Genomic DNA, 144,179 nt, shown 5'->3' with positions numbered 1-144,179 from the left:
TTGGTATTCCTCATCAACTGGGTTCTTAGCCAAGTGATCCGCCAATGCCTGGGCTTTCATCGCCGTGCAAGTGACATAGACTATGTCAAATTCAGTAAGCAAGATTTGCCACTTTGCTAATCTCCCAGTAGGCATCGGTTTCTGGAATATGTACTTAAAAGGATCCAACTTGGTTATGAGGTAAGTAGTATGAGCTTGGAGATAATGTCTCAATTTCTGAGCGACCCATGTCAAGGCACAACACGTTCTTTCCAACAAAGTGTATTTGACCTCATAACCGGTGAACTTCTTGCTTAAGTAATAGATCGCCTGCTCTTTCTTTCTAGTTGTGTCATGTTTTCCGAGGACACAACCGAAAGAATTTTCCAAGACCATCAGATACAAGAACAGGGGTCTCTCTGGCTCTGGCGGGACCAAAACTGGAGGATTTGAAAGATATTCTTTGATTTTATCAAAAGCCTCTTGACATTTAGTCGTCCATTTGATTGCTGCATCCTTCCTCAATAGCTTGAATATGGGCTCACATGTGCTAGTCAGTTGGGCAATGAATCGACTGATATAGTTTAACCTGCCCAATAGACTCATCACGTCTTTCTTCGTTCTTGGAGGAGGTAGATCTCGGATAGACTTTATCTTTGTTGGATCTAACTCGATACCTCTCCTACTTATTATGAAACCCAGAAGCTTGCCTGATGTGACTCCGAAGGCACACTTAACCGGATTCAGCTTTAGGTCATACTTTCTCAGCCTCTCAAAAAATTTCCTCAAGTCTCGAACATGATCGTCCCGAGTCTTGGACTTGACTATCACGTCGTCTACATACACTTCTATCTCTTGATGCATCATATCATGAAAAATGGCAGTCATGGATCTCATGTAAGTTGCCCCGGCGTTCTTCAAACCGAATGGCATAACCCGATAACAGTAAGTACCCCAAGGTGTAGTGAAAGCGGTTTTCTCAGCATCTTCTTCATCCATCAACACCTGATGATATCCAGCGTAACAATCTACAAAAGACTGTATCTCATGTTTGGCACAGTTATCAACAAGGATGTGGATGTTGGGCAGAGGGAAATTGTCTTTGGGACTTGCCCTATTCAAATCTCGATAATCCACACACACCCGAGTTTTCCCATCTTTCTTCGGCATAGGAACTACATTATCCAACCACGTAGTATACTGGACTACCCGAAGTACTCCTGTTTTTAACTGCTTTGTGATTTCTTCTTTGATCTTATCACTGATATCAGTCTTGAACTTCCTTTGCTTCTGTTGAACTGGGGGACAATCAAGGTAAATTGGCAATTTATGCACCACTAGATCAACACCTAGTCCTGGCATGTCATCGTACGACCAAGCAAACACATCTTTAAATTCAAAGAGGAGTTGAATTATTGCATCTCTTGTCTTCTCATCTGTGTGAATGCTTATTTTGGTTTCTCGGATTTCTTCAGGAGTTCCCAAATTAACTGGTTCGGTGTCATTCAAATTCGGCTTAGGTTTATTCTCAAAGTGTTCCAATTCTCGATTTATTTCCCTAAAAGCCTCTTCTTCATCATATTCCGGTTCTTGGTTCATTATTTCGCAATTAGACAGCTCGTTTGGATCTAGGTGTGAAGTACGCAAGCATGTCATATTATTTAAAGCCGCATAACTGAAAGGAAAAGATAAAAGGAAAGTAACGAAAATCAGAAAAAATAAAGAAAGAATAAAATGATGAAATACTGATTTTATTCCTCGGAATTAGGAAGATAAAAGGGTTTACATTTCAGGAAATTAAAATAGGAAACTAAAGAAAATCATCCGAGTTACACCCTAGGACAACTCGTGATGCAGGAAAGGTGGCGGGACAAGTCTACCCGGACTCCTGCCTGATTGGGAATGGTGTAGCCTCCCAATTTTGAAGCTTAGCATTTGGCCCCACGTATAGCACCTCAGCGGCGCTTGTGCCTTCTCCCAGCTGAACCATGTGGGTTTCGTAAAGCATTTCTCTTATCACCCCATATATTTCCTCAATCTTTTCGGTTGTAAAGGCCTCACCATCTTCTTCTTCAGTGTACTTTGGTTTGACAAAAGTTTCGTACAAATGTGGCAATGGTTGAGGCAACTTCCATCCCTCATTTTTTCTCTTCTTTGCCCAATCTTCATCTTTTGGAGTAGGGTGGAAACCTATCCCAAAGAGTTTCTCAGTGTAAGGCAAAGTGATAGGTTCAGTTATTCCTTGCAACGATTTTCCAAGTCCTTTTCCCGGTTTGAATCCCCGTCGGATCATTTCTTTATCAACCATGATCGAAGCGTTGGACAAGAAAGGTTGGGGGCAAGGGCTCCCTTCTTCATACTGCTCCGCCAACACAATTTCAAAAGCCTGATAAACTGTGTGCTCACTCCCTTCTATTGCTTCAAGACATGGGACAGATGAGTCCCGATAAATAGACTGTTCGTCTTCTCCGTGGACCACAATTTCCCGATCTTCATATCCAAACTTCACCATTTGGTGGAGAGTGGAGGGTACAACCCCTGCAGCATGAATCCAAGGTCTTCAGAGGATAAAGTTGTAAGATGTGTCCATATCCAGTACCTGGAAAGTTACCTCGAACTCCACCGGCCCGATAGTCAATATCAGGTCTATTTCTCGGAGGGTGTCCCTCTTGATACCATCAAAAGCTCTTACACAGACATTATTGGGGCAAATCCTTCCGGTCCCAATTTCCATTCTTTGCAGCGTGGAGAGCGGGCAAATGTCAACAGCCGAACCCCCATCCAACATTACTCGCTTGACGTAGTAGTCTTCACACTTGACTGTCAGATGTAAATCCTTGTTGTGAGCTGCTCCCTCTGGAGGCAAATCGTTCTTGCTAAAAGAAACTTGATTAACCGTGAAGAACCTTTCCTTCATTCTTTCAAGTTGTTCAACTGAAGTCTCAGCCGGCACATACGCTTCATCAAGGTTTTGAGCAGGATCTTCTGATGTTCGGCGGACTTCATTAGCAAGGATAGCACAGACACTTGTTCAGGGTATTTGCGCAACTGATCCATCACTTCATAGTCAGGCATATTCATCTTTTTGCCTTAATGGAACTTCAGCATTTTCGATGTACCCGGCTATTTCCTCCAGAGTCGGGGTGAGTTCAAAATTGGAGAAGTGGAAAACATTGTGTGCCGGGTCCTAGTAGGTGACCAAAGCTCTTATGATATCTCCCCGAGGCTGGATTTCCAACAAACCCGTGAGACCTTTCAGATATTTCTTGACCTCATCTTGCCCTTCACCACCTAGATCATCCCACCATAGCCGCAACTTGACAGAGACTTTAGCCATTATCGAAAAGTGTTCATTTTGCATTGTGCTCATCCTGCACATTTATTAAGGTGATTTAAGTAAAAGATTATTTGACTCAAAGATGATTTGACTATGTTTTGGAAAGAAAGATCCGATTTTCAAACACGGCCTTTCAACACTTTGGGGTGAAGATTTTAAGGCTGTGAGGGTCAACCGATCAAAAACTCTAAAGGATGATCGAAAGTGACCGTTTATGCAAAGTCAGCCTTCCGCCATCCCTTTCGGGAACATTTGGCTATTTTTGACAAAACAGCATCACTTGATTTATTTATGACTTTTTTTTCTTTTCAAAATAGTAGCCCGACATTGGGAGCACGATCTCACAGAGCCTCGGGGACGAGGATTCTAAGGCTGTTGGGCAAATTAGTCAAAATTCAGAAAATGACCAAAAGCGGCTGTTTATGCAAAGTCAGCCTTCCGGCGCGTCCCTTTCGGGAACATTCGGCTACATTTGACAAAAGCGGCATCACACGACTCATTTATGATGAAATTAAAATTCTGACATTTTGGCTATTTCTGAAAAAGGGGAGGTTGGACCGGATGAGGGTTACCTACGTATCTCACACCCTGTGAGAATCAAACCGGCGTAGTTCGGGCCGATAAAACTAACTATTTTCGGAAAAAGACTCTTTTTTTTGACAAACACCATTTTTGGAAATACTCTTTGTGTACTTCGAGAAACTATTTAAAAAATGAAACTTTTCTCTCTTTTTTTTTACTTTTTTTTTATTTTATTTTCTTGACCAATAAACAACCATTTTTTTAACAAATTCCTTTTTTTTTTTCATTTTTTCTAAAAATTTGGCGGAGTTTCGACACTATTTTGACATTGGTTATTTTCTAAAACAGATAATCAACTCTCCGTACTCTATTTCTCTCCCCTTTTTTAATTTTCCAAATACTCCAAAGCCGGTCAGCATGTAAGTCCGAAACAAAAAAATGCACAGAAAATAAGTAGGATGCATCAGGGTGGTCTTTTCATTTTGGTAAATCTGTCCTGGACAGACCCAACCCCTGTGTTGGGCCTCCAAAGCCAAATGCACATGATGCAAACAAACGTTACTACTAGGGATCCGGCATGAGGTTTTGTTATACTAGGTTTATAACCTGGGTATATGTTCTAGACTGTGTACCCGAGCGGACAACTCGAGTCGAGGAGGGGGCTACGTACCGGGGACCCGCGAGATCGTCCGGCTTTGTAACTTGTCTGGCCTCTTTCTTATTTCAGGTATTGACACTAACAGAATAGGGAGTCTCGACCAGCAAGCTCCTCCCCGGAGGTAAGAAGAGAAGGGTTTCGGCACAGTTTATATACAGTTCAGATAATATCAAAGCGGTAAAAGGCAACATTTAGCACGTTATGCCCAAACATGTAATAAAGATCAGATAATAAAGCCAAATATAACAATTATTCTAAGCTCGAATTCTTGAACCCTGAACCAGAGATTCTGGGTTCGTGTCCCCAGCAGAGTCACCAGAACTGTCACACCTCCTTTTTGCGCGCCTACCCCGAAGGATAAATGCGTGAGGGAGTTTTTCCAATTTAAGTGACAATATTCGAAATGAGATTATTTATTTAATTCAGAGTCGCCACTTGGGAAAGGTTTGGCTTTTGGTGTCCCAAGTCACCGGTTTATCTTGAATCCCAATTCGAGGAAAATATTCGACTTTCCAAATGAAGTCTGCGAACCAGAAATTCTAAGTAAGGAATTCTATTGACCCGAGGGAAGGTGTTAGGCACCCCCGAATCCCGTGGTTCTAGCGGTCGCTTAAATTGTTATAATGGCCAAATATCTGATTTTAATACATGTTATAACTTGTGTGCTTTTATTAGGTGTAAACCGCTTTTATTTATATTTATTTTTATGGAATTGCAACGTCGTGAAAATGCATTTCGAACCACGTCACAATCAATGCGCCCGTGGTTGTTAATACATTTCGACTCCGTTGAGATTTGGATTTGGGTCACATAAATGTGCACCCGAGTTTAAGAAGGTAATATTATTAAATGACGGTCCTAAGGTGACTAACGTATTATCATCTTTGCGAGAGGCCATGGAATTCGCTAAATTGCACGTCCCGCGGTCTAAAATATTTTTAACTTGATCAAGAGGGCCATGCAATGTAAGATTTTGTTTAGCGCGACCCAACTCATTTTTATCTTTAAAAGGGTAACTTAACAACTACAATTTTCTATTATGTATTGTCTCCAAAAGAAGAGGAGACTCTAATTAACTTAACGTTTCCAATCAGTTAAACATTTAAAAATGCTTGGGCTTTAGAAACCAATCCAAAAGAGACGGTATCTAGTTTGGCGTTAAGTTGGCCAAAACGCAGGCCTTTGCCTAGGCCTGAATGAAATGAATCACGCCCGGATCTGTGCCATGCCTTAAAAAAAAAATGCCCAGGCCCACTTAAAATGTTAGAGCAGGCCCAAACTAATCCACCTTAACCAAATTTCATAGCTACTGGGTCACATTAGTACTGTACTCCATGACCCTTTATAACAATAAAACGATGCAACCACATTCCAAATCAACAAGTACTGTGTATTAAATTCAAATTCCCATATTCAGATTAATGGATTGCTATATTACTTCAGAAGCCACGGTTGAACTAAAGTAATTACTAACTGAGTTGAAATATTGAATTTAGACAATCAACCTTGACGAATTAAACACTATTTCATTTATTGACCTAAGTTTACCATTTCCTATGCATTTTAACATTTAGGTCTAAACTAATGCTATTTTATTATCAATTAATTACGCGAATCACAACCATTACGCGTCTATGATCAAAAACCGGCGACAAACAACTCAAATGTCAAACTTAGATGCCTATTTTCTGTTTTTAGAACTAGATTGCTGATGTTAATCCAAATTTATCACACTCCCTGTCTTAACACTAAACTAATACAAGCATTTAACTAAGGTAAACTAAACTAATGACTAAATAGCCAAAAGTCCACAGTCTATTATAGTCTAAATCTATTACAAACAAGCATCATACAGTGTGAAACAACTGAAATTTGCAATAAAACTAGGTGACAACTTTATTTCGTTCCTTCAACTTGAGTTCTACATCAGCTTGGAACCAGAAAGTGTACCTGGAAGAGTATTGGAAATTCAGAAAATGGAGTATCAGCAGCAACAATGAGCAAGCAACGCAGCAGTTTCAGCAGTAAAAATAAGCAGAATAAATCCCAGTGAAGAAATTCAGCTATAACCAATGGAAGAAGTAGCAAATAAACCTAGAAAACTCAAGAGCAAACAATTGAAAACCCAGCAACACCAAACTGCAATCACAGCCAAAACATAAGGGAGACAGGTACGAGACAACAGTAGTTTAACTGATGTTTCAAGACATTCAAAGGAAGGCCTGATAGATGCAGCTCACAGCTCTTAAGATCTGAAAAAATCTGTCCACCCTCCCCTCAGTTCTCTCTCTATCCCCCGTTTTCTCTGTTTTCTTTGTCTCTTTTATATGCCTATTAGAAGAGAAGAACCCCTACAAAGACAGGCTGCCCTGGCTTAAAATAACTCCTCATGGCTGTCATTTCCCCTTAGGATTCTCTAGGCATGGAGTTTTTTTTTCCTATTTTTAATCTTCTGAAGTTCAAAAATGTAGTGATTATCCTACTGTACAACAGGTTCCACTACCATTCTCATGTGCATTTTCAGTTTTTTATCATTAAACCCATGCTGTTACTGATTTCCAGCTACTAAAGGCACTTAACATATTATCACTCCCATTATTGATCAATTAATTTCATTAGTTTAATTAATATTTTAGTACCCTACTGTCAGCCCACTAACACAACATTTCAAAACTCTTAAACTCCAGAATACCCCTGAAAACTCCTGTGATTTATCGTATTACCCTTAAGCTTAGAAGTCTGAAGTTATAGCCTATATAATCTTACTCCTAAGACTGGTTTCAGGTTAAACCTATAGTTCTACAGCTATATCCAATTTATTCATTCATTGATTCAAACTCAGTCAAACATGGGAGTTAATCCAATGACATGAGTTGGTCATATTGGGAACCAATCCTGACCAACTCAAAACCAAAGGATCAAGCAGGCAGTTGAGAATGCAAACAAAGATCAAACGATACTGAAACCAACATATTGATACAAGTTTTCTTAACATAGAGAAAAGGAATCATGCTAAAAATTCTACTGGAATGAGCAGACTCATGTTTTTTCTAGTTTTCAAGTGAGTTTAGTTGACGGCACTTATTTAATTGACCATATGAGCTACAACAGATAGCTAACAAACAATAACAAAGTATATCAAGCAGGTCACCAGATGGATTTCAGTGACTTTAGATGCAACAGGGGATTTTAACACGAACTTAACTATCCTATGATTCTAAACAGGTTGGACACATAATTCACTGTAAGTACAAGTAATAAACAATCAGAAGAAAAATGACTAAATAAAAGGTCTTATGAAGACGGACAGAATTGAAAGAAAATAACAGAAAAAATCAAACAAATTAACTAAACATGCAAGCAAATACAAGTAGAACACAAACAAGAACAGAAGGAAAAGAAACTTATCTCGGAAGATTAAGAACAAAACGAACCAGGCTCGAACTGGACTCGACCTCTTTTGAGGTCGAACGGACATTAATCGAAGTGTTCTCAATTGAGAACAACTCGATTAAGGTCTATTAGACCCCAACCTTTCATTAATTTGGTCAGAACCCCCATGGTGTTGTGTTCTAGGGTTTACTCAGTCGATCTGGGGCTTGAAGCTCTCTGGTTAGATTCGAACCAAACCAGGCTTGGTTTGGTTATGAGGAAGGTCAGGGGAGTCACTGGTAAGAATTTGGGGTGGATCGGCATAGGCTGAGGTTTGGCTCGAATCTTCAAATGAAGTCGAGACAATGTAGGTTGATTCGAGACAAGGGAGTAACATATTTGGAACGGGGGTGGTCAGACGGCTTAGGGGTGTTAATTTGGTGACCGACGGCGTTGATGCCGCCGGGTTTCAGGCGACGGGGTAAGGTGGCGGCGCTAGGGTTTCATGGGGTCGTCTGGTTCGTTGAGAGAGACGAAGAGAGGGTGGGTAGCTTAGGGGGTGTGGGGGTACGTTTGAAAACATATATAGTGGGTGGAGGTTTGATCTTGGTCGTTGGATCAAGAATGATCAACGGCCAAGATCTTTCACTTGGGTGAAACGACGTCGTGTGATTTAAGTGAGACTGGGTCGGTCTCTGGGGTTAAGTGGGTCGGGTATCAGGGAGAGCCTGGAGCCGTTGGATTGGATGGGATGAACGGCTCTGATTGGTCATGCCTAAACGACGTCGTTTGGATTAATGAGAGAGCTGAACTGGATCAATGTATTTTGGGCCTGATTTTTCTTGGGTTTAAAATGAGCCCAGGTCCGAATTTTTCTCAATTTTTGCACTCTTTTCTTTTCCTTCTTTAATTTCTAATTAAAAAACACAATTTCTAATTAAATTATAAAATCAAAAATAAACTACACAAATATTAATTAACACTTACCACAATCAACACAAATTAAAATATTTGATTAAAATAAAATCACACAATGACGACAAATAAAAGAAAAATAAATATTTTTGCGATTTTCCTTTTAGAACCAAACTATGATTTGATTAATTCCTAAAAGCACAATTAAATCCTAAATATGCATGCAACATGTATTTCTTATATTTTATGATTAACTACAACAAAGTAAACATTTACGGACAAAAATAATTACCAAAAATGTCACGCAAATTCTCAAAATTGTACTCGAAGGTAACTTGTTTTATTTTTGATTTCTTTTGGAGTAATTTCCGTGAAGCAAAAATCACGTGCTCACAACCTTTCGTGCTTTGCACTCTTCCTCACCCAAGCAACAAATCACAAGGCAAATAGGGTAAGGGAATCTATAACATCGAAATAAAATAAAGTAACAACAAAAAATCAGTAAGTAAACACAAAGGACAACGTAACTCAATTATCAGCAAGAATCAGAAAAATCAAGGACAAGTGCACGACATCACCCATCGTGCTTTTACTCTCGTCCTCACCATAAGAATCAACATAAACTGCACAACATCACCCTTCATGCTTAACTCTCATCCTCACCATAAAATCAATATAATAGGCACGGAATGGTAGATCGTGCGACACGACATCACCCTTCGTGCTTTACACTCTTTTCTCACAAATCATACATGACATCACCCTTCGTGCTTTACCCCTTGATTCCACCAGCAATTCGCTCATATCTAGCCACAAGTTACTTAATTATATCAATAAACGCTAAATGAATCAACTCAAATGCATGAAAATAAGTTTTGCAAAGTTTTACCCAAAAAGTCAAAAATTGCCCCCGGGCCTACATGGTCAAAACCCGATACCCATTCCCCCACGAACTCAAATATATAATTTGTTTTGAATTTGGACCTAAAATTGATGTCCAAATCCCCAATTTTTAAAAAACCTAGGTTCTACCCAAAACACTCAATTTCTCCCCATGAAAATCATTGATTTTGAATTGAAATCATGTTAAAAGATGTTAATGATTGAAGAAAACGAGTTAAAATTGACTTACAATCGATTTGGAAGAAGAGTTGTCTTTGAAAAATCGCCCAAGAGTGTTTTGGTCTTGAAAGAGTGTGAAAAATGGGAGCTCTTCGGCTAATATAAAAATTACAGGTTCCAGATATGGGAATTGAGACCAGGGTTAGCAATTGCGAACCCCGACCTCTGCTATGTTCGCATTTGTGAAAAGGGATCGCATTTGCGAGCTGGGAATTGTGATCCACATGTCGCATTTGCGACGACTGGCCACAAGCTGGGGGATCATATTTGCGATCAAAATCCTCGCAATTGCGAGATAGGTTGGCCTGGGCTACTTTCGCAATTGCGACATAGTCCTCACATTTGTGATATCGCATTTGCGAGTCATGCGAAGCCTGCAGGCTTGCACAGAAATAGCTGAATCCTGCAATTCCTTAAGTCCAAAAATTCACCCCGTGGCCTATCCAAAACTCACCCGAGCCCTCGGGGCTCCAAACCAAACATGCACACCAACCTAAAAATATCATATGGACTTGCTCGTGCATTCAAATCACTAAAGTAACATCAACAATTATGAATTTAGTATCAAAATCATGAAATTTTCTTAAGAACTTCAAATTTCTAATTTTTTTAAAAAACGATCCGATTCACGTCGTTTCAAGTCCGTTTCTTACCAAATTTCACAAACTTATATTAAACTACATATAAGACCTGTACCGGGCACCGAAGCAAAATACGGGTCCGATACCATCAAGTTTTAATCACAATTCATTTCCAAAACTCATGAACAATTTCAGAAAATAATTTTCTTTAAAAATTCGTTTCTCGGGCTTGGGACCTCGGAATTCGATTCTGGGCATTAAAGTCCCATATTTTCCTACGGACCCTCTGGGACCGTCCAATTATGGATTCGGGTCCGTTTACCAAAAATGTTGACCGAAGTCAATTTAAACTCATTTTAAATGCAAAATTCATCATTTTTCACATATTTTCATAAAATGGCTTTCCGGCTATGCGCCCGGACGGCGTACGCAAATCGAGGTGATACTGAAAGAGGTTTAAGGCCTCGAAAAACAGAATTCACTTTAAAACAAGTGATGACCTTTTGGGTCATCATAATCCCTATCCTAAACGTAAATCCATTCCCCGTAATTTAGGTTCAAGATCTTGCTCTACTCAATCCTATATTCAATCTAGAATTCCCTCTCCCGAGTTCAATCCTAGATTCATAGATAGTGTTCAATTGGTGATCAAGCAATCAAATAACTAAGCACAAGATTGAATAAATAAACAAATGTGATAAAATAATAAAAACAATTCAAGCTTCAAACTACAACGTTCATGTAGCACCCACAACTCTAGAATTAATAAACTATGAAATTAAAGGAAGAGAAGAGAAGAAAAACTAGTTAGAAACCTCCTCCAAGCGTTGTTTGTGTTCTCCCCTCCAAAGTGGTGTGTTCTCCTTCAAAGTATGTTAGATCTCTTCCAAATTAGGTGTAGAACCCCTTTTGTAAGAGTTGGGACCGTTTAGGGCCCAAAAGACCTTCTCCAAGTCGAAATAGGACAATTCCCGAGATTGGGTGCCCTAGGCAGCGCGTCGCGCTAGCCTGGATACTGAAATTTTTTGTCTTTTGTTTCTAGCGCCACAGGTAGCACGTCGCGCTACCCTGGACGCTAGAATTCGGAACTCGTCCATTTTTCTTCTTCTTTAGCTCCAACTCATGCGCTTTCAATCCATTTCACTCCCAATTAATTCCTATACATATAAACACCAAAAATTAGCTCAACTCATTGCAATTACACATTAGAACAATCAAGAATGGAGACGTAAGGCGGTTCATATACAAAAATACATGCTTTTGGCCGAACATCAACACCCCACACTTAGACTTTTGCTCGTCCTCGAGCAATCTAAACTTTACCATCTAAACTACTCAACTGAAAATACCACATCATAAGGGAGCATATGACCATTAAGCACACTATACCTATGACTATGGTTAATACCAACAATTAAGCATGGGCATATAAATTCACACACTTCCAAATCTTCACATGCCAAAACATAAGTAAACCATTTTAAAGCATTCAAACAACCTTCCATTCAAACAACCCGCCCATAACCACCCCACTTCAAAGGGTGACTCGTTGTCATTAAGTATTCTTAGTCAGCACTTTTAACCCAACAAGAAAAGTTTAATAAATTCACCTATCCTTCAGGAGATCACGTGCTCTCACCAATAAACAAGAGAAGGCATAGTCCACATATTCAATTCAAAAGATCAAATGTAATTCAATGACTCACACACAAGAACAAAAATTCACTCGCTTTCACAAAAAATTTATGTACATCCCAATGCCGTACCATAGGCTTGCCCGTAATTTAGGACTCGACTAATCTAAGCCTGCTAAATCTAGGATCAATTGAGACTTTATGTGTTGTAATATATGCTAAGGGACGAGTAAGATATATTTGGGTAAGAATGACTAATCCTCCTAATCACTTTAATACAACACTACAATCAATTCGAGTGCAAACTTATGATAACCTAATCTTCAGATCAAGGGTAGCCCCATTTCTTTAAGCACTTCAATATTGGCAATTCACTAGCGAGGAAAAATATATTCGGGAGATGTGTTATTTTTTCCACTTCGTTTTTTTCTCTTTGTATTAATTTTTTTTAACATTCCCCCACTGCTTACAATTTCTACTAGTGATTCTTTGTTTGCACAAGTGTGTAGACATGTGATTTTTGACTCTCCCCAGGATTTTTCAAATTTTAGCACGCAAATATTTAATTTAGGCCTAATATAGCTATTTCAACTAATTTTTACTTTTTTATTTTATTTTATTACAAGAAAACAAAAATTACAAAAAAATAGTTTCATTAATATTTTTTAGTCATTTTTAATCTTGAAAAATACCCAAAAATATTTTTGTTTTAACTGTCAGTCTTATTTTAATAGTTATTTTGCTTACGTAAGATTAATTAATAAACGAGATCGTATTTTTAGTCTCGTTCACGGAGAAAGAATAAATTTGGGCTCAAGCAACCCATTTTTAGGCCTAGTTTTTGGATCTAACCCATAGTTCTCAAACCCATAATTCCTAGGCCCAGACCCCTTAACCGAAATATAACCCTAAAATCCTAAACGTATAAAAGGAAGCTAGACCTAACGCCTACAATGAGCTAAAAAAACACGGCTAGAGCTAAGACCCTAACACTGAAAATCAAGCGCCGCAATTCTCAAAAAGAAACCCTCCCCCCATTGCTTCTAGTCTTCCTCTTCAAAGAATCGACGGACAATCCACCATTTTTGAACAAAAATGAAGAAGGGTTAAAAGCCTTCAGCTGCTGGAACGTAAAGAGATTCACCATCACCCTCACCTCGCCGGAACAACCACGAACTAAACTTCCTCTTTCACCTTCAACCTCCATCGCGAACCCGCCCTTTACCACCAAGCAGTGTCTCTACCAGCCATCGAGACTTCTTCGTCTAGAACGCAAACACACGCACACGCTGAAGCAACAGAGAAGCAAGGGCAGTGAACGAAAAAAAGGGCTGAAAAAAGTGAGGAGCCCAAAAGCTCGTTTAACAGTCTTTTCCGGCGAGTCTCGAGTTTTTTCTGACTGTTATGCTGGTTCCTTGTCGAGGTTGAATCCATCTTAGAGCTCGTTTGTAAGATCTGTTCGGCGCTAGATATTGAAGTTTCTGAGTTCGTTGAGGTCCGGTGCATCGAGGTCGTCAACCGTAGCTCTGGCCGGATTTTTTTTGTTCATTGTTTCAAAAACGTATTGCTATATAAAGGTCCATCTCTCTTCTCTTTGTCTTACTGATTTAATTGACTTAGAGTGATCTTTCTTCTATGGTTGACCATGCTCAATTTATGGTATTGTCACCTAAGTCTATCAAATTTTGATGTGAATAACTAAAATTTTGTTTGGTATTCGTGATCGTTTCATTGATCTTACTATTGCTATCTCTATTCTTTGTTTGTTCCCCTTTGAAACTTGGAGCTTTTCCCTTTAGCTTGCCTTGTTGGGAGAAAGAATTTGAACTGATGTTTTGGTGAAATGAAAACTGTCCTTCTGAAAGATGGGAAAAGGGATATTGAATTCATTGTCTTAGATAGTCATGTGGGCATTTTGAACTTATTTTTAGTGAAATAGTATTCACATTCAGAAACACATATGGATAATATCGTTTTTATCTCACTGCTTTATTAGTTGGTCCGCTAGTAGCATGCTTAGGTCGTCAATAATCATGAATCTCGTAGTTTTCTTTAAGCACATAATTGAACATCACAACTATGGTTACGGTTCCCGTGACGTGGTTGTGGTACTTAGTCTTTTAGATATAAGTAGGAGTATTAAAGTTTGCCTTGGCTAAATACAAACATTTTCTTTAAAATAATTTGAGGTGCGCCATACACAAATAAAATCCTATAATCTATGGCCCTCACATAAATACAAAATTAGTATGAAAAATGCCTTGAATTCTCGTAGTTTGCTTTAGGTGCGCTAATTAATAAATTATTATAGCTACGGGTACGGTTCCCGTGACGTAGTTGTGATGCTTAATTTCTAAATCCGGGGGTACATTTATGTGACCCGGCCACAATTTTAATCTTGTTAATATGTTGTAGATCGTGGGTACCGTTCCCGTAACATGATTCACAACGTGTAATCAAATAATTAGCTGAATGACAATTGGATTATTAAAAGCGATTTTAAAAGGGATAAAATGCACATAGGTTTCAAAGATGTTTTAAAATCAAATAAATAGGCCAATAATAATAGTTGAGTGACCGTGCTAAAACCACGGAACCCGGGAATGCCTAACACCTTCTCTCGAGTTAACAAAATTCCTTACCCGGATTTTTGTGTTCGAAGACATTAAAACAGAGTCAATCTTTTCTCGATTCGGGATTTAAACCGGTGACTTGGGACACCATAAATTATCCCAAATGGCGACTATAAATTTTTAATAAAATAATCCCATTTCGATTGTCACTTAAATTGGAAAAAACTCCCTTATACTCCTTCTGGGGTAGGAAAAAGGAGGTGTGACAGTTCTGATGACTCTGCTAGGGATAAGAACCCAGAACTTCTGGTTCAGGGTTCAGAATTCGAGCTTAGAATAATTGTTATATTTGGCTTTATTTATTATTTGATTTTACTTACATGTTTGTGCCTAATGTGCTAAATATTGCTTCTTACCGCTTTGATATTATCTGAATTGTATATAAACTACTACGACACCCTTCTCTTCTCATCTTCGGGGATGTGCATGCTGGCGTGACTCCTTTTCTGTTAGTGTCATACCTTAAATTAGGAATAGGCTCGGACAAGTTACAAAGCCGGATGACCTTTTGGTTCGTGGTACGTAGCCCCCCCTCGGCTCGAGTTGTCCGCTCGGGTACACAAGTCTAGAACAACATACCTAGGTTTTGAACCTAGAATAACTCAGTCTCATGCTGGATTCCTAGTAGAAACGCTTGTTTGTATCATATGCATTTGACTTTGGGGACTCAACACAGGGGTTGGGTCCGTCTAGGACAAGTGTACCCCAAAATAAAAGACCATCTTGATGCATCCTATGTGTTACATGTTGCATTTCTTCAAGGGTAAAAGAGTCATTTGGCGGACCGATGATAGTTGAAGGCAAATGAAAAAAAAGAAAAAAGAAAAGGAGAGGGTGAAGTGTGAAAACAAAACAAGTAGGACCCAATTATGTTTTCTGTCACATTTTTGTTAAGAAAAAAAAACATGAAAAATTCAAAAAAAAAAAAAAAGATTTTGCACTTTTTCATCATTTTCCGAAAATCAAAAATCCGAAAAAAGGAAAATCCAAAAATAGCAAGTTTACTGTTTATCCGATTGGTTTGTGACTAAAACAGAAATCGTATGCCTCGTTCATCACTGTTTCATTTAGAAACTTTCATTTCCTTGTTCTCGTTGTCGATTCTGGTTCTGAAGTTTGTGATTTCTTCATTTTATGTGATTGAATTACTGACTTGAGCTTTGATTCGAAGATTTGAACCCAAAATTTACAATCAGCTAAATTTGAGGAGAAGTGAGTTTCAACAGAACATCGACTCGATCTTTCTGAGTTGATTTGTATCCGTGAAGTCGACTCGAGTTCCTTGTTGCTCGGTGACTGAATCTGTAGAAGGAATTTGAGCTCAGTTCTTGCTTGAGTTTTTGAGTTGTTTAACTTCAATTGTACTGGAAAGTTTGACTAGCTGCTGTTGAATTTTGATCGAGAACTTGTTGTCAAGTTTTTAGTTGAATCTGATAGTGTCTACTGCTGCACTGAATACTTGTGTGAATTTTTCGATGTAATTTCTGCTTTGGTTTCTGCTGAGTTCATTGAGTAGTTTGGTCAAATTTTGGTTGGATTTTGAATTGGATACCTAAGTTTCTAAACTGAAATTCATCTTAGTCTACTGTTGAATGAGAGGCTTGAATTATTGAATGGTTTTGGTTCTAGTTTGGGAGTTAAAGTTGATTTCTCTGATGTATTGAAGCTGAAAATTTGGTATAGCTGTTCCAACTGCTGAGGTTCTGATTCAATGCTGTTGTGATTCCAATACTTTGTTTCCACTATTGAGGTCGACATTCTGAGCTGGAAATTTGTGTCTACTGCTGCTGAATTTAGTGCTCAAGGTGTTGCTGAAGTTCTGAGCAGCAATTGAATAGCAAACCTACACCAACTTGTTCGAGTCTTAGAATTTTGCATTTAATTGAAATCTGTTGATTTAATACAAGTTCCCTAAGCACTGTTTTTATTTTTCTGCAACATTTATTGAACCTGAAATTGGGTTTGGACATTAGAGCTTGTTTGAAGAATTTTGAACTCAAATACGAGTGTTTTGGACTGCTATTGGAAGCTGTTGAAACAACCTTAAAATTCTGCAGTTTTGTGTCCAATTAAGCTGTTGAAAATTCTGCAGTAGCTTAGTGAAGTTTGAGCATCAGTTTGGATTGTGAATTGACCAGCTTTAAGCTGTAGTTGTGAAGGGTTAGTTACTGCCAACTTGCACCAGTTTTCTATCTATTCTTCCTTTGTTTGGATTGCTGAAAGTCTTCAGTTTTGCGACAACATTTGAGCTGCACATTCTTGTGGAATAGAATCTGAGAATTGGCGTGCATTGAGGGTCGATCAGTACTTGCATATCTTAAGTCTCTGCTGTATTTTCCTACCCAGTTCTTCCTCAGCTATACACAAAGTTCAGCGGGCACAAAACCTGCCTGGTTTTAGAAGCTTTACACCAACTTAGTTCCCAGAAACACTGCAGAACATTCAGCTGAACTATTGCTTCTGAAATCCTGAACTCAAAGAGGGACTTAGCTTCAGATAAAAAAAAAATTTGACAGCAAACTTCCTGCAGCAACTTGATTGCAAATCTAGCCAGTTTTGCAAAAATAACCTCTTTTTACAAATATGGCCACAAATTTGAAGAGTATCTAGTTTTGTAGTTTCTTTTATTTTCTTTCTTTCCAATTTGTAGTGAACTAAACTCTCAACTAGATTAACTTGATATTAGTTCATATTGAGTTTTATTTTAAAAAAAAAAGAAAAAAAGAAAAAGAGAACGTTAGTTCATTTAGTCTATTTCCGATCTGTCCGAACTACGCATACCTGATTCTCGTCTTTCGGGACGTGATACATAGTCAAACCACATAGGGTCCGGTCTTCCTAGTAAATCTAGGTTCTTGGCTTTGTGGGGTCATAGCCAAATTTTGCACTTCTAGCCACCTTTTGGCCAAATAAGCTATTTTGCAAAAATAGCCTCAATTATGTCTTGCATGTGTCCAATAGGGAGTGTTATTGTCTCACCTAGTGTTTGTTTGAGTTTTTTTTTTATACAAGTGTGGATCTACTTAGCGGGGTTTGAGCATAACAGACACCCCGTGACCATCCAGTCAGGATCGCTCATTCAGGAGTTGCTTAAGGAGATTTGTTTTAGTTTTTATGTTTTGAGTATGTTCTTCATTTTATGTCATCTTTTACTTTTTAGTTTTGTACAGTAACGTCGAGTCTTTTGTTATTGTACTTTCTACTTTATATTTGAAAAAGTGTGCTGTAACTCAAAAATCAAAAAAAAGAAGAGATTTCGCGTTTTATATTTCTGTTAGAAATTTTCTTTAGAATACTAATTCTTTTAAGATGGTTTTTCTTTAGGAAATTAATATCTAGAACTCAAAATAAAAATTGCTATTATATTTAGTTTTAGTACATTAAGACTAAAAATTAAAAAAAAAAAGAAGAGAATTTTCTTTTAGTACCTCTTTAAAAGTTTTCTTTAAGATTTTAATTCCAAAAATCCAAAAAGATTTTCTTTGGAGGTGCTTCTTTGGGAAATTGATGAAAAATAAAAAAAAAACCTTTTCTTATTTTCATTAGAACTTTAGGATATTGTCATAGAATAAAAAAACATACTTTTTCTTTGGTTTATTTTCAGAGTTTCCTCCTTAGGTAATCAAAAATTCAAATCGAAAAATAGTTTTTTTATCTTGTTCATTTCTTGTTTCGAAATCTTTTCTTCTGGATATCAAGTGAAAATTCAAAATATTTGTCTTTGGTTTATTCTTTAGATTTCCTTCTTAAAAAAAAGAAAAAATCAAAAATATTTTTCTCTTGTAGGATTTTTTCCTTAATAATTTCCCATAGAGTATTTGTTTCAAAAAAAAAAAGAAAGACCTGCTCGTTAAGCTTGAGTTTAGAGTAGGTTATAGAACATTCAGTGTAGAAAAAAAATTGCTTCTTTTGTTTCTCTTTTCTCATTAGAGTAGTCATTAAGGTAAAAAAAAAAGAGAATGTTAGTTTGTTTACTTTATTCTCGTTCTTCCCAAACTACACAAAGATCTAATTCATACGGTGTCATGATACGTAGGCAACCTACATAGGGTTCGATCGGATCATTTTTTATTTATTAAAAGAAAAAAGGAAAAAAAACAACCAAAAAAAAGGGAGATGAAATCATGGGATGTGAGAAATGAGAGGGAAGAAAAGAGCGATAATCAGAAAGAAAAAAAAGGAAGGAAAATGAGCGAGTTAAGAAGTGCGAGCAAATAAAAGAAAAGAGAAGATTCAAATGGACAAATTGGGATGATGCCAAGTGACCTTGTGACCCTCGAAGTCATTCTTGAACCGTTAATTGTTGCTAGGTGCATTGCACGAAATGTGATATTTTTAGCTGTTAAATGCCCTAACGCTAACATGATGACTTCATTTTGTTCCTCTTTGTTCTCCTCATTATAGCAGAAGGGTGGTTGGTTTGTGTTTCTTAAGGTAACTCGTCCATACAACACAAGGTCAAAGGGCAAGGTACCAATGGCTAGCAAAAACTTGGGCACAAGAGTTGTTGACCCGTCAAGGGAGTTTGTGGAGTCAGAGTCTGAATTAAAAGAGGAGGTCTAAAAGGTGAAATAACAGATGGTAGAAATGTATTAGTCTTGGATCAAGGGGCATCATTCACCTTCATTCCCCACTGATTACACTGAAAACCCTGCAACTATCCCACCACTATCACAAATCCAGATTCCCACTGCTGCTGATATCTCCCCACGACCTTTTCACACTCCACCCACCAAAACCACCTCATATCCCGCTCTTTTGGCCACTCATACTTTTACAGCTCCTCCACCAGCTATTTTTCCTCGATCCTCTAACGAGACTGTGTTCAAAGTCCCTGATGCCCAACATTGTGCTCCAGAACCAACTTTCAAAGTCTCGGATCCATATTCTCATATTCCTTATTTTGAGCCTCCCGGTGAAACTAAAAAGCCTGCTAAGACAGTGGAGCAAGACGAGATATCCAGGAAGGTGAAAATCTTAGAGCAGTCTTTAAGAAACATGCAAGGGATAGGGAGCCAGGTGAGCGTGGCTTACAATGACTTGTTCTTGTTTCCTGACGTCCAACTGCCTGATGGGATTAAGATGCAAAAGTTTGATTTATATGACGGATATGTAGATCTCGTGGCCCATTTGAGAGGCTACTGCAGTAAGATGAGAGGCGCCGGTAGGAAAGACAAATTATTGATGGCGTATTTCAGACAAAGTCTGAGTGGGGCAGCTGTGGAGTGGTACACCCGCCAAGATGCTAGCAGGTGGTACACGTGGGATGATATGGCTTAGGCCTTTGCCAGGCACTTTTAGTACAATATATAAATTGTCCCAGATTGCATGTCCCTAACCAAGATGGAAAAGAAGCATAATGAAAGCTTTAGGGAATACGGGCTCAGATGGAGAGAGCAATCTGCCAGAGTCAATCCCCCGATGGAAGTAAAAGAGACGGTCGAGTACTTTCTCCAAGCTCAAGAGCCAACTTACTTTGGGCATTTGATCACAGCTGTGGGTAGACCTTTTAATGATGTGGTAAAAATGGGAGAAATGGTAGAAGATGGGTTGAAGTCGAGCAAGATCATGAGCTATTCTACTTTAAAAGCAACAACACAAGCAATTCAGAACGACACAGGAAGCTTGCTGGGTCAGAAGGAACACGATGATGTTGCCATGGTTGTTTCAGAGTCACGACATGGACCAAAGGGCCCGCCTCACCAACATACCCAGCCTCAACTCCAACCCCAAACCTATTCTCGAGCTCCACATAATCCACCTTAGTATTATCCCCCGAACAATGTCCGGTCATCTGTCCAACCACCAGGTCGCTCCCTATGGCAAGCACCAACACCGCATAATATATTCTTGCCTTTACAATATTTTTGAGCACCCAAAAACCCTAGGAAATAGGGGCAGGGAAGAGAACAAAGGCAAAGAAATAGTTTCACGCCAATTGGGGAGTCCTACACAAGCTTGTTTGAAAAGTTAAAGCATTCTGGCCTGATTGAGCCGCTCCTCGACTATACTCCAGACCCATACGCAAAAGGCTTTGATTCTACTGTATGATGCATGTACCACTCTAATGTCCAAGGGCATAGCATTGAAGATTGTCGTTCTTTGAAAATGAAAATAGAAAGAATGATTCAAGAAGGGGTAATTGTGATCAATGACAGTGGCAGGGAACATGCAAATCCTCTTGGGAACTTGCTGACTGAAGTTAATGATATTGAAATTGTTAATGGTTTTGGAAATGTTGATGTGGAACCCAGTGGCTAAGATGTCGTGCTTGGTAATTGGAAAGACGCTCCATCTCTTGGCTAGCTGGAGAGGAGTCTTGGTGGTTTATTTTGTTGTCATTTCTGTTGTCCGGGTTATTTTCAGGGTTGTAATCCGGATATTGTCTTGTGATTCAAACCCTTCTATCCTTTTATTTTACCTAGTTTGTTTTCTCGTAGTAACTCGTTTAGTGTTGTCTAGGTTTGTTCCAGGGTTGTAACCCCAGTTTATTTTACTTGTTTTGTTGTTCAAACTCTTTCACCATCTGTCTAATGTAATTTTCTATTTTCTGTTATTTCTAGTTATTTTTTGTTTAGTTCTCTTTTCTTTTATAGTTCCTTTATGGCTGGCTCTAGTGACATGACATGCACACATAATTCCAAGCATGGTCTTAAAGTTAGTTTAATCATGAGGCAATGAAACAATTTTGAAGATGATAGGGAAATTTGAGGGAAATAAGTAAAGGAATTTTGAGATCACTTCAAGCTCAAATTGTGTGAAACTGGGGCAGATAAAACATAAAAACCTTATTGAAATGCATCATGCCGCATCGGGTTGAAGCTAAAGGCAAGTTTGCCCCAAATTGGCAGGGGTCGTTCGTGGTAACACGAGTGTTGTCCAATGGTGCTTTGTATTTAACAAATGTAGAAGGCAAATGGGTGGATATGGCTATCGATTCTGATGTAGTTAAAAGATATTACACATGATTTCTTTGGTTTGTTTAATTGTGTTGTTTGTGTTTGGCCTGCTTTGAAGATTTGAATGCTGAAGGCATTTTATTCTGCTATCTAAATACTTTATCCTTTGTCACCCCTTTGAGCCTTATTTATTTTCTTTCATATCCCTCTTTTGGAATCAGAAGTAGAGTTTAGAAATATGATACAGAAAAAGGGAGAGAAAAGAGAAAAAAGAAGAAGAGAAAAATAGAAAAAAAAATGGAAAAAGAGTAAAGAAAAGAAAAGAAAAGGAAAAAGAGAAAAAGAAAAAAAGAGAGAGAGAAAAGTACAAAAACGAAGCGATTCCTATGTCATAAACTACATTCGACCTGATTCCTTTTAAGGATATGTAGGCAGCCTCACGGTTCGGTCCCATCAAAATAAAAATTCAAAAGTCCCCAAGCAAAGAAACTGGGGCAGAAAGTTGTGATTGTTGTAAGAAATCTGATTCTAAGAGTTGTAATTTTGAACCCATTCAAGTTGTTTTGAGCCTTTTGATATCCTTTCTTTCTAACCCTATCTAAAAGCCTACATTACGATCCTAAGAAAGACCTTTTGACCAATACTTGAGAGTGCCAAGTCAAGCGAGATAGAGGTATGATTCGCACCAGGGGCAGCACTCCATGCTATACAAGGAAAACAAAAATGAGAGAGTCTTATCGGTGAAAACCTTCACAGGCACCATAAGGCGATGGTAAGTTGAGAGAAAGAACAAAATGAGAGAGGCTTGATGGTGAAAACCCTTAGGGCACTATAAGTCGAGTGAGGATCGTGAAGCATATTGGAAAATCGGAGCATTGAAGCCCAGTTTCACGGCGAAGAGGTACAATAAGAGTTGAACATCGTACTTGCTTGGTAGATTAGGCCATTTAATCCAAAGGTGCATGTCATGGTTATTAGAGTTGGTATCCACATCTTATAAGTGTTTAGTTTTCTTGTTAGGAATCATCTCTTTCCATTGTCCTTACTCTATTCCTTTTGTTTTGTTTACTTCCCCTTCTTGAGTCTATTTGGTTAGAACAAGTGAGAAATGATTTCAAATTTTGCTACTAACTTTCCAATTGTACAAAACGGAATTTAGCTAGCACATCAAAGTGGCATAAATCAGGAAAGAACAACATGCGCACTGAGTTGTTAACAATTAACATGCTTTGGGATTCATGTGAAATACAAAGGTTTTGGTATATATCAATTCATGAACAATGCAACAGATAGAGGATGTTGGGTGAACGGATCAAAGGTATTCTCTGTGATGAGGTTGACAGAGAAAGTGGTGAACCAACGACAAGCAAGGTCTTCCAAGCGGAAATCAAAGTTATCATGGCAAGTGAAGGAGCAATAGACCTCAAGGCCAAGGCCAGTGGTTTATGTTAAGAAAGAACAATATACACACTAAGTGGGTGGCAATTGACGTGCTTTGGGATTCATGTGAAACACAAAGGTTTGGTAAATGTCAGTTCATGAGCAATGCAACAGATAAAGGGTATTGGGTCTGAACGTAGAAGAGGTATTTTCTGTGATAAGGGTGGCAGAGAAATTGGTTAGTCAATAAGCAAGCAATGTCTTTCAAGGTGAAATCAAAGTTATCATAGCAAGTGAAGGAGCAATCGCTGCAAAGTCAAGGCCACAAATCAATCACCATGCTTAAACTCACAAGTTTTCTTTGTCTGAAACAGGGACGGAAGCTATGTTCATATCAATGCTTGAAAAGTTGAAATTTTCAGGTGTAATGCCCCAATTCTGCTTACGTAAAGGCTATTGAGAAGATCACACATCACCACTAGGAAAAACATTTCCTAGTCTAGGTTTTCAAGTTATATTTTGTTGTAGGAGATGCACTTCCTAAATTGAGATTTTACCCTTAGGAGACGCACTTCCTAGTTTGGATCATATGAGTTTTAGTCGAAGTTTTCACCCCTAGGAGATGCACTTCCTAGTCTTGGACATTTAATTTCACCTCTAGGAGACACACGTCCTAGTTGGAGTCATTGAAATTTTACCTGTCAGGAGACGCACTTCCTAGTAGGGATCTTTCATATTATACTTGTTAGAAGACGCACTTCCTAGCTTTGGTCATTTAAATTCATTCATAGGAGACGCACTTCCTAGTTTGAGCCATTGAAGTTTTACCCCTAGGAGACACACTTCCTAGTCTAGGTTTTTCAGGTTATATTTTTGTTTTAGGAGACACACTTCCTACATTGAGCTTTCCCCTAGGAGACACAATTTCTGGTTCTAAGCATTAAAGTTATACCCTTAGGAGACACACTTTCTAGTCTGGGTTTTTCAGGATACACTTTCAGGAGACGCACTTCCTAAGTTGATATTCTTCCCCTAGGAGACGCACTTCCTAGTTTGGTTCATTTAAGTTCATTCATATGAGATGCACTTCCTAATTTGGGTCATTGATGTTTCACCCCTAGGAGACACACTTCCTAGTCTCGGTCTGTCAAGTTATATTTTGTTTGAGGAGTCACACTTCCTAAATTGAGATTTCACCCCTAGGAGACGCACTTCTTAGTTTGGGCCTGGCAAGTTATATATTTGTTTTAGGAGACACATTTTCTATATTGAGAATTCACCTTTAGGAGACGCACTTCTTAGTCTGGGTCTGTCAAGTTATATTTTGTGTTAGGAGACGCACTTTCTAAATTGAAATTTCACCCCTAGGAGACGCACTTCCTAGCTTGATCCATTGAAGTTTCACCCATAGGAGATGCACTTCCTAGTTTGGGTCTTTTCGGATACACCTATAGGAGACACACTTCCTAAATTGAGAGTTCATTCGTAGGAGACGCACTTCCTAGTTTGAGTCAGTTAAGTTCTACCTGTTGGGACGCACTTCCTAAATTGAGATTTCACCCCTAGGAGATGCACTTCTTGGTTTTGGTTCATACAAGTTTTACCCGTAGGTGACGCACTTCCTAGTTTGGTTCATTCAGGTTTTATTTTTAGCAGATGCATTTGCTAGTCAAAGTTTTTGGTTTTACTCATAGGAGACGCACATCATGGTCTAGTCATTAGTTTACTCTCATAATTGCATCAATAGGATAAGTGGTTTACAATATTGCTAACAACTTACAAATCTTCCTAGTGCAAACTGGGTCAGAAAATTTCGTTTGTTTTGGTTTGTTTTGATGAAATCAGGCACCCACCTGAAGAATAAAGGGAGGCAGTTCAAGTTTCGAGGAAAAACAACGCAAGTATTGGTAATCAGGAGCCCACCTGGAGAACGAAGGGAAGCAACAATGATCAAAGGAAGATAGCAATCAGGAGCCCACCTAGAGAACGAAGGGAAGCATCAATGTTCAAAGGAAGACAACAATCAGAAGCCCACCTAAAGAACGAAGGGAAGCAGCAATGTTCAAAGGTAGACAGAAATCAGTAGCCCACCTGGAGAACGAAGAAAAGCAGCGAGGTTCAAAGGAGTTCAGCAATCAGGAGCCCACTTGAAGAACAAAAGGAAGCAGTTCAAGTTTCGAGGAAAAGCAGCACAAGTGTTGGTAATCAGGAGCCCACTTGGAGAATGAAGGGAAGCAACAATGTTCAAAGAAAGATAGCAATCAGGAGCCCACCTGGAGAACGAAGGGAAGCAGCAAGGTTCAAAGGAGTTCAGCAATCAGGAGCCCACCTGAAGAACAAAGGGAAGAAGTTCAAGTTTCGAGAAAAAGCAGCGCAAGTGTTGGTAATCAGGAGCCCACTTGGAGAACGAAGGGAAGCATGAATGTTCAAAGGAAGACTGCAATCAGGATCCCACCTGGAGAACGGAGGGAAGCAGCAAGGTTCAAAGGAAGTTCGGCAATCAGGAGCCCACCTGGAGAACAAGGCAAGTGTCGGAGGAAAGGAAGATAATTCAAATGCTTGAAATCAGGAGCCCACCCGAAGAACAAAGGGAAGGAAACAGTGGTCAAAGGAAGACGGTTCAAGTTCAGCAATCAGGCGCCTACCTGGAGAATAAGAGAATTCACTTCAGAATACAATTCAAGTTAGCAACAAAAGAAGCTCGCGGCAAGAATGCGAGTCAACAGTCCGAGGTGATCAACAGAAGTTAGTCACAATAAAGAAAAAAAGAGAAAGGCAAGAAGTTAATCCAAATGCAGAAGTTGATGAAAGATGTGGGCTGCTCAAGACATGGTTGAAGTCACAATCATGGTATGTCCGATTTTGGTCTGAAAGGCTGAAGAAGAATGAACTAGTACCTGCAACTAGCAAGCGTCAAGGTTCAAATCCAAAGTCTGCATGAAGAACCATTCAAGACTCAAGATCAAACTTCAGAAGACTTATAGATAGGAATCTTGTAACTCGTAGTTGGCAGGCTTAGCTAGTCTTATCCATTTTTTGATTTTTTGATGTAATAACAAGACTACGGACCGGAACCTCAACAGAACGGCACCTCGACTGGCTCTTCACCTCGGCATACTCCATCATCTCACTCACCTCTAAACTATACGTGGCCTGATTCCTTTATAGCCAAAGATATGTAGGCAGCTCAGATACTAGGGCTCGGTGACATTCCTCTTTTCTCTTAGTTTTGATCTCCTTAAATAAGGGTCGGGTCAAAAAATCTGTCTTGTCGTTCTTTGTCCGAAAACTCTTCGCGTTTCCAATCAAAGAGGGACAACTGTAGACATGTGATTTTTGATCCTCCCCAATATTTTTCATATTTTAGCGCGTAAATATTTAATTTAGGCCTAATATAGCTATTTCAACTAATTTTTACTCTTTTACTTTATTTTATTACAAGAAAACAAAAATTACAAAAAAATAATTTTATTAATGTTTTGTAGTCATTTTTAATCTTGAAAAATACCCAAAAATAGTTTTGTTTAACTGTCAGTCTTATTTTAATAGTTATTTTGCTTACTTAGGATTAGTTAATAAACGAGATCGTATTTTTAGTCTCATTCACGGGGAAAGAATAAATTTGGGCTCAAGCAACCCATTTTTAGGCCTAGTTTTTGGATCTAACCCATAATTCCCAAGCCTATAATTCCTAGGTCCGTACCCCTTAACCTAAATATAACCCTAAAATCCTAAACCTATAAAAGGAAGCTAGACCTAACGCCTACAATGAGCTAAAAAAACACGGCTAGAGCTAAGACCCTAACACTGAAAATCAAGCGCCGCAATTCTCAAAAAAGAAACCCCCCCATCGCTTCTAGTCTTCCTCTTCAAAGGATCGACGGACAATCCACCATTTTTGAACAAAAATGAAGAAGGCTTAAAAGCCTTCAGCTGCTGGAACGTAAAGAGATTCACCATCACCCTCACCTCGCCGGAACAACCACGAACTAGACTTCCTCTTTCACCTTCAACCTCCGTCGCGAACCCGCCCTTTACCACCAAGCAGTGTCTCTACCAGCCATCGAGACTTCTTCCTCTCGAACGCAAACATACGAACACACTGAAGCAACAGAGAAGCAAGGGCAGTGAATGAAAAAAGGGCAGAAAACAGTGAGGAGCCCAAAAGCTCGTTTAACAGTCTTTTCCGGCGAGTCTCGAGTTTTTTTTTGACTGTTCTGCTGGTTCCTTATCGAGGTTGAATCCATCTTAGAGCTTGTTTGTAAGATCTGTTCGACGCTAGATATTGAAGTTTCTGAGTTCGTTGAGGTCCGGTGCGTCGAGGTCGTCACGTAGCTCTGGACGGATTTCTTTTGTTCATTGTTTCAAAAACGTATTGCTATATAAAGGTCCATCTCTCTTCTCTTTGTCTTACTGATTTAATTGAATTAAAGTGATCTTTCTTCTATGGTTGAACATGCTCAATTTATGGTATTGTCACCTAAATCTATCAAATTTTGATGTGAATAACTGAAATTTTGTTTGGTATTCGTGATCGTTTCATTGATCTTACTATTGCTGTCTCTATTCTTTGATTCTTCCCCTTTGAAACTTGGAGATTTTCCCTTTAGCTTGCCTTGTTGGGAGAAAGAATTTGAACTGATGTTTTGGTGAAATGAAAACTGTCCTTCTGAAAGATGGGAAAAAAGATATTGAATTCATTGTCTTAGATAGTCACATGGGCATTTTGAATGTATTTTTAGTGAAATAGTATTCACATTCAGAAACACATATGGATAATATCGTTTTTATGTCACTACTTTATTAGTTGGTCCGCTAGTAGCATGCTTAGGTCGTCAATAGTCGTGAATCTCGTAGTTTCCTTTAAGCACATAATTGAACATTACAACTATGGTTACGGTTCCCGTGACGTGGTTGTGGTACTTAGTCTTTTAGATATAAGTAGGAGTATTAAAGTTTGCCTTGGCTAAATACAAACATTTTCTTTAAAATAATTTGAGGTGCGCCATACACAAATAAAATCCTATAATCTATGGCCCTCACATAAATACAAAATTAGTATGAAAAATGCCTTGAATTCTCGTAGTTTGCTTTAGGCGCGCTAATTAATAAATTTTATTACAGCTACGGGTTCGGTTCTCGTGACGTAGTTGTGATGCCTAATTTTTAAATCCGGGGGTACATTTATGTGACTCGGCCACAATTTTAATCTTGTTAATAAATAAACATGTTGTAGATCGTGGGTACGGTTCCCGTGACATGATTCGCAATGTGTAATCAAATAATTAGCTGTATGACAATTGGATTATTAAAAGCGGGTTTAAAAGGGATAAAATGCACATAGGATTCAAAGATATTTTAAAATCAAATAAATAGGCCAATAATAACAGTTGAGCAACCGTGCTAAAACCACGGAACCCGGGAATACTTATTACCTTCTCTCGGATTAACAAAATTCCTTACCCGGATTTTTGTGTTCGCGGACTGTAAAATAGAGTCAATCTTTCCTCGATTCGGGATTTAAACCGGTGACTTGGGACACCATAAATTATTCCAAGTGGTGACTCTAAATTTTTAATAAAATAATCCCGTTTCGATTGTCATTTAAATTGGAAAGAACTCTCTTATACTCTTTCCGGGGGGTAGGAAAAAGGAGGTGTGGCAAAGTGCACCTTTTATCCTTTCTCTGGTTTCACTCAAATGCTGCCCTCATTTTCTCCTTACCTTTCTAACACTCAATCTTGTGACTCAAGCGTTTTTAGGGGTAAAAGGTTCAACAAAGTTAATTAAGAACAAAAAGAAATTAAGCTTGTAATGTGGGTGCCAAAGAAAATATTTATAGACTCAAATGGCTAACTATGAAAATATTTAAACATGGTAGGCAATTCAAGGCTCAATGAGCTAACCAAATAAATGCCTAAATCATCTCCTAGACTCAACAAGACTTACTTATTTTCTTCGTCACACACACACGAGCCAAGTTCTAGACTAACTTAGGATAGCACAAAATTAAACTTCAAACCTCTCACACACATTACACATGACCCATCCAGACGGTTTCATTCCAACTCTCAAGTCAAAGTAGGTAATATATACCAAGAATTACTAAGCAATAAGCACTAGATAAACAAACAAGTCAAGAAGTTGAGTAAAAGGCGTCATAGAACAAGCTATTCAAATTTTCAAGGCATCATACAATTTCAAATATGTGGGGAAGGTGATTCACATGTTTCAGCCTAAATATGCTAGCATCAAACATGTCAAAAGGCATCTAAGAGAAATTATTTTTTCCTTCCTACTCCTACTCTAATCCTTAAACCATAAAATAGCCGGTTCAAGTTACATGATAGGTTACAAGTACCTTGGGCATAAGTACTTTACTTTATGTTTTGATGATCTAACAAACTTACTATCCAGAACCAGATAAGGAACATGTTACACATTTACAAGAACTTGAGATCACAAAGTTCCAAGTTGGGATCCAGCGTGGGATATAACTCAACTTTTTAGAGTGGAAGGAACAGCTGAGGTAACAGGTCCCTACCAGTTCCCGAGGAGACTGTATGAAGTCAACTCTCCAATAGGAAAGTTGCTGCCTGCACACGCTACTATACATGAACAATGCAACAATCAACTTTCTGTGAAAGGCTTTTTACCTACCTTGCTTATATCATTGTAAGTGATGTCACACACGTATAAATACAATCAAGGAAGGTGAAACAACTTACTTCATGAGAGAACCAGATAAAGGACCTGAAGCATGCCTGGTACAATCATTCAAGTTAATCGACTCAAGATAATCTGGGCAGTGTGCCTTTAGATTTACAAGAACCAGATTAGGGACCTGATCTCTTGGTGTTCCCATGACAAAAGTATAAGTCAATTATACAGCTGAAAAACAACTACAGAAAGTGACTGCCTGCAACTGTACACACAATAGTGCAGCAGACAGTGCATCCGTCACTTCCCATTGGGAAGAGGCATGTACTAACCAAGAATTGACATCACCATTGTGAATTGACATCACCATGGTGATGTCTTTTGTAGTATAAACCTGGTGCAAGGCACAAGACATTTTCTTCAACACTTGCAAAATCAAAAGAAGATATTCTCTCAAGTGCTTGCCACAACCTCTCTCAAGAACAAAGCTGCTACAACCTCAAGGACCGAATCCAATATTGAAGATATCTTAAGTCCTTAGGTTTGTTGAATCTTTGTTATTTGTTCTTCATTTTTTATTCCTATCTTGCTTTCTTAGATGCTGTAATTTAGGAAACCCAAAATCACAAACCCGCCAAGTTGTGTTGTGACTAGAGTTAGTCATAAGTTAAAGTCTTTGTAACTAAAAAGTGACAAAGTGGCTTGTGGTAAGAGTATCACAAGTTAGTTAAGTTAGAGTCTCTGTAACTAGAGAGTGACAAAGTGGCTTGTGATGAGAGAATCACACGTTAGTTAAAGTCTTTGTAACTAGAAAGTGACAAAGTGACTTGTGGTAAGAGTACCACAAGTTAGTTGAGTTAAATTATTTGTAATGGAATCATTACAAAGTGGCTTGTAATAGATGTTTACAAGTTAGTGAAGTTGAAAGCCTACAGGTGTAGGTCGTGATTTTTGTCCCCTTGAGTTGGGATTTTTCCAACTAAGAATCCTCTGTGTTCTTTATTTACTACCGAGCTACTATGGGAACAATTAGAGAACCTGATTCCCTATACTGGTTGGTTTTACAATATTTTTCTTACAGTGGGAACTTATAGAGAATTTGGTTCTCTATATAGTCTGGTGGACACTTAGTTTCTATCAATTGATAAGGTTAACACCTAGAAAGGATCTACATGACTACTTCACCAAATTTCGAGGAAGGACAATCAACGTACAAACCACCAAGATTCAACGGACACTACTATGGTTGGTGGAAAACAAGAATGCATGACTTCATTATGGCTGAGGACTCAGAGCTGTGGGATATAATCTGTGATGGACCTTTTGTTCCCATGAAAACTGTTGGTGAGGGAATGGTTACAGTCCCAAAAACAAGAAAAGAGTACAATGATGCTGATAGAAAGGCTATTGAGAAGCATTTTAGGGCAAAGAAGATTCTTGTTTGTGGCATCAAACCAGATGAGTACAACCGCATCTCAGCTTGGCAGTCTGCTAAGGAGATTCAGGAAGCTCTTCAAACTACCCATGAGGGAACTACTCAGGTTAAACAGTCCAAAATTGATATGCTTACTATTGAGTATGAGCTTTTTGAGATGAAGTAGGATGAGTCTATTCAAGATATGCACACATGTTGCACCTCCATTATCAATGAGCTTCACTCCCTTGGTGAAGTCATCCCAAGAAATAAGCTGGTCTGGAAAATACTCAGTGTTTTACCAGGTTCTTAGGAAAGTAAAATGAATGCTATCATTGAAGCCAAGGATTTGCAGAAGCTGACCATTGATGAACTCATTAGAAATCTTAAAAATAATGAGATGAAGAGAAAGAAGGATCTTTAAAGAAGAGAGCCCAAGAAGGAGAAGAACCGGGTTCTCAAGGCTGCCAACAAAGACTCAAGAAGTGATGAATCCGACATGGAGTATCTCACTCGAAGATTCCAAAATATGATTTGAAAAATTGGTGGGATTCCAAAGAAAAGAAGTTCCAGTAGGAATTTCGAAGAAAATGATTGCCGCCATAAGTGTGGAAAGTTTGGACACTTCATTAAAGACTGTCCTATTCATAAGCAGGATCATTACAAAACCAACACTGAAAAGGCCACTAAAAGGAACCAGGTCCTTGACAGAAAGTTCAAAAGAAGAGATGCTGCTGACAACATGGTGAAGCAAGCCCTGGTTGATTGGGGAAATTCCTATAGTGAATCTGAAGGTGAAAATATGATGGTTGCTAACAATGGATCTTCAGAATATGAGTCAATCTTTGCACTCATGGCCAAATCTGATGATGATGAGGACAAAGAGGAAGATGAGGTAAGTTTTCTTGATGTTCAAAGAAATTTGAAAACTTACTCTATGAAAAAATTGATGTCTTTAGCAAATGTGTTGATTGATGCCTATCATAGCCTCATTAATGAGAAAAATTCTTTAATAGAAGAAATTTATGGCATTGAACAAGAGAGAGATTATATGGTAGTTTCCATTGTAGACTTAGAGGAAACCATTGAGAGTCTAAAGAAACAAAAAGAGGTTCTAATTGAGGGTAATGCTAACATTGAGCATGAGAGAGATGACCTATTAGTGGTGGCTGTAAACTTAAAGGAAATAATTAGGGAACTTACAATGAAAAGTAGGCCTGAGAATTCTCAAAAGGGAAAGGAAGTTGCAAGTGAGGCACACATTAAGCTTGAAAGTGAGTTAAATTCAGTGAAGTCTAGTATGTGTGCTGAGCTTGAGAAAAACAACAACTTCAGGAAGAACTAGGAAGACTGAAGAGTGATATTGAAAAATCACTTAAGTGGACCTGGTCCTCTTATGCTATCAATGCCTTGTACACAAACAATTGGGGAAACATTCAGGGAATCAGGTTCCAAAGAGAAAAGACTCCCTACAACGCTTATAGTAAGTACGTTACTGTACCTGACAATTGGCTTTGCACTCACTGTGGAAACACTGGGCACTTTAAAGAAAATTGTAAGGCCAGAATTCAGTCTCAACAGAAAAATAAAGTTTTTGCTGAAAAAGTAACTGCTGCTACGGAACCTGGTCCTTCACATAAAAAACATATAATGCCTGCCTGGACCAAAAGAGCCCTCATTCACCCCTTTTCTCATTATAAGGGACCAAACTCATTTGAATTCCTAAGTCTAACTCCTGATTTTCTTGTGCAGGGAATAGTGAAAGAGATCAACCTATAATGGTACATGGATAGCAACTGCTCAAAACATATGACTGGAAGTACAAATGATTTTCTTTCACTTAAGGACCTGCAAGGAGAGAGTGTACCCATTGAAAATAGCTAAAAGGGATACACTCTAGGAGTAGGAAGGATTGGGAAGTCACTCACTCACTCAATTAAGAACGTGTACTATGTCAATTGCCTGAAGTAGTCTCTTGAGTGTTTAATTCTCAGATATGTGACAAGGGAAATAAAGTGAAATTCTTGTCCAAGATATGCACAGTCACAAATCTTGTGATTGGTGAGGTGGTGCTTGTGGCCAAAAGATACAAGAATGTTTACATTGCTGATTTTAAGTCCCTACATGGTGGTGATCTAACGTGCCTAAGTGTCCTTGACGATGATGCTGAGTTATGGTGAAGATGACTGGGCATGTGAGTTTCTACTTGTTGAACAAGTTGGTTATGGAGGACCTGGTTCATGGGCTGAAGCAGTCAACACTTCTTGCTACTTGATTAACAAGTGCATGATCAGTTTCCTTCTCGAGAAGTTTCTCTATGAACTGCTCAATGGGAGAAAAGCCAAGTTGACTTACTCGAGAGCCTTTTGGATGCAAAATGTTTTGTTCTCAATAATGGTGGAAAAAGGGTCACATTACAAAGAAGATGAAGATGGAGAATTCACAAATGCTCCTGTTGAAGCTATAGATATTGCAAATGAAAAGACTGATTTGATGAGTGAATTCAAGTAGAAGGATGAATGAGATGCAGTAGAATCTCCAAAAGGCACAGAGGAACCTGGTCCCTTTATCACCTCGACTTAAGCTAAACATAGGGTTGTTGATGCAACATAGGGTTGTTGATGCACATATGGAAGAACCTGGTCCTTCAAATTCTGAAGTTCAAGTATCCAACTAGAAGCAAAAGAGTTCACATCCCTTCAAAATGTAATCACATCCTTAGATTCTGGTATTCAACCTAGTTCTAAGGTAAGGAACATGTTTTCCCTCTCAGCGTTCTTGTCTTAAATCTAGCCTTAGAACATCAAAGAAGCATTGAAAAATGCTAACTGGATAGCTGCTATGCAAGAAGAAATCCATCAGTTGAGAGGAACCAAGTATGCCCTTGGTCCCTAGGCCTTCATACAGAATAGTGATTGGAACCTGGCCCAAAACACTCTCACTTGAAGGGTGCCAAGGGAAGTTTGAGGTATCCTAAGGGAACGAAGGACCTGGTTCCCATCTAGTATTCAGGAGATTCTTTTGATTTGGTTGGATATATTGATGCTGATTATGCTGAATATCTAGTAGACAGAAAAAGCACTTTTGGAACGGCACATTTTCTGGGGTCATACTTGATCTCATGGGGTACAAAGAAACAAATTGTGTAGCTCTTTCTACTGCTGAAGCTGAATACGTGGTTGCTGCTTCTTGTTGTGCTCAACTACTACAGATCAAGCAATATCTTGAAGACTTTGGTGTATTTATAGCTTGAACCCGGTACAACACAAGAAGACAAAAGGCATTGATGTGGGACATCACTTTTTGAGGGATAATGTATAAAAGGTTCTGATTTGTATGAAGTACTGGAAGACGGAGGACCAGGTAGCAGACATCTTCACCAAGGCACTGACAGTGAACACTTTGAAAGAAATCGGGGTTGATCAAGCTTAACAGAGGGACCTGGTCCCTCGATGATTGGCTATGTTAACAAGGAAAAGTACACTGGTAAAAAGTGTTTTTCAGCGATATCTAACTCAAATCTATACTGTTACAGGTATACACATATAGCAATTTTAGGACAAAAACAAGTAAGAGTAACATTGCACTTCTAGGAGTCTTTGCTCAAAATTTTTAAAAACCGTCAAGGAACCTGGTTCCTATGACTCAGGTTAGTAGTCTCTCCAATACTTATTGTCACACCTCCTTTTGACCCCTCTCCGGAAAAGTATAAGGGAGTTTTGACCAATTTAAGTGACAATCAAAACGGGATTTATTTAAAATTCAGAGTCGCCACTTGAGATAGTTTATGGTGTCCCAAGTCACCGATTTAAATCTCGAATCGAGGAAAAGATTGACTCTGTATTACAGTCCGCGAATCAGAAATCCGGGTAAGGAATTCTGTTAACCCAGGAGAAGGTGTTAGGCATTCCCGAGTTCCGTGGTTTTAGCACAGTCTTTATATTTAGCTTAATTATCTGATTTTAAACAATTATGAACCTATGTGAAAATTTTAACTTTTAACCGCTTTTATTCAATTTTTAAAGAGGATTGAACGTCGTTTAAAACATGTCTTTGGATCGCGCCACATGAAATGCACCCGTAATCCTAAACATATTTTATTCAATGTTTTAAGATTTGATTAGGGTCACATGAAATGCACACCCGATTTTAGGAGGGTAAATTTTAAAATAGTGCGCCCGAAGCAACTACGCACTTTCAACTTCGCAAGGGCCATGTAAATTTCACCAGGTGGCATGCCTCAATTTCTAAGGATAAAACAAGATTAATTATACGAGGGCCATGCCATGGTCATTTTTGTTCGGTACAACATACCGAATTGAAATTGGGTCACATGAAATGCACACCCGAATTTGGAAATTATGTATCATGACTATGTTACAGGAACTGTATCTATAGCCACGATGATTTATTAATAATCATGCCTAAAGCAAACTACGATGTTCAAAGTTGTTTAATTATCTGCTAAGTTTGAGATTATTGTAGTGCTCGAAGGTTACGAGGGTAGAATTTATGAAAAAGTAAGATTGATTATTAGGGACTGCCTGATGTATCAATTATACCGAGTATAGTTTTATGATGCTACAAGCAGATAAGTCCTAATTATTCATTCTATTTTTATCTAGACTTAATTCTTGATGAAGAAAGTTAATGGAATAAAATGAAAGGTCATGCTAAAATCCAACGTGATCTCTACCAAATAATATAGTGGCTCATTTAACCTTTCCATTTTGTGATTAAGCTCACACCCAACGTAAAGTCATAAGAACCTCCAAATCTTGACAAGAACAACTATTAATCAAAATATGAACTTGGGGAAAGATTGATTCAAAACATAATAGCATCTGCCGTTGATGAAACAGAGAGCAATAAATCACTCATACTTGCATATTAATTCAACAGTTTAACACACCATGAATAAGATGATTTAAACAAAGAGAATCGCCACTTTAGCTCAAATGAGCCTACCGTATATATAGCCAGATGAATCCTTATCTTCTGGTGGCTCTAATCTATGAGAGTCCAATGAAAATTTCATTCACTAGTAATAATTTCATGAATTCAAGCGGACGAACATCATTAAGCTAGTGAATCGAAATTAGCTTAGGTAGTGAACCAATTTTTAAATCTCCCAAAGTTTGAAATTAAAGCAAGTTGAAGATTCTGCATATGCTAATAAACCAAAACACATAGCTAATTAGTGGACATACAAACAAACTGAACCTATGGCATGGTATTTGAGCACAACGAATGATTTCAAACTCAAATTTTCAGTTCAAAACAAATAGTCAAAGCTAGATGTTGGCAGACATAGTAGATGTAGACCAATCCAGTGATTAAATACAGTGAATGCACGAATTGGACATTAATATAACACGAACAAATCAGATTTATATTTATGATTTTTGTAGACAACTAAATAAAATCTGACATACCTAATTATACAGGAATAAACTTAGAAATGCCACATAAAAGCAGAAGAAAAGGAGCACAAACCCAGCAAACAAATCCCAGCAACAACAAACAGAGAACATCAGTGAGCCCAAACAAAAACACTTTTAACAGCTTGAAGAACCTTTAAATTTCCAGAAGTACCAAATGAAGGAGCAAGGCTTCAACATGCATCGAGACCGAAATCAACAATTCGAAATCAACCACATCTATAGAAACTTAGGAGGAGCGTTTGAGCTACAAAATTTCAGTAACCCAATGGACTTCACATCTTCATAAAAAAAAAATTCATCTTCTCTTTTGTACTTCCCCTCTTCTAGGTCTAGGATCTAATGATGATTCAGACTTTAATACATGATGCTAATGGATCAGTTAATGATGGATCTAGCTTATTGGATCTCTATTAATGAACATAAATCATTTAAACTTGTATAAAGCCAACAAGATAAACTGAAGGTTCACCATATAAATACTAACATCATATACTCTCTACTAGCAACTACCACATGCTTAACTGAACTGATTTGGACAAAATAATCACATTAACTAAACAAACAGATCAGAGAAGAACAAAATGGAATATTTTCTATGCTCCAATTCTTTATTTTTCATTTTTCATTCCTCAAATTCACTTCATAACTAAAGTAGTTACAGGGTCGTGTACCTGGAAATAAAAGAAGGAAGCAGAAAAGTGAGGTATCAACAGTAACAATAGTGAAGTAGAATTCAGCAGCAACAGGTGACCAACAAACCAATTTCAAACTCAGGAAATAATATACAGCAACCCAGAAATCAGTTTTGATCGAACAACAAACCAGATTCAATCAACTTTCGATGAAATTGATTCAAAATCAGGGAGGCAGTGAATAAAAATGCAGAATATCTCTGTGTATATGAATTCAGTCTCTATATCTCCCTCTCTTAGGTCTGTCTCCCTTCTCTTAGGTTGGTATCTCTCTCAGAAAGTTTTCTTCCTAATCTCCTCAGCTCCTCCCCACTCTTCTCTTAGGTCTCTCCCCTTTAAAGCCCAATGTTAAACCCATTTTATTCAAATCTTTTTTCACTTTTCAGCCTGTTTATTCCCTCCCATGTGCGCCCCTTTAAACTTTTATTATTAACCCATGTTGTTTCTGATGTCCCCACCTCTAAAGGTTTTGTAAAAGGGTGTCAACCTTATTGCCATCTTCAATTTTTTAAACCTACCCTATGTTCTTCTTTGAATTCCCACCTCTAAAGGTACTTAAAAGGCTGTTACTTTCCACTACTGATCCTTTTTTTTAATTTTTAATTAAACCTTTAAAGGTGTTGACAAACTGTCATGTCCACTACCAATCCCTTTGTTTCTTAATGAACTCCAACTAACCACATTAACCTTATGAGGACTATTTACATGTTAAGGTTTCAAAATAGATCAAAAAGAGATGTAGAGATTTTGAAAATAAACTGAACCTGAGTGAAACATAGACATATTTATAGAATCATGTAAACCAAAATTCAAACAGAAATTTCAAACAAATTATCGTGTTTAACTAAGCAGTAATTTGACATGCAATGTTCACATTTGTTGTTCTCAGCAAATTAAGACATAAACAGACTGAAACTTCATGTAATAAAAGGACAAGAAAATGATAAAACCGTGAATTTCAGCCTGTGGGAAAGGGATGAGGAGGAAGATACATAAAAGAAAACATTGAAAAAACACCGAAACACTTACCAGAATCGAACCCTTTATTCCACTCAAAAGAACTTCCTACTCTTTTGGTTGAGACGGACTCTAATCGTATGTTTTTGTTCGATTGAAAACACACGATTACAGCCTATTTCAACCTAAAAATCTTGAAATCTTTACTAAGCAGTGTTTTTGGGGACTCAAGGTTCAACTTTTCGATCTGAAATTCGAAAGGCTCTACGGTGATTCGAGGAAAATTATCATGGGATTTGGGACGAGGGAAGCCTGGTGGTTCAGGGGTGTGATTTTTTGGGGTTGATTGGGTAAGGTAGGGTTTTTTTACTGAACTTCGATTGAAGATTCGAGGCTCTTGCTATGATTCGAAGAGAGGTGTTTGGATATTTGGAATGGAGAGGTTGAGGGGGATCCGCGGTGTGAAGAAAGAGGTCATTGGAACTGGCACCGCCGGGTTTAGGGCGGTGGAGAGGGGCGACTGCTGCTAGGGTTTGGATTTAGGTCGTCTCTGAAGAGACGAAGAAGACTGGGTAGGGGCTTTAGGGGGGTGGGGTGTGTTACACATATATATACATGTTGTGGAATTGAATCCAAACCGTTGGATCAATTGAGATCAACGGCGTGGATCAGTTCACTTATGTAAAACGGGGCCGTTTTGGCCGGTTGGGGGATTGGGTCGGTTAGTGGGGTGGACGGGTCGAGTTGCGAGGAAAATACTGGACTGTTCGATCGAATGAAACGAACGGTTCAGATCAACAAACATGAAACGGCGTCATTTAGTCGATGCTGGAGATGTACTGAACTGTTCGATCTAATGAGATCGACGGTTGAGACTTATCAGCTCTGAAATGACGTCGTTGGCTAAGCTGGTGGTGGACCGGGTTTGGACTGCTTTTGGGCCTGGGAATTTAGTTAAAACTAGTCCAACTCCTATTTCATTCTCTTTTATTTTCTTTTCAATTTTCTTCTTAATCAAATACAAACCCAAATTTAATTTTGACCAACTTATCTTAAAAAGATTAATTAATTCTAAGTAGTAATTATCACAAAATAACTAAACCCCAAATTAAAAGAAAACATAAAATTCGACATTAATTACTAAAATGCAAAGAATATATATTATTTTTTTTTTGAATTTTTTATTTTTACAAAACACCTAATTATTGATTAATTAAAAAGAATGTCAAATTAAATCCTAAATGTACATGCAACATAATTTTTATTTTTTTTCATTAATTTAACCAACGAACATGCACACACAAATGCAAACAATTACAGAAAATATCACGAAAATTCATAAAATTGCACACAAAAAGAAAGATTTATTTGATTTTGAATTTTTAGGAGTGGTTCGTGTGAGACAAAAATCACGTGCTCACAGCTGCCCCTCTTTGCCCGGAAACATGAAGAGTTTTCGTGCAAAGATAAAGTGAGCGGATACGAGCAACTTTTGACCGTTTGAATACTCCGTGGGAAGTATTTTTTTGAAAGAATTTGACCGAACCTCTTCTTCAAAGGTTTCCTACATATCCTTGGCTATAAAGGAATCAGGTCAATGTAGTTCGGGAAGTTTCGGTAGCTGGGACTACCATGAAGCTGTGGTTTCACTGTTACTGCTGCTACTGATACTACTCACTGACCTCCTTATTACACCATGACAAAAATGAAGAAGCTAGACTAAGCTATAACCTATGCTTTATAAAGAGTTATTTTCAAACTTGGCCTTGTGACTGTTGTTGCCTTGTTGACTTGCATTTTGTTCAGTTGTTCCTTTGTGGCTGACTTGCATGGTATCTTTGAAATGCTTTCCTTTTTCTTCAGGTGGACATCTTGTTGCTGACCCTTTAAACGTCTTCCTTTGACCATTGTTGCCTATCCTCTATTCTACAGGCGAGCTCCTGATTACTCGAATCTTGAATTGTTTCTTCCCTTCATCCTCCCTTTGGGTGCCTGACTGCTGAACTTGAATTGTATTCCCTTGCTCTCCAGGTGGGCTCCTGACTGTTGAAACTTGAAATGTATTCTCTTGTTCTCCAGGTAGGTTCCTGATTGCTGAACTCGAATTGTATTCCCTTGTTTTCCAGGCGGGCTCCTGACTGCTGAAATTTCAACCATCTTTCCTTGTTCTCCAGGTGGACGCCTGATTCTGAAACTTGGTCCATCTTCTTCTTGAAACTGCTCTTCTTTGATTTGTTCTCCCTCGTTCCTCCAGGTGGGCGCCTGATTACCAAATCTTGAACTATTTTTCCTTGTTCTCTAGGTGGATGCCTGATTACTGAATCTTGAACTATTTTTCCTTATTCTCCAGGTGGATGTCTGATTACTGAATCTTGAACTATTTTTCCTTGTTCTCCAGGTGGATGCCTGATTGCTAGTGTTTGTTCACGTTCTTATCTTTAATATCCGTGTTGTTCTCCCTATTCTTCAGATGGACACCTGACTTCAACAAAAATAGACAACACAAAAGAAAATTTTCTGCCGCAGTTTGGGCAGTTGGGCGCATATGTGAGTGTTAAACTGAATCATATCACCAAATATCACTAAGAATTTGAAAACTAGGTTCCGTTATCCAGGGGGTCCTGACAACTCTTAACTAGACGCTAATTTTAAATCTAAGCTATATCTTTTACAGGTGTGACTTCCCCCTTTTCCTGCTTCTTCGCTCACCATCTTCAACAGAGATGAGAGAACACCCCCAAATAGAAAAAACCTAGCAACTCCCTAGGGAGAAGAAGAAAAACCCATCTCCCTAAAGGATCCCTCTCTGATTTTCTCTCAACAAGGAGATTAGAGATCAGACCCCCCTTCCCCTATCACCAACGAGAGCCGCCTTCGAAACGGACGAACCTTCCCCATTTTTGAACCTAGCCGCCCCTGTTTATGCGTTTTCTCCAAATAGAAGCTCCAAGGGATCCTCCCCTCCTCCTTTCTAAGAGCGCTACTCTTATCTCCTCCACAAATTCGAAAAGTTTCGAAGCTCTCTTTCTTTCAAAGTCCATGAACAGTTGAAGCAAAACTCCTCAACATTGTTTGATTGGAAGATTTTGTAGTTGCACCACTGAATCTGCTAATCCATGTTTCTTTGCCTATACTTGGCGTTCCTAAGTTTTTTTCCGCTCTAACTATGTATTGGATCCTTAATTCAAGCCTTTGATTTGTGAAATGTTGAGTTTCTATGCTTGGTAATAAAATTCTAGATCTTTGTTTGCTAAAAAAATAAATAAAGGTGTGACTTCCGCTAAATCTTGTTATTTAATGAAAACTCTCAAAGCTAGGTCCCATTATTCAGGAGGGTCCTAAAAATTCCTAATTGAATCCTTCTCTAAAACATGCAAACTTTGAAATCAACTTATATTCCTTTGGGGTACACTTATGCTAGATCTTGCTTTTCACGATTGTTTCAATTTTTAAACTAGGTCCCATTTTCTAGGAGGGTCCTGAGAATTTCCGACTAAATTGGGGAAAAGGTGGAAAAGATGGTGTTTCTTCTGGGGCTTGGGGGAAAGGTCGAGGAAGCAGAAAATCATGACTATCAGTCGGGGAAAGAAGAGAAGTCAGAATCTTTGTTCTCATGGGGTAATGTCCAAAGTGTATCTCAAACATACAAACTTCAGAGCTCCACTTATGATCCTCTATGGTGCATTTATGTCAAATTCCGCTACTCATGATTATGTTGAATTTTAAACTAAATCCCATTTTCCAGGAGGGTCCTGAGAATTATGCGATCAAACCTGCATGGTACTTGTCTTCCTTACAGGGCGCTTCCTGAAACAAATGCCATCTTTGCCCCTGTTTCAAATAAAAGAAAATCTGGTCAGTTTAAAACGTGGTGGTTAGTTGTGGCATTCTCTCTAGGGGTGGTTTTCTCTTTGCTAGGCTTTGCTTCATTCCGACTGTCTTGAACATAGTCGAAGGATTATTTTGACCTTCTGACTGATCCTTAACTACAGGATTCCCAAATGTTGTTCTCCACTTCCGACCTTTCTATCTGAACTTGTATATCTCTTACGACATTCCTGGGCTATTCTACCGATTTAACCTTTGCTTACACCCCATGTCCCACTTTTCATCATATTATCTCCGGCATGTCCTAGCCACATTTTGCTTTGTACAATTTCAAAATTGGTAGTAAACTTTGAAATTCCTTCTTATTCGTTGAAACAAGGCTAAACTAGGAAGAGCTTTAGAGAAATAAAATTAACAGCAATGAAATGCAAGGATTTTGAGAATTAAGATTAAAGAAAAGAATCCAAATTTGGATGACTGTTGGAGATAAGAAAAGGAACTTATCTGAGTGGAGTCACTAGCACCAATGATCATGGTATGTATTTTGGATTAATCAGCCCAGTCTATTTAACCAACCTCTTTTCCAATTGTTTTACTTTGTGCTCCAAGATCTTCCATGGCCCAATTTACTTTCCACCCACTTTTCGGACCTTATGCGACTTGTCGTGCCCTGGAGGGTTTTCACCGACAAACCTCTCTCATTTGTTGACTCCTCAATTCCTTATCGCTTGATGGTGCCCATGAGGGTTTTCACCGATAAGACTCTCTCATTTTCATTTCTCTCAGCTTTCGTCGCCTTATGGTGACCATGAGGGTTTTCACCGATAAGACGCTCTCATTTTCATTACTTTTCTTGCTTGGACCAGAGTGTTACCCCGATATGAATCACCTCTATTTGCTCGACTTGGCATCCCTTGAAGGCTGATCAGAAGGTCTTTCTTTGGATCGTAATGTGGGCTTTTGGATGAGGTTAGAAAGAAAGGGTATCAAAGGCTCAAAACAATTTAACATGGGTTTAAAATTACAACTTTTGGAATCACATTTCTTATTACAAATACAACCTCTGCCCCAGTTTCTTGCTTGGAGATCTTTTGACTTTTATTTTACTATGACCGAACCGTAAAGCTGCCTACGTATCCTTAACAGGAATCAGGTCAAACATAGTTCACACATGAATTTCCTTGTTGTTATACTTTTTCACTTCTTTTCTTTTCTCTTTTTCTTTTCTTTATTTTTCTCTCTTTTTCGTCATTAATTCCAAAAGAGGGGTATGAAAGAAAGAAATAAGGCTCAAAAGGGGGAACAAATGGTAAAGTGTTTAGATAGAAGAACAAATTGCCTTCGTCATTTCAATATTCGAAATAATGCAAAATACAAACAATCAACAATTATACCAAAGAAATCATACATAATATCTCTTTACTGCATCAGAATTGATAGCCATGTCTATGCATTTTCCTTCGATATCTGTTAAACATAAAGCACCATTGGACAATACTCTGGTTACAATGAATGACCCTTGCCAATTTGGGGCAAATTTGCCGTTTGCCTCAGCCTGATGCGGAAGGATGCGTTTCAGCACTTGCTGGCCCACTTCAAACTTTCGGGGACACACCTTTTTGTTATATGCTCTTGCCATTCTCTTTTGATACAACTGGCCATGACACACAACTGCTAATCTGTTTTCATCAATCAAGCTCAGCTGCTCCAAACGGGTTTTGATCCACTCATCATTATCAATCTCAGCCTCAGCGACAATCCGAAGGGACAGGATTTCAACTTCCGCAGGTATCACTGCTTCAGTTCCATATACCAACAAATAAGAGGTCGCACCTACTGAAGTACAGATGGTAGTGCGATAACCTAGCAACGCAAATGGTAATTTTTCATGCCATTGCCTGGAACCTTCTACCATTTTCCGAAGTATCTTCTTTATGTTTTTGTTGGCTGCCTCAACTGCTCCATTCTCCTTGGGACGATATGGGGTGGAATTGCGGTGTGTTATCTTAAACTGTTGACATACCTCTTTCATCAAATTGCTGTTAAGATTAGCACCATTATCCGTGATGATCACCTTTGGGATTCCAAATCGATAGATGATATTTGAATGAACAAAATCCACCACTGCTTTCTTGGTTACAGACTTGAAAGTTTTAGCCTCGACCCACTTGGTGAAATAATCAATGGCTACTAGAATGAACCTGTGCCCATTGGATGCAACTGGCTCGATCAGTCCAATGACATCCATACCCCAAGCAACGAAGGGCCATGGTGCTGACATTGTATGCAATTTTGATGGTGGAGAATGAATCAAATCTCCGTGTATCTGGCATTGATGACATTTGCGCACAAAACTGATACAATCTCGCTCCATGGTGAGCCAATAATAACCTGCTCGGAGAATTTTCTTTGCCAGCACATATCCGCTCATATGTGGTCCACAGACTCCTGAATGAACTTCGGACATGACAGCCGTAGCTTGTCAAACATCTATGTATCTTAACAATCCAAGGTCTGGAGTTCTTTTATACAAAACTCCTCCACTTAAGAAAAACCCACTTGCCAACCGTCGAATTGTTCTCTTTTGATCCCTCGTGGCTTGCACTGGATATATCCCCATTTTGATGTATTCCTTGATATCATGGAACCATGGTTCACCATCAAGTTCTTCTTCAATCAAATTACAATAAGCATGTTGATCTCGGACTTGAATGTGCAAAGGATCGACATAGGCTTTGTCCGGATGGTGCAACATTGACGCTAGGGTAGCCAAAGCATCGGCGACCTCATTATGGACCCTTGGAATATGCCTAAACTCCACTGATCGAAACCATTGACAAAGATCATGCAAACATTGTCGGTATGGTATGAGCTTCAAATCTCGTGTTTCCCATTCTCCTTGAATTTGGTGTACCAGAAGATCCGAGTCTCCCAAGACCAAGACTTCCTGTACATACATGTCTGCAGCTAGCCTTAAACCCAAAATGCATGCTTCGTACTCAGCCATATTGTTGGTACAATAAAAACGAAGTTGAGCTGTAACAGGATAGTGATGCCCTGTTTCAGAAATAAGCACGGCTCATATTCCTACTCCTTTCATGTTAGCAGCTCCATCAAAGAAAAGTTTCCAACCTGGTTTTTCGCCCTGTTCTAGCTCATCAATATGCATCACCTCTTCATCGGGAAAATAAGTCCTCAGTGGCTCATACTCTTCATCGACCGAGTTCTCGGCCAAATGATCGGCCAATGCTTGGGCTTTCATAATAGTCCTAGTCACATAGATTATGTCAAACTCTTTGAGCAAAATCTGCCACTTCGCAAGTCTTCCTGTTGGCATAGGCTTTTGAAAGATATACTTTAATAGATCCAAGTGTGAAATGAGGTAAGTAGTGTAGGATGACAAATAATGTTTCAATTTCTGTGCCACCTAAGTTAGGGCACAACATGTCCTTTCTAGGTGAGTGTACTTAACCGCATAAGCCGTGAACTTCTTGCTAAGGTAGTAGATGACCTGTTCTTTCCTGCCGTGACGTCATGCTGCCCCAGTACACAACCAAATGAATTTTCCAGGACAATTAAATAAAGAATCAAAGGTCTCCCTGGTTCTGGTGGTACCAGCACAACAGGGTTAGACAAGTACCCCTTTATCTCGTCGAATGCTTCTTGACACTCATCAGTCCACTTGACCGCATCGTCCTTCTTCAGCAACTTGAAAATAGGCTCACAAGTTGTCGTGAGCTGAGCAACAAACCTGCTGATGTAGTTCAACCTTCCTAACAGACTCATCACTTCAGTCTTGTTCCTTAGAGGTGGCAATTCTTGTATGACTTTGATCTTTGATGGGTCCAACTCGATGCCTCGTCGGCTGACTATGAATCCCAATAGCTTTCCGGATAGAACACAGTAGTCATGGCCCTCATGTAAGTTGCCCCTGCGTTCTTCTAACCAAATGACATTACCCTATAGCAATAAGTCCCCCATGGCGTGATGAAATCTGTCTTTTCTACATCTTCTTCATCCATTAAAATCTGATGATACCCGGCATAGCAATCCACAAAAGATCCTATCTCATGCTTGGCACAATTATCGATCAAAATGTGGATATTGGGTAGTGGGAAGTTATCCTTCAGACTTGCTTTGTTGAGATTGCGGTAATCGATGCATACTCTGATCTTGCCGTCCTTTTTCGGTACAGGCACGACATTAGCCAACCAAACAGGATATCGAGTGACCCGAATAACCTTTGCATCTAACTGCTTGGTAATTTCTTCTTTAATCTTCACACTCATATCAGTTTTGAATTTCCTCAACTTTTTCTTGACGGGAGGGAATGTTGGATCAGTAGGCAATTTGTGGACCACTAAATCAGTGCTCAAACCCGGCATGTCGTCATATGACCATGCAAAAACATCTTTGTACTCGATGAGTGCTTTGATTAACTCTTCCCGGATCTCTGGCTCGAGGTGGACACTTATTTTAGTCTCTCGGACATTGTCTGTGTCCCCTAAATTGACGACTTCTGTATCATTCAGGCTGGGTTTGGGTTTTTCTTCGAAGTGAATTAACTCCTTACTAATCTCTTCGAAGGCTTCATCCTCATCATCGTATTCTGATTTGTAATCACAATCTACTTCTTGAACTATTATTTCGAAATCAGGTTGATTTTTAAGACTGGGCTGAGGATTCCTTATGCATGCCATATCACTAGAGCCAACGTAAAAAGAACTGTATAGAAAAGAAAAACAAAAGAAAAACCTATCAGGAATGATAAAGAAGGGGAAATTTCATTTCCTTGAATGATGAAAGATAACAAGGTTTGCACACTTCACACAGACTGAAAGATAAAAATCTGGATTACAACCCTGGAATGATCCAGATAATCTGAAGGAAAATCAAAATAAACTACCAAGACTCCTTTCGAGTGGGGAGAGAATTGACTTTCCAATTATTAAGCTTTGCTTCTGGCCCAACGAATTGAATTTCTGCGTTGCTAGGACCTTCACCACTTTCCACCATGTTCACACCGTCAAACAACTTTTCAAATCTTTCAATTAACTCCTCGTCAGGATTAATCATAGAATTGGGAATTGCTGTTACTGGGCGACTCCTCGTACCGAACTTGACAAATGATCTGGAAAGACGTGGGACCGGCTTTGGAAGGACCCATGTCCTCTGTTTCAATTTCCTGGCTCTTTTTATGTCTGCGGCTGTGGGCTTGAATCCCAGACCAATTGTTCCCAAGTTTTCAGGAAGAGACACGGGCTGTATGATGCCTTGCAGAGCTGATCCCAAACCCTTTCCTGGTACAAAACCATTCTTCAGCATTTCATACGCTACCATGACTGATGCAGCGGTTATCTTCGGATTTGGGATACACTTCCCTTCTGGAACTTTCTCGACTGACATTGCGTCAGAAACTTGGTAGACCCATGGTCCCTTGTCATCTTCCACTTCAATGAATGGCACAATGGTGTTGCTGTGAGCGCACAAATTATCTTCGCCGTGCACAACTATTTCCTGTCTGTCCCATTCAAACTTGACCATCTGATGGAGTGTTGATGGTACTGCTTTAGCGGCATGAATCCACGGTCACCCTAATAGCAAATTGTAGGAAACAGCTATATCCAGCACTTGGAATTCCATTGTGAACTCTACTGGACCTATAGTCAACTCCAACATTATGTCCCCGACTGAGTCTTTGCCTCTGCCGTCAAATCCCCGCACACAGATACTGTTCTTATGGATTCTCCCATCTTCTACTTTCAGCTTGCTTAAAGTGGAGAGAGGACAGATGTTCGCACTTGAACCATTATCAATCAATACCCGGGTAACCACAGAATCCTCACATTTTATTGTAAGGTAAAGGGCTTTGTTATGCTCAGTACCCTCTACGGGCAATTCATCATCGGAAAAAGTGACTCCGTTTATTTCTAAAATCTTGTTGGCTATCTTTTCCAGATGGTTTACAAAGATCTTGTCGGGGACATGGGCCTCATTCAAGATTTTCATCAGCGACTGATGGTGCTCATCTGAATGGATTGGCAATGAGATCTGAGCGGGCATTTTCCTCAACTGCTCTACAACAGAATAGTCATACACTTTCATTTTCCTCAAAAATTCCTCTGCCTCTTCTTTAGTTACATCTTTCTTTACCGGCGTTGGATTATCTTTAGCTCTTCCCAACTCCTCGGGAGTGAAATACCTTCCTGAGCGAGTCAAACCTTGTGCTTCACAAACTTCTTCTTTGATTTGTTTCCCTTTGTAAATCACTGTTACCCATTCATAATTCCAAGGAACAGCCTTGCTGTTGATCACTGGAAGCTGAGTTACTGGTTTTATAATAACAGTCTCTGTGCGAGCATCCTTTACGACCACAACAGTTTTACTTGCAACCCCTGGCACTACCACTTTAGCTTTCTCTGGTTTCACTGCAACAATGCTTGATGACCCTTTCTCGGCTACCACAACTGGCTTATTGTCTACCCCTTTTAACTGGACCACTGATTTCCCACTAGTTACCTCTTCCTTTGAGCTGGTTTCGCTGGAACGGATCATAATTACCGTCTGTGAGGGCTTCTTGGGCTCCCCTCCTTTATGTATCAACTCAATCATATGGGTGTCATGATGAGCTGGCAATGGATTCTGATTGATATTTGGTTCTTCTGGGGCCTGAACCTCGATCCGATGAGTATCAATAAGCTCTTGCACAACTATTTTCAGTTTCTAACACTTCTCTATATCATGTCCCGGGGCCCCTAAACAGTACTAACAACTCACTGAGTGGTCAAGATTTCTAGAAGGGGGATTTGGCATTTTAGGCTCAATTGGATTCAACATGCCCAACTGCCTTAACCTGTGGAAAAGACTGGTATATGATTCCCCCAGTGGAGTGAAAGTCTTCTGCTTCTGTAACCTCTCATTCTTGAAGGCTTGGTTTGGTCGGAAACCCGTCCCGGGGGGGGGGGGGATTTCTGTAGGCTCTTGGGGCTATAGTAGGGTGATGGGCTTCTAGATCCGAACCAGGCTCCGGACTCAACTGTCGCGACATCTTCTTTCTTCTTTTTTCCAAGTACACCCCAGTGTCGTTTTGAATGGACTAGGTGGTTGCCTTGATTACTGAATAACTCATGATATTGTTGGACTTAAGCCCCTCCTCGACCATGCCTCCCATTTTTACTACCTCATTAAAAGACTTGCCAATTGCGGACACCAAATGACTAAAGTAAGTCGGCTCCAAAGCCTACAAAAAGTAATCAACCATCTCGCTCTCTTTCATTGGGGGATCTACCCTTGCTGCTTGCTCCCTCCACCGGAAACCATATTCTCTAAAGCTTTCACTGTGCTTCTTCTCCAATTTAGTCAAGGACAGTCGGTCTGGAATGATCTCAAGATTATACTGAAAGTGACAAGCGAATACTTGTGTTAGATCATCCCATGTGTACCATCTTCCGTGATCTTGGCGGGTGTACCATTCCAATGATGATCCTCTCAAACTCTGACTGAAGTAAGCTATCAACAATTCATCTTTCCCTCCGGCTCCCCTCATCTTACTGCATAAACCTCTCAAGTGTGCTACTGGATCACCGTGCCAATTGTATAGATCAAATTTGGGAATTTTGAACCCTGCCGGTAGTTGTACATTTGGGAATAAACACAGGTCTTTGTAAGCTACACTTACCTGACCTCCTAGCCCTCTCATATCCCCGAAGGATTGTTCTTTCCCTTTTATTTTTCTGAACATCTCTTCATGTTTGGGATCTTTGGCTGGTCTCTCGGCTTCTCTCAGGAGATCAGAACGTGGATTATAGGGGTAGGTTTCGGGAGCTTTGAAGGTGGGCTCCGGGGGTAGTACTGGTTGTCCTGAGCTTGGAACATAGGCTCACTCGAGGATCTATAGAGTGCAGCTGGTGGAGATGCCACAAAGACAGGGGTGACTGGCGGAAGGGGGTATGGAATTGATTTTGGTAGTGGAGCTTGTGGCATATGAGAAGTAGTGCCATGGTAGTGTTGATAAATAGGAAAACCTGGATCGGTGGCGAGATGATCCTAAGACTGAGCTACTGGTATGGTAAAAGCCGGGTTGGCTGGGTAAGACGGCGGTGATTTCCCTTTAGACCAGGCCTGGTACATTTCGGCCATCTGCTGCTTAAGTTTGAGCATCTCCTCTTTCATTTTATTGACGTCCAACTCCTCTACCTCAACACTAGTGTCGACATCCGGGATAGACATAATTTCTGGTATTGGTCCTTTTGATCTGGTTTGGTAATGATAATGTGCCAGTATCCTCTAAATAAACTAACTGCTTGAATTTTCTGGAAAACAACAAACTTGTTAGTTTTTAGAGTTTAACACATTTGCAATTACACGTTGGGATGCAATGCACCTAGGTAATTAACCATTTTCTATCATGTATTTGCTTGGTTGCTTGTGTCATCCCAGCTTTTCCTGACCTTTCCCTTTTATTGTCAATCATGCCTATCTTTTATTTCCCTCCCCTTTTATTCTTTTCTTTTGGTAGTGGTCGAATCTTATGAAGATTGCCTACGTATCATGACCCCGCATGAATCAGACCGAGCGTAGTTCTAGTGGAAACAATTATTAATACTCTTATTTATTTTTAACAAATGAAACAATACAAAGACAGAAATGACATTAAATTTGGACAACACTTTAAGAAAATGGTTTAAAAGACTCGACACGGACTCAAACTAAAACATGACTATTATATGAAAAGTTCCAACAACTGTGACTACGCTCTACTCCACAATCTTTTGCTTTCAATCACTGGAACATCTGCTCACGGTGGGGCTTGACCTGGCTGACCTCCTAGTGTATGGTACATTCTTTCTAACTCCATTGCAATATGACGGGAAAAAGTAGGTGCATGCTCTAGAAACCTTTCATAATCCATCCCTTGGCAGTTTACATAACTGTGCTCTGAAATCTTGGAGATTTTGGTCTTGGTTTTGCAATCGTTGTTTGCGAGTGGTGGCTATATCTCTTATGTGGTCTTCGCGATCTAAAGCTGACTCCAATTGAGCTCGAAGTCTGTCCTGATCGAGTCTTGCCTGTGCTCTCTCCCTATCGATATCTATGTGCTGATGTTCTCTATTGTACCTTCTCATTTCTTCCAACTGTGCATGGAGTTGAGCTTCTGAATGTATCCAATGGTCCTTCTCTCTCTTGAATTGAACCATTTCTTCTTCGAATCTCATTACTTGGCGTTCCTTACTAGATTTGGCCTCCTCATTTAAATGTATGATTTTTTCCTTAGCTTTGTCTAACGCCTTTTCAGTCTTTGTCAAGATGGAGTCATAATCTTGCATTTTTTCTATCAGATTGGCAATGATTTTCTGATCTTTCCAACTTCTCACTGGCGCTTCAGAGGCTTTCTTTATCTGTTGAAACTGAGCGCGAAGAGTTTTATTCTCGCTAATCAGACTCTTTTTTTCACCTTCTGCTTCTTGTGCCTGTAGGTCTTTCTCCAAATTAAGGTTCCTCAGGCTTTCTTCTAAGGCATGAATAGTTGCTTTGTACCCCTTTTTCTTTTCACCCCAAGCCAACCGTTCTTGGATTTTGTCATCAAAGGCTTGAGCATGCGGTCTTTTTATGGGCCTTCTAGGATCAGGTTCTGGTGCATCATCCACAAGGGATCGTTTCTCAAACCACCTAGCATAAACCGGATTTATCTCGCCTTTCGCAGGATCTGGAACTTGGGTATCATTTTTCAGGTATCGACAACCATTCCAAATCCGCTGGATTAAAGCCTCAGGGAGAGTGGCTTCGGGGTGTAGTTCAATCACTTGAACACTCAAATCTTCATCATCAAGCACCACTTGGTATCTCCCTAGCTGTCTTAGAACTCTCTGTGGTGCATACGGCTGGACGCTTCTTAAACCCAACAATAGCAAATAACTCTTTAAGGTTGACATGTGTATCACTTCTCTTACCGGGAGCCATCGCAAAGTCCACTCAATTTGACTTGCCATTAAAGATCTTAAATGGGATATCCAGGCTTCCACCCCTTCTGGAGATTTATAATCTTTTATTCTTTCTTCATAACTCTCGATGAAATTGTCCTTGCTTGGACCATACTGCATGAACTTGGGGTGGTGTCACAGATGTTCAGTCAACCACATTTGCAACAAAATATTGCAACCTTCGAAGAATTTTGCCCCGGATTTACACAAAGTCAACGCCCGATAAATTTCTGAGAGAATGATTGGGGCAAGAGTGTGATGTTCCTTGGTGATGAGGACTTGTATGACTCTGGCTATGCGAATATCAATCGTCCGCTCTTTGTTTGGGAAGACCATGATTCCCAGAAAAGCCACCATGAAAGCGAAGCGTCGGTGAATCTGCCAGGTGTCCTTGTTTTGTTTGTTGGTAAGGCCCTTTTCATGAATTTCAAATCCATCCGGCTTTCCGAACCTTGAATATAGGAAGTTGAAAGAATAACACCCTTTGACAACGTTGCTTTTTCTGATTTGATTACTGATATTCAGAAGACCAAAGAATCGGTGTACTGAGGGAGCCTTTGGGAATATAAGATTCTGGTTTCTCAAATCTCCATCAAAACCGGAATATCCAGCTATTTCTTCTAATGTGGGAGTAAGCTCGAAATTAGAGAAGCGAAAGACATTGTGAACAGGGTCCCAAAAAGTCACTAGTGCCGTAATCAAATCATTGTGCGGTTTAACTTTCATAATATCTGTGAGAGCTCCCAAATACTTAATGACCCATTTCTGACCATCTCCTCCTAACTCATGCCACCACATCTGAAGCTGAAATAGAAACTCATCGGCATTTCTGAACGGTGGGTTTTGGATGGTGCTCATTTTGTACCTGTGAGCGATGTTAATTTTAAAAACCCAAAATCAAGACTCATTTTAAAAAAAATCAAAAAAACTTCATATATATAAAAAACACTTCGATGAAGAAGGTTTAAAGGCTGTGTTTGCTAACCGACAATTTTTCTTTTTTTGAAAAAAAACGACCAAAGGTTCTTGCAAAAACAGCCTTCCAGCGCCCTTTTGAGGATATTCAGCATATTTTGGACAAGAATGACATCGCCTTACTTATGACAACACAATGACATTTATGTACCCACATTTTTAATTATTTATTATCTATTTATTTATTTTTTTATATATTTTTTTTAAAATATAGTTGGGCCCGATGTGGGTTGCCTACGTATCTCACATCCGGGTTGCCTACGTATCTCACATCCGACGAGAATCAAACTTACGTAGTTCGTCATAATAAAACTATTTTACAACATTTCCTTTTTTTTCAAAATTTTGACAGAATTTCAAAATATTTTGGAAATTATTTTTCGAAAACAGAAATTTTTTTTCTCGGTTCTCACATTCATTTTCCTTTTCTAACTTTTTCCTATAAGCTGGTCAACACACAAATCCGAAACAAATGAATGCACAAGTAGCAAATAAGATGCATCAGGATGGTCTTTTCATTTCGGGTACACCTGTCCTAGACAGACCCAACCCCTGTGTTGAGTCTCCGAAGTCAAGTGCACGTGATGCAAACAAACGTTCCTACTAGGGATCCAGCATGAAGCTAAGTTATTCTAAGTGTAAAACCTGGGGTATACTGCTCTAGACCTGGCTTACCCAAGCGAACATCTTGAGCCAAAGTGGGGGCAACATACCGGGAGCACGAAAGTCTACCCGGCCTAGTTACTTGGCCCAACCTCGTTCTACTTGGTATGACTTCTAACAGAAAAGTGGGCCATGCGCACGTGTGCACCATAAATTCAGAAGACTCAGAAAGAAGAAGGGTTTCATAACAGTTTATATATATAGTTCAGATAATATCAAAGCGGTAAAAAGCCACATTTAGCACATTAAACCCAAACATGTGAATAAACCAGATAATAAATAAAGCCAAATATAACAATTATTCTAAGCTCAAATTCTTGAACCCTGAACCAGAAATTCGGGGTTCTCTCCCCAGCAGAGTCGCCAGAGATGTCACACCTACTTTTTACCCCTCTCCGGAAAAGTATAAGAGAGTTTTGACCAATTTAAGTGACAATTGAAATGAGATTATTTTATTTAAAATTCAGAGTCTCCACTTGAGATAGTTTATGGTGTCCCAAGTCACCGATTTGGGACTCCTAGTGTTTCCTAGAAAAGATGGGAACATTGACATACGAGTATCTGGGGTTGTCAGCACTTTACTTACTCAGGCCAATAGTACCCTCACACCCATGATAATAGCTGAAATCTTCCACGCTCTCACAGCCTGCAAAGCCGGGGGAGACTTTTTCGAGGGGTGCAACGCATTGCTGCAGATGTGGATGATTGAACACCTATGTCGTCGTCCTCAATTTATGAGTTATGTGTCGACGAAGAAAACGTGCATAGAGGGATTTCCTACGAGGGTTGACGGAATCAGCTTACCAGAAGGGGCCACAGAGTGGACAGTGCGCTTCCGTTCTGTCACTGTGAGCCAAATAGAATGGACATTTGGATGGTTGCCTGTGGATGAAATCATATATATGCCAGCCACTGGACCCCATTTCCTTTTGATGGGACTCAGGAGTATTCAGCCCTATGCCCCGTATCGAGTATTGAGGCAGCTGGGGAGATGCCAAATAGTTCCAAAAGATGAAGATCTTAGTATCCAAGTAGTCGAGATCGGGCCCAACGGACAGTTTCATGAAGCAACAGTCCGACAAATTTGGAGCGAGTGTCAATACTTAATAGCAAATACATATGTACGTGATCGGTCCAAGGGTGAGGTTTTGCCGGGATACCTTGCTTGGTTTAGGAGAGAAATCGAGTTTGGGAGACCGGCAAAAAGACCCCATCTCCATGAGTTCGTCAAGGCGTCGCAAGAACAGTGGGATTGGTTGGCTAAAGAAGAGAGTTACATGGCAGAAATAGGCAAGTTGAAGCAACAGATTAAAAACCTGGAATTCAAAAATAATCTGCAAGTTGACGCCGATCAGGGAGAAAAGAACAAATTGGCCTAAGAAAATGAGGCGCTGAAAGCCCAAATCCGACAAATGAGGATAGATGCTGACAACCAACAAAGGAATCGATCGGATGAGCGGTTAATAAAAGGGTTGAAAAAAGAAATCAGTGAGTGCTGGAATGATTTGAAGCAATCTGAGGGAACCATAGCACCACTCCAGGCACCATGGGTAAAAAGAACAAAAGAGCGCACACAGTACTTACAGCAGGCAAGGAAAGATTATGAAAAGACTATTGCCAGTCTAAAAAGGAAGGTGACCACCCTAGAGAGCAAGGCGGCTAAACAAGCCAAGGCTTTTGAAACCGAAAGTAAACACGGTTATAATCTAATGGCATCAATGGAAGATGAAATACAGCAGTTACAGAAACAACATCTGCAGGATTCTCGGGTTTTGAAGGCTAAAGGGGATCACATAGAACGCCTACTCCTAGAGAAAGACCGAACTTGGGACAAGATTTTGACTATTGCTCATGCTATTACCAGGAAATGTCGGGTGTGTGAAAACATGACCCGCACTACTTTCTTCTCGGCGGTGATGATATTTGTGAAACAAATCAGGTATGAATTGGAACAGCTGGAAAGGGGCCTTACACCTAAGCCCGCGGCGAGGCCGAATGACGCCCCGCGGGCACCCAAATTTAAAACTTTAATGTGTTCATAGTTCGAATCTACATTTTCTTGTTCCTTAGAGTCTGTTGTCTGTTAGAGTCAATTTTTTCTTTCGCATCAGAGTTTGTCAGAAGTTATTGGGTTCGTACCTGGTTTGGTTTCGAGTCTGTTATTTTTCTTTCCAAAGCGTCTGGTTTGTAAGAGAATGTTTATTAATGAAAAATTGAAAATTTCCAAAAAAATTGTCTCTTTGCTTTTCGCACTTATAGGACAGAACTACACACGATCTGATTTATGCGGGGACATGATACGTAGGCAATCTCTATAGGATTCGACCACCACTAAAAAAGAAAAGGGGAAAATGAAAAATAAATAAAGAAGGAGAGAATAAAGGAAGCTTAAAAGAAGGGGCACAATTGTGAGAGGCCGGAATGACGCACGCAACCGAAACTAATGCATGATAGAAATGGTTAATTGCCTAGGTGCATTGCATCCCAACGTGTAATTACATATGTGTTAAACTCTAAAAACTAACAAGTTTATTGATTTCCAGAGAATTCAAGTAGTTAGTATTTAAAGGATACTGACACATTATCATTACTAAACCAGATCAAAGGGACCAATACCAGAATTCATGTCAATCCCAGATGTCGACACTAAGGTTGAGGTAGAGGAGTTGGACGTCTATAAAATGAAAGAGGAGATGCTCAAGCTTAAGCAACAGATGGGCGAAATGTACCAAGCCTGGTCCAAAGGGCAATCACCGCCAGCTTACCCTGCTAACCCTGCTTTTACCCCACCATTAGCTCAGTCTCACGATCATCCCGCCATCGATCCAGGTTTTCCCATTTATCAACACTACCATGGCACTACTTCTCATACGCCATAAGCTCCACCACCAAAATCAATTCCATATCCTCCTCCGCCAATCACCCCTGTCTTTGTGGCATCTCCACCAACTGCACTCCATAAATCCCCGAGTGAACCTGTGTTCCAAGCGCAGGACAACTAGTATTATCCCCCGGAGCTTACCTTCAAAGCACCTGAAGCCTATCCACATGATCCACATTCTGACCTACCGGGGAAAGCAGAAAAACCGGCCAGAAATCCTGAACAGGAAGAGATGTTCAGAAAAATGAAAAGCATAGAACAATCCTTCAGGGATATGAGAGGGTTAGGAGGTCAGGTGAGTGTAGCTTACAAAGACCTGTGTTTGTTCCCAAATGTACAACTACCGGTAGGGTTCAAAATTCCCAAATTCAACTTGTACAACGGACACGGCGATCCGGTGGCTCATCTGAGAGGTTTTTGTAGCAAGATGAGGGGAGCAGGCGGAAGAGATGAATTACTGATGGCGTATATCAACCAAAGTTTAAGTGGATCGGCGTTAGAATGGTACACCAGAAAAGATCATAGCAGGTGGTACACATGGGACGATTTGGCCCAAGCATTCACTTGTCACTTTCAATATAATCTTGAGATCATTCCGGACCGACTGTCCCTGACCAAACTGGAAAAGAAGCACAGTGAAAGCTTTAGAGAATATGGTTTCCGGTGGAGGGAGCAGCATCAAGGGTAGATCCCCCAATGAAAGAGAGCGAGATGGTTGATTACTTTTTGCAGGCTTTGGATCCGACCTACTTTGGTCATCTGGTGTCCGGAATTGGCAAATATTTCAATGAGGTTGTAAAAATGGGAGGCATGGTCGAGGAGGGGCTTAAGTCCAACAAAATCATGAGCTATTCAGCGATCAAGGCAACCACCCAAGCCATCCAAAGCGGCACTGTGGGTGTACTTGGGAAGAAGAAGAAAGAATATGTCACGACTGTTGAGTCCGGAGCCTGGTTCGGATCTAGAGGCCCGTCACCCTACTATAGCCAACCACGACCCTACCACCAAAATTACCCCATACTCCATATAGCCCTTCACAACATTACTACCCACCGCCAGATCCCCATTTTTCCGTCCATCATGCACAAGCCTATACCCAAACCCCGACACACGCACAATGGCGTACGCCGGCTCCACAAAATACATACCCAGCTCCACAAAACACATATCCACCCCTAAGGGCCTACAGAAATCCCCCCCTAGGATAGGTTTCCGACCAAACCTAGCCCTCAAGAATGAGAGGTCACATAAGCAAAAGACTTTCACTCCACTGGGGGAATCATATACCAGTCTTTTCCACAGATTGAGGTAGTTGGGCATGTTGAATCCAATTGAGCCTAAAATGCCAAATCCTCCCCCTAGAAATCTTGACCACTCGGTGAGTTGTGAGTACTGTTCAGGGGTCCCTGGGCATGATACAGAGAAGTGTTGGAAACTAAAAACAGTTGTGCAAGAGCTTATTAATACTCATCGGATCGAGGTTCAAGCTCCAGAAGCACCAAATATCAATCAGAATCCACTGCCAGCTTACCATGAGACACATATGATTGAGTTGATACACAAAGAGGGGGAGCCCAGGAATCCCTCACAGACGGTAATGATGATTCGTTCCAGCGAAACTAGCTCAAAGGAAAAGGTAACCAGTGGGGAATCAGTGGTCCAGTTGAGAGGGGTAGATGATAAGCCAGCGGTGGTAGCCGAGAGAGGGTCGTCAAGCATTGTTGCAGTAAAACCAGAGAAAGTTAAAGTGGTAGTGCCAAGGGTCGTAAGTAAACCTGTTGTGGTCGTGAAGGGTGCTCGCACAGAGCCTGTTATTATAAAACCAGTAACTCAGCTTCCAGTAATCAACATCAAGGCTGTTCCTTGGAATTATGAACGGGTGACGGTGATTTACAAGGGGAAAGAAGTCAAAGAAGAAGTTTGTAAAGCGCAAGGTTTGACTCGCTCAGGAAGGTGTTTTACTCCCGAGGAGTTAAGAAGAGCTAAAGATAATCCAACGCCGGTAAATAAAGCGGTAACTAAAGAAGAGGCAGAGGAATTTTTGAGGAAAATGAAAGTGCATGACTATTCTGTTGTAGAGCAGTTGAGGAAAATGCCCGCTCAGATCTCATTACTCTGGTTGCTAATCCATTCAGGTGAACACCGCCAATCCCTGATGAGAATCTTGAATGAGGCTCATGTTCCCGACAAGATCTCGGTAAACCATCTAAAAAAGATAGCCAACAAGATTTTTGAAATAAACAGAGTCACTTTTTCCGATGATGAATTGCCGGTAGAGGGTACTGAGCATAACAAAGCCCTTTACCTAATATTGAAATGCGAGGACGCCGTGGTTACCTGGGTATTGGTTGACAATGGTTCAAGTGCAAACATCTGTCCTCTCTCCACTTTAAGCAAGCTGAAAGTAGAAGAGGAGAGGATTCATAAGAATAGTATCTGTGTGCGGGGATTTGACGGTGGAGGCAAAGACTCAGTCGGGGACATAATGTTGGAACTGACCATAGGTCCAGTAGAATTCACAATGGAATTCCAAGTGCTGGATATAGCTTTTTCCTACAATTTTCTATTAGGGCAACCGTGGATTCACGCCGCTAAAGCAGTACCATCAACACTCCATCAGATGGCCAAGTTTCAATGGGACAGACAGGAAATAGTTGTGCACGGCGAAGATAATTTGTGCGCTCACAGCAACACCATTATGCCATTCATTGAAGTGGAAGATGACAAGGGACCATGGGTCTACCAAGTTTCTGACGTAACGTCAGTCGAGAAAGTTCCAGAAGGGAAGTGTATCCCAAGCCCGAGGATAAATGCCGCATCAATCATGGTAGCATATGAAATGCTGAAGAATGGTTTTATACCAGGAAAGGGTTTAGGGTCAGATCTGCAAGGCATCATACAACCCGTGTCTCTTCCTGAAACTTGGGAACATTCGGTCTGGGATTCAAGCCCACAGCCGCAGAAATAAAAAGAGCCAGGAAATTGAAACAGAGGACCTGGGTCCTTCCAAAGCTGGTCCCACGTCTTTCCAGATCATTTGTTCAGTCTGGTACGAGGAGTCGCCCAGTGTCAGCAATTCCCAGTGCTATGATTAATCCTGACAAGGAGTTGATTGAAAGATTTGAGAAGTTGTTCAATAATGTGAACATGGTGGAAAGTGGAGAGGGTTCTAGCAACACGGAAGTGCAGTTTGTTGGGCCAAAAACAAAGCTTAATAATTGGAAGGCTACTCCTCTCCCTACTCGGAAGGAGTCTTGGTAGTTCCCTTTGATTTTCCTTTAAGTCTGTACGGATTATTCCAGGGTTGTAATCCATATTTCGTTTTTTTTTGTTTTTCTTTTCAGTCTGTTTGAGTGTGCAAACTTTGTTATCTTTTATCATTCAATGAAATACAATTTCCTTTTCTTCATTCCTGATGGTTTTCCTTTTGTTTTCTTTTCTTTTCTATATAGTTCTTTTTATGCTGGTTCTAATGACATGTCATGCATAAGGAATCCTCAACCTAGTCTTAAAAATCAATCTGATTCCGAAATGTTAGTTCAAGAAGTAGATTGTGGTTACAAATCAGAATACGAGGATAAGGATGAAGCCTTCGAAGAGATTAGTAAGGAGTTAATTCACTTCGAAGAAAAACCCAAACCCAACCTGAATGACACAGAAGCCGTTAATTTAGGGGACACAGACAATGTCCGAGAGACTAAAATAAGTATCCACCTCGATCCAAAAATCCGGGAGGAGTTAATCAAAGCACTCATCGAGTACAAAGATGTTTTTGCATGGTCATATGACGACATGCTGGGTTTGAGCACTGATTTAGTGGTCCACAAATTGCCTACTAATCCAGCATTCTCTCCCGTCAAGCAAAAGTTGAGGAAGTTCAAGATTGATATGAGTGTGAAGATTAAAGAAGAGGTTACCAAACAGTTGGATGCAAATGTTATCCGGGTCACCCGATATCCTGTTTGGTCTGCTAATGTCGTTCCTGTGCCGAAGAAGGATGGAAAGATCAGAGTATGCGTCGATTACCACAATCTCAACAAAGCAAGTCCAAAGGATAACTTCCCTCTACCCAATATCCACATTCTGATTGACAATTGTGCCAAGCGCGAGATTGGATCTTTTGTGGATTGCTATGTCGGGTATCATCAGATTTTAATGGACGAAGAAGATGCGGAAAAGACAGCCTTCATCACGCCATGGGGAACTTATTGCTACCGGGTAAAGCCATTTGGGTTGAAGAATGCTGGGGCAACTTATATGAGAGCAATGACTACTGTGTTTCATGATATGATACACAAGGATATTGAAGTATATGTAGATGATGTGATCATAAAATCAAAACACCAGGCTGGCCATGTCGAGGATTTGAGGAAATTCTTCCAAAGGCTTCACAGGTACAACATCAAACTTAACCCCGCCAAGTGTGCATTTGGTGTTCCATCTGGAAAACTGTTAGGATTCATAGTCAGTCGGTGAGGTATCGAGTTGGACCCATCAAAGATCAAAGCCATACAAGAATTTCCCCCTCCGAGGAACAAGACTGAAGTGATGAGCCTTTTAGGAAGGCTGAACTACATCAGCAGGTTTATTGCTCAGCTCACAACAACTTGTGAGCCTATTTTCAAGTTGTTGAAGAAGGACGTTGTGATCAAGTGAACTGATGAGTGTCAAGAAGCGTTTGATAAGATAAAGGGTTACTTGACAAACCCACCTGTGCTGGTTCCGCCAGAACCAGGGAGACCTTTGATTCTTTACTTGTCAGTCTTGAAAAATTCATTTGGTTGAGTACTGGGGCAGCATGACGTCACCGGCAGGAAAGAACAAGCCATCTATTATCTTAGCAAGAAGTTCACGGTTTATGAGGTTAAGTACACTCACCTGGAAAGGACATGTTGCGCCCTAACTTGGGTGGCACAGAAGTTGAAACATTATTTGTCATCCTACACTACTTACCTCATTTCATGCTTGGATCCATTGAAGTATATCTTTCAAAAGCCTATACCGACAGGAAGACTTACGAAGTGGCAGATTCTGCTCACAGAGTTTGACATAATCTATGTGACTCGAACTACGATGAAAGCCCAGGCATTGGCTGATCATTTGGCCGAGAACCCGGTCGATGAAGAGTATGAGCCACTGAGGACTTATTTTCCTGATGAAGAGGTGGTGCATATTGATGAACTCGAACAGGCCGAAAAACCAAGCTGGAAACTTTTCTTTGACGGGGCTGCTAACATAAAAGGAGTCGGAATAGGAGTTGTGCTTATTTCTGAAACAGGGCATCACTATCCTGTTATGGCTCAGCTTCGTTTTTATTGTACCAACAATATGGCTGAGTACGATGCATGCATTTTGGGTTTAAGGTTAGCTGCAGACATGGATGTCCAGGAAGTCTTGGTCTTGGGAGACTCGGACCTTCTGGTACATCAAATTCAAGGAGAATGGGAAATGCGAGATCTGAAGCTCATACCATACCGACAATGCTTGCATGATCTTTGTCAATGGTTTAGATCAGTGGAGTTCAGGCATATTCCAAGGGTCCATAATGAGGTCACTGATGCTTTGGCTACCCTAGCGTCAATGCTGCACCATCTGGACAAAGCCTATGTCGACCCTTTGCACATTCAAGTAAGAGATCAACATGCTTACTACAACATGATTGAAGAGGAATTGGATGGCGGACCGTGGTTCCATGATATCAAAGAATACATCAGAATAGGAATATACCTAGTGCAAGCAACGAGGGATCAAAAGAGAACAATTCGACGGTTGGCAAGCAGATTTTTCTTGAGTAGAGGAGTTTTTTACAAAAGAACACCAGACCTGGGATTATTAAGATGCATAGACGCTAGACAAGCTACGTCTGTCATGTTCGAAGTACATTCAGGAGTCTGCGGACCACATATGAGCGGATATGTATTGGCAAAGAAAATTCTCCGAGCAGGTTATTATTGGCTCACCATGGAGCGAGATTGTATTAGTTTTGTGTGCAAATGTCATCAGTGCCAGATACACAGAGATTTGATTCATTCTCCGCCATCGGAATTACACACAATGTCAGCGCCATGGCCCTTCGTCGCTTGGGGCATGGATATCATTGGACCCATTGAGCCAGCAGTATCCAACGGGCATAGGTTCATTCTGGTATCCATTGATTATTTCACCAACTGGGTTGAGGCCAAAACTTTCAAGTCTGTGACAAAGAAAGCAGTGGTCGATTTTGTTCACTCAAATATCATCTGTCGATTTGGAATCCCAAAGGTGATCACCATAGATAACGGTGCTAATCTTAAAAACAATTTGATGAAAGAGGTATGTCAACAGTTTAAGATTACACACCGCAATTCCACCCCATATCGTCCCAAGATGAATGAAGAAGTCGAGGCAGCCAATAAAAACGTAAAGAAGATACTTCGAAAAATGGTAGAAGGTTCTATGCAATGGCATGAAAAATTACCATTTGCATTGCTGGGTTATCGCACTACTGTCCGTACTTCAGTAGGGGCAACTCCTTATTTGTTGGTATATGGAACTGAACCTGTAATACCTACGGAAGTTGAAATCCCGTCCCTTCGGATTGTCGCTGAGGCTGAGATTGATGATGATGAGTGGGTCAAAACCCGCCTAGAGCAGTTGAACTTGATTGATGAAAAAAGATTGGCAGTTGTGTGTCATGGCCAGTTGTATCAAAAAAGAATGGCAAGAGCATACAACAAAAAGGTGCGTCCCTGGAAGTTTGAAGTGGGCTAGCAAGTGCTGAAACGCATCCTTCCACATCAGGCTGAGGCAAAAGGCAAGTTCGCCCCGAATTGGCAAGGGCCATTCATTGTAACCAGAGTATTGTCCAATGGTGCCTTATGTTTAACAGATATCGAAGGAAAATGCATAGACACGACTATCAATTCTGATGCAGTAAAAAGATATTATGTATGATTTCTTTGGTATAATTGTTGATTGTTTGTATTTGGCATTATTTCGAAGATTGAAATGACGAAGGCAATTTGTTCTACTATCTAAACACTTTACCCTTTGTTCCCCTTTTTGAGCCATATTTATTTCTTTCATACCCCTCTTTTGGAATCAATAACGAAAAAGAGAGAAAAGAAAGAAAAGAAAAAGAGAAAAGAAAAGAAGTGAAAAATATAACAAGAAGGAAATTCAGTTGTGAACTACGTTTGACCTGATCCCTGTTAAGGGTACGTAGGCAGCTTTACGGCTCGTCCATAGTAAAATAAAAGTTGGAAGATCCCCAAACAAGAAACTGGGGTAGAGGTTTTATTTGTAATAAGAAATGTGATTCCAAAAGTTGTAATCTTAAACCCATGTCAAATTATTTTGAGCCTTTGATACCATTTCTTTCTAATCCCATCCAAAAGCCCACATTACGGTCCAAAGAAAGACCTTCTGATAAGTTTTTCGAGAGATGACAAGTCGAACAAACAAAAGTGATTCATATCAGGGTAATACTCCGGTCCAAGCAGGGAAAATAATGAAAATGAGAGAGTCTTATTGGTGAAAACCTTCACTGGCACCATAAGGCGATGAAAGTTGAGAGAAATAAAATGAGAGAGTTTTATCGGTGAAAACCTTTACAGGAACCATAAGGCGATGAGAGTTGAGAGAAATGAGAGAGTTTTATTAGTGAAAACCCCTCGAAGGGCACTATAAGGTGACGAGGAATTGAAAGTGGACAAACGAGGTAAGGTTGACAGAAATGATCCGTCGAGGCATCAAGCAGAACAAAAATGTTGATTCGGCAAAAGAGTTGGGTTGCGGGACCTTTTGAAATGCAAAGTAAGGCCATCAAAAATATTGAGTGATATAATAGATTGGGTTGATTAATCCGAAATGCACGACATGGTCATTGAGATCAGTTATACCATTCAGATAAGTCCTTTTCCTTTTCTTCCCTTCAAACAATTCTTTAGGAAGATTTTTCTTTTTATCTTTTGAAGTCATCATCTTTCATTTCTTTTTGTTAAAAGATTTTTTATAGTAGTTTGTTTTTAAGAAGGATTTTCAAAGCCAACTACCAGTCGCCAACATGGTGCAAGGTAAATGGGGATAAGACAGACCGAAGATAATGTGACGGGACAAGAAAGACGTCATTATAAGACCAAATGATGGATTGCTCTAAGATATCGTGGAAAGTATGGAGTAAAAGTGGAAAACAACGGTTGAGAAGTGGGTGAATACAAAAGCATCAAGAAAGTCGAAAGTTATCAGCCAGGTTTCAAGATGATCGAACAACGCAGAGCATGGGAAAAAGAAAAGGGAAAACCATCCCCAGCAGGAACATCCCCCACATTTTAAACCAATAAATTTTCTTTGATTTGAAGTAGGGACCGGAAATGTTATTGATGACGGAAAGACATGCCACAAGAAAGATTGTCAAACTGGGGCAGAAAATTTTCTTTCATTTAAAAAATTTTCTGGAAGTCTAACACAAGTTTTGAGGGAAGCGATATCCCGAGCAGTTTTCGGAAGAAGTCAATACAAGTTTTAAGGAAAGCAATTTCGGGAGGAATATAACACAAGTCTTAATAGAAGTAGTTCCAGAGGAAGGAAAACACCAGCATTAAGGGAAGTAGTCTTTGAAGGAGGAAAATAACATTTTTTTTTGAAACACCGGCATTATCCCCAGCAGTTCTCAGAGGAATGAAACACCAGTTTTGAGGGAAGCAGTTCTGAAAGAAGATAATTCAAGTTATAAGGAAAATGGTTCAAGAGGTAGGAAGGAACAACGGCGATAGAACATAGTTTAAGAAGTTGTTGAAGTCAGAATCCCGCCTGGAGAATGGAGGTGTTATATCTTTAAGTTATAGTCAAAGTCAGGAGCCCGCCTGGAGAATGGAGGTGTTATATTTTAAGAAGTTGTTAAAGTTAGGAGCCCGCCTGGAGAATGGAGGTGTTATATTTTTAAGTTGTTGTTGAAGTCAGGAGCCCGCCTGGAGAATGGAGGTGTTATATTTTAAGGTTTATTGAAGTCAGGAGCCCGCCTGGAGAATGGAGGTATTATCTTTTTAAGTCGTAGTAGAAGTCAGGAGCCCGCCTGGAGAATGGAGGTGTTATATTTTAAGAAGTTGTTGAAGTCAGGAGCCCGCCTGGAGAATGGAGGTGTTATATTTTTAAGTTGATGTTGAAGTCAGGAGCCCGCCTGGAGAATGGAGGTGTTATATTTTACGGTTTATTGAAGTCAGGAGCCCGCCTGGAGAATGGAGGTATTATCTTTTTATGTCGTAGTAGAAGTCAGGATCCCGCCTAGAGAATGGATGTGTTATATTTTAAGAAGTTGTTGAAGTCAGGAGCCCGCCTGGAGAATGGAGGTGTTATATTTTCAAGTTGTAGTTGAAGTCAGGAGCTCGCCTAGAGAATGGAGGTGTTATATTTTTAAGTTGTTGTTGAAGTCAGGAGACCGCCTGGAGAATGGAGGTGTTATATTCTAAGGTTTATTGAAGTCAGGAGCCCGCCTGGAGAATAGAGGTATTATCTTTTTAAGTCGTAGTAGAAGTCAGGAGCCCGCCCGGAGAGCGGAGGGTTGCAACAAAGAGCCCCAGCATAAAGTAAAGTTCAGAAGTTGGAAGGAAGGCAACACCAGTCAGAAGAAGGCAATCCAAGCTTCGAAGGAAAAATAATTCAAATCTCACAAGAAGGAAATAAGCAGTTCAAATTCGACAATCAAGAGAAGACTACGAATCAAGATAGAAAGAAAGAAACGTTAGAGGAAACACCAGTCGACAAGACATCAAAGCAACAAGAGACACACGAGCACGGCTGAAGATCTAGATAAGGTTTTGTAATTCCTAAGTTTAGTCTAGCTTCTTGTTTTTTTTAGCATGGTGTAATAAGGAGGTCAGTAAGCAGGTAGCAACAGCAGCAATAGCAGTAACAACAAAACCACAGCTTCATGGTAGTCCCAGCTACCGAAACTTCCCGAACTACATTGACCCGATTCCCTTTTAGCCGAGGATATGTAGGAAACCTTTGAAACAAAGGTTCGGTCAAATCTTTCAAAAATGCTTCACACGAAGTAGCCGAACGGGCAAAAATCGCTCGTATCCGCTCACTTTATCTTTGCACGAAAACCCTTCATGTTTTTGGACAAAGAGGGGCAGCTGTGAGCACGTGATTATTGACCTACAAGAACTCCTCCCAAACATTCAAAATAAAATAATTTCGTGTTGCTTGTGATTTATTTGTACTTGTCTGTGCATGTTTATTTTTACGTTAATTAAGAAAAATACAAAAATATATGTTGCATGTGCATTTAGGATTTAATTTTACAATTAGGAATTAATTAAACAATATTTGGATTTGCGAGAATGAAAATCACAAAAAAATATGTACTTGGCATTTTTTTAGCATTTAATCTCCAATTGTGTGATTTTATTTTAGTTGGTATTTAATGGTGTGATAATTGCTATTAGGAGATAATTAGTATTTTTAATAAGTTAACTTGGTTTATAATTTTAGAAAATAATTTAGGAAGAAAATAAAAGAAAGAATTAATAAAAGAGAGGAAACATGATCTAGGCCAAAAATCCCCAACCCAAACACAAAACCAGTCCAAACCCATCAGAAAACCGTCCAAACCCGTTTGAAACTGGCCCAACTAGCCCAGACCCGTTGTTCTCTGATGCCCAATCTGGGCCGTTGATATGATTTGATCTAACGGTCCAGGTCACCCCTCCCTTAACCCGTATTGACCCATTCCCCATACCTGTTCCTATACCCGCCCCGACCCCGTTACTACTAAACGACCCCGTTTGGCTTAAGTAAATTAATCTGGACCGTTGGTTCCCATCATCCAACGGCCCAGATTAATCAACTTAGTTTCAATATGTCAAAACACCCCAAACCCCTTCACCCCCCTCATTTTCACCCTTCGTCTCTTTCAGAGACGAACCAAACGACCCAACCAAACCCTAGCCGCCCTCATACCCCTTCGCCTGAAAGCCGGTGGCAACGATGCCGGTGACCATGAAATTCACACCCCTGAACCTTCTAACCACCCTCAACACAAATCCCTACCCCTTTAACCTCGAATCATCCCGGTTTGTTTAGAATCTTCAATCGAAGTTTCGAGCAAAACCCTAAACCTACCCAACCAGCCCCAAGTTTACACCCTAGCTCCACCTGACCCCCCTCGTTCCCAAACCACCCCTACTTTTGTTCGAATCCCAATAGAACTAGTCAAATCTTAAATCGACTAATAAACCCTAAAAGGACCAAGACTGGAACCTGTCCAAAATTAGGAGAGTTTTGAGGCTGTTAATCAACCTTAGTCGAGTGTTCTCAGTCGAGAACACTCGATTAAGGTCCATTTTTGGCCTCAGAAGTTCAAGTCGGAATTGCGAAGGTCAATGAGAACGAAGTTCATTTGGTTTCTGAAATTTCGAGGTATTTCTTTTGTTTTCATTTTTCTTTTGTTGTTTGTTTTATTTTGACTGATTAATTCGTCATTTTTGTCAAGTAGTTCTTCCTCCTCTTTCGGACCTTTTTCTTGGTCCAGTTTCCTTCTTTTGATTAACATATGTTATAAATAGTTTCGTCGATTAACCCATTTATGTCCGTAATTCAGTTGTTCTCCTCAAGTTATTGGTTGTTGTTTTATCTTCCGACCTTTGTGTTTTCAGCCTCAGGGCTCATAGCCAGTATACTTGTTGTTCCAGCATTTTGTTCGAGGTTAATTTAGAGTTATATTTGTTCCCAATATAGATAGCTTACTCTCATGCATTTGTATGAATCAATTTCTTGACCTTAATAGTCCATTCTGACTATTGTCCTGAATCATTGAATCCCCATCTTGGTTGAAATGCTGTTGGATTTGATTTGAGTTCAATTGATGATTAAGTTTAATGATTCGAATCTACTTGTTTGTTCTGCTAAGCTTGTTCTGATATGAATCTAACCTTTGTTGAATTGTCCTAATATTGTTGATTGGGAGTTAGTTTCATGTATCTAATTAGTCAATTGATAGGCTTAAATTGGCTATAGCTGAGGTTTCATACAGGTTTAAAGTTATTGGGGTAGGATAGTAATCACAGGGGTTTAAGGGGATAATTTGGGACTTAAAAGTTTAAAAGTGGTTGGTTTAAGTGTTCTGTCCAGTAAGTGCTAAGGTAACATTAAATTAATGCATTTGTTTAAGTGCTAATGGGAAACAAAACATAATGGTAGGGGAAGGCTTAAAAGGGATTGATTAAAATATGTTGCCCATGCCTGTTTGAACATTAAATAAGGAAAAGACAAGGGATAATGGGAAAAAAGATACTCTAGTAGAGTACTAAAGAAGATCATGGGCAGAATTAGTTTTAAAATTCTGCTTAAATGCTCTTGAGAGCTGGCAAGGTTAGTGTTTGGGTATAAGTGGAGGGACTTAGGACAGAGTTAAGGGGGAATTGAAAAAAGGGCAATCTGAAAAGAGAGAGTAAAAGATAGAGGAAGAGAAGCAGACAAGAAATTCTAAAAAAAAATATTACTGTTCCATTGAGGAAATTTTCTGATTCTGGTTCATCTAGGATTAAAATAGCTTAAGTTTTCTGGGTATTGTTCAGTAACTGAGGGTTGAAAGGTCCAAGAATATGATTTCAAGTTGAGTCTGGTTTGTTCGACTGAGTTGATTGGTTATCTGCTTTAGTTTATTGATTGCTGGGTTGATTCTTGGGTTCTCTGGTGTCATTCATTTTCTGAAAATTCTCCTATTGTCGTTGTTGAACCCTGCTGGATTGGTCATTTGCTGTTACTGTTGCTGTTTGACTGACCCCCTCATTTTTCTTGGTTTATACTTCAACTTCCAGGTACACAGCTGTAACTTTGACATTTGTAAGCTGACAACATGAAGTTTGAATATACGTGAAGAGTTGAAATTCTGCTTTGGTTTCTATATGGTTTGTGTATTTAAATTCTCCAGTCACTGATGATAGGTAGATCCCTGTTAGTATGTAGTAAGTGGACTGAAATGGAATTGTATGAGAGATTTTTTTTAATATAGTTCATACTGAAATATGTTAGCATCTGGTAACTGATTCCTGTAGTTAAAAATGAGCTTGTTGGACTGTTAAATTAATCTGGACTGTGGCTATTAGATTATTGGATCGTTGGATTATGTTCGACTAGTTATGAATATTAGTTTTTTATGCCAATTGCTAATTTAGGAAAGTACTACATCAATTGAAAGAAAAAGGAAAGTTTAAAAATGTAAATAGTATTGGAATTGGGTAAAGCATTGACTGTAGGCATTAGCTATAGTTAGTTTAGTGTGTTTGTTCAGTTTAAACACTTAAAGCTAGAAAATAACTGGAGTTAGAATTCTATTTTAGAACTTGTGATATTGTGCTCGCGTTAATGGCTGTTAATCAAATTGGTAATAGCAATCATGTCGAACTAGATGTTAGTATGGTAGTGGCATAAGACGTTGGTTGATCCGTTAGTTAAAAACAGAGTTGGAGTGTCAATTGCAGGTTTTGGAAACACAAAATCATTTTGCGAATTGCTTACCTGCTTTCAGTGCATTATTAGTTCGTTTTAATTATATCAGGTAATGAATTAGTGAATTGGTATTAAACTAGTGGCTTAGAAACTTCATTCAGGATCGTTTAAGTTAATATGAGCAGTCTGGGCTATACCATTGCCCAATTGTATGGATCATTCAAATTTGGTAACAAGCCCACCTCCGTTTAGGTTACTAATATGCTTGCTAGCCCGATGCTTTGATCAAAGGCCCCAAAATTGGGCATTTTTAAAACACGCAGGTCTTTTAAATATAGTAGTTCATAAATTAACTAAGTTTTTTTATTTATTTAAAGACAATAAAATTAAATAGAAAATCGTAGTTTACTTTAGGTTTTCCTTTAATAATAAAATGAGACGGGCCTCGCCAAACAAAAATACATAAATTGCGGGGCCCTTAATAATAAAAATGAAATATTTAGAATTCGGGATGGGCCGTTTAGTGAATTTCACGGCCCTCCCCAAAGATAATAACGCGCTAGTCATTTTAGACGCGCTTTTAATAAATTACTTTCTTAAACTCGGGTGCACATTTATGTGACCCAAATCCAAATCTCAATGGAGTCAAAATGTGTCAATAACCACGGGTGCATTGATGTGACATGGTTCGAGATGTGTTTTCACGACGTTGCAATTCTCATTAAAAATAATAATAATAAAAGCGGTAAAAGTTAAAATTTGCACATAGGTTCAACATGTATTAAAATCAGATAAATAAGCCGAATATGACATTTGAGCGACCGTGCTAGAACCACGGAACTCGGGAATGCCTAACACCTTCTCCCGGGTTAACAAAATTCCTTATCCGGATTTCTGGTTCGCGGACTGTAATACAGAGTCAATCTTTTCCTCGATTCGGGATTCAACCGGTGACTTGGGACACCATAAATCTCCCAAGTGGCGACTCTGAATTAAATAATAAATCCCGTTTTGATTGTCCTTTAATTGGAAAAAACTCCCTCTACGCCCCTGCGGGCGCAGGTAAAACGGAGGTGTGACAACTCCAATTCTTCATTTTTCATTCCTCAAATTCACTTCATAACTAAAGGAGTTACAAGGTCGTGTACCTGGAAATAAAAGAAGGAAGTAGAAAAGTGAGGTATCAACAGTAACAGCAGTGAAGCAGAATTCAGCAGCAACAGGTGACCAACAAACCAATTTTAAACTCAGGAAATAATATACAGCAACCCAGAAATCAGTTTTGATCGAACAAAAAACCAGATTCAATCAATTTTCGATGAAATTGACTCAAAATCAGGGAGGCAGTGAATAAAAATGCAGAATATCTCTATGTATATGAATTCAGTCTCTATATCTCCCTCTCTTAGGTCTGTCTCCCTTCTCTTAGGTTGGTATCTCTCTCAGAAAGTTTTCTTCATAATCTCCTCAGCTCCTCCCCACTCTTCTCTTAGGTCTCTCCCCTTTAAAGCCCAATGTTAAACTCTTTTTATTCAAAATTTTTATCACTTTTCAGCCTGTTTATTCCCTCCCATGTGCACCCCTTTAAACTTTTATTATTAGCCCACGTTGTTTCTGATTTTCCCCACCTCTAGAGGTTTTTTAAAAGGGTGTCAGCCTTACTGCCATCTTCAATTTTTTAAACCTACCCTATGTTCTTCTCTAAATTCCCACCTCTAAAGGTACTTAAAGGCTGTTACTTTCCACTATTGATACTTCTTTTTAATTTTTAATTAAACCTCTAAAGGTGTTGACAAACTTTCATGTTCACTACCAATCCCTTTGTTTCTTAATTAACTCCAACTAACCACATTACCCTTATGAGGATTATTTACATGTTAAGGTTTCAAAATAGATCCAAAAGAGATGTAGAGATTTTGAAAATGAACTGAACCTGAGTCAAACATACACACATTTATAGAATCATGTAAACCAAAATTCAAACAGAAATTGCAAACAAATTATCGTGTTTAACTAAGAAGTAATTTGACATGCAATGTTCACATTTGTTGTTCTCAGCAAATTAAGACACAAACAGAATGAAACTTCATATAATAAAAGGACAAGAAAATGATAAGACCGTGAATTTCAGCCTGTGGGAAAGGGATGAGGAGGAAGATACATAAAAGAAAACATTGAAAAACACCGAAACACTTACCAGAATCGAACCCTTTATTCCGCTCAAAAGATCTTCCTACTCTTTTGGTTGAGACGGGCTCTAATCGTATGTTTTTGTTCAATTGAAAACACACGATTACAACCTATTTCAACCTAAAAATCTTGAAATTTTTACTAAGCAGTGTTTTTGGGGACTCAAGGTTCAACTTTTCGATATAAAATTCGAAAGTCTCTACGGTGATTCCAGGAAAACTATCATGGGATTTGGGATGATGAAAGCCTGGTGGTTCAGGGGTGTGATTTTTTAGGGTTGATTGGGTAATCTAGGGTTTTTTGACTGAACTTCGATTGAAGATTCGAGGCGTTTGGATATGATTCGAAGAGAGGTGTTTGGATATTTGGAATGGGGAGGTTAAAGGGGATCCGTGGTGTGAAGAAGAAGGTCATTGGAACCGACGCCGCCGGGTTTAGGGCGGTGGAGAGGGGCGGCGGCTGCTAGGGTTTGGATTTAGGTCGTCTCTGAAGAGACGAAGGAGACTGGGCAGGGGCTTTAGGGGGGCAGGGTGTGTTACACATATATATACAGGTTGTGGAATTGAATCCAAACCGTTGGATCAATTGAGATCAACGGCGTGGATCAGTTCACTTATGTAAAACGGGGCCGTTTTGGCCGGTTGGGGGATTGGGTCGGTTAGTGGGGTGGACAGGTCGGGTTGCGAGGAAAATACTGGACCATTCGATCGAATGAAACGAACGGTTCAGATCAACAAACATGAAACGACGTCGTTTAGTCGATGCTGGAGATGCACTGAACCGTTCGATCTAATGAGATCGACGGTTGAGACTTATCAGCTCTGAAATGACGTCGTTGGCTAAGCTGGTGGTGGACTGGGTTTGGACTGGTTTTGGGCCTGGGAATTTAATTAAAACTGGTCCAACTCCTATTTCATTCTCTTTTATTTTCTTTTCAATTTTCTTCCAAATAAATACAAACCCAAATTTAATTTTGACCAACTTATCTTAAAAATATTAATTAATTCTAAGTAGTAATTATCACAAAATAACTAAACCCCAAATTAAAAGAAAACATAAAATTCGACATTAATTACTAAAATGCAAAGAATATATATTAATTTTTTTTTGAATTTTTTTACTTTTGCAAAAACACCTAATTATTGATTAATTAAAAAGAATGTCAAATTAAATCCTAAATGCACATGCAACATATTTTTTGTTTTTTTCATTAATTTAACCAACGAACATGCACACACAAATGCAAACTATTACAGAAAATACCACGAAAATTCACAAAATAGCACACAAAAAGAAAGATTTATTTGATTTTGAATTTTTAGGAGTGGTTCGTGTGAGGCAAAAAGCACGTGCTCACACTTATATGCCTTTTTAAGGTGCTGAAGTGTCATGTGTGAGCACGTGATTTTTTCCCTATATGAATTACTCCTATAAAATTTAAGAAAAATAAAAAAATTCCATTATTTTCGATTTTATAAGATTTTCTGAGAATTTGTGCTAATTGTTTGCATTTTTATGCATGTTTATTTCTGTTAAAAATTATGAAAATGTCAAAAATACCATGCAAGATTTATTTCAACATTTTAGAGTTAATTAGTAAATTAGTTGCTTTATTAAAAAATTAAAAATCAAAAATTGGTTTATTTTTGCATTTTTAGTCTTTTAGTGTTAAATTAGTGATTTCTTCTTTTAATTTAAGAGTACTTAACTTTCATAAATATCTTAGTAGATAATTAGCTTAATTTTACAGCTTAGTTTAATTTAGGAGTCTAATTTAGGTTTTTTTTTAATTAATTGAAAAGAAAAGAAAACAACTATAAAAAAGAAATAAAAGAGAAGGAAAATTGAAAATGTGATTTAAAACTTCGAATTGGGCCAATTCAATGAAAAACCCAAACAAGTTCTGATCCAATCAGCCCAGCCCCAACTCCCAAACCCGGTCTAGCCCCGTCCTAACCAAAACGACCCCGTTTTGACCCCTTCCCGTCTCAACCGTAGGATCACATTGATCCAACGGACCAGAACTGGATGCCCATTAGATATATAATTGTCCGAACCTAGGCCAACCCCCATTTCACTCCACCTTTGTCTTCGTCTCTAACCTCAAGAACTCTAGAGACGTCACCCTCAAACCCTCTGCCGGTGGCGACGCCCTATACCATTCCAATCCGCCTTAAAACTACACCCTAGAATCCTTTTCACCTCTTCTCTCACAATATCCAAGCCATGTCCCTCGAATCCCTCTCAATCTTTTTGGATTTCAGATCTAAGTTCAACACCCCAAAACCCTAAAATCCCTAAATCTACCCAGACTTACACCATGCAATCCCTCACCCCTTTTACTCCCCAAATATGCTCTTGTTTCCTCTCAAATCAGCCCCAAGACCGTCAATGTTGAAGCATGAGTTCTGAAAGTCCTGGTTTTCCCCCTCTTCTTTTTCTTGGTTGGTACGTGGTCGAGTGAACCCCAAACCATCATTAATCGACTGTCCCTTGCTAAGGACAATCGATTAATGATATTCAAAGGTTCATTTCCTTCTTTAAAGAGGTTATTCGAGTTCGTACAAGGGTCCGCCTGAAGCAAGTATGGGGGTAATTTTCTTTTGCTTGTCTTATTTGTTTCGCTCGGATCTTCTACTCTTCTTCCTTGAGGTTTCTTTCTTTGTGAGTTTTGTTTTTTGTCTAATTGCATGACTTAGGTTTCTGGTTTTAGGTTTGTTAGCTAGTTTATGTGCTTAATCGTTAATAATAATCAATTAGGTTAGGGGAAAATGTTGAGTTTGCCTTTAGGTCATTAGGGTTGCAATTCTTTCTCTCTCTTCGATTTGGGTTTATTTTGGTTGGAATCAGCATATTAGTATCTTGGTATAATTTTATTCTTTGTTTAAATGGTTGATTTAATTACTTTAAATTATTGCTTCCCGAGTGCTTTTGAAATCCATTTTTTTAAAAATAATTCAGGGGTTTGTTTGTTTAAATTTTCGATTGAGTTCATGGTTTGAAAATTCAGTTTGGGCTGTAGTATACAAGCCCATGGGTTGGGTGAGGTTTTGGATTGACTTGACCTAGGGTTGATTTCCTGAAAGTAAATACAGGGGTGTTGAGGGCCATTTTGGTCATTTTAGACAGGGAAAATCTTTCCTAACTGCTTGGGGAAGGTTCTAGGAAGGTGAGATTGGGGTCGGTTCAACAAACAAGCTGTAATTTCAGGGTCTAAAATGAAAAAAAAATTGGGGAAGGGGTAATGTTAAAATCAGTGTTGCTGCCCTAAGGCCTTTATATATAAGGTTTGCTTCCTTCATTGTCAAGGGAGAGATTACAATACCGAAAATTAGAAACGACTGAGAGATATACTCTGAAAAATATACTAAAATTCTTGCATTTTTTGGGTTGAAATTGGTCTTGATTTTGCTCCTTAGTCTTGCGTGTTAGTCGGAATTCAAATGCTTTAAGGGACTCTTGTTTATCTGGGTTAAAAATGGTCTAAAGAGCTGAACATTGATGTGTTTGGATATGCTGATTCACTTACTCTGCTGCTACTGCTGAAATCTTCATTTTCTTTGATTTCTTTTGACATCAAGGTAACCCTTTTGACCTTATTGAATGTGAATCCCAAAATTGAAGCATGTAATCGAATGTGGAGTTTAAGCATAGTATCAATTGATTTTGTTTAGAATCTAACTTTGTTTTTCTGCATTACATTGGTTTTACTGTAGATCTATTGTATTTGCCCATGCTGTTGACAGTACCTTTTAGGGATGTATTAAACTTTAGCTTAACATGTGAGTTTAGTTTTGGATAAATTCTTCCTGTCAAGTATACTATATTTGGACTTTAGTTTTGTCATTTAGTTTTAGCTAGCTGAACTCTTATTGTCGTGTATTTGATTTTGGACTGTTATGGTATGGACTTAATTTAAGTGAATAACATTTAAGTTAGTGGTGATGTTGGGTTCTAGGTCAACTCTCATGATTGACCTTGTTGTTTTAAATTTTGGTTTTTAGTGGTTGAATGAATTCAAGATTTACTGTTGCATTGTGATATCTGATATAAATGTCAGAAGTATTCTAATGTGGAGTCACTACATGTATGAAATTAACATCAGTTAGTAATAGCTTTGATCTTAAAAATACTTGTGGCTTGAGTATTCATTGAGTGTGTTACGACCCTGGTTCTCCCTCCGTGAACCATCGTGACGGCACCTGGTCTTTACGACTAGGTAAGCCTAACTTTGCATAAGAAACCAAACTTGCAGACGTAAAACAATTTAAAACAGGAATAAAGCAATATCAATGTGTAAATGTGCCACTCGGCATACACCATGTTTAACTCTCAACACCAAACATAAATCTATGACCCGAAAACCCATGAATCACAAGCTAAGAAAAGAAATACTACATAGCTCTAACTCCGGAATTTCAAATAAAGAACAGAAAAGTACAGAAATGCTAAATACTACAGGTAGGAATAGAAAGGGACTCCTTGGTCTGCGGACGTGGCAGATGTACTTCGGAGTCTCTAAGCAGTCGCCTCTCTCAACGATAGTAGGCCTGATCAGATTAATGGAATATAACTAGAAAGGGGTAAAGAATCGTTACCCAATGATCTTCTATTCAAATCCCTCTCAAAATCACCCTCTCCCGATCTCCAATTCGATTTTTCTAACTTTTGAAACTAAACCCTTGAATTTCATATTTCTGCCCAGTGATTTCCGCATCTGCGGTCAAGGGACCGCATCTATGGTCCCGCTTCTGCGGAACATTGGTTGCATCTGCGACTTTCATTAAATGGCACAGGAGCCGCATCTGCGATACTACTTTCGCAGATGCGAAACCGCATCTGCGGTGGAACTTCCACATCTGCGGACAATGAAGGGACACCCAAATTCCGCTTCTGCGGTCTCCAAAGCCACATCTACGGTACCGCATCTGCGGTCCTTAAACCGCAGATGCGAAAATACTAGAAGCAGCAAAACCTGCAACTCTTCAACTTCAAAATTCTTCCGTCAACCATCCGAAATCACCCCGAGGCCTCCGGTACCTCAATCAAAAGCACCAATGTCACCTAATACCTTATTCAAACTTGTACCAATCCTTAAAACACCTAAAACAACATCGAAAACTTGTACTAATCAAGGGTTTAAACCTAAGAACTTCAATTTTTCCTCAAAATACGCTTTCAATCAAAAACCTAACCAAACCACGTCCGAATGACCTGAAATTTTGTACACACATCCCAAATGATATGACGAAACTACTGCAACTTCCAGAATTCCATTATGATCCTCGGATCAAAATCTCACTATCAAACCGGAAACTTCCAAAATTCAACTTTCGGCATTTCAAGCCTAAATTAGCTACGGACCTCCCAAACACACTCTGAACATGCTCCAAACCCCAAAATCACCTAACGGAGCTAACGGAACTATCAGATTTCCATTCCGAGGCCGTCTTCACACAGTTCTGACTATGGTTAGCTTTCCAACACTTAAGCTCTCATTTAGGGACTAAGTGTCCCAAAACTCTCCGAAACTCAAAACCGAACATCTCGGTGAACCAAATTAGCAGAATTAAACTTGGGGAAGCAGTTAATAGGGGATCGAGACGTTAATTCTTAAGACGATCGGCCGGGTCGTCACAGAGTGTTAGTGTTCTAATTATCTGCAGCATAGATTTAAATTAGATGATTAATCTTTTATTTGGTTTGATGAAATCAATTAGCCTAATGTAACTTAATGTTTGGGTTAGTCAAAGTGTGATAAATGTTTGAAGTGTTGAACCACATCCCTTAAACAACTAAGCCCATTAAATGGCCCAAGACCGCCTGGCCCAAGCTGGGTTCGGGTATCTCAGGCCCAATCCTCTTGTCACTGTCCAGTAGATTTGGTCGCCTGGCCTTAATAGCCCAAGGAGCTTATATGTTGGGCCATTTCTTTGAAATGATCCATGCCCAATTGTGCTCACAATCAATAACTTCCTATAATTTCAAACCATTTGCAAATGCAAGTGTCTTTAGGCCTAGTTAAATATGACCATTGTAATTAGATTGACGTGTGCCATATCTACAAAACCTATAATGTATGGCCCTCAAAAACTAGATCAAGACATCATTTGATGAAATAGATTTGAGGCATGCCATAAGCAAATTAAATCACATATGGCCCTCACAAATGTTAATTTAGATATTAAAATGACTTCATAGTTTGCTTTAGGCGCGTTAATTATATATTTATCACGATTACTAAACTCCGGGGGTACATTTCATGTGGCCCGGTTCTATTTTCCTTCAAGGTTATGTAGAACGCATCGTGAATCACGGGTGCATTTCATGTAGCGTGGCTTGCGATTTGTTTTAAATAACCTCGAAATAATTCCTTAAATAAATAAAAGTGGTTTTAAAGTTAAAAATGCACATAGGTTTAAAAGTATTTTAAAATCAGATAATTAGTCCAATAATAATAGTTGAGCAACCGTGATAGAACCACGGAACCCGGTAATACCTAACACCTTCTCCCGGGTTAACATAATGCCTTGCTCGGATTTCTGTGTTCGCGGACTATAAAACAGAGTCAATCTTTCCTCGATTCGGGATTTGAACCGGTGACTTGAGACACCATTAACTATCCCAAGTGGCGACTCTGAATTTTTAAAAAATAATCCCATTTCGATTGTCACTTAAATTGGAAAAAACTCCTTTATACCCTTCCGGGGGTAGGAAAAAGGAGGTGTGATAGCTCTGACATCTCTGCTAGGGATATGAACCCAGAATCTCTGGTTTAGGGTTCAAGAATTCGAGCTTAGAATAATTGTTATATTTGGCTTTATTTATATGTGCTAAATGTTGTTTTTTACCACTTTGATATTATCTGAATTGTATATGTATAAACTGCTACGAAACCCTTGTCTTCTATCTTCTGAGGAGTGCACGCTAGCGTGACTTCTTTCTGTTAGTGTCATATCCCAATTTAGAATGAGGTTTGGACAATTTGCAAAGCCGGATGATCATTTGGTTACCGATACGCTATCCTCCCTCGGCTCGAGTTGTCCGCTTGGGTAAGCCAGGTCTAGAACAATACACCCAGGTTTTAAATCTAGAATAACTCAGCTTCATGCCCGATCCCTAGTAGGAACGCTTGTTTGCATCATATGCATTTGACTTTGGGGACTCAACACAGGGGTTGGGTCCGTCTAGGACAAGCGTACCCGAAAATAAAAGATCAACCTAATGCATTTTATGTGCTACCTATGCATTTAATTTGTTTTGGATTGCATATTGACCGTCTTCTAGATTGAGTGAGGAAAACCAAAAGAAAAACCAAGTTGAGGTATGAGAGAGGATTTCACCCGTTTCCTAAAATGGTGCCCAAAATGTCCCGAAACTCTGCTGAATTTTTGAAAAAAGAGAAGAAAAAGATTCCTGGAAAAAAAGAAGTTTCTTGAAAAGAGAAGAATTAGTCCAAAATGGCAAAACTGACCGAACTTCGCGAGTTTGATTCTCACCGGACGTAGGCAACCTTCATCGGGTCCAGCCCCGCTTTTGAAAATTTTAAAAAAAATATGAAGTGTCATCATTTTGTAATAAATAAAGTAGGTGATGTCGTTTTGTCTAAATAGCTGAATGTCCCAGTGGGACACCGGAAGGCTGCTTTGCAAAAGTAGCCACCGACGGTTTTTTTGTTAATTTTGGCCATTAGCGAACGCAGCCCTAAGAACTTCCATTCTGATGTAATGAAAGGCTGTATTTGCAAAAGTAGCCCTGATTTATTTTTTCAAAAAATAAGCCTTTTGTCAGTTTTCAAATAAGATTCACTTTGTCTTTAAACCAACCGCCTTAATCTAAATGTGTAGAATGAGCACGAGTCAAAATTTACCAATGAAGGTCATGTCCAAGATTCCGTTGGTTCTACTCATATGGTGGGAAGATTTGGGTAAAGAAGGGAGAGATATGGTCAACCTTTATTTGGGAGGGATCACCGGATTGATGAAGACCAGGCCTAGATGAGACATAATAAGGGCACTGGTAACATTTTGGGACCCAGCTTACAACATCCTACATTTATCAGATTTTGAACTCACGCCCACCTTGGAAGAGATAGCGGGTTATATGGGAAGTACCGAAGGTCTAAGGCATAAGTACCCGGTTGCTCCAAGAACCATTACCCCTCACAAGTTCCCTGGATTTGCTAAAAATAAGCAGGGGGTCCAGTACGCTGATTTGGCGGTCAGTTTTTCCACTCTACGCTTCATATACCAGAGGTACGGGCATGTAAGAGGATTTGACAACCCGAAAAGTGGGGTTTGTAGCAAAGGGAACCGAGCAAAATGGGATGAGCATAGGCGTTTCACTTTCATGGTAGCTTTCTTAGGCCTCGTGGTGTTTCCCCGGAAGGATGGGAGTATCGATCTGCGGATAGCTGGAGTCATCAATGTCTTGATGACCAACGCCAAGAGCACCATCGCCCTTAAGATAGTGTCTGAGATATATCGATCTCTTACAACTTGTAAATCTGGGGCAAACTTTTTCGAGGGATGCAATTTGCTATTACAAATGTGGATGATCGAGCATTTGTGTCACCGCCCTCAGTATATGAGTTATGGATCTACGGAGAAAAGCTGCATTGAAGAGTTCGACACAAGGATTTCAAGGTTCAAACTGCCAGAAGAGTTTGGAGATTGGGTATCCCGCCTTCGCTGCATCACTACGGGGCAAAATAAAGTGGACACTGGGTTGGCTTCCCGTTGAAGAAATTGTGTATATACCTGCCACCGATCCTTACCTCCTCCTAATGGGTCTTCGAGGCATTCAGCCTTACGATCCATACCGGGTGATGAGATAGTTGGGAAGATGCCAGGTGACACACCTAGATGAAGATCTTAGTGTTTATGCGGTCGAAGTCAGCTCCAACGGCCAATTTTATGAAGAAACATTTCGTCATATTTGGAATGAGTGCCAGTATTTGACAACAAACACTCGAGTGTGTGACCTATCTAAAGGTGAGGTCTCACCCGCCTATCTTGCCTGGTATAGGAAGAAGAACACTGCAAGGGCCGAACCTGAAAGACCAACCAAAAAGCCTCACATCCAGGAATTTGTTGAGGTGTCGCAAGAATAGTGGGCTTGGTTGGCCAAGAAGAATGAGTAGAGGGCCACAATAGGCAAATTGGAAAAACAAGTTAGGGATCTTCAGTTTGAGAATGGTTTGCAAGCTACCGCGGATGAGGGTGAAAAGAAAAAGCTAGCCAAAGAAAATGACGCCCTCCAAGCCCAAATTCAGGAAATGAAAATAGCATCCGAAAACCCCGCCAGAAGTGCAAAAGATGAAAAGCTTATAAGTAACCTTAGGCAGAAAGTGGGTGAATATGGTTTTGATCTGGAAAAGGCTGAGGGCGAACTGTCAAAGGTTCGAACAAAATTGGCTAAAAATGCGGAGGAACGAGCACGCTTAGTTCAACAGTTAAAAGAGAAATATGACAATGGAGTCGTGGGGTTAAAGAAAAAGATCACCGTCCTTGAGAATAAAATGACCAAGCAGGCAAAAGATTTCAAAGCAAAAGGGAACACTGCTATGCCCTGATGTCACAGCTAGAGAAAGACCTACAACAGCTTCAAGAGCAAAATCACACAGCCGAACAAGTTTTGGATGCCAGATCTCAGCAGATCAGACGGTTGTTATAGAAGGAGGGTATTATCAGGGAACGGGTCAGGAGAATTGCGGACTACATTGTGATGAAGTGTAATGAATGTGAAAACATGACCAGATCCACGTTCTTCGCTTCAGTTATGATTTTTGTCCGACAGATCATATATGACTTGTTTCGCCTCCAAGAAGATATGGCGCAAAGGCCCGCAGCAAGGCCAACTGGAGAAACTGTTGAAGCACTTATGTATTCTTGACTTTGTTTGTTCAAGTCTGTATTGTCAGTTTGTTAGTTCATTTCAAGTCTGTATTTTTAGTTTTCTTTTGAAGTTGTTAGCCCACTCATCGAGTCGGTTAGTCTTTATATTTAAATCTGTAGGAGGAGTTGTCGTAATCAAGATGTTTTGTTTATCTTATAAAAATTTGAAAATCCCAAAAAAATGTTTTGTTTTGTTTCGCACACGTTCCTAGAACTAAGCTTGGTCTGATTTATGTGGCGTCATAATACGTAGGCAATCCCCATAGGATTTGATCATAACCCTGAAATGAAAAGAGAGAGGAAAACAAGAAAAATTACGAAAAACAAGAGAAGAAAATGAGAGAATAAAAGGATAAAAACAAGAGTCAAGCAAGGAAAATCAGGAATGAAAAAAAGGAGGAAGAAATTGCAATTAGTGAAAGCCGGGATAACACAAGCAGCCGTTCAAATGCATAATAGAAATGGTTAACTGCTTAGGTGAATTGCATCCCCAACGTGCGGCTGCCTATCTGTTAAGCCCTTAATCTTTAACAAATTTGTTGTTGTCATAAATTCCAGGTAGGTGGTTAGTTTGTTTGGCATTCTGGCAATTCAGACGTACAACACCAGATCCAAAGACAAGTTGATCATGGCTAACCAAGAACTGGATGCAAATGTTATTGATCCATCAAGAGAGGGGGAAGGGTCTGATGTTAATCTGAAAGAGGAGTTATATAAGTTGAAACACTAGATGGCAGAGATGTACCAGGCATGGGTGAAAGGGCATCCACCACCATCATACCCCGCCAACCCTACTTTCATCCGGCCGCTTGCTTAATCCCAAGAACCTCCCATTGTTGACTCATCTTCAGGCTTCCCCATTTACCATCACTACCAAGGCACCACTTCCCAAACCCCACAAGCTCCACCACCCAAACCATTACCATACCCTCCTCCACCAGCCATCCCTATTTTCATGGCACCCCCACCCGCCACACTCCATCGATCCTCCAGTGAGCCCTTATTCCAGACCCAAGATAACCAATACTATCCCCAGGAGCCTATTTTCAAGGCCCAGAGCATTACTCTTACGCTCCTCGTTTCGACCTCCATATCGAGACTGAGAAACCCCCTAAAAATCCAGAACAGAAAGATATGTTCAGGAAGGTAAGAAGCCTGGAACAATCGTTCAGAAACATGCAAGGATTGAGAGGCCAGGTGAGCGTGACCTACAAAGATTTGTGTCTATTCCCCGATGTTCAGTTGCCTGTGGGGTTTAAGATGTCAAAGGTTGATTTGTATGATGGGCACGGAGATCCAGTGGCCCATTTGAGGGGATTATGTAGTAAAATGAGAGGAGCCGACAGGAAAGTAGAGCTATTGATGGCATACTTTAGCTAGAGTCTGAGTGGCTCGGCATTGGAGTGGTACACTCATTAGGATCACATCGGATGGTATACTTAGGATGATTTGGCCCAAGCATTCGCTCGTCATTTCCAGTATAACATCGAGATTGTTCCAGATCGTTTATCTTTGACTAAAATTAAGAAGAAGCCTAGTGAAAGTTTCAAAGAATATGGTTTTCGCTGGAGAGAAGATGCGGCAAGAGTCAACCCTCCGATGGAGGAGAGCGAAATGATGGAGTACTTTCTATAGGCTCTAGAGCCCATTTACTTTCGCCATCTGATATCGGCCATAGGCAAGTCTTTCAACGAGGTAGTGAAGATGGGTGGCATGGTGGAAGAAGGGCTTAAATCAAGCAAAATCATGAGTTACTCGGCTATCAAGGCAACTACCCAAGCCATTCAGAATGGTACTGGGGGAGTGATTGGAAAGAAGAAGAAAGAAGACGCAGCAACAGTTGATTCAGCATCGTGGTTTGGACCCAATTGCGAGTCATATCATTATACCCAGCCTCGACCCCCTCACCGAACCTACACCCAAACCCCATATAATCCACCCCAACACTACTTCCCATCACCAGACCCTTATATTTCTATCCACCACGCTCAGACATATAATCAACCTCATACCTACGTGCAATGGTGTGCCCTAACCCCACAAAACCCTACCCAACTCAACAAAATGCTGACCCACCTCCGCTAGCCTAACGAAACCCTGCCGGCCCAGGTTTCCGGCCCAATCCAGCATTCAAAAATGAGAGGTTGCAGCAGAAGAAAACCTTCACCCCATTGGGGGAGTCTTATACTAGTTTGTTCCACAGATTGAGGCAGTTGGATATGCTGAGGCCAATTGAGTCAGAATTGTGAAACCTTCCTCCAAGGAATCTTGATTACTCCATGACCTGTGAATATTGTTCTGGTACTCCGGAACATGATACGGAGAAGTGCTGGAACATGAAAAATGCTATCTAGGAGCTCATTGACACAAACCGGATTGAAGTCTAAACCTCAGAGGCACCCAACATCAACCAGAACCCATTTCCAACCCATCAGGAAACGAACATGATTGAGATAGTACACAAGGGGGGGACCCAAAAATCCTTCACACTCTGTTATGATGATTCGGTACAGCGAGGTCAAGCCAGTCAAAAATGGTTGAAGGATCAGTGAACAAGTTGAGCATGGCAAACGGTGAACCATCTGTGGTAGTCAAGGAAGGATCCCCAAGTAATGTTGCGGCAAAGCAAGAAAAGTCAAAAGTGGTTGTGACAGGAATGACAAACAAGCCTATCATAATTGTAGAGGGTGCTCGTATGGATCCTGTCATCATTAAGCATGTAAACCCAGTTGCCGGTAATCAGCACCAAGGCCATCCCATGGAACTATGAACGGGTGATAGTGACCTATAAGGGAAAGGAAGTGAAAGAAAAAGTCAATGAGTCCTAGGGATTAAATCGTTCGGGGAGATGCTTTGCCCTAGAAGAGTTAAGGAAAGCTAAAACATCCAGAGATAATCTAGTCTTAGTAAAGAAAGCAGTGACTGAAGAAGAGGCGGAGGAATTTCTGAGAAAAATGAAGGTACAAGATTATTCCATCGTGGAGCAGTCGTGAAAGACGCCTGCTCAGATATCCTTGCTGTCATTGTTGATCCAGTCAGACGAGCATCGTCGGACCCTGACAAAAATTCTTAACGAAGCTCATGTCCCCGACAAAATTTTAGTGAACCATCTGGAAAAGATCGCCAGGGTCACCTTCTCTGATGATGAGTTGCCGATGGAAGGTACTGAACACAACAAAGCTCTCTACCTTACGGTAAAATGTGAAGATTCTATGGTCGCCAGGGTGTTAGTCGACAATGGTTCCAGTGCAAATATTTGTCCTCTCTCTACGCTGAACAAATTGAGAGTTGATGATAAGAGGATTCACAAGAACAACATATGTGTTCGAGGTTTTGATGGTAGAGGGAAAGATTCAGTTGGTGATATAGTGCTTGAGTTGACAATAGGACCGGTGGAATTCACCATGGAGTTCCAGGTACTAGATATGGTCGTCTCCTACAATTTGCTGTAAGGTCAACCTTGGATTCATGCTGCCAAAGTAGTCCCATCCACTTTGCATCAGATGGTCAAGTTCGAATGGGATAGACAGGAGATCGTCGTGCATGGCGAGGATAATTTTTGTGCTCACAGTGATGCCTTTGTCCCGTTCATTGAGGCCGAAGATGACAAGGGCCTTGGGTCTATCTAGTTTTTGAAATAGTGCTGATTGAGAAGGTTCCAGAAGGGAAATGTGTTCCAACTCCAAAGATAGTCTCCGCATCAGCCATGGTGGCAATTGAAATGCTGAAAAATGGTTTTGTGCCCGGTAAAGGTCTGGGTGCATCTCTGCAGTGTATCATACAGCCAGTGTCCCTCCCTGAAAATTTGGGTACGTTCGGTCTTGGATTCAAACCTACTTCGGAAGATATGAAAAGGGATAAAAGGTTGAAACATATGGTGTGGACAATTCCAAAGCCTGTTCCGCGTCTCTCCAGGTCTTTTGTCAAGCCCGATTCCAGGAAACGCCTAGTGACGACAGTTCCAAGTTCTGTGGTTGACATTGATTATGAGTTAATTGAAAGGTTCTAGAGCTTGTTTGATGATGTGAACATGGCAGAAGTTGGAGAAGGTTCTAGCAAAGCGGACGTGTAGTTCGTCGGGCCGAATGTAGAGCTTAACAATTGGAAGGCTACTTCTCTCCCTACCCGGAAGGCATCTTGGTAGTTTGTTTTTTTTCCTTTCTATATTGGTCATTCCAGGGTTGTGACCCCGACTTTTATTTTCCGCTTGTTGATGTACAAACCCTGTTATCCTTTATTTTAATGAAATGCAATTTCCCTTTTTCATCATTCCTGATATTTTTATTTTTGTTTTTCTTTTCTTCTCTGTACAGTTCTTTCTATGCTAGTTTCAATGACATGAAATGCATGAGGAATCTTCGACCCAGCCTTAAAAGTCAATCTAATTCGGAAATAGTAATCCAAAAATAGAGTGTGATGATGAATCAGAATATGATGAGGATGAGGCCTTTGAAGAGATTAGTAAGGAATTAAGCCATTTTGAAGAAAACCCAAGCCTAATCTGGATGAAACAGAAGCAATCAATCTAGGGGACCCAGATAATGTCAGAGAAACTAAGATAAGTGTCCATCTTGAACCGCAAATCAGGGAAGAAATAATTAAAGCATTGTTTGAGTATAAGGATATTCTTGTATGGTCGTATGATGATATGCCAGGCTTGAGAACCAATTTGGTGGTCCACAAATTTCCAATTGATCCAGCATTCCCTCCCGTTAAGGAGACGTTGAGAAATTTCAAAACTGACATAAGTGTGAAGATTAAAGAGGAAGTCACGAAGCAGCTTGATGCAAAGGTCATTTGAGTCACGCGGTATCCCACGTGGTTAGCCAATGTTGTACCTGTGCCAAAGAAAGATGGTAAGACCAGAGTGTGTGTTGATTACCGTGACCTCAACAAGGCAAGTCCAAAGGACAATTTCCCACTTCCAAATATCCACATCTTGATTGATAATTGTGCCAAGCACGAGATTGGGTCTTTTGTGGATTTCTATGCGGAGTATCATCAGATTTTAATGGATGAGGAGGATGCGTAAAAGACATCATTCATCACGCCGTGGGGAACATATTGCTATACGGTCATGCCTTTTGGTTTGAAAAACACTTGAGCAACTTACATGAGGGCAATGACAACCATATTCCATGACATGATACACAAGAAGATCGGTGTTTACGTGGATGGTGTGATCTTAAAGTCCAGGAAGCAGTCTGACCACGTCAGAGATTTGAGAAAGTTTTTCCAAAGGCTCCGTAGGTTCAATCTTAATCTCAATCCTGCAAAGTGCGCATTCGGCGTTCCATCGGGGAAGCTGTTGGGATTCATAGTCAGTCGAAGGGGTATTGAATTGGGTCTGTCAAAGATCAAGTCTATCCAAGAATTACCACCTCTAAGGAACAAGACCGAGGTGATGAGTCTGTTAGGGAGGCTGAACTACATCAGCAGGTTTATTGCTCAGCTCATGGCAACTTGTGAGCCCATCTTCAAGTTGCTAAAGAAGGATACTGCAGTCAAATGGACCGATGAGTGCCAGGAAGCCTTCGATAAGATCAAGGAGTATTTGTCGAAACCACCTGCGTTGGTCCCGCCAGAACCCGGAAGACTTTTGATTCTCTATTTAACAGTCTTGGATAACTCATTTGGTTGTGTGTTGGGTCAGCACGACATCACCGACAGGAAAGAGCAAGCCATCTATTATCTTAGTAAGAAATTCACATCTTATGAGTTTAAGTATACTCCCCTTGAAAGGACGTGTTGCACCCTGACTTGGGTAACACAGAAGTTGAAGCATTATTTGTCATCCTACACTACTTACCTCATCGCTCACCTGGATCCTTTGAACAGAATCCCATGCCCACAGGAAGGCTCGCAAAGTGGCAGATCTTGCTCACAAAGTTTGACATCATATATGTGACTCGGACAGCGATAAAAGCCCAAGCTTTGTCCGATCACTTGGCCGAGAATCCAGTGGACGAAGAATATGAACCTTTGAGGACTTACTTCCCTGATGAAGAGGTAATGCATATCGATGAGGTCGAGAAGGATGAAAATCCCGGTTGGAAACTTTTCTTCGATGGGGCTGCTAACATGAAATGTGTCGGGATATGGGCAATGCTTATTTCTGAAATAGGGCATCACTACCCTGTTACGGCCCAACTACGTTTCTACTTTACCAACAACATGGCTGAGTACGAGGCGTGCATTCTAGGACTAAGGCTAGCTGTAGATATAAGAATCTAGGAAGACTTGGTCTTGGGAGACTCAGATCTTCTGGTGCACCAGATTCAAGGAGATGGGAGACCTAGAATTTAAAGCTTATACAGTATCGACAATGTCTGCATGATATTTGTCAATGGTTTCGATCAAAAGAATTCAGGCATATTCCAAGGATCCATAATGAGGTTGCCGATGCTTTTGCAACCTTGGCGTCAATGTTGCACTACCCGAACAAAGCTTATGTTGATCTTCTTCATATTCAAGTTCTTGATCAGCACGTCTATTGTAATGTAGTTGAGGAAGAACTCGATGGTGAACTATGGTTCTATGACATTAGGAAGTATATCAGGATGAGGGTATATCCGGTACAAGACACATGTGATCAAAAGAGAACAATTCGGCATTTGGCTAATGGATTTTTCTTGAGCGGGGGAGTTCTGTACAAAAGAACTCCAAATCTTGGGTTGTTGAGGTGCATCAATGCAAATCAAGCCACGACTATCATGACCGAAGTACATTCCGGAGTCTGCATATGAGTGGGCCGCATATGAGTGGGTATGTTCTAGAAAAGAAAATTCTTCGAACAGGTTATTATTGGCTCACCATGGAGCGAGATTGCATCTGTTTTATGCGCAAGTGTCATCAATGCCAAGTACACAGAGATTTCATTCATTCTCCCCCATTTGAATTGCACACAATGTCCGCACCATGACCCTTTGTTGCTTGGGGTATGGATGTCATCGGACCAATTGAGCCAGCAGTATCTAATGGACACAGGTTCATTCTGGTGGCCATTGACTATTTCACTAAGTGGTTGAAGGTAAAACTTTCAAGTCTGTGACCAAGAAGGCAGTGGTCGATTTTGTTCATTCAAATATCATTTGTCGATTCGGGATAACAAAAGTTATCATCAAAGATAATGGTGCTAATCCTAACAGTCATCTGATGAAGGAGGTATGTCAACAGTTTAAGATTACGCATCGCAATTCCACCCCATACCGCCCCAAGGCGAACAGAGCAGTTGAGGCAGCCAACAAGAACATAAAGAAGATACTTCGGAAAATGGTGCAGGGTTCCAGGCAATGGCATGAGAATTTGCCCTTTGCACTGCTGGGTTATCGCACTATTGTCCGCATTTCAGTAGGTGCAACTCCTTATTCGTTGGTATATGGCACTGAGGCAGTGATACCTGCGGAAGTTGAATTCTCATCCCTTCGGATTGTTACTGAGGCCGAAATTGATGATGATGAGTGGGTCAAAACCCGTCTTGAGCAATTGAGTCTGATTGACGAGAAAAGATTGGCGGCAGCGTGCCATGGCTAGTTGTATCAAAAGAGAATGGCAAGAGCATACAACAAGAAGGTGCGTCCCCGGAAATTTGAAGTGGGTCAGCAAGTATTAAAACACATCCTTCCACATCAGGGTGAAGCAAAAGGCAAGTTCGCCCCAAATTGGCAGGGGTCGTTCATCGTAACGAGAGTGTTGTCCAATGGTGTTTTGTATTTGACAGATATAGAAGGCAAATGTGTAGATATGACTATCAATTCTGATGCAGTCAAAAGATATTATGTATGATTTCTTTGGTTTAAATTGTGTTTGTTTGTACTTGGCATACCCTTCTTTTGGAATCAGTAGTAAAATTCAGAAACATGAACGCACAAGTTAATTAAAAAAAGGAAAAACAAAAAGAAAAAAAAAAGAGAAAAAGAGAAATAAAAATGGGAAAAGGGTAAAAAAAAAGAAAAGAAAAGAAAAAAGGGAGAAAAGTACAAAAAACAAAGCAATTCCGATGATATGAACTACGTTCGACCTGATTCCTTTTAAGGATACGTAGGCAGCCTCACGGTTCGGCCCCATCAAAATAAAAATTCAAAAGTCCCAAAACAAAGAAACTGGGGCAGAAGTTGTGGTTGTTGTAAGAGGTCTGATTCCAAAAGTTGTAATTTTGAACCCATTCAAGCTGTTTTTGAGCCTTTGTGATACCTTTTCTTTTAACTATATCCAAAAGCCTCCATTACGGTCCAAAGAAAGACATTCCGATAAGTTTTCGAAAAATGCCGAGTCGAGCGAGTAGAGGTGATTCATATCAGGGGCAACACTCCGTTCCGAGCAAGAAAATGAAAATGAGAGAGTCTTATTGGTGAAAACCCGCACGAATACTGTAAGGCGATGGAAAGCTGAGAGAAATTAGAAATGAGAGAGACTTATTGGTGAAAACCCTCACGGGCACCGTAAGGCGACAGTGAGTTGAGAGATGAATAAATGAGAGAGGCTTGTTGGTGAAAACCCTTCAAGGCACCACAGGCCGAGCAAGGTTAGTGATTTGGCAAAGAAATTGAGTATGGAGATTTCGAGGCATAAAGTATGACAGCTGAAAGGTGATTAGTTGAACGGGCCGAGTTGATTAATCCAAAATGCATGTCATGATCATTGGTACCGGCTGCTCCACTCAGATAAGTCTCTTTCCCTTTTCTCCTCAAACAGTCATCCAGTTTGGATTTTCTTGTTTATTCCTAACTCTCGAAGTTATTGCATTTTATTTCTTTTGGGTTTATTTCTCTAAGGTTTTTCCAATGTTAGCCTTATTTAAGCAAGTAAGAAAGGATTTCAAAGCTTACTACCAACTTCCAAATTGCACAAAACAAAGTGCGGCCAAATCATACCAGAGATAGCATAATGTAAAGTGGGAAATAAGGTGTCAGTGAAAGTTCCTTTTGTCGAATGGTTTAGTAATCTTGTGGGAGATACAGAGGTTCAGGTAGAACGGTTAGAAATGTAAAACAACGGTTTGGGTGTAGAGCACTCGGGTCATCCAAGGTCCTGCAGTTGAAAGTCAGTCAGAAAGTCAAAGGGTTCTTGGCCAGTTCAAGGCAACTAGTCAAAGCAAAGTACGGCCGCGGAAGTGCCACCTTCAGCTAGAATACCACAAACTAACCACCACATTTTTTTTTAAAAATGACAATATTTTTCTTTAATTTGAAACAGTGGCAGAAAATTTCATTTGTTTCGGAGAAACCCCCGTAAGAAAAGCAAGTACCAGACAGGTTCGACCATAAATTCTCAGGACCCGCCTGGATAATGGGATTTAATTTGAAGTCCTTAGGACCCTCCTGGACAATAAGACCTAGTTAAAATTCAAAACGTTCATGAGTAACAAGGTCTAGCATAAGTTCTAATTTGAGGAAATATAAGTTGGTTTTGAAGTTTTTATTCTTAGGATGAGATTCAATTGAAAATTTTCAGGACCCTCCTGAATAATGAGACTTAGCTTTAAGACCTCCATTAGATAACAAGATCTCGCGTAAGTTCTGCCGTAGGGAAATATAATTTAGCCTTAAAGTTGTCACTCATAAGATGAGATTTGATTTTAATTTTCGAGACCCTCATGGATAATGGGATCTAGCTTTTAAATTCTTAGAAATATTGGGTAACATGATTCAACTAACACTCACAGATGTGCCCAGCTACCAAACTGGGGCAAAAACGTTTCTTTTGTTTTGTTGTAATCAGGCACCCACCTGGAGAAACAAGGGAAGATGGTTCAAAGGGAAGACAATTGTAGACATTGATTGTTGACCCTCCCCAAGATTTTTTATATTTTAGCATGTAAATATTGAGTTTAAGCCTAATATAGTTATTTCAACTATTTTTGACTCTTTTACTTTATTTTGTCACAAAAAATAAAAATTACAAAAAATAGGTTTGTTTTAATGGTTAGTTTTATTTTAATAAATTTTTTTCACTTAAGTAGGGCTAATTAATATTTTTTGTAATATTCCTATATGGATAGATTTTTAGTTAATTAAGCTAATTTTAAGTAAAACTAGTCATAAAAGCCCAAGTTTCTAACCCATTCTCTGAGTCCAATACCCTTAAATCCAAATAATAACCTTGACCTAACCTATTAATACACACAATCAACCGTTTCTACACAAAATAAAGACCCTAGACTCCTAAAATCTTCCGCCACTCTTTACAAAAAGACACCCCCCTGTCTTTCATCTTCTTCAAGAACAAAATTAAGTTTTCAATTCCCAATTCCTAAATTCTAAGAACGAACCAAAAGAAAAAGCTAAAAAACTTAAGACACAAACCTATTGGAGACGTTTTTGATTTGTAAAGAAACACACAAACACTTAAGACAAAAAGAGAGACCAACCGACTCCCATTTGGAAATTTTGAACTCCACGCAAACTCAAAAAGAAAGAAAGAACGAGAACAAAACACGCACACACAGATAGATATAGGAACGGACAGAAGCAACTGGGATCAAAATCCTGCCATTCGAAAACTTTAATTGAGATCTGTTCCCAAAAGTTGTTGAAGTAGAAAATTTGTTGCTGTTAATTGTTGAACTCGTTGTTGAGTTCAGTCCGATCTGGTTTCAGTCACTGTTGAAGAGTCGAGTTTGTTTCGTTGAGGTTCTGGTCGTCGTTCCTTGCCATAGTAATTTTGGCATCCAAACAGAAAATTGTACTATTAGAGGCTTTCGTTAATAGTCGACACTCCGTTTAAGGTCCGTTTCTATCTTTAATTATTTACCTCCTGATTTTGTCACATGTGTTTGAATGGTTGATTTGTATATTCTCCATGACTAGTTGTGATATTTTTGATCCTATGTTGAAACTTGACTAACATATTTGGACGTTAGAGATTCAGTCAAGTGGTATTGGGTCTTAATCGAATAAGAGGTCTGAATTTAAAAGCTTAATTGGAATTGATATCAATAGTTAGGCTGCTGGGCAAAAATTAAAAGAAATTTAGGTTCAAAATAAATTATATCGTTCTTTTATTCTTGTTTTATTTACTTTTCCGCTAGGAGCATGTTTAGGCCGTCGAAACGTGAGTAGGCAAGCTTTAGGCATGTAATTAATTATCGCAACTACGAGTACGGTCCCCGTAGCGTAGTTGTGATATCTAATTTCTAATTAGTTAAATATGAATATCCGTACTTCACTTAGTTGAATGCAAACCCTCTGAAATAATTTGAGGCGCGCCATGCCGAATAAAACCCTAAGCCCATGGCCCTCACAAAACTGGTTAGCTTTTATAGAAAATTTGAGGTGTGCCATTTTCATTAAATAACCCATGGCCCTCATGTAATTAATACTATCTCTTTTAAAAATCGAGGTGTGTCATCAATTGAATTTTTCATGGCCCTCGCAAACTTTTGTTATTAATTTGAACCTTCGTAGTTGCTTTAGGCGCGTTCTTTAAATTGATTCTCTTTTAATTACTAAATTCGGGTGTACATTTCTTGTGACCCAATTTTAATTCTTAACAATGTTAAATAGAACGTGTTGCGAACCGCAGGTATATTTCATGTGGCGTGGTTCAAGGCATGTTTTAAATAACGTTGAATCTTCCTAAAAGCGTTTTAAAAATAATTAAAAGTGGTTAATAAGTTGAAAATACACAATAGGTTTAAAACATGTAGTAAATCAGATAATTAGGCCAATTATTAATAGTTAAGCGACCGGGCTAGAACCACGGAACCCGGGAATGCCTAACACCTTCTCCCAGATTAACAAAATTCCTTACTTAGAATTTTTGGTTCGTAGACTTTAAAAATAAAATCAATTTCCTCGATTTGGGATTCAAAAATAAACCGGAGACTTGGGACACCATAAATTATCCCAAGTGGCGGCTCTGAAAAAATTAAATAAAATAATTCCATTTCGAGTAATGTCACTTTAATTGGAAAAACTCTCATATACCCTCTCGGGTGGTAAAAACGGAGGTGTGACAACAGTTCCAGGGAAAAGAAGTCTCAAGAGAAAGCAGTTCAGGTTAAGCAATCAGGCACCCACCTAGAGAACAAGCGAAGAAGATACAAGTTCAGAGGAAAGCGGGTCAAACTTAGCAATCAGGCGCCCACCTGGAGAAAAAGGGAAAATGGTGCAAGTTTTTTTAAGGGGAAATAGTTTCAAGAAACAAGAGGAGAAGCAATTCAAGTCTCAAGGAAAAATAGTTGAAAGCATCGGCAATTAGGTGCCCACCTGGAGAACAAAGGGAAGACAGTTCAAGTGTTGGAAATCAGGCACCCATCTGGAGAACGAAGGGAATGCAGCAGTTTCAGAGGAGTCAGTTCGAGTTCAGCAATCAGGCACCCACCTGGAGAACAAAGGGAATGCAATTTAAGTGTTGGTAATCCAGAGCCCACCTGGAAAACAAAGGGAAAGCAATTTAAGTGTTGGTAATCAGGAGCCCACCTGGAGAACAAAGGGAAGCAGTTCAAGTTTTGAGGAAAAATAGTGCAAATATTGGTAAGCAGGCACCCTCCTGGAGAACAAAGGGAAAACAATTCAAGTGTTGGTAATTAGGAGCCCACCTGGAGAACAAAGGGAAGCAGTTCAAGTTTCGAGAAAAAATAGTGCAAATGTTGGTAATCAGGTACCCTCCTGGAGAATAAAGGGAAAACAATTCAAGTGTTGGTAATCAGGAGCCCACCTGGAGAACAAAGGGAAGCAGTTCAAGTTTCGAGGAAAAACAGTGCAAATGTTGGTAATCAGGCACCCTCCTGGAGAACAAAGGGAAAGCAATTCAAGTGTTGGTAATCAGGAGCCCACCTGGAGAACAAAGGGAAGCAGTTCAAGTTTAGAGGAAAAAAAGTGCAAATGTTGGTAATCAGACACCCTCCTGGAGAATAAAGGGAAATCAATTCAAGTGTTGGTAATTAGGATCCCACCTGGAGAACAAAGAGAAGCAATTCAAGTCTCAAGGAAAACAACGTGTAATGTTGGTAATCAGCAGCCCACCTGGAGAACAAAGGGAAAGCAACAATGTTCAAAGGAAGACGGTTAAAGTTCAGCAATCAGGCGTCCGTCTGGAGAACAAAGGGAAAGCACGTTAGAATACAATTCAAATCAGCAACAAAGGAATTTCACCTAGAGAGCATAAGTCAACAGAGCAGCAGAAACTATGAGACCAAGTTTGAAGATATAGATAGGATTCTTGTAATTCATAGATCATAGTTTAGTCTAGCTTCTTTTATTTTGTGTCGGTGTAATAAGGAGTTCAGCAAGTAGTAGCAGCAGCAGCAATAGTGAAATCACAAGCTTCCTGGTAGTCCCAGCTACCAAAACTTTCCGAACTACACTGACCTGATTCCTCTATAGCCAAGGATATGTAGGCAACCTCGGAAGCAGGGTGCGGTCAAATCTTTCATAAATGTTTCCCACGGAATATTCAAACGGGCAAAAATCGCTCGTATCTGCTCACTTTATCTTTGCACGAAAACTCTTCATGTTTCCGAGCAAAGAGGGGCAGCTGTGAGCACGTGATTTTTGCCCTATATGAATTACTCCTATAAAATTCAAGAAAAATAAATTTTTTTCATTATTTTTGATTTTATAAGATTTTCTGAGAATTTGTGCTAATTGTTTACATTTCTATGCATGTTTATTTCTATTAAAAATCATGAAAATGTCAAAAATACATGCAGGATTTATTTCCACATTTTATGGTTAATTAGTAAATTAGTTGCTTTATTAAAAAATTGAAAATCATTAATCGGTTTATTTTTGCATTTTTAGTCTTTTAGTATTAAATTAGTGATTTCTTCTTTTAATTTAGGAATAATTAACTTTCATAAATATCTTAGTAGATAATTAGCTTAATTTTACAGCTTAGTTTAATTTAAGAGACTAATTTAGGTTTTTTTAATTAATTGAAAAGAAAAGAAAACAACTATAAAAAAGAAACAAAAGAGAAGGAAAATTGAAAATGTGATTTAAAACTTTGAATTGGGCCAATTCAATGAAAAACCCAAACAAGTTCTGATCCAATCCGCCCAGGCCCAACCCCCAAACCCGGTCCAGCCCCGTCCTAACCAAAACGACCCCGTTTTTGACCCCATCCCATCTCAACCGTAGGATCACATTGATGTGATCAGTACATGTAATCAGTACTTTGAGTAAGGAACTGGGTACGGACCAGATGTGATCAGTACATGTAAGGAATCTGATTCTCAGGGGGAATAATTCTGGGTTTGTCATTCTTCAAAAATGGGAAAATTGATAAGTTATGGTACTTTGAGTTTTGATGATTTGCCAAACAATGTTGAGGAACCAGTTGTGATCAGCTCCTTAGGTTTGGCTCTTATGGGGAATATGGCTGATTCGTAGGGGGAACAATATGGAGATCTGGTTCTTAGGGGGAAATATCAATTCTAAGTTTGTCATCATCAAAAAGGAGGAAATTGATAGGTTACAAGTACCTTGGGCATAAGTACTTTACTTTATGTTTTGATGATCTAACAAACTTACTATTCAGAACCAGATAAGGAACATGTTACACATTTACAAGACCTTGAGATCACAAAGTTCCAGGTTGGGATCCAGCGTGTGATATAACTCAACTCTTCAGAGTGGAAGGAACAGCTGAGGGAACAGGTCCCTACCAGTTCTCGAGGAGATTGTATGAAGTCAACTCTCCAGCAGGAAAGTTGCTGCCTGCACACACTACTGTACAGGAACAATGCAGCAGTCAACTTTCTATGAAAGGCTTTTTCCTACCTTGCTTAAATCATTGTAAGTGATGTCACACACTTATATGTTGATACCCAATTTTTCCTATATATTTTAAATATACATAGATACCTTTAAAATAGAATATACATGCATATATAAGCATGCACAAGGTTTTTATAATTTTTCCCATAATTTTAAAGATTTAAATTGATTTATTTCCTTCCCTTTTATTCATAAAATTCCCAATAATTATTCCCCAAATTATTGTTATGGTGATTTAGTCATTAATTTCTATATTTATGCCAAAATATGGTTAATATATTTTTATGCATTTTTATAATTGTATTTTAATATTTTTCAAGCTAAATTGCATATAATTGCAATATTAGCCCATTTAAGGTATAACTATATTTTATATGCATAAAATTGGTCTCCTATATTTTTAAAAATGTTTAATATCTATTTTAAATCATTTTGGTACATAAAATTATTTTCCAGAAATTATTTGTTATTTAAATTATATAAGGGGAAAGTGGCTATTTAAAATATAGCCAGATTGGCTTTCAATTGTAGCCCAAATCAAACCCCAACCCCAACCCAATTTCAAATTAAAACACCTGACCCAAGTCCTAAATCTGCCTACCCGACCCAAGACCCGCTAAATCCTGGTCGCTAAATCATGGATCAACGGCCCTCACAATTCCTTTCCTTTTTAATTCTAACTACACCCTAACCCTACCTCATTTCCAAATACCGCCGCCTCTGTATCCTCTCTTCTCTCAACCACCCAACCTAACCCTAGCTCCCTTCAACCGCCGCCTCCTTCTCCGCTCTTCTCCGGTGATCACCCTTCAACCCCTAAGCCTCCAATGGCTCCCTTTATTGCATTGCTCATCTCCTCTGAGGTCTTCAAGGGCCCTGGGCCACACTGACTTGCATCTAGGGTTTGCCATCTGGTCTATTCTTGGCTACTTCAATATGATTCTAAGTGAAATCCTGCTATACTTGTTATGATCTTTGAAATTTTGACAGGTTCTTTCATCTATACTTGGGTTTCTTCTGAAACCCTAATTTTTGCTTACATCTCTTTGATCTATACGATTTTTTAAACAATCTGAGTATGTTTTTTTGGTGTTTTACACTGCTCTTGAATCTCTTTTACAAAAATCATCGATTTCAAATATTTTTACCTTCTTCTCAAACTAGGGTTTTCGGAACTTCTTCTACACTTTGTTTAAACCGATTCTTTATGTTTAAACTTCTATCCCTTGCATATTTTGACTGATTCTATGATTTTACTCCTTTTTCAACTCGCTTATTTTGAAAACCCTAATTTTTTAGTTCCAATCTTGGATTTTCGAGTTTTGTTTGATAACACATTCAGTTAATCTGTATGTTTCTATGATTCTGTGATTTTTTCCCTATGTTTGCTTGTTAGGGTTCCTAATTGTGGTTATCCCTGCCTATTGTGTGATTTTGCCCTATTTTGTTCACCAATGTTTCTGATTTGTCACTTCTCCTACCTATATCATGTTTAGCTTACTAATTCAGACTATGCTCTACATGAATCCCTAATTTTATATATGACTCTTGTCCTACTCGACCTCTTAGGGTTCTGGTTTTGCTTACTACGTGTTTGTTCTTATAAAGTGGTGCTAAATCAGTACTAACTTCTATTTTTGAATCCCTGAATCTTTGTGATTGATCCTTCACTGATTCCGCATGATATCTCTACTGATCTTTACCTTGTAGAATGTTTTGACCTTATTCTATACTCAATTATGCTATTAATTGATTTCTTAAGTCTTTACTTGATTGAATATGCTGAGCCTAGCCTCTATTACCTATTGTGTACTTGTACTATGCAAAAAATATTTCTTTATTTGTCATGTTCAGACTTATACGATTTTCTTCCTTATTTGTCATATGTCTATTACCGTTTGAAGTTAACTCCTCAATTAAAGTGGGGTACTTACCTTGATTTCTTGATTGACCGATTTTGAGTTCTATAATTACTGATGGACTTTGATTTTTACCTTATTTTGTTATTTTCTTTCAAACTATATATACACACTCTCTTATCAACAAAAACACATGATCACTCTTGGTTCAAAACTCTCTCTCACACTTAAAATTTTCTGCTCCCTTTTGTGCTACTCGCTACCACTTTAATTTAGCAGGCTGCAAGCCAAGACTAACCATTGTGTTTTCCTGCTCTTTTAATTTGTTTACTGACCTCTTTACTGGTATGTTCTAGTTTCAATTCAAAGTTCCAACAACAATATGATTCTTTTATTGTTTTAGTTCATCATGTTTCTAGTTTGCTTCTATTTATGATTTTATTGTGAAACTTGTAGTTGATGTTTATATTATTATGTACTCCCCTTCCTTAAGACTAGTATATTACCTCTCTATGTTGTTTCTGAACATGTCTGCACCAATTATTTGTATATATTTACCACCATATGCTCCATGTATCCCCAAATCCCCATCACCCATGTATGTGAATTTGTTCTTTATGTCTGATTCTGTGACTATGTTTGGTCAGCTGTTTCTGAACATGTTTATACCAATTCCTAGACCTTTGCTTGATTATGTGTTCACAATCAAGTGATCTATGTATCCCCAAATCCATTGACCCCTGTTTTAACTACTGAACTTGTTTGGTGATGTGACTCCTAGCTGTGTATGAATCTATCTTAAAGGTGTTGTGTTTGGACTTTTGTTCACTACTCCACTCTCTTTCAAACTGCCCCTGTTGTGTTACTGAATCATTTTCAAACAAACTTCCTTTTTAATACAGTTTTTCCACTAAAACTTTTCAACTGGTGTCAAGCACTTTCACTATACTCTTAGGTCAATATGTTCTGCCCCCTCCAGTATGTGCACTGCCTTGGGATCCTCTTGAGAACCCTCTGAACTCTGGCATACTAAGGTTGGCCCTTCCACACTGCACTTATTCAATTTTGGTTACCAAGTCTAGGTGTAAGCACTGCCCGGGATCCTTGAGATCCTTAGGGAACTTTGATGCACCTAGACTATGATTTTGTTTATGGTATTGAGACATTTGAGGCTATTGGAGGCTTTTGGAAATCTGGGCCTAATTGAAGGCTCCCTATAGAATAGCTTCTTATTTTCTTATTTACTTATGTAATTCATTCATATGGTCTGTAATAACTTGTAAACAAATATTGGGGTAATTAGTGAAAGGGATGGGTAGATACATGTTTATGGGGTAATACAGGTAGAAATCATGCTCATAGGACTTTGTATTTAAATCTGATTGCTTTACCAAGTAGAAATCATGCTCATAGGACTTTACGTTTAAATCTGATTGCTTTACCAAATGGAAATCATGTCTACAAGTCTTAAAATCGGCTTAATAAATAGATGACATGCCTATAGGATGTAATTTAACCTAGCTTCTGTTATAACAAGTGTTTGTGCATGCAAGTCTTTAAAAATCAGTAGTAAACTTAGATATCATGCCTATATGGAACAATATTAAATCCTGCCTATGGATCCCACATAAGTTTAGTTTAAATAACTTAATTCGGTTAACGTTTGGTTCACTTCTGAATTAGTTTAATTCAGTAGATTATATTTCTAAAACAATTCTATTAAAACTGCCTTAATTTATTATTAGACAGCATGCCCATAGGATTTAAAGTTTGTTTTAAAATCTGCCCTGTCTTACTATACAATGCAATAATCAGTATTCCGCGTATAGGCAAGCCTGTAGGGCGTTTTCAAAACTGTGATTCTGAAACTATTTCTATGACTTAATGTTTTCTGATCCTAACAGGCTTTAAGAAACCAATAGGTAACTTCTAAGGTCATTACTCCTGAGTTTATAAAAACAAATTGCTTGTCTTCTGCATATTCACATAGATATCCTGCCTTAGGATGTTGTTTAATAAAGAGCCCTTAACTGTGCTTGAGTCGTGCTGTTTATGTGCCTTGTTTGAGAAGGAAACTTTGAGCCTCTAATTGCTCCCTTTTTTATGTGCTAAAAGTCCTAACTGTTTTGCCTGTCGCCTTAGAATTTTCACCTTTAAAACCTTAAGGGTCTGTCTAGAACCACCTATAGGTAGAGGTCCTAAATCCCTCCAGGACCATTAAGAAGGGGTGGGTAACAACAGGCAATAGAGATCACTGACGAAACACTAGCTTTGCATGACCACTAAGGGGATGTGAAGGGTAGATATGATGATTAAGCGCTAATGTCACGTGTAGCCCCTTATCGAGTAGTATTTACCGGACATTGTGTGGGGTGATCATATAGGCTAACCAACCTAGGACTGCTCCTTTACCAAAATCCCTTTCCTATTTAAAACCTTTGTTTACAACTTTGTTCAAAAATCTTTATTCTATTACTTGAGTTACCCAACGTGCTTTACTTGCAACCTATTTGATTCAACTGTTTATTTATATGGACTAATTTATGAATATAAGTTCGGCTGGACCCATAGTTATGGACCAAGAGGGGTGTCTAACACCTTTCCCTCAAGGTTATTTCGAGGCCTTACCCTAAATCTCTGGTAATGCAAACCAATCCCAAGAGTTAATCGCTTTAGGTTCCCTAACGCACCATAAACATGTTAGGTGGCGACTCTTCAAGTACCCAATTCCAAAAGGAAATGAGTTATCACGCCCCATGGAATGTCGAAACCCAGAACTCTATCTGCGAGGAGGGAAAAAAGGGGCGTGACAGTATAAATATAATCAAGGAGGGTGAAACAACTTACTTCATGAGAGAACCAGATAAAGGACCTGAAGCATGCCTGGTATAATCATTCAAGTTAATTGACTCAAGAGAATCTGGGCAGTGTGCCTTTAGATTCACAAGAACCAGATTAGGGACCTGATCCCTTGGTGTTCCCCTGACAGAAGTATAAGTCAACTATACAGATGGAAAGCAACTGCAGAAAGTGACTACCTGCAACTGTACACGTAATAGTGCAGCAGACAGTACAACAGTCACTTCCCATTGGGAAAAGGCATGTACTAACCAAGAATTGACATCACCATTGTGAATTGAAATCACCATGGTGATATCTTTTGTAGTATAAACCTGGTGCAAGGCACAAGACATTTTATTCAACACTTGCAAAATCAAAAGAAGATATTCTCTTAAGTGCTTGCCACAACCTCTCCCAAGAACAAAGCTGCTAAAACCTCAAGGACCGGATCCAAGATTGAAGATATCTTAAGTCCTTAGGTTTGCTGAGTCTTTGTTATTTGTTCTTCATTTGTAATTCTTATCTTGCTTTCTTAGAAGCTGTGTTTTAGAAAACCCAAAATCACAAACCCACCAAGTTTGTGTTGTGACTAGAGTTAGTCATAAGTTAAAGTCTTTGTAACTAGAGAGTGACAAAGTGGCTTGTGGTAAGAGTATCACAAGTTAGTTAAGTTAAAGTCTTTGTAACTAGAGAGTGACAAAGTGACTTGTGGTGAGAGTACCACAAGTTAGTTGAGTTGAAATCTTTGTAATGGAGTCATTACAAAGTGGCTTGTAATAGGTGTTTACAAGTAAGTGAAATTGAAAGCCTACATGTGTAGGTCGTAATTTTTGTCCCCTTGAATTGAGATTTTTCCACGTAAAAATTCTCTGTATTCTTTATTTACTGCCGAGCTACTGTAGGAACAATTAGAGAACCTGATTCCCTATACTGGTTGGTTTTAAAGTCTTTTGTTTATAGTGGGAACTTAAAGAGAATCTGGTTCTCTATACAGTCTGGTGGACACTTAGTTTCTATCATTACATCTCCTGGAAAGAACCGATGCACAAAGAAAAATCGAAAGGGATTATTACCTACCTAAAATTAACTAGAAATAAATTGGACGTTAATCCTTCAAGAAAGCTGTCCACAAATTCATCGTCGGGAAAATTCAAAATTTTCTGCTTTTTTTTTCATTTTCCTTTTAACTTTTTTAAAATCACTACACTAAGAAAGAGTACTACAACTAAGCTAGGATAGCACAACAATTTATCCAGACAATATCTTCGCTCCACACTTAAAATTGTGCAATATCCTCAATGCACGTAATAAATAACAAGAAGGTAAAAGAAACTCCCTGGTAGAACAAAGGCCGAAGCATTAGCAACTCACAAGATACTCAGACTTTTCCCATATATGAACCTTTGTGTGGGCACCCCACACTTAGTTCTAGCCACCTTCTAGCTTTTACACACACTACTGATTTTGATTCCATGCTCCTACTCCTACAAAATGAAACCAACACTACAAAACTAACACAATAAAAAAATACACTTTACTTTTGAAAAGTGTTTTGATTTTTCAACATTGTGTTTGGCAGTAAAACACTAACAAAATAAAAAACTAACGCAACCAAACATAATATTGAAAAGTATTTAGAATGAGGTCCAATACGCTCCAACTCTAAAAACGCTTTACTTTTGACATCCTCATCTGTACACACATTAGAGTCTTCAAGTACATTGTTATCTACTCCCTCATATGACTCTAATGTACTTTTCTCAAAGTTGGCATCATCAATAAAAATATGGTCGAATGAGTGAATCTCCATTTTTAGCTCCCCCATTTGGCGTATAAGCTCCTTTTCAACTTTACACAACTCATAAATATTTTGTTAGGTGTTAGACGCAACAACCTTTGCACGCAATTGTGCCTCCAAGTCGTGAATAGAATTGCCAAATTGGTCGATCTTTTGTATCAACTCAGTTCTTCCTTCTATAAAGAGTTGCATCTCCTTTATAACTTTCTCACGGAGACCTCTATATTGCTCTAATAATTTCCTATGCATATCAAGAATGCGAATATCATGTTCTACATCATCCAAATTGTTACTCCTGTCAAACTCAATTCGTTACTCCTGTCAAACTCACAAGAATTATTAGAATCATCATAAGAAAGGATTTGAGTAGGATAACAAAACTTAGGACGATTATTCCAATGACCCTCGCACACATCACAAGATTGAGATGGTGTACACAACTCTCCCTTGTGAATATATTAACAATATTGCCAGAAGAGAGATCATTTGCAATACAAACATGGAACAACAAAACATGAATACTATCAGACAATAACTTTTTATTCAAAGATGCCATATCAGGTAGAGTAAAATAATAATAATAAAAGAATAGAACTTGAATAAACAAAAAGAAAAGTCTAATCTAGATAAACAATTAATTTCTAAATCCCCGACAATAACGCCAAAAATTTGTTGCTCTGAAACGCACACGCAAATACGCGATTGACAAGTAATAAAGTGATAAGTAAGGTATCATTCCCACGAGGACTTATGATTAGCTATCAACTAAATTAAATTCAAAAAATTAATCTATTTAAATAATTTTCTAAAGATAATTAACTACGACTAATCTAGTGTAGAAAGCTAAGAAATTAAAGGAAATAAGTCAGCAATCATAGAGACGAATTCAGTGGAAGAAAATATTCTAGAACTATAGGTTAGCTAACAATCCTGTTGAGTCTTTCACTTAAATTGTCTAATTAAATTATCTAGTTTATTGGTTGACAGAGTTAATATTACTCATAGTATTCTCCAGAAGTACTACTAGCCTATTCAAGGTAACCTAACTCCTATATTCTTATGGAATTAGGATTAACAAGAACACATTAATAATTCTTGTATAGCAACCAAGAAAAGAAATTAGGTATATCCTTGTCCTAACTGCAGATCCGTTTCCCATAATTTAAGTTCAAGATCTTGCTCTACTCATACCTATATGCAATCTAGAATTCCCTCTCCCGAGTTCAATCCTAGATTCATAGATAGTATTCCATTAGTAATCAAATAATTAAGCACAAGATTGAATAAATAAACTAATATGATAAAATAATAAGAACAATTCAAGCTTCAAACTATAACGTTTATGTAGCACCCACAACTCTAGAACTAATAAACTATGAAATTAAAGGAAGAGAAGAGAAGAAAAACTAGTTAGAAGTCTCCTACAAGCGTGATTTGCATTCTCCCCTCTAAAGTGGCGTGTTCTCCTTCAAAGTATGCTAGATCCCCTCTAAATTTGGTTAAGAATCCCTTTTTATACGAGTTGGGACGTGTAGGGCCCAAAAAGATCTTCTCTAAGTCGAAATAGGACAATTCTCGGGATTGGGCACCCTGGACAACACATCGCACTAGCTTGGATGCCGAAAATTTTAATCTTCTGTTTCTAGTGCCACAGGTAGCGCGTCTGGATGCTAGAATTCGGCACTTGTCCATTTTTCTTCTTTTTCGGCTCCAACTCATGCGTATTCAATCCATTTCACTTCCAATTAATTCCTACACATATAAATACCAAAATTTAGCTCAACTCATTGCAATTACACATTAGAACAACCAAGAATATAGCAAAATGTGAGGCATATACAAAAGTACATACTTTTGGCCGAACATTAGTATACGTACTAAATTATGATGAAATTTATGCATTATTTTAGATGAGATTTAATGTGAAATAAATTAAATTTTTATGTAAAGTAAACTGCCACGACACAGAATTCTCACCCTCAGGACCGTGATGGCACCTAACATTTCACTTGTTAGGCAAACTAATGTTAGATGTAGTTATTAACCAATTTTAATAATTCAAACCAAATGAAAACCAATAAGCTAAATAAACTTAAATAAAGTAGATAAATTTGATATACGGCAATAACCAAATACAAATTCCAGAACTTGTGTCACGAATACACGAGCGTCTAGAGTACTACAAATAATAGTCTGAATATAAGCATAACTGTTTGAATTGAAATAAACAACTAGAGTAATGTAGAAGGGGAAATGCAGTGCAGTTGTACCTCAAGTCTCCATCAAGTACCAGATCCGAGCAATCTACTTACCGCCGCTAGGACAGATTCCAAAATCTGTACAAAAAGTGCAGAATGTAATATGAGTACAACCGACCCCATGTACTCTGTAAGTGTCGAGTCTAATCTTGACGAAGTAGTGACGAGTCTAAGACGGGTCACTTACAATAACATGTACGCAGTATACTAATAATATTAGAAAAAAGGAAAGAGGAAGTAAGGCAGTTAACTTATGAAAAAGAATTCAATTCTTGTAATTAGAGGACCTAGAAAAACCGATCTCATAATTTCATGTAACAACACAGGAAATCAACACAATAATAATGAATACAACACACACAATCCGTTGCGGCGTGCAACCCGATCCTACCGTAACACATATACTCTCGTATTTCACTATATCAATATCAAGAATCACATATAAAATCCGTTGCGGCGCGCAACCCGATCCCACCATATAATCAAAATCAATATCATAATCCTCCCTTGTTTCACCATGTCATAATTTATCAATATCAAGTATTATGTACACAACCCTTTGCAGCATGCAACCCGATCCCACCACAAATAAATTCAACAAATGTAATCAATCCAACAACTCAATTCACAAGAATCTCTACGATTAAAGGATATGAAAGCAAATCAATAAAGGAACCGCGTAGCAATTAATTATGGCAAGTAGCAATTACACATCACACATGTAATTCACATAACATATAGTTCAAGAGTTCCTAATCCCTCGCTTCACAACCAAATCACAGCTCAACCGGGGCATTTCCTCTAAAATCCGCTTCCAAACCAATCGAATCTAACCAAAATCGATTTAATATTATCAAACAATCCTAGGGAAATCAATTACAATAGATAAATAAAAGATCTTTATACTTTTCCCCAAAAGTCAATAAAAGTCAACCCTGGGCCCGCTTGGTCAAAACCTGAGATTCGGACTAAACCCAATTACCCATTCATCCCCGAGCCCGATTGTGTGATTAGTTTCAAAATTCGACCTCAATTTGAGGTCTAAATCTCAATTTTACAAAAAACAAATCCAATTCTATCCAAATCCCTAATTTTCTACCATGAAAGAGTGTAGATTAAGGTTAAAAATCAGCGGGTGTTGATGAAAATGGAAGAAAACGAGTTAAAATATATTAACCTATGACGTGAGAATAAAATTCTTCTTCAAAATCACCTCTAGGCCGAGATCTAATGTGAGGATGGTGAAAAATAAGGAAATTCCCGTCTTTGGGATATTTTAAATCACTAGCGTCAGGTCTTCATCGCGTTCGCGAAGCACAACAACCCTATTGGCCTTTGCGTTCGCGAGATGCGCTACGCGCTCGCGATGGCTCTGCCCCCTGGCCTTCACATTCACAACCCTCCGATGGCGTTCGCGTAGAACACACAACTGATCCCCCTTCCAGGCCCATACCCATTGCGTTTGTGCAGCTTTGGTCGCGTTCGCGAAGGGTGATCCCATCATTGCTCCACGTTCGTGACCTCAGGCTCGCGTTCGCATAGAGGAAATTCCACCCCAGCCCAGATTACTCTTCGCGATTGCGAAGAAGGATGTACCAGATATCAGAAAACTCAGAACTGGCAATTGCCTAAGTCCAAAAATCCAGATCATGTATTTACATCGGTCAATACTCTACCTCAAGGAGCTAAGAGACCATACAGGTTGGATTTGATGCAAATGGCCACTTAAGACATAAGCATAGGAAAAACTATTTTTTATGATAGGATGTCCTCTTTTTGTTAAGTTACCTATTGTTAATTGGTAGCATGTTTTGTAAGTTTTTGCAACCTTTTTATAGAGAGGGTTCACATAAGGAGGTAAACTGGGATAACTGATCTATCTCTCTGTTGTAACTAATTTTTTGGATGAATGAAAGGAATGCGCCACGTATGGCGAAACTTCATTTAAAAAAATTTGCCTAAGTCCAAAAACCACTGCGTAGGCCATTTGAAACTCATTCGAGCCCTTCGGGCTCCAAACCAAACATGCATACAACTGTAATAACATTATACGTCATTTCTCGCGCGACCAAAACACCAAAATAACACCTAAAACTACGAATCGGACATCAAAATGAACGATATTTTTAAAGAAACTCAAGAACATGCAAATTTATAATCGGACTTCCGAATCACGTCAAATCAACTCTGTTTTGCAATAAATTTTGCAGACAGGTCATAAATAGTGAAATGAACTTATACCAAGTTTCGGAACCAAAATCCGAACTCGATAGCAAAAAAGTCAACCTACGGTCAAACTTAGGAATTCTTTAAACCTTCAAATTACTAGTTTTCAACAAATCATGTTAAATCAAGATAGGGACTTTCGAATTCGATTTCGGGCATACGCCCAACTCCCAAATCACGATATGGACCCACCGGGACCGTCAAAATACTGATCCGGGTCTGTTTACACAAAAGGTTGACCATTCTCAAATCATTTTTAAGGCTAAGTTTCATATTTTGTTTTTCAATTTTTCACCTAAAAATCTTCTGGAAAAAGACACGGACTGCACACATAAATTGAAGAAGGTTAAACGAAGCTATTCGAAGTCTCGGACACAGAAATGAAGGCTAACACTCAAAATGACTTATCGGGTCATCACATAAACAGATTATTAAATTATAAGAACATATATTATAATTCGTGGGGGTGGGGGGTGGGGGGGTCTTGGAACAATGCTAAAATCGTTTCTATGTGAATTATTGATTCTAAATTCAAGTCATAAAATCAGCCACTGAGGTTAATGTCAGGTTAGATTACATGCATCGTTCCTCTTAAGATGTCGCCCCGAATAATGCGGAATACTTTGTGTATCGAGTTATGTTTAGATACTACACTTTTAACCAAAAGATCAAGAAACGAAAGAGCTAGCCGGGTGGCAGGGGGTCCTCTTATGTTCTTTTCTCTCTCTACTCAACTTCTCAGATGGTTGATGTGGCATGAGAATTTCCATTTTGTAACAATATTTATCTTGACTCTTTTACAACACAACGAAATTATTGTTAAACTAAGGGCCTGTTTGGAAATGATTGTATAATTACTAGGATAGTAATTACATGGTCTAGTAATAACCAAGACTTGTTTATTTGTCACAAAGTAATAACAATGTAATTTTTAATGTCATATTTGATTGTACAAATGTAATTACATAATTAGATATTTAAATAATATTTTTGTATAAATATATTAAATAATTATAAGTAAATAATAATTGGTACTTTTAAATAAATTATATTTTAACTCAAATTAATTGATAAAGATTTCAAGAACAAATTTAAATCTCTTATCAACTTATGTGAATATAACATGAAATACATAACTATTGCATTGTTTAAATTTTAAAATATAATGATATGAGTTTATAAAAAAAATTAATAATAAATATTTATACTAATTAATGGAAGTCAATGCTAGTAAAATGCGAAAAGAGAACCAGAATTTGTATGCAAACAGAATAATTACTATAGGTGAATTATAGTACTGGTGAGAAAATAAGAACCCGTATTTGCAGAGTGCTAAATAACGAAAATAAGAAAAAATTAAGAAGGAAGAAGGAACGAATAATACATACCCGAAATGGAAGTGATCAACTTTGGAAAGAAAAGTGAGAAGACGGAAGAAATGGGAGAGTTTTGAAAGGAAAAAAAAGAATTGGAAAATCAGTTTGTAATTGGAGAGTGTAGTTACCTCCGATTCTTAGCTCTCCCTAGAAGTAGAGTTTGTTATTGCTCCTTTTCAATTACACCTAATTTTATGATGATTAAGTAATTACTTGACAGACAAACAAGCTAAACTGTGTAATTACACTCAATTATACCCAAATTCAATTACAAGGTGATTTTCCAAATATACTCTATATATTTTCAGTTCTTAATTACATCTACTGTAGATGAACCATGTTTTTCTATTATTTCGTCTTTTCCATTAAGCTCCAATCTACGTACAGTTTTCACGTAGTATAATATATGTTTCGTATCAAAATATCAAGTTTAGTTGAATCCGCAACTCAATAGCTACCGCGGCCACTGGTAATAGGCTATAGACATATTAATTCGCCGTCTGCAATTTAAACTACGTACGGACATATATGTGTACTAATACGTCGCCGTCATTTTTACACAGCTGTGTGAGCGCGGTAATATAGTGTACTCAGTACTCACTAATTCATAATCTTGATTTCGCCTCTGACTAAAAAAATATTTTCCAACTGGTATTACATATAATTGACATTAGAGAAGTCATGAGTTTTGTGAAAAAGGTCTTCCAAGACTGTGATTAAAACCTACGAATTTTTTTCCAGAATAAATCACGTTGAATGGTACCTCCATTTTCTCTTGACAATTAATTATTTCTTGCAAGTTTCAATTACATATGTAATTATCTTGTTCATGCTTTCTACCAACTTAGGAGCACATCAAATTTCATGAACCAAAAAAGCAAGTACCACACTTGTATGGGTCAAAATCTGACCACACTTGGATTAGTGCTAAAAGGAATGGTAAGAAGTCGACTAAGCCATGGTCATACCCACAAGGTATAATAACAACAAGTACCTCGGCCATTGCCGAGATCGAGCCGTCAAAAAGTTTGTATGGCAAAGTAAAAGTCGTGATACTTGAGGGCGGCGAGATGAAGTACAATCAGGGGATGAATACATTCTGGCTAAGGACCGTTGGACAAAAGAGAATACTGATAATATGTATAGGAGGTAAGAAGACAAGAAAAGGGGGCTTCCTTTCCTAGAGAAGGAAGAGGTAGTGAAAACCAAGAAACAATTTAGATAGTAGATATAAATCTCTAATCGTGATCATTGAATCAATGAAGATAGATCTTGTTACTGTCAACAACATTCCATCTTTTCCGTCTTTATCACCACATTCTGGGATAATATGTAAAGAATGTAAGCCTATCATCTATATATGATGTTTTATATGATCCTAGAAAACGTATAAGCTTGATTATATCTTATTCTCTTATTTTATGTGCTTAGATCTAGAGATAATTATCCTTTGCTAAAATTTATCCTCTGTATTCTTCATTAATTGGTTTAGCAAAAAGTTTAATACTTTTTGATCAAACAACACTACTTCTCTACGAATCTTTTTATCAGCAAATACTGAATGATACAAAAACATAAATACAAAACAGCCACTTAAAAACAAAAACAAAGAGAATGAAAGACAGTTCTTTTTCTTCTTTAATTTTAATATCTTGGATTCTTGTTAGGGTTGCTTTTGGGGTTTTGTGGGTTGGGGAAATTTCGTGGAAATTACATTACAACAGATTTGCAGTCCCTACAAATTACTTGACATAGACGATCACATGTCATTTTATGCATGAAGTTGTCTGGATTTGAAGCTTTATAACGGCCATATTTTTTCATACCTATCTTAGAACTAGAAATTACATATGAGCCAATTTATTACTCCTTCAGTGACGGTTTTTGACTGGACACCCGAAATTCAAAAATGAAAAAAAAAAATATTTTTAAAACTTATGGTCCTAAACAAGTTATAATAATTTTTGTAGCTATAAATAATCACATTAAGAGTAAAATGAGAAGTTTAAAGTTTAATTATTGCTAAATATAAAAATTATCATTGTTTTTATGACTGACCGAAAACAAAGAAGTATCACATAATTTGAGACAGGACTAGTTTGTTATGAGGCTGGCCGGAGAAAAAGAAAAACAGAACTAAAGAAATCATCTTTTGTGTTTTTGTTGTCTATCATTAATAAAACATTCCTTCCAAATAGTATAAAATATAGCAGGCCTTCAATTATAATATTAGGGAATAATATGTATATATAGGTATAACTTCTTCATGAAAGTCTTTATAAAGTCATAGTATCTTTATGAAGGTCTCGAAGCTTATCTTCTCTTTTGCCAAATATATATACACATACTATATTATATATTTATAGTGTATGTGCCAAATATATGTACCTTTGATTATTTTTATATATTTAACTAAAATATAATGAAGTCACTCGTGAAATGATTGATTGTGGCGTATAACTGTCTTTACCGGTCGAAGCCAATAAAGGAAATTTCCCAGAACCAAGCTTGAGTAGGGACCATAGGAAATGCAGATATGAAATACGGATTTTCATTTATATGCATTGATAATATAAAAATTATAATAATATCGGTATAATTTAACTTTGATAGCAAGTTAGGTACTAATTAAGTGTTATTATTAAGTTTTCAATTAAAGTTTTATTTTTATATACCGATAATACAAAAATATTATGCAAGTGGGAAATTATCTAAAAGATAACTGCATGTAACCATCCAAATGCATGAGAATAGTAATTTGAAAAATAAGACGAGTAACCTACATATTAAAACAAATTCATACTGAAAAAATTATGTGCTTTATCTGCGTATATAAATTAATCGAACCAATTGAAAGGTCTTCTAGGAGGCTATTATAATCTTGCAAAGAGTTCTAAAGTTTTAAATCAGAAAAATAATTAACTGTAGATAAGGCAATCATTTTTAGTCAAAAAACCAATTAAATACCATAAAATTCGAAACCATCAATTGGTTGGAGTAAAAAATATATCAATTAAAATTTTGGATTCGGAAGCAGAAGAAGGAATGAAGACAAGTGAAACCACTAAAGATTGTGATCGACTGGTAAGCAATGAAGAAGCTAGAAATTTTTCTAAGGGTATTCAAATTTGAAAGAAGTGAAAAAATTTCCGGACAAAGGGTGTTCAATATATGTTATATACCTCTAAAACGTAATATTTTACCTATATACACAATACAATTTTTCGGCGAAGGGTGCTCAGTTGACCACCTTATGATCATGTGGCTTCGCCACTGCTGATAAGTACTGGTTCATCCTTAAACAAATATCTTGAATTTGAGCCTTGGGGTATAGAGCCTTTGATAGGACTTTACAAAGTGAGACTTTGTGGCACAAATCCGATTCAATTCAGGCTCTAATGCTGATACGAGACACCGGGTGGAAAACCAAAAAGGAGACAAGAGACATACCAAAGAGATCCCGGGCAGATAAAATATTGAAAATATCTGGTGCTCCAAGTTTCTGATTCTGATACGCAACATAAGCTAGGGCTAGCAATCAATGTGTATATATATATGCTCGGAAACAAACAAGATCAATGTACTTTGGAGCTTAAAATGGTTGAAAAAATTGGCCATTTCGATACGATACGATATCTATAGGTCATAGCTTTTGTGTTTGGAAATTTCTTTCCATCTTCTTTATTTTTGACTTGTTTGGAGGGTGTCTTTAGGACGAGTACGCTGGGCATAGGAAAATTAATTAGAAAATAATCAAACCAACAAACAAAAAGATAGGGGAAATAGTTGTATAGATGGTTCTCTATAAAGGTTATTTTACTTAATCATATGATCCATTTTTGTGAAGGAATTAGGCAAATGCCTTGCTGTACACTGAGCTTAATCAGTTCTTAGCTGAATTAGTTAGTGTAGTTAGTTATTAGTTAATTATTTTGTTAGTGGAAGTTAATTAGTTAAACAGCTGGCAGGTAGTTACATTTGTATATATAGGAGCTAGCTAATTCATTTTACTATTCGATTGATTCTATACGGAAAATTCCCCGAATCTCTGCATGTGTTCTCTTCTCTCTGCTTTGCTCTGTTTCAATGTCGATCAGGAATTCAATGTGTTTCTTGAATTTTCACAGAAGATCAATAAAAGCTTTTTAATAGGGTCGTTTTATTCTACTTAAATTGTAACTCGTCATATATAGAAGATCATTTTCTTCGAAACAACACGTAAAATCATTATAGATCAGCCTAGCTTGGGCAAAATAGTAGAGCAAGTATTCTGTAAAAATCCATTATGATACATCAGAGGCAGCTCAGTTATTGATAGAGTAAATAGATCTGTCACTTCTTAAAATCTCTCTTCTGATTCAAAATTGTAGTGTAACATGTATCTTCACTTATTTTTAACACTTTAACTATGACTAATAAGTAGATAAAGCATAAATTCTTTCAAAAATTCATAAACGATAAACTTCATGATATGATTGTTTAAATAGAGAAGTGCTCTATAGCTAATGATGTATTATATTCTCTATAGCTAATGATATATTATATATATTGAACTTTTAAATCGAAGTTATAAATAAGCTAGATGATGTGACATAGATTCAATGGAGTTTATCGAAGTGGTTACGTAATTGATCAACAATATGTTCTTGTTTTCTTTTCTATGTTTATGGTTTCTATTTTTAGAAATGCTGTATATATAGTTAGAGAAACTGTAGCTTTCAAGGTGGATTCTAGTATGAAATTTCAAGGAAGTTTCGCTGGAAAGTACAAAATCCGTACAGCTTTTATTACGGCTCGGGGTGTTCCATTAGGTCAGAAGAGATGAGAAGTTGCAGCTGGGAAAGAAAAGAATAAAAAAAAAATATGTGATTCTCAAATGAGGTCATCTAGGTTTTAATTTGGACCATTCAACTGCGTTATAAATTAGTCTACAACAAATTTTTTTGTAACCGTAGTGTCCGGGCAATTTATGCTCATCTCAACTAATTTTACGGAATATTTTCTACCTTACACCAATATAAATATTAGATAAATTTATTCATCAAAATTAGACACATATAAAAAAAATTACCTAATATTTTTACCTATGCTACAGTTTGAACTGAGACAATTAATCTACAACATTCTTTTGTTGGATTCTTTTAACTTCTCTTTTATTTATTTGGTAAGTAAACTACAGGATGTATCAAATTTGATAGAGGTTTATGCTCGGATTGTAAGGTCATCCCGAGTGAAAATTTTACAACCCAGCATAGGCTTTTGGTTATGGACTTCGAGATGAGGAGGAAGAGGGTTATGCCTGGTACATCCAGGATCAGGTGTGGTGCATTGACTAAGGACAGCCCAGGATTTAGGGGAGAAAGTTGCTAGCTATGGGGGCCTAGAGGAGTAGCGGGGATGCGAGTTATATGTAGACTACGACAGCGATTTGTAATAGAGAGGTAGCGAGAGAGGTGTTAGGGGTCTCGAAGAGTTTTTCTGGTGGCCACAAAGGGGACTGGTGGTGGAATGAAAAGGTTCAAGGGAAAGTGGAAGCTAAGAAAGCGGCGTATTTGAAGCTAGTGGAGAGAATAGACGAGGAGCAGAAGAGAGCTGACAGGGAGGGGTATAAGAAGGTTAGGAAGGAGGCAAAGTTAGCGGTTACGGCGGCTAAGACCGCGGCGTTTGGTCGTTTATATGAGGAAATTGGGGATAAAAGCGGGCATAAGAAGTTGTACAGGCTGACGAAGGTTAGAGAGAGGAAGTCTCGAGATTTGGACCAAGTGAGATGCATAAAAGACAAGGATGTGAGGCTTAGAGTGTAAGTTCAACAGTGTTACCCAGGAAGCGGACGGGGATGTGAGGCTTGATATGCAAGTCATCCCCATGAGAGAGAGTTTCAAGTATCTGGGATCTATAATTCAGAATAATGGGAAGATTTATGAGGATGTCACACATCGTATCGGAGTGGGGTGGATGAAGTGCAGACTCACTTTCGGTCTCTTGTGCAATAAGAATGTGCCGTTGAGACTTAATAGTAAGTTCTACAAGGTATTGGTTAGACCGACTACGTTTTATGGCGCAGAGTGCTGGCAAGTCAAGAACTCCCATGTCCAGCAGATGAAAGTAGCTGAAATGAGTATGTTGAGATGGATGTGTGGGCATACTAGGCTAGCTAGAATTAGGAATGATGTTATTCGGGAAGGTGAGAGTGGCCCCTGTGGAGGAAAAGATGCGAGAGGCGAGGCTGAGAAGGTTCGGGCATGTTAAGAGGAGAAGCCAAGATGCCCCCATCAGGAGGTGTGAGAGGTTGACCTTGGGGGGAGGGGGTAAGAGGAAGGGTAGAAGTAGGCCAAAGAAGTCTTGGGGAGAGATGATTAGGCGGGACATGGCGCATCTTGAGCTAACCGAGGACATGACCCTGGATAGGAGGGTGTAGAGGTTGAGGATTAGGGTAGAAGGTTAGTAGGTAATCGTGTGTTTCACTTTATCTTCACCAGTTCGTTAATGTTAGTGTTAGTGTTAGTGTTAGTATGGTACCCGTTTATCCTGTGTTTGCTATTTTTGCATATCTTGTTCTGTTACTACTTGCCTCTAGTACTTCCTTAGTTTGCTATCAGTGCTCCTTTCATATTCTCTATTGCTATCAGACCTAGGATTTAGTTTCTCTAAATAGATTGTCTTGCTATTACTTGTTATCGGTACTTCTTTCATATTCTTTATTGCTATCTTCAATTTAGTTTTCTAAATATATTGTCTTTCTATGAATTGTTATCGACACTTCTTTCATCTTCTTTAGTCGAAGGTCTATCGGAAACACTCTCTCTGTTCTCTCAGGATAGGGATAAGGTTGCGTACATCCTTCCCTCCCCAAACTCCACTGGTGAGATTTTCGCTTGATTGTTGTTGTAAAATATTTAATCCTACCAGACATGAGACTTAAGATGCCAACTGAGCAAATCAGGTAAATTTAGTGGCTTAAAGGCTAGGATAACTTCAAGGAATTAACTCTTGGTTCACACATAATAGGTATGCATGAATTATAATGCATAAATTGCTTATGCGAGGATTAATAATGACGAAATTGTTATACATGATTACTTACCTTAAAGGAGTATTTTTATTAATATTAAATAATTTAATCTCTGTATTATTAATTTTTTGTTCTTATATTTTATTATATATACATAAAATAAAAATAATATTTTTGCATTTTGCATTACTTAATATGGGTATTAGTTATATCACTAACTAAACATTGAATCATCTATGCACCCATCATTTTTGCTTATGCGGCTTACCAAGCAATATATTATTTTATCCTAGAACTAATTTTCCAATACAATCAAACCGAACGAACCTTTAAAGCTAAATTATTTGATTTAATATAAACATGCACATATAGAAGACCTCATATATACTAAATCTAAAGGACAATGGTGTGTGCTTAGGATACTGAGTTTTTTTCTTTTCCATTTTTGGTTTAGTTTATCAAAGTATTTTTTGACAAATTCTTATAAACTGCAAAATAAAGAGAAATGTGTGGAAAGAGAAGGGAAAGAAACTATATCAAAGAAGATACTAATACTTAGCGTTTGGGTTGAGAAGTTTGACTTATCAATTAAATAGTAAATAATGCAATAATGACAAGTAATAATAACAAAAAACCAAAAAAAATAAAAATAAAATAAAATCGATGATGATATTTATTTAAATTTGAGACGAGCAAGTGTCTTTTCAATTATGATGAGAAAAGTCATATAATAAATAATACCAATAACTGAAATCTTAATAAAATCATTGAAGAATGAAAAAACTTTGATACCACATGTAAGCATAAAGTTTAATTCATACCAGGATCTTGAACATGATAATCTTACATATAATCGTCATAGAAAACATACCTGAAGCGGAATCCATTATCTTGAAGCGGAAGCGTTAATCGGTAAATTGGTTTCTTGCCCCATGCCCTAACTTTCGTTACCGCCGCCTTTAGTGATGGAAGAAAGAAAGAATACGGTAACCCTAATGGTGGGGAAAGGACCAATTTATAGAGGTTCTTATTTAATCTGATACGTCCATCAAGTAACCTATCGGGCGGATGAGATTTGCTCATTAATTAAATATTAATTATGGGTCTAATCTTATTGGGCCACATATACACGGAGGAAATAACTTATATTCTCCCATTTGACCCAATAATCACATAATATTAATATTTAATATAGGAACATTAGTTGCGCATAAACAAATCTCTTTTATAATGTCCATCATAAATACCATAATACGATAAACTACTAAATGTGAGTTATGGCGGTTATATATTATTTGTCTACATACTCCCTTCCATATACTACAACATTAGTAATTTATCGTATCAGGTTCATAAGCTATAAAATATTATGGTCCACAATAATATCTCCTTGAGACTTATCCTGTAATATCTCAAAACAATAATGTGTACACCATTATGAGAAACAGGAAACCATTAATGTATATCAGAAACACATAAATGAGCTCAGGTTGTCTAAACATAAAAAATACATCAATCATAAATCAAGCCTAGACTCATTCTATGTATATGTTCTTTAAATATCTTTGGTTGTAAACCTTTCGTTAACGGATCTGCAATCATGAGATCTGTTCTAATATGCTCAAGTGACACTCTTTGTTTCTGAACTTCCTCCTTGACGGTAAAGTACTTTAATTCCACATGTTTGACACCTTTGGAGTACTTATCGTTCTTGGAGAAGAATACTGCTGCAGAATTATCACAGTAAATTTTCAGCGGCTTGGTAATGGTGTCGACAACCCCAAGTCCTAAAATAAAGTTTCGCAGCCATAATGCATGAATTGTGGCTTCAAAACATGCCACAAATTCTGCTTCCATCATGGATATAGCAATGACAGACTGTTTGGCACTCTTCCACAATATTGCTCCTTCATCTAATTGGAACAAATAACCAAACGTGGATTTTCTAGTGTCAATACATCCAGCAAAATTTGAATCCAAGTATCCAACAACTTCCAAATGCTTGGATCTCCTATACATGAGCATGTAATCCTTCGTTCCTTTCAGGTACCTCAAAACTTTCTTTACAACTTTCCAGTGATCAATTCCGGGGTTACTCTGATATCTTCCTAGCATTCCGACCGTAAAACTAATATCCGATTTTGTGTAAGTCTGAGAATACATCAGACTACCAACAATTGAAGAGTAAGGAATTGATTCCATTTCCTGTCTTTCTACATCATTCTTAGGGCATTGCATGAGACTAAATTTGTCCCCTTTTTGAATTGGAACAATTCCTGCTGAACAATTGTTCATATTAAATCTCTCTAGAATTCTTTCGATATAGCCTTTCTGAGACAATCTCATTAATCTTTGTGATCTATCACGGAATATTTCTATTCCTATCACATAGGATGCCTCACCCATATCTTTCATTTCAAAATTCTTAGAGAGAAAATCTTTAGTCTCACGCAATTAAATCATTAGCAGCAAGTAGAATATTATCGACATATAGGACTAAAAATATAAACTTGCTCCCACTAATCTTTTGGTATATACACCGATCAACGGTATTTTTCACAAATTCAAAAGATGTTATGGTATCATTAAACTTTATATACCATTGTCGTGAGGCTTGTTTAAGTCCATATATTGACTTCTTCAGTTTACACACCATTTGACCTTTTACTTTAGTTTTAAAACCTTCTGGTTGGTCCTTATAAATTTCCACCTCGAGATCTCCATTAAGAAAGGCAGTTTTCATATCCATTTGGTGTAACTCTAAATCATAATGAGCCACCAAAGCCATAATAATTCATAACGAGTCTTTCTTTGAGACCGGCGAAAAGGTCTCTTTATAATCAATGCCTCCTTTTTGAGTATAACCTTGGGCAACAAGTCTGGCTTTGTATCGTTCAATATTGCCATTTTAATCGCGTTTGGTCTTAAAGACCCAGCTACACCTGATTCTTTTAGAACTTTCTAGCAATTCAACAAGATCCCAGACTTTATTGTATTCCATGGATTTTAACTCTTCCTTCATGGAATCAATCCATTTTTCAGACTCATTACTTTCTATGGCTTATGAAAATGAAACCGGATCCTTATTAAGACCAATGTCAAAATCTGACTCCTGCAAATAAACCACGTAATCATCCGAAATAGCCGATTTTCTAACTCTTTGAGATTTTCTTAATGGCATTTCTTGTGATTCATTTCTGTCAGATATTTGTGAGTTAGTTTCTTCATGAAGTGTCTCATCCAAATGTTGCTCGGTGTTGTCAAAGTGTTCTTCAACAACTGGAACAATATTTGGTATTTGTGTAGAAGTAGGCACATTACCGGTTTTAACAATTCTCGAACTATGGTTTAGATAGTAAAACACATACCCTTTAGATTTCTCTGGGTAACCAATAAAGTAACCACTTACTGTTCGAGAATCTAATTTCTTTTCTTGTGGATTATAAACTCTAGCTTCCGTTGGGCAACCCCAAACATGCAGGTGCCTTAAACTAGGTTTCCTTCCTGTCCACAATTCAAAAGGGGTCTTTGGAACTGCCTTACTTGGAACACTGTTTAATAAATATACAGCGATTTTAAGAGCATACATCCACAATGATTTGGGTAATGAGGAATTACTCATCATGCTCCTAACCATATCCATAAGTGTTCGATTACGCCTTTCTGCAACACCATTTTGTTGAGGTGTTCCTGGCATAGTATATTGTGTACATATTCCACGTTCCTCGAGGAACTTTGCAAATGGACCCGGGCATTGTCCTGATTCATTATATTTTCCATAATATTCACCACCTCTATGACCTAATAATTTTCACCTTTTTATCTAATTGCCTTTCAACCTCATTAACAAACACTTTGATAGCATCTGTTGCTTGAGATTTTTCTTTTAGCAAATAGATGTATCCATAACGTGAAAAGTCATCGATAAAAGTGATAAAGTATTTTCTCCACCAAAATATGGAACATCAAAGGGTCCACAAATATCGGTGTGTATAATTTCAAGAAGCTGAGTGCTTCTTGTGGCACCTTTCTTACTATGCTTGGTTTGCTTTCCCTTAATGCAATCCAAACATATAGTAAGATTAGTAAAATTTAGATTCGGAAGAATCTCATTCTTTACTAATCTTTCTAACCTTTCTGTGGATATATGACCCAAACGTCTATGCCACAAATAAGCAGAACTTTCATCTAGTGAACTATGTTTTATTCCAACACTATGTTGAATAGTAAGAAGGAATTCAGAAAAACCAATATCGAGTTTCAATTTATATAAACCATCACTAAGAAAACCAAAACCATAAAAAATAGCATTCTTATATAAATTGAAACATCTATTTCCAAACTTTAAATCAAATCCAGAAACATCAAGTCTTGAAAGAGAAATCAAATTTCTAGAAACTGAAGGTAGATAAAGAGTCTGTAATAGATCGAGGTGACGTCCAGTCTCCATGATCAAACGATAAGTCTATATGCCTTCAATTGGTGCCTTCATACGATTTCCCATGAAAAAGAAATTCTTATTTGAATTTGTAGTTTGGATCGTAAGTGTCACGACCCTAACCCCGAACCCGGTCGTGATGGTGCCTCTCGTGAAGACAAGGCCAGCCAATTTACACAATTCACCCTTTTAAACAGTTAAATAACATAAAGATACTTCAAATATGATTCAATAGCAATATTTAGTGGAAATAGAGATAACAAAACGGAAACCCAACCTGGCACAGCCCTAACTAAGGTGTCACAAGTCATGAGTATCTATTAGAGTATAAATACAACTACAAGGTCTGAAATATATAAAAACAGGACTTATGAGCAAAAGGGAGAGAAAACGGTGCTGCAAACGCTGGCAGCCACCTTGCTAAACTCCGATAACTCTGCACCGATTAGCCAAAACCTACTACTGGGTGTATAAATACCTGCATCTGTACACAAGGTGCATGGAGTAAAGTGAGTACTCCAACTCAGTGAGCAATAAAGGTAAATAACAACTGAGTAGTAAGAAATCATGTAAGGCAAACCAACATGTTGTATAGAAGCAGTGTAAAACCTTTGAGAAAAGGAATGAAGCTGTGAAATCTTTAGAAACATCTTAGCTCAGTTTAAAACCCTATTTCGAAAATGACTTTTTCAACAGTTACGCAAATGAATGCAAAACAGTTAGTGCCAATAAGCATAGAACATTCGCCCCTCGGGCACAAATACCACAGTATAACAGGTAAAATGCCAAGTAAAAATAAAAGATGAACACATAAAGGTTTGCCCAACACATAAAGGTTTGCCCCTCGGGCTCACTCTCAGAATAATAACAGCCCCTCAGGCTCACTCTCAGATCATGATGGGTACCCACGCTCATTGTGGGTGTGCAGACTTCGGAGGGGCCCCTTATGTCCCAAGCGTTATATCAAGCCACCTCGTGGCATCAGCTCTCGGCACTTGGCCTCACATCACTCAAGCCACCTTGTGGCGTATAAAAAGTATCTTAGGCCCTCGGCCTCATATCACTCAGCATATCCTCACATATGGCCCTCGGCCTCACTCAGTCCGAAAATCAACACAAGCCCCTCGGGCATTAGTAAAACAGTAGTTCTCAGCCTAAAACATCATTTAGAAATATCATTTAAGTTTCAAATATGAGTAACAGTGGCTGAGTTTGTAAAACGGTAAATATCAATAAGACTGAGTTCAAGTGATAAATCAATACAGCGAGGAAATCGTGATAAAAATCCCCGGAGGGTTCAAATAGTTGGCACGAATCTCAAATATGGCAATCAGCCCAAATTATGATGATAACAAACAAGTTTCAGCCAAATACGCAGTAAAATTATCAATCGGGACGGACCAAGTCACAATCTCCAATAGTAAACAACCCCACGCTCATTATCAACCCGTGTCTTACCTCAATATAGCACTACTATATGCAATTCGGGGTTTCAAACCCTCAGAGTATCATTTACAATCATTACTCACCTCGAACCGGCAAAATCCCTAGCTCGCGACGCCTTTGCCCCTCAAATCGGCCTCCACGCGCGTCGAATCTAACCAAAAGCAGAATGAATACGTCACAACATGCTAAGGGAACAAAGCCCAAGCGAAAACAATCGAAAAATATCAAAATATTCCGAAATTAGCAAAACCCGAGCCCCGGGCCCACTTCTCGAAACTCAGAAATTTTTACATCATTAGATTCCTTATCACCTCACGAGTTCATACATATCAAAAGTTCTCAAATCCAACCCCAAATGGTCCGTCAAATCCCAAACCAAAAGTCCAATTTCTCAAGCCCTAGTTCTTCAATTTTAGACTTAGTTTTCCATGAAATTTCTAGGTTAATTTCACAATAGAATCACGTTTTAGGTTCAAAAATCTTACCTCCAATCAATTCTTCTTGAATCCTTCTTGAATCCTTCTTTAATCACCCTCAAAAAGCTCTCAAAATGCTCAACTATGGAGGAAAAATAATTCAAAATCGCGGATGAAATAACTTATAAACTTTCTGCTCAGTTCTGATATTCCTTCTTCGCGAACGCGGTCAAACACTCGCGTTCGCGATGCACAAATTTAACTTGACCAGATTTCCCTCTACGCGATCGCGACCAAAAGCTCGCGAACGCGATGCTTTAGACTCCTCAACCTATGCAAATGCGGTCCCACTTATGCGAACGCGAAGAGCAAAAGCTCCTGGACCCTTCACGTGCCAACTCCACTATGCGAACGCGACCTACCCTCACGCGAACGCAAAGCACCAGCCTCCCACCTTCCACGAACACGAGGCCTCAAACGCGAAAGCGAAAGCCAAACGCAGACCACCCCAAAATCCTTCTACACGATCGCGACTCACCCCACGCGATCGCGATGGCCAATTTCATCTGCAACAGCTGAACAGTTTCTACAATGATCCAACACCAAAACTAGCCCGATTGGCCACCCGAAACTCACCCGAGGCCCCCGGGACCTCAACCAAAAGTACCGACACATCCTAAAAACTCATTCAAACTTAATCCAATCATCAAAACACCCAAACAACACCAAATCCATCAATTCTCATCGAATTCAAGCCTAAGTTTTCTAAAAACTTCTGAAATACGCTTTCGATCAAAATCCCAACTAAACCACGTCCGAATGACCTGAAATTTTGCACACACATCACAAATGACATAAAGAAGCTACAACAACTCTTGGAATTCCATTCCAACCTCTATATCAAAATCTCACTTATCAACCAAAAATCGCCAAAATACTAACTTCACTAATTTAAGCCTAATCCTGCTCCGGACCTCCAAAACCAATTCCGATCACACTCCTAAGTCGTAAATCACCCAACGAAGCTAACCAAATCATAAAAATTATGTCCGAGCTCATACACAAATAAGTCAACTCTTGGTCAAACCTTTCAAATTCAAAGTTTTCATCTGAGACTGTTCTTTCAAATTCATTCCGATTTTCCTGAAAACCAAAACCAACGATCTACATCAGTCATAATACATTACACAGGGCAAGTCATGCCCGAGAACTAGCGATCAAAGTGCAAAAGCTCAAAATGACCGGTCGGGTCGTTACATCCTCCCCCACTTAAACACATGTTCATCCTCGAACGTACCCAGAGTTGTTCTAGAAGTCAACCAATAACTGAATAACTTTACCATGCGTATACTCGGGGGTGATCCCACGTCACCCTATCTCATATAGGTTCGATAACACATTGCAACTGAAATTGCACAATCCAGTCTGGCCCCTAAGCCATAGAACAACACTTCCACTTCTGAAACCATCAATACGATCAAAACCTCACACATATACTCTGAATAGACCCAAACCAGCTGTAATAACCCATTCCTGCAACCTCGGGTGCAATCACTTAATATACCACAAAATTCAAACACTTGTAGCGATAATTTCTATTCATAGCAGCTACCCACAAAACCGAATACTGGTAGAAAACCTCTTATCAACTAAAGTTTCATTCCAACACTTTCATATACTACCAACGCTAAATGAAACACAACAAACCATAACCATTTCTCATATCAACTATTCATGAAGCCACTTCTTCTTTGGCAAATACCATAGCAAATTTCCGAGTCGGACCTTGATATTATCCTTCCAACATGCTGAAATCAAATCGTTTGTATTCATTAATTATCCCAACGATCTCCTCTAATCCAACACACTACTCTAGCGACACGACACATCAATACAGGCTTAAGTCACAACTTGTGCAATCCATGCACCACAATTCGAACTTACTCAAATCATCAAATAACTCAAATGGAAGAGTTGTACCTCAAGCTCACCAGTACCACCACTACATAAGGCTGAGAACCCGTCTCACATCATAGAATAGAACACACGAATCTAACCCGCAAGGTCATATCTCCACATAGCTTTGCTGCAATGCGCGGTCCTATCAAATACTGTTCCACATAAAATACCCCAAGTCACTATGCTCGAAAGCGACAACCACGCACAATTGATGTCTAGAACCAAAGTAAATTCATTACACCCATGGTGAAGCAAATAACGTATACCATGCAAACCCGATAAGACATAACTAATACGCCATTCACCGAGCAACACCCAATTACTCTTCCCGCTCGACTTCGACTATGAACCCCAATAGAACCGCACTATATGTTCTTAGAACCAACAAATCATAACGTCTCACAACACAGAAAGGTAACTCATAGACCTCCCCAGATTACCAATAAGTTCAATAATAACCGAATCAACACATCCTTCGCCTACAGCAACTGGAAGTCAACAAGGCCGTCTCGATGCCTGACACATATCCATATAGGTCTACCAATGGGCCACACATCAACTCTAGTTACCCACAACAGATAAATAATCCTTCGAAGGTTCACAATGACTGAATCATAACACATACTAACATCAGACTAATTTACCCTCATTTTTCCATCCACAACCACGAGCTAACCTGCGTATGAGAACTTCCAGTCTCCAAGTCCATAAAACACACGAAGTACCATATATGATCCCAATTCCGCCATTCGCATATATAACTCACCTCTAGTACGCAATCATTCCACGAGAGATACTCTAAGATTCCTCTATGCTGCCAAGCAAACTCGAATATCAGCAGCCGATCTAACAAGAAGTGCTGCAATACTACCAGAGTACCATCAACTTAATCACATTGCCTCTTTCTAGAACATATACCCTCATCAAAATCACCTCAATTAGCATTACCTTTCCTTAATCATCTGGAGATCCCTTCTCAAATCATCTGAAGTTCATTTCTATAATTATCTGAAACTGGTTGCGCTGCCTAAGAATTTATGACCTTCCATTCAAATCTGAACCGTGACCCTACACATGCAAATCCCAGTTTTACCCAACATACCGCATAAACCGTACCACTCTAGGATAACCGCGAGAAATTCATATCCCTTCCGAGCCACAAACATCTACGTACTCAACTAGTCCAGAACATTTTATTGGTCCCCTCTAGAGGAAAATTACTATACATCCCATGCTCCTCACGCCAATATGAAAAACATACCTCTCTAACTGTAGTGGAAACCATCTAGAACTCTCCGAATTCCCTTTGCACAAATCATACCTGTCAGGACTGAATCCTTCTAACTCGATCCAACTAAGCAAGCCATCAAAACCTTAGAGCATCGCCGCAAAATACCTGAAAGAACTTATTACCTCAAACACACACAAGGAATTAATCATATCCTTACCATACTGATTCGGTCTACTATCAAGCTACTCCATCTATCCAAATTCCCTTCTGATTCATCTTCAACTTGATATTCCCTCTTGCTGTAGCACCATAATTCCTCAACCCAGGCTTACCACACGAGATCCGAGCATAAAACCACACTGTCTAAGACCCATAAGCCGCTGAATACTCTCTCAAATATTCCCAGAAACACCACATTCCAGAATATTTTACTCTGCAGAACTTTCTGCGAATCTAAATCTGTTACCTTTACTTTCCTAATACTGATACATAGAATCTCATAATTAATATAGAAATACCACAAGTCTTGACCTCTTCCAATGAAAACACAGTTTCTAACCGCATATGCAACTTTAGAATACTCAATTGATGTATGCAGACTCTTTGAACACATTAGAATCATTCTTGCAAGTCATTAACTCTTATTCAAACTGCAATTTACCTGACCCAACAAACAGAACAACCCGCTCCTCGTTGGCACTCCGACACCGCAGAGTGAAATCCTCATCCCAATACAACCAAGCAACTTCCTGCTTTATGCACCAAGCATTCTTTACCAATCACCACTTCAGACATCCCGTGATTCTCATACCCTATGAAGCATAATATAACCTTTGTCAAAAAATTCCTTTACTCGAGCCATCCTCGGTCTCTATTTCTGCAAGCCATAACTGATTCGCCCGTACGCCTCCAACTGGAGCCAACATAGCACCTAACCGTGCAATCAAATACTCACAGCAGACTCCCCCACTTGGCTCGGAGCCATAGATCAAAATACTCTCAATAACTCATAACACTTATACTCTATTGATGCCATAATACTATGGTGAGATTAAACTCAAATCATTTTGTAAGCTTGTGAAAACACGGATCATCTAGTACTTTAAATCTTTGGCAACTCTCGCACTCATTCTTGCAGCAGCTAAGCCCACTCTCTCAAGCAACCCAAAATTCAAATTTCAACACTTACATTTCACTTGCACATGAGATCTTCTAACAATCACATAAGGGTCACACCACCCCAGAACTCTTCGTAGGAGATAACCCACCCGCTCTGCCTTCAGTTAATATTTCTACATACCTTCCACCATCATAAACTGTACGCAGTCACTTAGTCTTCCTAAGTCGGAACTCGTACCACAACATAAAATTTACTTCACTCTCTCAACTGGAAAACATGAACGAATCCTTCACACGCCTATAACTCGGGACTATACCTCGAATCACAATGGAATTCAAGAACCTAATAGTTCTTCTATCATCCAGCAGACCTTCCTCGTCACTTCCAAGTCATATAGATACATCTCGCAGTGCTAACATACTCATCACATAGATATCCAACCGTCACTTCTACTAATAGGGACAATACCGAACATATAAGTTCAAAACACTTGCTCACACAATCAGCACTTCGGTGCTCAAGCCATAGGCAAAGATCCAGCCTCAAGTCCTCCAGACTGGCCCCACATCAAATCACAGAGATCACATCTCGCCCCTCGATAGGGGGATCACAAGACATCGAGACACATCTGATACTGAGCGCTCATGCGCGCATGCGAACACGTGGAAGGAATTTCAAGAGTTACTTTTCAAGCTAAATCAAGGATGCACGATAAGAATTCAAGAATGTGAAGTTTTTCCTAAAGGTTCTGCAGTCTCTCGAGGATAAATACAGACGTCTCCGTGCTGATCCGCGAGACTCTACTAAACCTGCTTATGACTCGTAAGACTATGTAACCTAGGCTCTGATACCAACTTGTCACGACCCTAACCACGAACCTGGTCGTGATGGTGCCTCTCGTGAAGACAAGGCCAGCCAATTTACACAATTCACCCTATTAACCAGTTAAATTACATAAAGATACTTCAAACATGATTCAATTGCAATATTTAGCGGAAATAGAGATAACAAAACGGAAACCCAACCCTGCACAGCCCTAACCGGGGTGTCACATGTCACAAGCATGTATTAGAGTATAAATATAACTACAAGGGCTGAAATATACAAAAACAGGACTGATGAGAAAAAGGGAGAGAAAACGGTGCTGCGAACGCTGGCAGCCACCTTGATAAACTCCGATAACTCTGCCACTGATTAACCAAAACCCACTACCGGGCATATAAATACTTGCATCTACACACAAGGTGCAGGGAGTAAAGTGAGTACTCTAACTCAGTGAGTAATAAAGGTAAATAACAACTGAGCAGTAAGAAACCACGTAAGGCAAACCAACATGTTATATAGAAGCAGTGTAAAACCTTTGAGAAAAGCAATGAAGCTGTGAAATCTTTAGAGACATCTTAGCTCAGTTTAAAACCCTCTTTCGAAAATGATTTTTTCAACAGTTACACAAATGAATGCAAAATAGTTAGTGCCGATAAGCACAGAATATCCGCCCCTCGGGCACAAATACCACAGTATAACAGGTAAAATGCCAAGTAAATATGAAAGATGAACACATAAAAGTTTGCCCAACACATAAAGGTTTGCCCCTCGGGCTCACTCTCAGAATAATATCAGCCCCTCGGGCTCACTCTCAGAACAATATCAGCCTCTCGGGCTCACTCTCAGATCATGATGGGTACCCACGCTCACTGTGGGTGTGCAGACTCCGGAGGGGCCCCTTATGGCCCAAGCGCTATATCAAGCCACCTCGTGGTATCATCTCACGGAACTCGGCCTCACATCACTCGAGCCACCTCGTGGCGTATAAAAAGTATCTCAGGCCATCGGCCTCATATCACTCAGCATATCCTCACATATGGCCCTCGGCGTCACTCAGTCCGAAAATCATCACAAGCCCCTCGGGCATTAGTAAAATAGTAGTTCTCAACCCAAAACATCATTTAGAAATAGCACTTAAGTTTCAAATATGAGTAACAATGGCCAAGTTTGTAAAACAATAAAGATCAACAGGACTGAGTTCAAGTGATAAATTAATACAGTGAGGAAATAGTGATAAAAATCCCCGGAGGGTTGAAATAGTTGGCACGAAACCCAAATATGGCAATCAGCCCAAATTATGATGATAACAAACAAGTTTCAGTCAAATAAGCGGTAAAATCATCAATCAGGACGGACCAAGTCACAATCCCCAATAGTAAACAACCCCCCGCTCACTATCAGCGCGTGTCTCACCTCAATATAGCACTACGATGTGCAATCTCAGAGTATCATTTACAATCATTACTCACCTCGAACCGGCAAAATCCATAGCTCGCAACGCCTTTGACCCTCAAATTGGCCTCCACGCGCGTCAAATCTAACCAAAAGCAGAACAAATACGTCACAATATGCTAAGGGAACAAAACCCAAGAGAAAACAATCAAAAAATATCAAAAAATCCCGAAATTAGCAAAACCTGAGCCCCGGGCCCACTTAAACTCAGAAATTTTCAGATCAATAGATTCCTTATCACCTCACGAGTTCATACATATCAAAAGTTCTCAAATCCGACCCCAAATGGTCCTTCAAATTCCAAATCAAAAGTCCAATTTCTCAAGCCCTAGTTCTTCAATTTTAGGCATAGGTTTCCATGAAATTTCTAGATTAATTTCACAATAGAATCACGTTTTAGGTTCAAAAATCATACCTCAATCAATTCTCCTTGAATCCTTCTTTAATCACCCTCAAAAAGCTCTCAAAATGCTAAACTATGAAGGAAAAATGACTCAAAATCGCGGATGAAATAACTTATAAACTTTCTGCCCAGTTCTGATATTCCTTCTTTGCGAACGCGGTCAAACACTCGTGTTCGCGATGCACAAATTTAACTTGACCAGATTTCCCTCTACGCAATCACGACCAAGGCCTCGCGAACGCGATGCTTTAGACTCCTTAACCTAAACGAACGCGGTCCCACTTACACAAGCGCGAAGAGAAACAGATCCTGGACCCTTCACGCGCCATCTTCACAACGCAAACGCGGCCTACCCTCACGCGAACATGAAGCACCAACCTCCTACCTTCCGCGAACGCGAGGCCTCAAACGCAAACGCGAAGGCCAAACGCAGACCACGCCAAAAATCCTTCTACGCGATCGCGAAGGCCAATTTCGTCTGCAACAGCTGAACAGCTTCTGCAATGATCCAACACCAAAACTAGCCCGATTGGCCACCCGAAACTCACCCGAGGCCCCCGGGACCTCAACCAAAAGCACCGAAACATCCTAAAACCTCATTCAAACTTGCTCCAATCATCAAAACACCTCAAACAACACCAAATCCATCAATTCTCATCGAATTCAAGCCTAAGTTTTCTAAAAACTTCCGAAATACGCTTTCGATCAAAACCCCAACCAAACCACGTCTGAATGACCTGAAATTTTGCACACATATCACAAATGACATAACAAAGCTACAGCAACTCTCAGAATTCCATTCCGGACTCTATATCAAAATCTCACCTATCAACCGGAAATCACCAAAATACTAACTTCGTCAATTCAAGCCTAATCCTACTCCGGACCTCCAAAACCAATTCCGATCACACTCCTAAGTCGTAAATCACCCAACGAAGCTAACCAAATCATAAAAATTCCGTTCCGAGACCATATACAAATAAGTCAACTCTTGGTCAAACCTTTCAAATTCAAATCTTTCATCTGAGATTGTTCTTTCAAATTCATTCCGATTTTCCTGAAAACCAAAACCAACGATCTACATCAGTCATAATACATTACACAGGGCAAGTCATGCTCGAGAACTGGCGATCAAAGTGCAAAAGCTCAAAATGACCGGTCGGATCGTTACAATAAGGAATCCCTGCAACGTAGTAGATACATGAGCAGTTGCACCAGAATCAAGCCACCAAGTATTATTAGGAACTTCTACTAAATTTGATTCGAAACATACAAAAGCACTAATTGTACCTTTCTTTTCGAACCAAGCTTTACGTTTCAGGCAATCTTTCTGATATTGTCCTTCCTTGTTACAGAAACGACACGTATCTGCCTTATGTTCCTTGTTAGCATCTTGTTGAGCTTTAGCACGTGCTTTCTTTTTCTTGAACTTGTTGGCCTTTACTTTAAGTCCTTTACCAGCTCCTTGACCCATGAGGTTAATTGAGTGACTCCCTTATTTCTTAAGTCTTGACTCCTCCTGAGTAAGTATACTGGACAATTCACTAACATTCCACTTATCCTTAATAGTGCTATAGTTAATTTGAAAAGGTCCATACTGAGGAGGTAACGAGTTCAGAATAAACTGAACCAAGAAAGAGTCATCCACTTTCATCCCCAAGGTCTGAAGTCTTGCTGCAATGTTAGTCATCTCGATGAAATGATTTTGCATACTACGCGACCCATCAAACTTCATGGTCGTGAGTTCAGCCATTAGTTTACTAGCGAGAGACTTATCTGCAGAACGAAAATGTTCTTCCACAAACTTCAGGTATTCCCTGGCACTTTCTGTTTGTGGAATAGTACTCTTTGTTGGCAATATTCATTCGCATAAACATAAGACTTAGCATTTTAGAGCGTTCCCATGCTTTATGGAAAGACTTCTCATCCGAACTGCTTGAATCAGTAATGGCAGCGGGCTTACCATTCAGCAGAGCCAAGTCAAGATCCATCACACCTAAGTGGAACTAGACTTGTTCACGCCATTCAGAGAAGTTCAATCCGTTGAACACAGTAACAGACGAAGCAAGCGAATGAAAAGGAATAGCTGCAAAATAGATAATACATGCTCACAAATCAATATGGATTCAACAAAACAGTTAAAGCATATCGTAATTCTCCTTTGGGTAAATACTACGACACACTATCATAATTTAAGTGCCCTTTAGTTTTTAATAGGTAATTAAATATTTTTAACCAAATATACATGCTATCTTTGGACAGACAATATATATTTGACTAGGAATATTAATTTACCTCATCATATTCACTATTCATAGAATAATTGATTCACCTTTGGGTAAATCCTTATGTTCTAGCAATAGTGAAAATTAATTTATCCATTTATTTTCAATCATAGGTATTTCGTTAATTTCATGGATAAACTATAATTTTATGTATGCAAACTTTTTATGAACATACTAGTTTGGCCACTTTGGTGACTAACAACCTATATAAACATAAATGCATACATAAAATAAGCATCGGGAAATTTTATGCATGTGAATATTTTAAACAATGTAGTTTGATCACTTTGGTGACTAACAAACTACATAATTTCAAAATATACATTAATTAAGCATTTTCTGCTAATAACGTTAAATATCTAATATTTAATCCTTAGATGGCAGTGAAACTCTAATGGAGATCAAACACCTAATATTTAATCCTTAAATGGTACTGAAACTCTAAAGGGGATCAAACAGACAATGCCATCGGCAATAATATTAAGCAAATAGGCAGTATAGGGATTCAACATCAAATCTCCTTTTATTTAATTTATAAAGATTATGGCCCCAAATTGCTTAAGAGTAGTAACCATCATCAGGATTTTTCGTAATTTTAATCAACATAACTTCATTCAATGCTACATCACATTTGAAAAGGATAAAGATATAAATAAATATATCTCGGCACTTCAACACCAAACCAACAAAGACTAGTATTTTAATTCTTAGTATAGTGTTGTGTTATTAATTGCACAAAGAACGTGAAGTCCGAAGACGAAGTGTGCGTATTAATTTTCTTCCATGGCTATAGTAATCCATAAGGTGACACACATATTACATATATGTGTTTAGCATTACATTTTTTATCGAAGATTATCAATTCAAATCCCAGGCTCATGATACCACATGTAAGCATAAACTTTAATTCATACCAGGATCTAGAATATGATAATCTTACATATAATCGTCATAGAAAACATACCTGAAGCAGAATCCATTATCTTGAAGCGGAAGCGTTATTCGGTAAATTGGTTTCTCGCCCCTTGCCCTAGCTTTCGTTACCGCCGCCTTTAGTGATGGAAGAAATAACGAATACGGTAACCCTAATGGGTGGGGAGAGGATCAATTTATAGAGGTTCTCACTTAATCCGGTACGTCCATCAAGTAACCGATCAGACAGATGAGATTTGCTCATTAATTAAATATTAATTATGAGCCTTAAACTTATTGGGCCACCAATACACGTAAGAAGTAACCTACAACTAATACTTAGCTTTTGGGTTGAGAAGTTTGATTTTTCAATTAAATAATAAATAGTGCAATAATAACAAAAAACCAAAAAAAAAAAATCGATGATGAGATTTATTTAAATTTGAGATGAGCAAGTGTCTTTTCAATTATGATGAGAAAAGTCATATAATAAATAATACCACATAACTGAAATCTTAATAAAATCATAATGAAAAAACTTCAAGAAACAACTAAATAAGCTTGCACAAAAAAAACTAAAAAACTAAAAAATATTATTATGAGAAAATTCATACAATGGATTATATAACATAACTAAAATCATAATAGATAAAGCCAATAAAAAAATAGAACAATGAAAGAAGTGGCAAGCCGTTGGAGATATTAGCAAAGCTAAATAAGTTTGGCTGATTTTTCGTTGGACGAAGAAATTTAACTTTTTGAGGTTAATTGTTCCTCTTCTCTAGCAACAATTTTATAGAGACAACTCAATGAAATTCATGTATTTATTTTTTGATATAATTCTTTGGAATACAGTCGCTAAATTAATATGCAATATGCATCTATTTTTATTAATTCTCTCTGCTCTTTTTTTATAGAAATAATTACAAGAAAATACACTTGACTTCACACCATAACAAAAGTGGCATATATTTTTTAAGTTTACCCGGTATACCCCAGTTTGTATAGAATTTAAAGGAAAGTTTCAATCACTAAACTAGTTCTCTTTTTTCCTACACGCCCAAAATGCTCTCTCTCCATGTACCTCTTTGTTCTCTACAGATCATCCTCTTCTATCCTCTATATTTTTTTTAGATCTATCTCCCATAGTCATCTTCTATCTTTTATAATTTTTAAATCTATCTTTCATCCTATCTTTTCTCCTCTCTAATTTTTAGGCACTGATGAAGCTAAAGTTTTCAGATCTGGAAGTTAAAGTTTACAGATCTGGAAGTTTTCATTGTGAATTGGTGATATCAAAAAGAGTTCAAAATTTAAATTTGAAGTGATTTGGAGTAGATTTGAACAAGATTTGAGTTAAATTTCAAAAAAAAATGCAAGGAAGAAGACAAAGTCATTTTTTTTATATAATATTGTATAATAGTGTATATGAGTGTATAAACACATCTTATACACTATTATACACTTTTATACACCTTTAAACAAGCGTCTATAGACAAACTTCTTCCACGATTTTCAGTTACAATTCTTGCTCAAAATCAGTCCAAATCTCCATTAAATGACTTCAAATTTTATATACAACCTCCTTATACTATTTCTAACAATTCTAGATAATACCCACTCTAAATTTCTCACAAAATCAAATTCAGAATCTAAACTCACATATTTAAGCTTGTTAAAAATCTAATTTTAACCACCCAAATGGATTTGGTTTGTTGAACTAATATTTGAGTTACAGTTACTGATTCGAAAATTAACTTAAAAGCTTGAGCAATCTTTTTTAGAAATTAAATAGTAATTTTGAGAAGGAATTTTTACATTCCTATGCCATATAGGAAACTATATTACCCTCAATGTTTAAGGTTTGATATAATTACATTTAGTATACCTAATTACCATTTATATACCATTAGTGGTTTTTAAGGGTATTAAGTACACTCCTAATTTAATGGTACTGTATATTCCTTCTAATACCACTCCCCCCACGTTTCTCTCTCCAATTCCCACAGCTTCACCCACATTTCCCTCCTACACCCATGATTTCTGTATCAAAATCCCATTATTTCTTCCATAGTCAAGGCACTGTCAGCACCTCTGCAATCTTATCCCAATGTTTTTGTGCCCGGAGAAGATGAGCACAAGCCTGGTCGATTTGATGGCTATGATTTCAGGTTCCTTCAGTAATGTAAGAGGAAAGGAAAAGAGAGCAGTAATTCCACCATTGACAGCCATTAAAAAGCTTTGAAGCTTTGAATTCAAATTTAGGTTTTCAAGAATCATTATTTGTTTGGAATGGGTGTTGTTGTAAATAATTGGAAATATGGTTTGGAGTTTATATCTCAATTTTGAGGGAATTTGGTGAAGATTAGACTTGGTTTTGGCTGAATTTCATATTGAAACTCGAAGTAGAAGAAAACATGACATACATTATATTGCAGCAATTGTAGATAAATTGTAGATTGTTGTTTATTATTTTTGAGCTTTTGTGTTTTTGTGTTAAAAGTTTTGATGGGAGCTTGTTATTCCACTTCGTCTGTTTTGGAGCTAACTTGTGCAGAGGAGAAGATGTTTTTTAAGTTATATATATTGTTATACCTTTAAATTCAAGAAAGTATGGTTGTATTGTATTTAAAGAGGCATGAATTTGTAGAATAGGTTGAATGTGAGTAATGAGTCAAATAAGACTCACAATGGCTTATTTTCTACATTTAATCTACAACAAAACTACATATCATTTGAAAGATTAATATGAAAATACATAATTTAATGTTTCTACAAAATTTCTACAAACTGTTCATAACAGAATTTATCTTTCTTTTCATGCATGTTCATCTGTAACACTAAAGTTACTTGATATGCCAACATCTCCCGTTATAGAGGAATACAACTTATCTATAATTTTCTACAACTTTCACACATTATTTCCACCCAGTTAAATATAACTACAATAACATAAAATTTGAGCTTTGTGTTAAAAGTTTTAATGGGAGCTTGTTATTCCACTTACTCTGTTTTGGAGCTAACTTGTGCAGAGGAGTAGATGTTTTTTAAGTTATATATATTGCTATACCTTTAAATTCAAGAAAGTATGGTTGTATTGTAGTTAAAGAGGCGCGAATTTGTAGAATAGGTTGAGTGTGAGGAATGAGTCAAATAAGACTGACACAGGCTTGTGTTCTACATTTATTCTACAATAAAACTGCATATCATTTGAAAAATTAATATGAAAATACAGAATTTCAATGTTTCTACAAAGTATCTACAAAATTTCTACAAACTGTTCATAACAGAATTTATCTTTATTTTCATGCATGTTCGCCTGCAATACTAAAGTTACTTGATATGCCAACATCTCTCGTTATAGAGGAATACAACTTATCTATAATTTTCTACAACTTTCACACATTATTTCCACCTAGTGAAATACAACTACAATAACATAAAACTTACATATAAATTTTATACAAAATTTATACAATATGTCTTTTGTATATTTTGTATCTGATTTATACATAGTAAAAATAATTTTCATACAACGAATTATATGTTATACAACTTATCTACAAATTCTCTACAATTTTCGTATATTATTTCTATTAAGTTATATATAACTACAATACAATACCACTTAAATATAATTTTTATACAATATTGTTTAACTTTCATATAATAGTTAAATGAATAAAAGAAAAAAATAAACAACAGAATACAATTTTTCTACAATTTATCTACAATTTTTCTATAATTTCTGCAATATAATGTATGTCATGTATTCTTCTTCGAGTTTCAATCCAAAATTCATCCAAAACCAAGTCTAATCTTCACCAAAACCCCTCAAAATTGAGATATAAACTCCAAACCATATTCCCAATTATTTGCAACAACACCCAATCCAAACAAATAATGATTTTTGAAAACCCAAATTTGAATTCTAAGCTTCAAAGCTTTTTAATGGCTGTCAATGATGGAATTGCTGCTCTCTTTTCCTTTGCTTTGTATTACTGAAATTTGGACATAATTGCGTTTGATGTAGAAGAATTGTAGAAGATTTAGTCATTTTTGATTTGTGAAATCAGAAAAAAGTTTGAAACACAGTATATCGAAAAAGCAGAGACGCTAAATTTGAAACGAAACTGACGAAGAAGATTAATGTGCGTGATTTGCGTTGTGGAAGATCTGGAAGAATATTTAATCCCCCAATTTTAGCGCGCCTAAATAAGGAAGCCTACAGCTACAATGATTCCTTATCTAATGCATTGTCTATATTATGTAGAAATACTATTAGCATGAAGGGTAATATGCAAACTATGAACATATTTGGTAATATAATTTCCTATATGGTATAGGAACGAAAATTTCCCCTTTGAAAACATGTGGAGTTGGATGTTAAATCTTAGCCTGTTATTTTTGGGCTAGTTAGTTGTAAATTAAAATATGAACTATAAAATTGAAAAGTAGGGATCTCAATTGTTCTTAGGTAAAATTTTCCCTTTTTTATATTGAACGATCCGCGTACTAGTATATACTAAATCTAAAGGACAATGATGTGTGCTTAGTATACTGATTTTTTTTTTCTTTTCCATTTTTGGTTTAGTTTGTAAAGTATTTTTGGACACATTCTTATAAAGTGCAGAATAAAGAGAAATATGTGGAAAGAGAAGGGAAAGAAACTATGATAAAGAAGATACTAATACTTAGCTTTTGGGATAAGAAGTTTCATTTTTTAATAAACTCCTTTCATACATAAAAGTGATGGATTAAAATATTTCCTAAATCAATATTGACAAGATAAATGGATTTGATTATCACCAACTTTTGAAGTCTTGTATTATATGGATTCTCTTCTTTACCATAAGTAGAATTTTGTTTGAATGGAAACGTCATCTTTTGTTTACCTTTTGTAAATAATGGAAGTTAAGCCAAGTTACGAAAGGGTTGACCCGGAAAATATGGTAAGACATAGGTTTTAAATATTAGTTTGGTCGAGAAAATAAGTCATTCATTAATGATATCATTTTTAATTTGTTTTTGCACTCCAAAAGGTTACTAGCTACTACCATCAACTAAAAGAAACTTTTGACTTCACAGTAGCTCGTCTTGTAATTTTTTTTTTTTTTTTTGGGTTTTCCATCGGAACCCGGCTAAAATTATTCGTGCCGAAAAGTCTAGTTCCGAAAGGTAAAGCATTTCCTAATAAAAATAACTTCATATTAGAGTCTGCTCGAGTCTTCTGATTAAAAATAAAAATATATTTACCGCTTCACCGCAATATTTGTTTGTATCTAAAATATAGTTCAATTATAAATTAAACTTTGTTGTATTCCTAACAACTCTGTCAACGTCAACAACTCAAAATAATCTGCGCTTCTCTTTTTAGAGGGATTTTCTGTTTTCTTAGTTTTCTTATTTTTGGGAATACACAATCTTAAAGAGAGTAGTAAACTGTAAAAGCTGCTACTATTATTTTCGTGATAACAAGAGGGAGTCATAAAGAGGAATATGGGGCTACGTACGCACGAGGTGATGAGAGTCCGTACGTAGCTATTATTATGTATAATTTCGGGTAATCTAGGACCCAAAAGCATGCTATACCTGAAATATCTGTAATCTTGTTGGTAGTTGAATTGCTTAAATCTTATCGAATTGATAAATGAATTTCAAAAAGGGATTAAACTTCATTTTATTAATCGTTAAAAGAGAATTGACTTTTATTTGGATAGAACTTCCCTAATGAAGTCTTGATTAACTGTTTGAATATGTGATTCTATGTGTACATGCGTCGCATGTATGATTCGCGAGCAGGGTGTTTGTTTATTTTATGTTGACCACGTCGCATGGATGATTCGCGAACGGGGTAATAGATGCATCTATGGTTCGCGCCGTTCGACCTTCGGCAATGCACATTTTACATTTATGTTAGATCGGGCCGTACGACCTCGGCATGATATGCGCATGCTTGTATTGCTTGCCTGAGAATTCTAAATATTGATAACTGCCCTTCCTCGCCAGAGATAAATTGATAAAGATAATGAAAAATAAATTTTTGGAAATCCTTCATTATTTGAGAAGTTATTTACCTGCTTTCCGGCTTTATGAGTTAAATTTTGCTTTATGAAATCCATGAATTTCTCACACTTTTACAATATTATTATTGGACCATTAGTAAGTGTTGAAGTCGACTTCTCGGCTCTACTTCTTCTAGATTAGACGAGATACTCATTGGGTACACGTTGTTTTCGTACTCATACTACACTTGTTGTGCATTTTTGTTGCACAGGTTTATATGTGGCTAATGGCTCAGTGGCATAGCAGCATGGTTGATACGGAGACTTAGGTGAGCTGCATTTATCGAGACGACCACAGCCAGCAGAGTCCCCTATATAGTATTTTACTGTGCTTTGCATGCACATATCACATGAATCGCAGATTAACCGATCAGTTAAAGTTACTTCTACTCAATATTTCAGACCTTCTGCAATTTCTGATATATTAAAGGTTAGATCCACAAACTTAGATAATATATACTCACTCTATTTTAATTTATGAGAACCTATTTCCTTTTTAGTCCGTGCCAAAAAGAATTACTCTTTTCCCTATTTGGAAATAATTTACCTTTATGCAGTAATTTATAGCCACACAAAATATATGTGCCTCATTTTATACCATAAGTTCAAAACTCTTATCTCTTTTCTTAAACACCGTACTCGATCAAATGAATTCACATAAATTAAAATGGAGAGAGTAGTATTCCAAAATTATGAAAATATATTGAATATCATAGGGAACATTGTTGCCGGTTTTATATCACTACTACTCATGGTCGTGCGTCTAGTGGTACTAGTGAAGTGTCTCACAAAATGAGTGTATATTTGATTCTTATTATCCTCTTTTCCTTTGGTTAAGTCACGTTTTATCTCTATTTTTAAAAGTTTTATGATCCAAAATTTCAACCAGTGGGATCGTGATGGCGCTAAACATTATTTGTTAGGCAAATCAACACACAACAGTTAAGTACAAAAGTATAACAATAAATGACTAATCAGCAAGATAATAAGAAAAGTAAGAGCAGCTCGAAAATGAACAAGATAAGTCTGAAATCCATACTAACGTTCAACCCTCCCAAGATGTAGAGTCACAAGTACACGAGTTTCTAGAGTTCACTACATACACTATTTTGAAAGAAATACAACAATGTTCGAAATGTGGAAACAATACAATAAAAACAGGAAGGTGACTCTAGGCTTGCGAACAGAATGCAGCTCTACCTTGAATCACCCGACTCGTATCTGCTAAGCAATTCTCGGGACTCCGCTGGTACCAATGTCCTGATCGGCACAGGAAGTGCAGAAATATAGTATGAGTATAATCGGCCCAATGTACTCAGTAAGTGTCGAGCCTAACCCCAACGGGATAGTGACGAGGCTAAGACAAGACACCTACAATAAACTTATGAAATAATATATTAAGAAGTAATGAAATAACAAGTAAAGTGTCAGATATAAAGACGGAATAACAACAAGTAAAGAAATAACAAGTATATAAGTAAAGGGGCTTAAAGCAGAAGCTTAGAGTAGAGTGACAACAACTCCGAACAATCTTTCAAAAGCAAATAACAAAGCCATAAAGCCAAGTTCACATTTCAATGTCAAAGTAAAGAACAATGAAATAAACAAAATTGCACGACATCACCCTTCGTACTTTTACTCTCATCCTCATATAATAATGTAAAACAATTGCACGACATTACTCTTCATGAGTTTACTCTCATCCTCACATAATAAAATAGTAATCAAGCACGGATATATCCTTCGTGCATATCCTCACATTCACGCAAGCAATAATATCAATATGTAAATAAGGCACGAAACGCCTTTCGTCACAATCACTCTTCCTCACAAGCACGACAACATCCTTCGTGCATGTCACTCTTCCTCACCATGCAATCACAAACAACACAATACCAAGAAAGGTTAGAAGCAAATTAAACATCAACAATGGTATTTGAACACAACTCGTCATATGAGAATCTTTCAATGATTAATGCCAATAACCAATCAACAAATTCACGATCTCAACACCCATTACCATAATAATCTCAACGTAAGAAATAACATGAATACGAGTAATCAAAGAATTAATCAATCTATCTAAGACATGAAAGACATAATACACAAAATAACATGGCACAATTAAGACTAATTTTGCTCCATGCTTATCTCATGGCCAATGCATATACACACGTCACCTTGTATATGTGCCACCCCCAACACATGGATCACATAGCAAATAGACTTGATTCTACCTTATTTCCCTCAAATCAATATTAAACAAGACACTTACCTCTTTTCGGAACACAATCAACAATCCAACACGGCTTTTTTTAGAACAAGCCTTCAAATCAAACAAAGATCCCAACTCCCAGTCCCCCTTAGCAAATGCGAGCCTGACTTTGCAAAAGTGAAGCTCGCATTTGCGAACAAGTTCTCGCAAATGCGAGACCTGCAGACATTCAACATCAATAGTCTCGTTAAGCCAAAAAAATCAGTGTGTAACGCCTCCGAAACTCACCCAAGCCCCTTGGGTTTCAATTCGGACATCCACACGAGTGTAATAACATCATACAAACTCGCTTGCTAGCTCAAATCATCAAAATAACACGAAATACCAATAATATGTCATTAAAACTCAAGATTTTTAAGTTTAAAACTCATTTTCAACTTTTCACATAATGCGCCGAAACCGCCTCGGATCTCCCGGACCCCAACCAAATATACGTACAAGTCCAAAATCATCATATGAACCTACTGAAATCGTCAAAATATCGATCCGAGCTCATTTACAAAAAGCGTTGACCGTGGTCACCTCTGGTGACATTTAAAGTAAATAATCACATTTTCTTTAGAATTTCACATATGAACTTTTCGGATATCGATACGGACCATACACACAAGTCATAAATCATCAAATTGAGATATGTAAAGTCTCGGAACACACAAAAAGAAGCTAGTATTCAAAATGACCTATCGAATCATTACAATGTGCAACCTTGGAAAATTACCCTTTCGGACAACATTAGACTCAGGTATAATAATTGCTCATATAACTTTCAGTTTGCTCACAAAATATTATACTGCGGTCTAACTTTTGAATAACTTATATAAGTTTCAATCGTGGTCTAGCGTCTGCAATAATTTACAAAAATTTAAACTGTGATCTAATATTTTATCATAAAATGTTTAATTTGCTCAATATATTTAGACCGTGGTTTAAACGGTCAATCAATTACAGGAGAAATAAAAGATGACCATTTACTAAAGATGATACAGAAAAGGACAACCGGCAAAAATTTCACCCATTTCTATCACTGTAATAGATTTTTTGTTTTCCTAAAAGAAGTTACATTTAAAAAAAAAAAAAAACTTTCTAATGATATCCCAAAAAAACAAAAATAGAAACTTCGGGGAAATTGCTTGCTCCAAATCATTTCTTATATAATGTATATTCAAGGCCACCGTACTCACACAGACAGTTATCACTACTTACCAATACAACAGTGTACTCAAAACCCTTCATACTCCATAGTTATCTCTCTTGGTTACGTTTCTTATAATTACATATTTAAAACTATTTGCATCAGCATAGATTAAAACCAAACAAATACAAAAAAGAATACACGACATTTTCAAAACCAATGTCTTCATCATCAGCACCAGCAGCAGAAACATGGCTCTTAGAAAATGGAAATATTAAACCCTTAAGCAAAGAAATGAGGCACGGACATGGCCGTAGCCGAACAGCTCATAACGTGTCCTCTGCATCTCTGAGAAAAAAATCCGATCTTACCCTTGTCCGTAAAGTACCTTGCAGCATTGTTAGAGATGTTCTTGCTAATATTCAAGAGGTCATTTTAGGAACTAAACTTTTTGTGCTCTTCATTGCTGTCCCTTTTGCCATTCTTGCTCATTACCAAAACTTTGGAAGAGTAAGTCATCTTCTCTTTTCTTTTTATTATTGTTAATTTTTTTTGTTGATTTTATTGAATTACTTTGATCATTTTATCTAATGCTTAATTACAATTTAACATGATATTAGATATTAGAGTCAGGCGCACCCATGATTTGAAAGTTGCCGATGCACTTTTGCATTCAACCAAAATCTACTTTATATATAAGGTGTCCTTCTACGTATCACTATATATATATATATATATATATATATATATATATATATATATATATATATATATATTTACTGAACTCTTCAGGTGCCAGTGAACTCTCTAATTACTATATAGGTCCGCTCTGATTAGAATAGGTAATAGGTTGTCCAGTGTTCTATCTCACTGTCACCCAAAATTAAAGGAAAAATATATTTTTAGTGAAACGAAGAACCAGACACGAACGTGACGAGGTGTAATGAAGATAAAATACATAGAGTAATTAACTAATCAAAACTGTATTTTATTAAATATTATAAATTTTAGATTAGATGGTTATGTAGTTCTAACAGATTATGACCTTATGCATGAATGAAACACAAAATACTAGAAGTTTGAGTAGTATTTTAAACGGTGATTAAATTTTCATTTTGGACAAGCAAAAAGAGCCGTTGAATGATACGGATCTGAGAAGCTATTATTTAATCAACACTTCTGTTATTTCTTATTATTAATTTATTTCATTGTACTGACATTCTTATTATTTTTTCTTAAAAAAATCAGTCATGGGTTTTTGGATTGAGTTTAGTTGGACTCACACCATTGGCTGAACGGATCAGCTTTTTGACAGAGTAAGGAGATTGATTCCCTAATTTATAATCAAAATTTTATATATTAATTTAATTTACTATTATCTGATTATTATTTTTGTTTCCTTCCGTTTATGATCGTTGAATTTGCAGACAAATAGCTTTCTTCACTGGTCCAACAGGTACTAACTAATTTACCATTTATTTTTATATATAGCTTTCATGTAAGTCTGAACTAGAAACCTCTTTGTTTATTTCGCCAATATTTTAATTAGAACTCCCAATATATATTCTTTCTCCAATAAAAAGAAAAAAAGATAAAGGATAAAGAGAAGATAAGATTGAAGTGCAGTTCTGTATCCTCTCTATAACAGCTTTAGTTTTAGCATTAATATTATCAAAGAGATTTCTTTTTTAGCCAGGATAATGTATACAGGAGGACCACAAAGCGTACGATGACCTAATCTTAGGAACTGAAAATTGAACAAATAAATTTAATTTTTGCACTGGCGGTGTACAATTCTTTTATACCATCTTCAACAACAGTTATATTGATAATGTAAAGGTATTTTGAGTCTTTAATTGCATGATTATTTTTGGTGTTTTCTTAATAAAATAAATTGATGCTTTTAGCTTGACAGAAAAAAAGGTATTAGGGTTCCTTTTTATTTTTGGGATCCGACTAATTAATAAATATTGTGCATGTGTTTTTGTTCAGTTGGAGGGCTTCTAAATGCAACGTGTGGGAACGCAACGGAACTGATAATAGCAATTCTTGCTCTGACGCAACACAAAGTAGATGTTGTGAAA

The 144,179-nt window shown here is 38.3% G+C and overlaps 3 protein-coding genes and 2 long non-coding RNA genes across 14 annotated transcripts in view; 4 read left to right on the top strand and 1 right to left on the bottom strand.

Annotated features, from left to right (window-relative positions):
* The first annotated feature begins 13,072 nt into the window (after window positions 1–13,072).
* LOC107828958 (uncharacterized) lies at window positions 13,073–16,809 on the top strand. The gene is made up of 2 exons (XR_001657817.2): window positions 13,073–13,697; window positions 15,925–16,809. It is a non-coding gene; the product is annotated as an uncharacterized LOC107828958 (long non-coding RNA).
* Window positions 16,810–26,791: 9,982 nt separating this feature from the next.
* LOC142164630 (uncharacterized) lies at window positions 26,792–69,602 on the top strand. Of its 9 annotated transcripts, none has more exons than XR_012695451.1 (5): window positions 26,792–27,420; window positions 40,063–40,131; window positions 40,231–40,278; window positions 40,374–40,453; window positions 69,327–69,602. XR_012695451.1 is itself a non-coding variant. In XM_075222787.1 (2 exons), exon 2 carries the CDS (start codon window positions 31,849–31,851, stop codon window positions 32,449–32,451), a length of 603 nt encoding a protein of 200 aa, XP_075078888.1. In that variant the 5' UTR covers window positions 26,792–27,420; window positions 29,450–31,848; the 3' UTR covers window positions 32,452–32,838. The 9 variants fall into 9 exon arrangements, 1 of the variants encoding a protein (XP_075078888.1); XR_012695450.1 differs by lacking the exon at window positions 69,327–69,602 and adding an exon at window positions 40,550–41,484; XR_012695452.1 differs by lacking the exon at window positions 69,327–69,602 and adding an exon at window positions 40,598–41,484 and having other exon boundaries at window positions 40,374–40,501.
* Window positions 69,603–104,597: 34,995 nt separating this feature from the next.
* Window positions 104,598–109,282, bottom strand: LOC107831594 (uncharacterized). Its single transcript, XR_001658404.2, has 3 exons — window positions 109,137–109,282; window positions 105,535–105,600; window positions 104,598–105,016 (listed from the first exon to the last, which is right to left on the bottom strand). It is a non-coding gene; the product is annotated as an uncharacterized LOC107831594 (long non-coding RNA).
* A 5,107-nt stretch (window positions 109,283–114,389) lies between these two features.
* Window positions 114,390–114,928, top strand: LOC142165078 (uncharacterized). The gene is made up of 2 exons (XM_075223713.1): window positions 114,390–114,442; window positions 114,562–114,928. The coding sequence occupies exons 1-2, from the start codon at window positions 114,390–114,392 to the stop codon at window positions 114,926–114,928; spliced, it is 420 nt and encodes a 139-aa protein (XP_075079814.1).
* A 27,099-nt stretch (window positions 114,929–142,027) lies between these two features.
* LOC107831601 (vacuolar cation/proton exchanger 3) overlaps window positions 142,028–144,179 on the top strand; it is a 5,159-nt gene continuing 3,007 nt past the window's right edge. Inside the window, exons 1-4 of one of the 2 annotated variants that reach the window (XM_016659386.2) lie at window positions 142,028–142,605; window positions 143,344–143,411; window positions 143,523–143,551; window positions 144,088–144,179. The exon at window positions 144,088–144,179 is cut by the window's right edge and continues 105 nt beyond it. In XM_016659386.2, coding sequence (XP_016514872.2) covers window positions 142,315–142,605; window positions 143,344–143,411; window positions 143,523–143,551; window positions 144,088–144,179 — 480 coding nt within the window. In that variant the 5' untranslated portion in view covers window positions 142,028–142,314. The remainder of the gene's footprint in view (window positions 142,606–143,343; window positions 143,412–143,522; window positions 143,552–144,087) is intronic. The other variant, XR_012695449.1, reaches the window with a different exon arrangement.

Source organism: Nicotiana tabacum, chromosome 10 (assembly GCF_000715075.1).
Source record: "Nicotiana tabacum cultivar K326 chromosome 10, ASM71507v2, whole genome shotgun sequence".
NCBI classification, from domain to species: domain Eukaryota; kingdom Viridiplantae; phylum Streptophyta; class Magnoliopsida; order Solanales; family Solanaceae; genus Nicotiana; species Nicotiana tabacum.
The sequence above is the reverse complement of the archived record's forward strand: the minus strand, read 5'-3'. Positions and strand labels throughout refer to the sequence as shown.

Excerpts from the sequence above, each read along its gene's own strand:
- LOC142164630 (XM_075222787.1), top strand. The coding sequence starts at position 31,849 with ATGGTGAAGCAAGCCCTGGTTGATTGGGGAAATTCCTATAGTGAATCT.
- LOC142165078 (XM_075223713.1), top strand. The coding sequence starts at position 114,390 with ATGGACTTCGAGATGAGGAGGAAGAGGGTTATGCCTGGTACATCCAGG. Across the intron at positions 114,443-114,561 it reads CCTGGTACATCCAGGATCAG|AGAGGTAGCGAGAGAGGTGT; the intron begins GTGTGGTGCATT and ends GATTTGTAATAG.